Source organism: Crassostrea angulata, chromosome 9 (assembly GCF_025612915.1).
Source record: "Crassostrea angulata isolate pt1a10 chromosome 9, ASM2561291v2, whole genome shotgun sequence".
Lineage (NCBI taxonomy): Eukaryota > Metazoa > Mollusca > Bivalvia > Ostreida > Ostreidae > Magallana > Magallana angulata.
In genome coordinates, this window is record NC_069119.1 from 22,853,829 (window position 1) to 22,968,919 (window position 115,091).

Sequence of the window (115,091 nt, forward strand, 5' to 3'; positions counted from 1 at the left end):
AAAAACCTTTTTGATTTTAAGAACGACTTATCAAAAAAAAATCCGAATGTGTTTAAGTACGACTTAACAATTATTTTTGGTACGAGTTAACTTTACGATAAACATTATGCTATTTTTTAAACCAAGGACGCGGAATCAAAATTTCCGGAAAAATCAATTTTTAAACCCCGATATCTCTGTAATGCATCGTCCGATTTTAAAACGGCCTTCAGTGTTAGATTCAGCTTAATATGCTCTACAGCACACATATTCATTTTTGATTTGATCAGAAAATTCATTTTTTCGAAAAATTTGTTTCACTTCCGGTTTCAACCGGAAGTGACAGATTTTCATTTCGAGCCTTATTACAGAGGTAACTCGAATAAATCATAACCATTGAAAATTTCAAGCCTCTATCTTAAAGCGTATTTGAGAAAAGTCCGGGACAAAATGACTTTTTGAAATTTTTAAAAATGACGTCACGTCAAAACGGAGGTGACGTTCTCTTAAAAACTTTAACATTTTTGAGGGACGCCAACTTGCAAAAATCTCTGAAAATTTCATCAAAATCGGTTTAAAACCTTTTGAGTTATGAAGCAAAAAAGGAGTCAGAAGAAAAGAAAAAGAATAATAATAATAACTAGATTCGATCTCGTTGCGAGCAACGAGTGGGTCTTCCGTCCAATTTTTGAATAGATAAGATTAAACTTATAAATTTAAAGATAAAATCGTAGATCTAAGCGAAAAAAAGAGAAAAAAAATTTTGCGGCACTCGAGGCTTGAACCCGGGTCGGCTGGGCCATGTCCACGACTATAACGACTGAGCTACTCGGACTCTCGCTTCAGGACTTTGACGCTTTATTTCTCGAGAACGCCTTGATCGATTTTGAAACAAATTACATATTCTGAATCAGTCAAAGGGTCACTATCATCTAATTTGAAAAAATATATCAAAACAAAAAGTTGAAAATTTTCATTTTTTAAATCTGCTTCCGGTGACGACCGGAAGTGACGGCCAACATTCTCTTGACCGAGGTGCACGAGGATATTGCTAGATCTATCATCTCTGAAAATTTCAGTTCTGTATCTTTACTCGTTTTTGAGAAACATCGCCAACAAAATTGACTTTTAAAAATCGTAAAACGGCGATAACTTCCGACCGGAATTGATATTTTACAAATTGTTCCGGCGGTATAAAATTCGTTTGACTAGGCATCAGCCCTGAAAATTTGAAGGAAATCGAACGAGTCATCTCCGAGAAATCGCCTGCACAAAATTTGTAAGACAAAAAAAGAATAATAACTAGATTCGATCTCGTTGCGAGCAACGAGTTGGTCTTCCGTCCAATTTTTGAATAGATAAGATTAAACTTATCAATTCAAAGATAAAATCATAGATTTAAGCGAAAAAAAGAGAAAAAAATTTTGCGGCACTCGAGGCTTGAACCCGGGTCGCCTGGGCCATGTCCACGACCATAACGACTGAGCTACTCGGACTCCGCTTCAGAACTTTGACGCTTAATTTCTCGAGAATGTCTTGATCGATTTTAAAACTAATTACATATTCTTAATCAGTAAAAGGGTCACTATAAGGTGTTAAAATTTCAAAGAAAAATATTTAAAAATAAAAAAGTCGAAAAATTAAATTTTTCAAATTTCCTTCGGGTGACGACCGGAAGTGACGGCGGACCTTCTCTTGACCGAGGTACATTAGAAAAACGGTAGATCTATCATCTCTAAAAATTTCAGCTCTATATCTTTGCTCGTTTTTGAGAAACCCGACAGACAAAATTGACTTTTTAAAATCGTAAACGGACGATAACTTCTGACCGGAAGTGTTTTTTTAAAAAATAAAAATTATATATCAGGTTAAGATAAAAACACGTTTATATTGAAAATTTGAGCGAAATCGATCAAGACATCTCCGAGAAATCGTCTGCACAAAATCGGTAAGAAAAAAAAAGAATAATAATAATAATAATAATAATAACAATAAGAAAAGTGAAAAAGAAACAATAGAATAATAGAAGGGTCTTCCGCTGAAGACGGAAGACCCTAATAAAAAGAAACAATAGAATAACAAGAGGGTCTTCCGTTGGAAACGGAAGACCCTAATAATAATAATAATAGAAAGAAACAATAGAATAACAAGAGGGTCTTCCGTTGAAAACGGAAGACCCTAATAATAGAAAGAAACTAGAGCAAAGCTCGTTGCAAAGCAACGAGTGGGTCTTCCGTTAATGTCGGAAGTAAAGCTGGAAGTTCCTGTAAGAAGCAGAGCTCTTAAACCAATAACAAGAGTACCTTAAATAAAAAGATGAAAAAATCGAATTATTCCTGGTACGACTTAACAAAAACCGAATAATTTTACGTACGACTAAACAAAAACCTTTCCGACTTCAAGAACGACTTAACAAAAAAAATCCGAATGTGTTTAAGTACGACCTATTTTTTTTGGTACGAGTTAATTTTACTATTAACATTACGCTATTTTTTAAACCAAGGACGCGGAAACAAAATTTCCGGAAAAATCAATTTTTAAACCCCGATATCTCTGAAATGCATCATCTGATTTTAAAACGGTTTTCAGTGTTAGATTCAACTTGATTAGGTTTACAAAACACATATTCATTTTTGATTTGATCAGAAAATTCATTTTTTCGAAAAATTTGATTTACTTCCAATTTCGACCGGAAGTGACGGATTTTGATTTCCAGCCTTATTACAAAGGCAAAACGATCAATATGGAAGCACGAAAAATTTCAATTTTCTATCTTGAAGCATTTTTGAAAAAAGCCGCGGACAAAATGACTTTTTGAAAATTTTAAAAATGACGTAACGTAAAAACAGAAGTGACGTTACTATAGAAACTTTATCATCTTTGAGGCATTATAATTGCACATAATCTCTGAAAGTTTCATAAAAATCGGTTAAAAACTTTTTGAGTTATGAAGCCGAAAAGAAGTCAGAAAAAAAAAGAAAAAGTATAATAACTAGAGCAAAGCTCGTTGCAAAGCAACGAGTGGGTCTTCCGTTAATGTCGGAAGTAAAGCTGGAAGTTCCTGTAAGAAGCAGAGCTCTTAAACCAATAACAAGAGGACCTTAAATAAAAATATGAAAAAATCGAATTATTCCTGGTACGATTTAACAAAAACCGAATAATTTTACGTACGACTTTACAAAAACCTTTCCGATTTCAAGAACGACTTAACAAAAAAAATCCGAATGTGTTACAGTACGACTCAACAATTAATTTTTAGGTACAAGTTAATTTAACCAAGAACTTGATACTAATTTCTTAACCAAAAACGCGGAATCAAAATTTCCGGAAAAATCATTTTTTGAACTCGTATATCTCTGTAATGAATCGTCCGATTTTAAAACGGCTTTCAGTGTTAGATTCAGCTTAATAAGCTCTATAAAACACATATTCATTTTTGATTTGATCAGAAAATTTATTTTTTCGAAAAATTTGATTCCCTTCCGGTTTGGACCGGAAGTGACAGATTTTCATTTCCAGCCTTATTACAGAGGTAAATCGATTAAATCATAACCATTGAAAATTTCAAGCCTTTATCTTAAAGCGTTTTTGAGAAACACCGCGGACAAAATGACTTTTTGAAAATTTTAAAAATGACGTAACGTAAAAACGGAAGTGACGTTTTCAAAGAAACTTCACAAACTTACAGGAATTATAGTTGCACACAACCTCTGAAAATTTCATCAAAATCAGTTGTAAACTTTTTGAGTTATAAAGCCGAAAAGGAGTCAGAAAAAAAAATAAAAAGAATAATAATAACTAGAGCAAAGCTCGTTGCAAAGCAACGAGTGGGTCTTCCGTTAATGTCGAAAAAAAAGCTGGAAGTTCCTGTAAGAAGCAGAGCTCTTAAACCAATAACAAGAGTAACTAAAATAAAAAGATGAAAAAAATCGAATTATTCCTGGTACGACTTAACAAAATCCGAATGATTTTTAGTACGACTTAGCAAAAACATTTCTGATTTCAAGAACGACTTAACAAAAAAAAATCCGAATGTGTCCAAGTACGACTTAACATTATTTTTCGAACGAGTTAATATTACTTTGAACATTACGCTATTTTTTAAACCAAGGACGCGGAATCAAAATTTCCGGAAAAATCAATTTTTAAACACCGATATCTCTGTAATGCATCGTCCGATTTTAAAACGGCTTTCAGTGTTAGATTCAGCTTAATAAGCTCTACAAAACACATATACATTTTTGATTAAATCAGAAAATTCATTTTTTCAAAAAATTTGTTTTACTTCCGGTTTCGACCGGAAGTGACAGATTTTCATTTCCAGCCTTATTACAGAGGTAAATCGATCAAATCATAACCATTCAAAATTTCAAGCCTCTATCTTAAAGCGTTTTTGAGAAAAACCCGGGACAAAATGACTTTTTGAAATTTTTAAAAATGACGTCACGTCAAAACGGAGGTAACGTTCTTTTTAAAACTTTAACATCTTTGAGGGACGCCAACTTGCAAACATCTCTGAAAATTTCATCAAAATCGGTTAAAGACTTTTTGAGTTATGAAGCAAAAAAGGAGTCAGAAGAAAAGAAAAAGAATAATAATAATAACTAGAGCAAAGCTCGTTGCAAAGCAACGAGTGGGTCTTCCGTTAATGTCGGAAGTAAAGCTGGAAGTTCCTGTAAGAAGCAGAGCTCTTAAACCAATAACAAGAGTACCTTAAATAAAAACATGAAAAAATCGAATTATTCCTGGAACGACTTAACAAAACCCGAATAATTTTACGTTCGACTTAACAAAAACCTTTCCGATTTCAAGAACGACTAACAAAAAAAATCCGAATGTGTTACAGTACGACTTAACAATTAATTTTTAGGTACAAGTTAATTTAACCAAGAACTTGATACTAATTTCTTAACCAAAAACGCGGAATCAAAATTTCCGGAAAAATCATTTTTTGAACTCGTATATCTCTGTAATGCATCGTCCGATTTTAAAACGACTTTCAGTGTTAGATTCAGCTTAATAAGCTCTATAAAATACATATTCATTTTTGATTTGATCAGAAAATTCATTTTTTCGAAAAATTTGATTCCCTTCCGGTTTCGACCGGAAGTGACAGATTTTCATTTCCAGCCTTATTACAGAGGTAAATCGATTAAATCATAACCATTGAAAATTTCAAGCCTCCATCTTAAAGCGTTTTTGAGAAACGCCGCGGACAAAATGACTTTTTGAAAATTTTAAAAATGACGTAACGTAAAAACGGAAGTGACGTTTTCAAAGAAACTTCACAAACTTTGAGGTATTATAGTTGCACACAACCTCTGAAAATTCCATCAAAATCGGTTGTAAACTTTTTGAGTTATAAAGCCGAAAAGGAGTCAGAAAAAAAAATAAAAAGAATAATAATAATAATAGAAAGAAACAAAAGAATAACAAGAGGGTCTTCCGTTGAAAACGGAAGACCCTAATAATAGAAAGAAACAATAGAATAACAAGAGGGTCTTCCGTTGGAAACGGAAGACCCTAATAAAAAGAAACCGAAGAATAACAAGAGGGTCTTCCGTTGAAAACGGAAGACCCTAACAATAGAATAACAAGAGGGTCTTCCGTTGGAAAACGGAAGACCCTAATAAATCTTAATGATAAATAAAAATACCTACGATGAAATTGATATCTGTGTAGCAAAAATGACAAGGGTTTTTTCCAAAAAAGGAAATATGGGAAATTTAAGGAGTGAATATGTTTCAAAATAAATGTAAAATGTTTATCATTTCACATACAAAAAGATTAAATTAATGTTTAACATAATACATTTTTTAAAAAGAGAACAGTCTTTCTATTTCAGTATCCAAAAATTGATGAATGCACATATAATTTTTTGTTGAATGGAACATTAAATGCTTACAGAATGATGCAAAAATTTGTTGTTTCCGGGACAGTTTTTATTTTATACTTAATAAACAAATGTAAAATTTACTTAAGAGCTTTTTAAAGAACCAAATATGCATACTAGATCTATTTGAAATGTTATATATGTGTATCTAAAAATAGTCTGAAAACATTCTTAATCAATCATTCCAAAATGTATTAAGAATAAATTTGTATCAAAACCTATAAAGTTTACATCAGAGATATAAGTTGTAAGAGGAGTTCTTAGAACAATAAATTTTGTTTCTAAAAAAAGTCAGTTTTTCTTTGCCCACCGACCCCCGTGCTAAACAAAATTCTGAAACCTGATAACACATCAAAATGACACCCCAATCATATTCTAGATTATTTGGCTACTGCGAAAAATGCTGACGTCTTTGAAACCAGACTTTTTGTAAGAAATATAAAAGCCATTTTTCATCTCCTAAATGACTTCTAGGACAAAATTAAAATTTCCGAAAACTTTATTATGCATCAAAAATACAACCTACAACATATTCTAAGAGATGATTTATAAGACTGTTGAGAATGTAAGAGGAGTTCCAGGAACCAGTGATTTTGTGGGAAAAAACACGTCCTTTTTTCACAAATTATTTGACCCCCAGGACTGCCAGAGAATTTTTGAAACCCTTTTACAAAACAACATGACACCTCAAATCAAACTCCGAGAGTTCACTTTGCTGGTTTATAAGATGTAAGAGCAGTTTGAGAAAGTAAAACATGACAGACGGACAGAGGGACAGACGATTCGGGGTAACAACAATGTACCCGAACTTTCTATTGAAAGTATGGGTATGACAATTTGACTCATTAAAGTCAGAGCATATTTGTAGCTATGTCACAACTTACTTTAGCCTAACAAAAGATATTTTTTGTACGGATATTTTTCTTGTCAGGTGCCTGGTAGGGGAAATCATTCTTAAAATCATTCTTTCCCTAGATCAGATGAACTTCCCAATGATACACCAGTCGGAACATCTATGTTGAGAAGCTGAATCAAGTGATATTTTTCCATTAAACCCACCAGCCTGGAATGTAGACGGCCTTCAGATCAGTCCGGCACATAACCAGAAAAATAACAAGATTTGGTAAAGGTCGTACATAATTTTTTTTTTAGCAGAAATTGAAACAAGCTAAATTTGACCTGAAGCAAGCTATATTGTTGTATACGTTCCACTGACAGAAATATTTTCTGTACGGATATTTTACTTGTAAGGTGCCCGGGAGGCGTATCATCTTTGAACACCCCTAGATCAGATGAACCTCTCAATGAAACATCAGTCGGAACATCTATGTTAAGGAGCTGAATCAAGTGAGATGTTTGTTAAACCCACCAGCTTGGAATGCAGTCAGAGAATTTAATAAAGGTCGTACATACACACTTAATGCAGAACTTGAAACAAAGATTATTTAACTCGAAGCACAGCTATATTGTTATATACGTTCCCCTTACAACAAATAATTTCGTACAGATATTTTTGTCAGGTGCCGGGTGAGGGAAATCATCATCGAACGCACCTAGATCAAATGAACCTCCAATGAAACATCAGTCGGAAATCTATGTTAAGAAGCTGAATGAAGTTATTTGTTTCTGTTAAATCCACCAACTAAGAATGCAGTCCGTGGATTTTTTTTTATCAAATTTTATTGTCATTTTCAAAATTATTACAAGAAATGGAAGAAACAAAGTAAATTTCTATTGGCATTCACACACCCTTTCATACACTTGCACACATAACTATCAGAAACATTCTAATTATTTACAGGAAAATTACAGTTCAAAAATATTTTTCCAGTTTGACCATTGTTTCTCAAATTTTACAATTTCATATGAATTAATTGATATGTATTTTTCAACCTTATATTTGAAATAGATATGTTGTAGTAGTCCCTTTAAGTGAGGGATCTTTTTTGTTTTAAACAGTTAAAAATATACTGCTTGGTATACAAAATTATAAAGTTTACAACTTTGTTACCCTGATTTAGAGGTATTTCACCAACTATTACATAAGTAATATTAAATCCAATTCTATTTGTAGTTTAACAATAGATATGCATGCTGAGTTTATTCCATAAGGGCAGTATTATTTTTTTTTAAGTATTTCATTTGTTTTTTTAATTTTGTTTTTAACCTTTTTAACTGACGAAATATGTTTTAGTTATTTTTCTTTTTTCTTTTTGAATCTATTATTTTACGACGGATTGTTTTCATTTCAAAGCTATTCCTATTCTTTACAAGTTTTGTTAATTCTTCGTTAATAGATGGTAATTCTACATAATTTTCACTTTCTTTTATTGCGGAGCCCTCGTGTACAACTTGCCAATGCTTTTTCTTCCTTTTATTTTCCTTGTTCGTAAACAAAAGCCTTTCGCAAAAAATAGATAACGGATCAATATCTATCTCAATCACATGAGAAAATTGATTTTTTCCTTGTATCTTTACTTTCACAAATAAAGGATTTGATACACATTCTTTAACAATATCAGATTTATGCCTGGGATAACTTTTAGAAATTGCGTTTCTTAGTGCATCAGTGTATTTAAATCTGATATTTGAATTATTTTCGTCAATATTAACCCCAGCAATTTTAACAATCTTGTATTTAGTGTTTCGATTTTTAAAGGGAATTTCCTCTACACCAAAGTAAATGGTTCCAAATCTTCTACTATTTAGACAACTGTCGACAAATTCTAAAACATCTTTTACAAATATATCAAGGACATTTTTCTCCTGGTTTTCAAAACAATCGACAAAATTCTTAAACTCCATTAACCTGGTGGCAATTGTTTCATTAGTTTTTCGTTCAATAGGTATATATCCTTTACTATATTCTCTAGTATCAGGGTTTTCCTTAAAACTTCTTAGATTTTGATTATGTTCAATTGAACAAGGAATGTCTTGTGCAGATACAAGCGTAGCATTGCCATTGTGATCCTTCAGTGGCATAACAATATAATTTAATATATCTCTTATTATCTTGAATGCACAATTTTCAGAGTCAGTATGATAATATCTTTGAATTTTTTGTAGTGGATGATAAAATTTTTTCGAAGGGGTAAAGTTAGGTTCTCTTATTTCAAAGCAAATTCTGTTAACGACAAGATCTAATAATGTTTTTCTTATGAAATCTTGTTTGCTATTATTTTCAATGTGTTGTGTCGAGGAACCGTTACGCAAAAAAAGAAAATACTTATCTGTATTTAAGAATTTGTTTACAAGTTTCTCAAAATTGATGTTATCAATAAAATAAAATTTTAATTTATGCAGATTGACCGTAAAATAAAGATTTGTGCAGAACATAAATGAAGCTTCAACATCCACCTCCATCACATAACGACATTTATATCCCCCTACATTCACTTTAACAAATTTTGGATCCCTGATGCATTCTGCAGCAAAAGCAGCTGATTTATCGTCAAAACATAATAAAAATGCTTCTCTTAGTGCATCAGTATACATTTTTTTGCTATTTAAGCCATTATCATCTAATGGAAACCCAACAATTTCGCCATGCTTAATATCTTCACAGTCGCTTTTTTTGATAAGGTTGTCTCCTATACCAAAGTAAATGGTTCCATTTCTTCTCTTATTAAGACAACCACAGGAAAATTTTAAAACTTCTATCAGAAATTTAATTAGTACATTTTTAGTTGAATTCTTTACACATTCGGCAAAATATTTAAATTCAAAACACCTTGTAGCAAGTGTTCCGTCACTTTCTGGTTGAGAAAGAATATATCCCTCACAATACTCTTCACTAGGGTCTTCTTTAAAACCTCTTGGAATTTGGGTGTAAACTCTTTTGTCTTTTATCTCATTTTTGAAAATTTTTTGAAGGTCAGCTGGTTTTATGATTTCTTTGTGATTTGTGGGGAGGGAAGTTCCGGACCTCATTCTTTCTTTCAACAAACCATCAAGTGCTCGATTAGCCATTTTAAATGCTTTGTCCCTCACTATATCAATATTTCTATTGATATCTTGAAGATGGCGGTTTATAGCTCCTCTTATATTAATTAGAGAATTTTTATGATATACATCAGTGGAGGCATTTCCACCTGCTTTCTTTTGAGGTACCGCTTCACAATAAAATTTCATCAAGATTTCTCCAAGACTGACAGCTGACACTATATATGTGTCTAGATATTCCCCATATGTTTCCATGTTCCAATCTAACAAGTGAGAAAAAAACACCTTAGAATTTGTTAACCTAAATAATTCTTATCAGTTCTAATTTTTCAAAATAAGATTTGCATTTTTTTTATGGCGTCGAGCGAAGCTCGAAAGCCATCTAGGGATCTTACGTCCGGAAGTTTTTTTTTTTTTATAACTGTTTTTATTACCCCAGAACATGTAGAAGTATTCTTATAGCCGAGGTTGGGGAGCCTTGGAGTCTATAAGTTAACATTATATATACTGAAAAAAAATTTGAAACGGGGTGTTTTTACAAATAACATCATTCATACACCCACTCATTCAGTTGCATGTATATGCACATTACTCTACATAATCAAGTACAAAAAATCAGCATTTTACAGTAAACAAAAATAAATTACTTTGTAATATCTAAGATCATAGGGGCAAAAGGCTTAAAATCAACAATCATTATTAAAGTACAACCTCGCCCATCTTACATGAAATTTCTCTAATTCACAATTTTTCGTGTAAATAAATTTTTCACATTTGTAATAATAAAGTATTTCACGTTTGATTCCAGTAAAGGAGGGTAATTCTTTTCTACTCCTTTTTCTATATATATGTCTCTTTACAATACATATTATTATATTGAAAATGTTATAATATTTGTAGTATCTACCAAATATAACATCTATTTTGTTCAATGGTATATCTAATTCAAATTCGTCCTTCATCCAAACTAGTAAATTATCCCAGATTTCACTCACATATTCACATTCCCAAAAAAGATGACAAATAGTTTCTGCATTACATCTACAAAATGTACATAACTCTGATTCAACTATTCCTATCTTACATAAATAAGTATTAGTCGCAATAATTCGATGTACAATCCTGTATTGAAACCATCTTAATTGTACGTCGTTAGTTATTTTGAAAAATAATAAGTTTTGTCTTTTCCACCATATGTTATTTACATTCATGTCTAGTTCCTTTTCCCATTTCAATTCTGATTTTGGTTTATTCCATTTCTCATCAATAAAAATATCATAAAAGTCTCTTGAGCCTTGTTTATTTTTCCTAATTATCCGTAAAAATTCTGGATAATATGGAATATTTTGAAGAATAATTTCTGTATCATAGTTTAACCGTAACTTTTTAATACAATCTACAATTCCTAAAAAATGTGTAAACGGAGGTTTAATATCATATTGGTTACAGAATTGTTCGTATTTCATTATTGTACCATCATTGTTGAAAAAATGTAGTATTTGATGTACACCTTTTAAAAACCATTGCTTATAAAAGACATATTTGTTATTAATACATATAGACTCATTAAACCATATCGGGCTTAAAATAGATAATTCACTGTCAGTACATTTTCTAAGTTCAAAAAATGACAAAAAAACATCTTTCCAAAATAGATTTTTACAAGTTTTTGACAGTTGATATAGTATTTGTCTTCTAACAATTGTCATATTTAAAATATTTGGAAAAGTACTTATTATCAAGTCTTTCCAACTTGACTGACAAGCATCATTAAAAAATCTGCGTATCCAGGTGATTTTCAAGCTTTTGCAAAAAGAGTCAAGACATATCATTCTTAGCCCACCCTTTTCATAACTTTGAATAATGCTACTTTTGGCTACTCTTGATGTTTTTGAATTCCATATGTAATTATAAAAAATTGTTTCAATTTCCTTTATATGTTTTCTTGGAGGATTAGGAAGACTTATTAAGAGATGCGTAATTTTTGGAAGAATCAAATTTTTAATTACTGTGATACGTCCTGCTGTAGATAGCATTCTTCTAGACCATGCGCTTATTGATAATTTCATTTCATTGATTTTTGGTTTAAAGTTTAACTCGTACATATATGTATTATCTAGGTTTACACAATAAGTAATGCCTAAAACTGTAAATGGTTCCTGAGACCAGTTAACTTTTTCAAAATCCTTGAAATATTCATTTGATTTGTTTGATAAGGGTCCTATTTTTACACACTTAGTTTTATCATAATTAGGTTTTAGTCCTGAGTATTTTGCATATTCATTAACTAAAGAAAGTGCTGTCTTAATTGAATTTTTCGAACCTTTTAATAATAACACTGTGTCATCTGCGTATTGTAGTAATTTATATTCTTTGTTCATTACACTAATCCCTTCAATTAATATGTTGTTTCTTATCATAAGGCCCATTATTTCCGCACAAAGTATAAAAATATATGGTGATATTGGGTCCCCTTGTCTACATCCCCTGCCCATATTAAAAAATTCTGAAAATATACCATTTTGTATCACACAAAGTTTTGCATTATTAAATAAAGTTCTTATTGCATTTTGGAAATTCTCACCAAAATTAAAAAATGTTAAAACTTTAGAAATAAATTTCCAAGAGACTGAGTCAAATGCCTTTTCAAAATCAAGTATGAGAATTAGACCTGGGGTATTAGTTTCATTGCAGTAATGTATAATATCATAAAGTAGTCTGGAATTCTCCCCGATATATCTCCCTGCTAAAAAACCTTTTTGATTTTCGTGGATTATGTCAACAAGAATGGGCTTCATACGGCTAGCCAGGACACTTGATAATAACTTATAGGTTACATTAAGAAGTGAAATTGGCCTCCAATTTTTAAGATATTCTCTGGGTTTTTGTCCTTTTGGTAGGATTGAAATGATTCCTTGTGTTTGTGAGTGAGAAAGGATACCAGAATCAAGACTACATTTAAAGGAATTAAATATATAAGATCCTATATCAGACCAAAAAAATTTAAAAAATTCTGCTGTAAATCCATCTGTTCCTGGTGATTTATCATTTTTAAATAGTTTTAATGCCTCTAATATTTCCTTTTTAGTTATTTTTAATTCTAATTTATTTCTCATAGTTTCTGTAACTTTTTTTACATCCTTTTCCATAATTACTTCTTGAAGATTTACCTCCTCAAGTAAATGATCTTTATTCATATTATACGTCCGGAAGTTTGCAAATTTTTTAAGGAGCCAAACAACTGAAATGAGTGCAAAGTTTTCTTATGTGTTTGAAGAAAAATAGATGACATACTTCAACTTCGAGCAGAGCTATACGTCAACATAACGAGTTGGCAGATACGAAATGGTTGATGTCTTTGAAAATGTTCATATTTTATTGTAAACAATAACTCTGGGTTTCAGCGGACGAATACACTTGCACGGAGACACATGCGATAGTTGGCCTACATACTCAATTTGGTTATGAAATATACCAGCCTGCAAAACAGATTATTTTGTATCCATATCGAATATTGACAATGCACAAAAGTTTGATCTTTTAGAAACAAAACTTCCTACATTGAGCGATAAGTATATCTATAACCAAAAGTTATTTTTAACCAACTAGTGAAGTACTTTCACTTTGTAAACAACGTGAATGGGTGTCTTTCTTTTATCTACCCCTGATCTTTTCGGCCCGTGTCATTTGGACCCATGTGAATTTTAAATCAAATTGATAGTAAGAGAAAGTGTGTTTATCAGCAGTATACAAATTACAATATATAGAATGAAACACAATCATAATTTAAATAATTCATTTAATTCTATATGAATAAAGAGAAAAAAATCTATAAAAAAAAAATTTAACTCCTAAGATATTTCTAAACTTAGTTTTTTAATTAACATTCAATTTTTTTTAAGAATTAGGTGAGTCAATTTGTAATGAATTGTAATTTAATTAGTTATGTGATAAAAAACATAATTTTTTAAAATTATTTTTGAAAGTTGACTAATGTATTTGTCTTTATATTTGTTTTTAAAAAGTAAGTATAATTGATACCAATTTCTAAATGAATGGTCAATAACCAAATCAGAATGATTTTTGAAAATATTTAAAAAAAATCACACTTAATTTTAATATTTCTATTATTTTAGTTGACTGCGTAAAATCTATATTAAATTTCATTTTTGTTCAATTGACCGCCCAAATCTCCAGCAAACAACAAGAAAAGTTGGTCTCATTATAAGTACACACATTACTAAGAGTTACAAAATCATACTTTGTTTTCAGGATTTTTTAAAAATCTACAGTACCTAAGTGTACATTTGATCAATTAAGGAGAACCATAGATAACACAAATAAAAAATATATGCATTTTTGTTATAGTCGAGATTATTTTGACTTTTAAAAAAAATTATTTAGATTTTTATTCTTCAAATTAACTTTAACTCGACGCCATTGTGGCCCTTCAGGCCTTTGATTTTTATTTATTTCCATTCATTCACTCACTCATTATTTATTTATTTATCCAATTAGCTTTTCAAAAGATGTAAATTATTACCTTGAAAAATGTTCATCCCCCACACTGTGTTTTTCTTTGTTGAGGATGACTGATGAGAGTCGTGATAATTTTTTAGTTGCTCCTCTGTTACATTTTTGAATCTTTTGTTTTTTATGTCTTCCACAGGGGTTTCTGGTTGGGTTAATTCAGAATATGCAGGTTTTTTAACTTCTTTTTCCATTCTCTTCAAATCAGGAACGGTTGGGTCAAAGCTATTTAACAGTTCCTCATCACTGTTAGAAATTTCAGTTGGAACCTCGTCGTTATGATTCATTTGAAAGTTTCCAAATTCCCACTCAGCTCCTGTGTATTCCATAGCAGCACGATCAAAGCAGGCGATCTAGGAGTCAGAGACCCGGATATTGTACTATATTTACAGGACTATTTAATATTTAACAAAGATAATCATGAAATATTCTGTTTATTTATTTAACTAATTCAATAAAATAAACTGTCTACATGTTTTAAAAGTGTTTATTTCTTATGTGTATTGCCTACGATGGCAATAAAACAAAAATAGATTGCGGATTTCCCCTAAAAGTAGTGCAAGTTTGAAATATAACTACGCTTTCTGATTTAGGAAGAGTTATCTTTCCCTTTAGAAAGAGTTATCTTTCCTTGTACATTAAATTTTGTACAAATAAATATAAAAATCGAACACTTTTGTTTAGTATGGATATATTTTTATTATACAATAATAAAAAACATTCGTAATTAAAGCTATACACGCTATAGTTTGCGTCAATTTTGAATAAAGGGGAAAATGTTTGTGTTTGATTACGAATAAAAGTTACCTTTATGCTGTTAATTATAATGCTCAATTCGATCACGTAACAAATATATCAAATATTAAACAATAAAAAATATTTATTTTCCTGCCAGGAAAGTAATGCCTCCTCGTGAATATCAATCTATCACGTGATATCGACAGCTAAATTTAGTCTATCATACCACAACTGGTGAAGAGTCAACATCTTCATAATTGTGATAGTTTCACAAAGGAAAGGGTATTTTCAGTAAAGCATACATTTCTCCGATATACGAGTACAAAAAAAAAAAGAAAAAAATACAAGCCTGTGAGTAGATATGAATATTTCCTTTAAAAAAATGACGTACACCTGTGTTTTCCCCTATGTGCTATTTATAGATCCTATAAGTGTTAATGCAGAAGTAAGGGTATCGTGAATGACAAACGTATTTTACTCATTATACATGTATGTATTTCAAACTAACAACTGTTAAGCATATTAAAAATCAAGTTGGATATTTAATTAGGCAAAAAATAACGACCACCTAGTTCTCCGCGGACATGCGTAATTAGGTCGGTTTCGCTCTTCCTTCATCAATATTCATGAAAAGGTATATTTTCCTAGCAGAAAAATAAACAATTAAAAATCTATATCTTTGTAACGAGATGGAAATCACCATTGTAATTTACAGATTAAGGATAACTTTTATAACTAGACAAACACATGCGGTTTTTACTGTCATTCAAAATTGACGCAAATTATAGCGTGTATAGCTTTAAATAGAAATAAGTAAAAAAAAAAAAAATAGTAAAATTAATTGTATTGCATTTAATATTTTAGATGATTCATATGAACACTACAATATTTTGTTATTAAAAATATCCAATATATATACAAGTATCACAGTCTGGTAATTTGGGGGGCAGGGGGATGAGCATACAGAATGAGCAATTTCGTTGATTATTAATTAGCGAGACCCGACACTCTAGACCACATTATGAGTACACGTTATACACTGATATTGTTATTATGGATGCATAGAGTGTTTCGGCAGCTCTTGTAAGAGTTATGCATAGATGTTATGATTTCGCCGATATTCTTCCGATTTTTCGGTATTAAGGACCAAAATAAAAACTGAATGCGTGAATGTATTGCGCAAGGAATTTTCGTTGATTATTAATTAGCGAATCTTAACTGAGAAAAAATAAAAACAAATTGGTAATCTTCAAGTACCAATGATGTTTAAAATATATTAAACAAAAAACAGTATTCTTCCGATTTTTTGGTATTAAGGACCAAAATAAAAACTCATTCAGATAAAAACAAATTGGTAATCTTCAAGTACCAATGATGTTTAAAATATATTAAACAAAAAACAGTATTCTTCCGATTTTTCGGTATTAAGGACCAAAATAAAAACTCATTCAGTTTAAACGGCAAATTCATGCGATCACAAATAGTTGTTCCCGTCATTGTTTACATGTTAAAGGTGGTGTGATTTTTGTAAGACTCGTTTTGAGGTCACAAACATTTACGTGACGCTTTACCAGACTCTACTCATCGGAGATTTACGGAGTCAGCCGAGCGTCTGGTTAAACGAGACTATTAGTTTAAATTCCACGTGCTCATAACACAAGAAAAAATTGTTAATGATGGAAAGGAAGCACATATCGGAACATTTATTGACTTGTGTCACAGAAGATGGGTATTGTGGATACGTCAACTCCGTAGCGGAAACCTCTGCTAAAAAATTATGTATTGGAGAATCTATATTAACTCAACCGGAGAATAATGGGACATTTGCCACCGGGTCCATAGAGGATAAATACTTTCCTGGACTATTTAAAACACTGACAGAAGTATTAAGATTTACCGGTGATTATCTCAATGGAGGAAGAAATGAAATCATTTTCTTAGATAAAAAGAAGAAATCAATTATAAAACCTGACAGTGAATATCATATATCTAGTAACGTCTCTAGGTTTGGAATAAATAAAATTGATAAAATTAGAAGAAATCAAAATACTGATGCAATCAAAGATGGATTTTTAAATTGTTTTGACGGCAATGCAACAACTATTGCTGAAAAACACATTGCAAATTCAACATTTATTAAGGTGAAGATTACAGGAGGAAATAAATGTGACTATGTGATTGAGATGGATATTGAAACTTTATTCATATTTAGCAAAAATCTTAACAATTCTAAGGAAACCACAAACACATTTAAAAACAATTATAAGGATATGATTTATGTGCGCACTGGCCCTTTTACGATACTCATTGAAAATCAAAGCGATCAACGTTTTACCGTAAAAGAATTATCTGGTCTTGAGTTAAACCGAAATTGCTTTAAAACGAAAACATTAAACTTTTTACCTTCATGGCAATATTATTTAGCTCTAAAATATGTTGACCCAAATCATTATTCAACAACATTGACAAACAGGTTTTTAAATTATTATATTTGTAAGCTGTTAAGATATCTCAGTAATAGAAATAGTATGCAAAGTTTAAAATCTTACAAGGACTATATTTTTGGCGGAACACTGCCTGGCGAAGGAAAATGTCACTTGTTTTTTTAATTCAGATTAAAAGTAGATAAACGAACCTTATTAATATTTTCAAAACATTAACGCTGGATTTGTAGATTAATGTGAACTACTACAAAGAGAATTTTTATAATGTGTTTTTAAAAATTGACTTTCTAATTTAATTGCATTTTTATTAGCGCTTTAAAGTGTTCGTTGTTTAAATATATTTGTACAATAAAAATAACTAAAACCGGATTTCATCTCTTACTTAATGGTTAATACATGTACATTAGTTCTTCTGTCAATTTATATTTTTATATTAAAGTCTTCATAATATTAAAAAATCAGAAACATTTCAATATTGGAAGCATAAACAAATATTCAAAATATCTTCAAAATTTAAAAAAATTAGAGGAAATGCAAACTACATGTATATCAATTTTGGTTTAAACATGTACTTCAATTAAACAGTATAGATTGAAAGACATTATTATGATATTTTATCATTTCAGAAACTTAGAAACTTCATATCTTATATAGATGTCTAAATAACTAAAAATAACTACAATGTACATCTATTTTTAGCATCATTTAAGTTGAGAAAAAATATAGTGACCTTGACTTGACATTGGGGTGAAAACAAGATGGTCAAATTTAATTTTACTACTGTGATTCATTCACATAATTAAATTAATACGAAAGTTTGAAGAAGTACTATTATTTACATAAACATGTGACCTGCTGCAACAACCTTTACCTCCTCATGCATCAAAAACCCATGACTCAGATTCAGCATCGGAGCCTTTGGAGTATATAAGTATCACAAGATGCATCATCAATCCAAATTAAGATAGAAGCAATAATAACTTAGATTTGTCTATCAAAAGTCAACTGCTCCACAAATTTAAAACTCCTCCAGCATCCGAAAGCTAGCATCAAAGCCGGTGAAGTGCATCAATATTGCAAGATGCATCAACTATGCAAGTTTAGTGAAAAGAGGAACATAATAACGTTATCTTATATAATATATTATATAATATATATTATGTTCTTCACAAGGCACCTGCTCCAAAACTTCAACTTGCTCCAAGAACAACTTCTTCCAGCATATGAAACCTACTGTTCAGATTCAGGATGACAGTTGAATATGTATCAAAAGGTGCAGCAGCCATGAAAGTTCGAAGAAGTTAGCACAACTAGTAACTTACATGTAGATATGGTCATCAGAGAGCACCTGCTCCAAAAACCTTAACCTGCTCCAAAAACCTTATCCTCCTCCAGCATATGAAACCTATAGCTCAGATTCAGCGTTAAAGCCCGGCAAGTGCCCGAGTATCGTAAGACGCATCATCTATGCAAGTTTGATAATATATATATATATATATATATATATATATATATATATATATATATATATATATATATATATATATATATATATATATAAGGACCTGTGGTAACTTAGATATGTCCATCAAAGGGCACCTGCTCCAAGAACCTTCACCTCCTCCAGCATCTGAAATATATATATGGCTCAGATTCAGCATCCAAGCCTTTTGAGTCCATAAACAGGTCTAGGTGTCTAGATGCACCATCCATACAAGTGGTGGAGACAGGACAAATAAATACTTAGATACAGGACCTGCAACAAAAAGTTAAACCAGGTCCGGATGCCGGAGGTATAGCCTAAACTTCACCAGACTTTGCCTCGGTAAGCAAATGAAAGACTTGTGAAATACTCACTCGTATGCATCTAAATGCCGGGCCCCAATATACCTCGTATGAAATTGAAGTATGCCACTCTGTTTTAAATGTCACCATACAAAATTGTCTTCAATTTTAATTTTAATATAAATGAAAGGCCTTGAAGCCGAAGTCTTTAAAGACCTTCTCAAAAACCGTTTGGCCAGAACAGCTCAAAAATATCTCAAGATAAAAGCCTTAAATGTGCTTTGAAATGGTTAATGACGATCAAATCTAAGAAAAATGTAGAGAACTTAGGAAAGGAGCAGTTTGATTAAAATAGTTCTATTGTTCTATTTTCATTTCTTCGGTAGATTACCTCTGTAACATCAAGGAATACACATTTATTGCTATACATGTAAATGGAGTTAAGAAAGACAAATTATGGTTTCGTACTTTTTTATTTAATAGTTTTTAAGGCAACAATTTGATGACATATAAAACAGTGGATTTAATTGCCACTTATCTTTATATATACAAAGGTTTAACATTGACAAAATGATATTGTAAATTAGACATGGCCCCTCAATAATTGTAAAGAAAGATATACTATAGACAGAGAGTGTGTTTAGAACACTAAAACTCTCAAACGTTTTATTCATGGAAAGAAAACGTTGGCAAAGATAGTCCTTTATCTGTCTTGAAACATTACTCTATAAAACATAAGTATACAACAAAAATATAGTAACGAATAATCCATATTTCATGAAAATTTGAAAAAAAAGCTCTGATATATGTTCCAAACGTTTTTGGGCAGTAAATGAACATTAAAGTTAACTTTTCTTAATATCCCACCGTTTCAAAACAAGCCTGTTATGTATTGTAGAAGAACCAAAAAGAAGCAAGAAACCAGCATCATCAATCATATTGCCTAAGAAACAAGAAGTACATCCGATTTATAATGGAACAACCAACAAGAGTTTTTCCATGTAAAAATTTTTGTTAAAAAAAATTCTACTGAATTATCTGTAACCTTATGGATACTTTTGTTTCTTTCCTTTTAATTTATTCTACACAAGTAAATGATGCAATATCACCACTGCAACTATGTAGTACCTAGATTCTACTAGATTTCGAACAACTTAAATTTCAAAACAACTTGATTTCTCCTTTATTTAGACAAAGTCTTAAAATTAATCCTAGAGCACAATACCATATATTTAAAAAAAAAAATTAATACATTTTTGGATAAATTTTGTTTATCCTACTGAACTTCCCTAAATAAAATCTAAAACTGTTCCTAGTGTTTGAATGTTCTATAGACTTAGAAAAGTTATCCTCCTAGTAAAAAGATTGCATAATTAAAAATATAGATAAAATAATCATACCTACTTATAATAACATTTATAACTTGAATGTGGAATGTTTAATGTAAACAATATTATTTGCACACTCATGAATATTAATAAAAAGACACCAAGCTCTTGAAATTCATTTTCTGTCTAATAAGAGTATAGTTATAAAATAATTCATTTCTTTTATGATAAATTAAACAAATTTCTGAATATCTGGCAAATTATGTAATGATATTTGTACCCTCATATGCATTTGCTAAAAATAATTGGAAGTTATTTGCATATCTTGAATAAATTAGCATAATATCTGCATAAACATGAAGTGATTGTATGACATCTGCATAATAATCTGGCTCTTTGTTGTGGTCCAAATGTAAATGATAAATATGGTAATTATCACATACGGTGCTTGTAACTCTTTGTGGTATCCTTGTCTGAATAAGCAGGAATATGAATGAAATGAGGATGAAGCATGTTCAGTAAACATATCAAGTAGACACACAGTTGTATGAATCGTATGGCTGCTGTCGAATGTTCATATAATCCTTGACGCTAAGCTGCTTTTCTGTAGCAGCATAACCACCCCCTTGCCGTTCAGTCATCCATAACAAAGAAGATAATCTCATGGCTTTGATTTCATAATCTCCGCAGAAAAGAGAAAAGATTTGATGGATCTGGGCAGCTCCATGGATTTCTGGCAGTAGACAAATATATAATCTATCACAACACTGGAGGTTTTCTTTCACATCATCCGAAAACAGTTCTAGTATATCTCCAGAATACTTCACTTTTGTCTTCATCCATTCATCATATAAAACATACATTTTTTGTCATCAAACACTGTTGTCTTCATGACACAACCATGTTCTATATCAACACCAAGAACAAACAGCAAAACCACAGGGTCCAATGAGTTCATCAAAGTCCCGGTTATTTGGGGGGTGGGGTGTCAGACTTTGGCTGAACCAGGCTGTGAGGACAGAGACTGTACAGAACGTTTGCCTGCCATGGAGGGATGGATGGGATTTCATTTGATCATTAGAAATGCATTTCTTTAGCATTGTAAACAATATAAACAGAAAAATACAATTTGACCAAAATCGTGACCCCTTTAAGAGTACTGTTATTTTAGCCTCCTACTTTTCAGCGCAGAATAAACTTCCAGATATAGTTTGTGTATAATGATATATTCATCTAGTTCTGAAAAACATATATTAACAATATTTTGATATTCTATCGATATATTTTGCCATATGTAGCTTATATTCATAAAAGCCATGATAAAGTTAACTCCAATCTTTTCCTAAAACTAGCTTATTTCATTTCATTTCATATCTCAATGTTTTTTTTATGTGATCCCCTACTTTTTTTATATGAGACAAATAAATGTACTTCTGTTTGTATGCAAAGTTTTGGAAAGATGACATTACTATTATTTTTTTGTATGTTTTGCGTTATAGTTTGATTACTCCAAAATTTTGTAACAGTCTTTACATTTGCTGTTGTATTCATTTCGTACTGGTAGCTATCAGTAAAGCAAGTTGTTTTTTTTAACTTTGACTTAGATTTTACTTTTTATAGTCACTACATGTATCCAACTTCATACTACCGGTATATTGAAATCATAACTATATCATAGTTCAAACTATAAATATTCGTTTTATTTCTTCAAATAATCAATTTCCATGCCAAATTTAAGCATTAATTTCAGGATATATTTGTGGCATAGGTCACAAATAAAAAAAGATGAACATCTTAGCCCCCCCCCCCCCCCCCCCCCCCCGAATGTCCTATTTAAAATGTTTTTGGATGATTGACATTACAAGAAGTATTTAAGATGCCAACCTCCTTAGTTAGTTTCAATAAACTTATTGTTGTATTGTAGGTTTTTGTTTTTTTATATAAAAGCAGGATCAAATTGAAAAGTGAGATGTCCCTTTACTTCTTTTTTTGCGCATTCGCTCATTTAAAGCTGTTTTTGCATGTAAAATGCTGCACTGATAACACGCTAAAATTTTTGTCTCCCACACATTCAATTATTGTTGCGGAATTTTTTTTTTACAAATACCACAAGGAGCCTAAAAACAGAAAAAGAGAAATATATTTCCCAAATTCATTAATTCAGTTTTAAAAATTAAAGCACATGTAGCTGATATAAGATAAATAACAGTATACCATATAAACAAGATCACCTCAACGATCATCTACCTTAAATCGACAACAAGGACAACAACCAGCAATGTGCTCTGTTTAACAAAACATATTCCTTTACTATCACAGTTTTCATGCTCAATAAATACATACAATGTTAAGAGGTTAAACAATAAAATTAAGTGTAATTTTAAAAATGGTTTTTTCTCCCAAAAGTGTTACTAGTATGTAACAGCGTGGGGCAGTGGGTTAAAGGGATCACTACGAATCTGTAAGTAATGAGTTCGAATCCCGCTGGGGATTTTGAATGAATTTTGTATTTTTTCAAGAAGTTTTAAAACGCATTTCTTGGGTAAATATTGTAAAATTTAAAAATTCTAATCAGGTGAAAGTACTTTATTTATAAGGTACTTTTATTCATTTATTAGTTATATATCGATCGATGTCCAATAACAACTAAAATGTATTTTCCACATTAGTTAAAAACCCAGCTTTTTTGGCAACACTCTCAAATTTCACGAAAATAACTACTCATTTGCAAAAATTAAGCATAGAACATGAATTAGATTACTTGCTGTAAATCAAACAAAGAGTTTACAAAAATTTCCTGAAATTTCTTTGTTTCAATGTAATGCTTTGAGATCTTATTCTAATAAAGCAGTTTTAAAAATTGCTCTTATATAATACTCAATGAATTATTCCTTAATAAAAACATCATAATATATACACGTACCGTTCAAAATTATCAAAAACAACTTGATAAGGTTTAATGAATTATAAGTACTTTTTAATATTCTTCTTCTAAACACTGGTCTGTTATTCTTCGTTTTATTAACTAGTAAGAAGCGGTTTTGTTGAACTTCGTTTGTCAACGAGAAATGAAAATCCTGAATTGTTAATAATTTAAAACATGCAATATGTACATTTTGTCTATGTATTTGTGTGTTTTTCTCTGTTGCTTTTTATATGAAGGGTTTGAACACAAGTGTATTTTCAGAGTTGAAATGACTCCAAAACTTTAATATGCTTGAACAATGTACTCTTGTCCACAGAAGTAGTCTACCTAGATCTGCCCTACAAGGGGCGTTAATTTATATAGTTCTACTAAGCATATCTACATAACCCGCATGAATCGTCAAAGAAATATTATAATATATTATATCATTAATATTAACATCTTTTTATTAACAAATCACTGTAATGAGCTGATGGGAAAAAGTTAAAAAAAAAATTATTCATTGTTAATGTACATTAGTACAGATATAACAGACAAATCGTCTTCTATAGGATTTTGATTCTGACATCAGCATTGTTATTTCGTACAGACCGTGATTTTTCTTAGGTTGCTGAAGGTTTTGACAAACCATTAAACGGGGCGAGTAATTTTCAATCCTGTCAGTTTCTACGGAGCTATGAATCGTTATTTCCGTAAAAAATAGGGGGAATCTAAATTTGTGGATGTACATATTTTATACTTATAAATTAAATCATTTTGCTTTGCCAATAATCACTAAACGCCTGCTCTAGAGTAACTGCTTATACACATGTGAGATGATGTCCGCAAGCTATAATTGAATTTTACCTGATAAATAATCTTAATTGAAAAATAAACTAAACTCCTACTGTTATGTTTTAAAAAGCAGCCCAGAATAGCAAAAAATGATGGTAAGGTGTTGGACACGCTTTGGTGGATGCAAGTCAGTGGGAGTTTGCATCAAAATGAATCCTTGAACATCTTCGCTAGGCAAGTGTCCGATTCGTTTTTCTCAATGAATCGGACACTTGCCTAGCGAAAATGATGCTCGCAATGAAATAATTTTGAATAATTATTCAATATAAGGGTGAATATATTAACTGGGAACTTATTTAGGGTAAACATATATTTTGAGATTGGACAAATATTGAATAAATAAATGATTTAGTTCGTTTCTTGAATGCGCAATTTAAGTTTTGATGGATAGACGCTTGAAAAGCACGACCTCGTGAGAAATTCGGATAGAACTTTCCAGAACGGGTTTGACGCGGGTTGACAGAATGAGTTCGTCATGCATCGCAGGATGATACATTTGATCGGCAATCTATGGTTAATTGAAGAAAAAAACTTTATTTTAAAAAAAGGATTTATTTGACACGGTTTTAGTTTTGATGGAAAGAATTTTTCAGAGCGGGTGCCGAGAACACGTTTAGACTAATTAACGTCATAGCGGTATCATATGTGAAGGGTGAGTTAATCATTTGGCAGATACTTTATATCTGACCATTTTGGTTTAAAATATGCAAAAAATATGCATCCACTGGCCTTTTTTTTTTTTTAATTCAAATTCATTTCTTTTCTCCAAAACAGTCTTTCATCTGAAACAGTGACAAAAGTTATCGTGAAATTTGCCCTATAGAAAAAAATAGATATACGACGCACTAAATACCGACTCATTGGTAAAAATGAAAATTAATTTTCAAAAGTTTGCTATTTTTTTCCAGTGAGCTGCAACAAAAAGAATTTTAAGGCCACGGACATGTATATATCGTCCATTTCAGTTTATATTTTTCATCCCTGCCTTTTCCTTTTTTCTTGTACAGATCTTGTAATTCCATAAGAGATAATTAGCGTTACTTTTTAATCCTTGTTTTAAAGTTATATTTGTTTATGAATACGATATATTTGATCCACGTCGGTGGAACTTTTTACCCGAATGGACCCAAAATATGATTAAGAAATCGAAACCCTTTTTTAATAATCTTTAATGAAATTTTCGCAAAATTAGTGGTGTCGATAGGTGGCATGTATTACTTTTTTTTATACAGTGTTTATTTATGTACAACTACCTTAATTCCGGTTACTAAGCCATACATTCTATGTTACATGAAACCATGTGCATTACCGGGCTTACAGCTAGGTTTTCCCCATTTTTTGATTTGGTTTCGGTTTCATTTTTCATTTATTACATAGGCGTCGGCCGGGGGTGGGGGTGGGGGTGGTGGTGGTGGATAGGGGGCTTAGCTTCCCACTATTTTGCAAAGTTAAACATCACAATAATCTATTTTTGCTTGTCAAGATTTCTGATCACTATTTTAAGTCTGGTATGGTGGCATAGATCTGCCACCACTAGTCAGATAAATATATCGACTTGTCAGAAGATTATGTCGAATTGTGAAACTATTTGCCATTTACTTGTTATCATAATATCATTCAAGTCGACATACATGTAAAAATCTAACGAGCTAACATTATTATCTCAAAAGTTAACATAAAGATCTGACAAGTGAACATCTTTATCTGAAAAGTTAAGATAATTATCTGACAGAAAAAACAAAATGGCCACTAGTTTGAAGAAAAGTATCATTCATATTATAAGTTGACGTGTCAAATAATGATGTTGATTCTTAAGATGTAATTTCGTCTTGTCAAATAATTATGTCAACTTGTCAAATAATGAGGTCGACTTAAAAGATGATTATGTCGACTTGTCAGAAAATATTATGTCCACTGGATGGCCCAACCCGATTCGTGTTCAATTTTTAAACATATGAATACAGTCAACATAAAGATCTGACAGATCAGCGTAATTATCTGACAAGTTGACATCAAGATCTGACAAGTCTTCATAACTATCTGACAAGTGGTGACAGAACTATGCCACCGTGGTCTAACCCCCGGACTTTCAGTTTACACCACAAAATTTTAGTGATATACTGATATTCTACATTGAAAAGGAAAATTGACAAACTAAGAATAGTTTACATAGGATTCGTGTTCCGCAAAAACTTACAGTGGGGATGAATACAAAATTGTGTTCCGTAATATTTAGAATATTCTTAATATCCTCCATGATTTACTTTATTGTCTGTGCAGTAAGTATTAAATGTAATAAAATATATGTAACTTTACTAATAATATGCTGAGGGTATAAACTATTAAATTTTAATAATATTTGTTATATAAAAGCTGAAGTGTAACGTAATCATCTGACATGTCGACAAAGCGATCAAAGATGTTGATAATTACTTTTCATTTGTTTTTAAATTTCGGCCATTTTTTCTTTGTTTTTTTCTTTGCTGAAACGATCGAGTACTTATGTCAAGTGATCTATAGTCTAAACAGAGAATTTTATTGACTTGTCAGATACATGTATTTATGACGACTAACTAGAGAGTGATGTCAACTTTAAGATGATTACCACTATATGTTTACATGTCGATTTGCCACCACATATCAGATAATTATGTCGACTTGTCAGATATTTATGTCAGCTTGTCAGATCTTTATGATGACTTGTCAGAAAAATATCATATTTATGGTGGCATGGTACGGAAGCGTACATGTATATAAACTGTCCTTTTTATTGTGTGACCTCTTATTTATGCAAATGAATTGAATTGTATCGTGTGTTTTCTATATGATTCAAATCACCTTATTGAATTTTACCAGTTTTATTGCTATCTACGTTCTCGACTTTAAAAGATATGAAGATTGAAATGTTGATTCATGAATGTGAACTGATTATATCGAGATAAAAAATTAGACAAAGAACAATAAAATGAATGCTTTAATTTATAGCGATGTGGATATCAATATGCTTACATTTTTAATAGGGACCATATTGTGAGAATATTGTCGACTGAACTTCGCGGGCGCGGGAGTTCTGAAGGTGCATGTACGGAATTTTGACTCTATCTGTAGACGGCAAATGTAGACTGACAATGACAGTTTGATATAAATCAGAAAGAAAGAATAGTAATTACTTTATATTAATTTCAATTATCATATCATAATTTGGTATCGAGTTAGAGGACTGCTGCATTATCTATATTTAAGGAGTTAGTTACAGTATATATGATTTTCTATGCTTGGTTTACTCTCCAATAAACATGTGATATGAGGATTGAGACAGATGCATGCAATTGAACCTTTAAACTACCTGGACACCTTTACTTACACGTATTATATTACCCCCCCCCCCCCCCCCACACACACACACACAAATGTTTTATTTACCAAAGCGTCGATACAAAATATACCTTGACAATGTATTTAATTAATATATCTTGACAATGAGCACACGGTGGGTGCGACTGGTCGGCAGAAGATGGTTACTCCCCCTAGGCATCTGATCCCACCTCTATCTTTTTAGATGCCCGTGTTGCTTTGCTTTAAATTCGTACTTTGCTTTATGGTTTTTTGAGATGGTTGACAGTTTGTTATTGTCATTTTTCAAACAATAATTGTATTTGCTTATAAATGATATTACGCATGATCCAATAGCATGAGCGTTGCATTTTTTCATCATCATGATTTGATGCGAGTCTTTTTTTACCATGCATATAAAGAAAAACACTCACACCAAAATCAGTTAGTTCATGTATGATATTATTTGGTATCGTAGTTACATGTACATTACATTGTAGTTGAGAGGTTGGATGATCATCCAATAAAATTGCTTCGACATCGTGTAATATCAATTTGAGGACGAAGAGAGATGGGTGAAACATTTTTTAGCTTACCGATGGGAGACCGTTGTAACAAAGCGATTATTGAATCTTGATCACAATTTTGGGGTATGACTGCTCATGTCTACCACCCCTAATTACGATTACAAATGCAGATATCTGGATGTTTGACATAAAAAGAAACATCTGAATTTTAGAGTTTAAATTGAATTTCATGGAGCCAATATTCGTAGATTGCTATTTTGAAAAAGAATATGTTAATGGTAACATTTCATGCAATTACTCATAATTATTGTAATTATATATTTCATTATAAATATATTAAAACTATTACTAATAATTTGTTGTGGATTTAAAATTTGTTGAATACATTTCCGTAAGATACATCTTTTAATAAATTTAATTATCATTTAACATCTGTTACTTCCGACAACTGAGTAACCATCTCAACAGTATTATAAGTACTTGCTCTCAAATTATAATAGAATCTTCCACTTTCAACATAGTTTGCAACATACATAATATTCACTCTAACCAGTGGTGGTACATGTAGAACTATGCCACCATATTATGCACCTTGTAACCAATATATAATCATACAATTTTTGTTTATCAGCATGTGTATATGCAACATTTGACTATTCATTGGAAAAATCTAAAGTTTCTTTAAAAATATTTTGCGTAAATTTCAGAGAAAATTGGAAGGTTATAAGTTCCGAGTATATTCAACAGTAGTTTGTCCAAAAAATGAAGCTGAGTGGGAAAAGAGATCGTCTGCTCTTATGTGTTCTGAGGAAAATGCATACATGTGTTTACCAAACGAACATTTTACAGAGCTATTGGAGTTTTGTTATACAGAGAGTAGAATATTAATTGAAGAAGGTAAAATTTATAGAAAGTAGCTACTGTATTGTTTTGTTATTCATTTTTTTCCAATATAAATTCATTAAAAATCGGGTTTTTTTTTTTAAATATGCTAGTGATTATAACTTTGCGAGAATCAGGTAATACGTACATGTACTTAATAAGTTTTTTTGATTATATTGAATTCATAGCTTCCAAAAATTTATCCATATTAAGCAAATTAAAAGTCACAATTTTGGGCACACATTTTTCAAAAGTAATTATTTCCATTTACAATGTCTAGAATGGTCAATATGGATGTTTTTAATGTATTTTTTTTTTATCAAACTTTGAAAGTAAAATATAGATCGAGTTACAAACGTGTTACAGAGGTTTTAATACTTTGTTTTGTAAGCACTTTTGTTGTTGAAAAGAATCATTTATGAACACATAGAATAAGTAATTTATCAAAGAAATGGTCATTTATTTGTAACCAAATATAAGACTCGAGCTTTATCTAATTAAAAACTCCTCCGTATCTCGCTTGTAACTGGACTTCTAATATTCAAATTAGGTGAATCATAGTAAAAACACCAGTCAACCTTTATATATATATATATATATATATATATATATATATATATATATATATATATCGTGTCTAGGTCCCCTCAAACTATATAAACTATATTAAAAAAGGTTTAGATATATTTTCTGTGCAAATAGTGATGAGAAATGTATTTAATAGCTATAAAAACTTCGGAGAAATCTATGACAACCATTGAAATAATCGAATATTTTTATTTTGTTCAATGCAATTTTCACCGAATCTATTTTAATTTAGCAAGTCCTTTTTCAATTTAACATAATTTTAAACTTTACTGAATCGTCTGCAGTTAAACAATTAAGTCAAAAAATGTGTGTTTAAAGAAGTTCAATTTACAATGTTTACCATGTATCATCACATCTTTCGATATTTATTTCTACTATTAAATTCATAACGACGTTGGTCTCAACCACAAGATATACCTGAAAAAAAAATCCGACAATCTTTATAAAGTATCTAATAAATGAATAAAAACCAATTTGATCATATCTCATTTTGCGTAACTTATCATTTAGTTCAACATTGCGAAATCCATAGGTAAACATTTGAAACTTTGTTACTTTGATTTTCCATGTTGAAAATCTAAGTATTTTTTATTGCTTTTTTTTCAGGCCTTTGTCTTTATTTAATCAAAAGCAATTCATTAGTAAATGATTACAACTGCAACAATTTTCGATATGGATGCCCTACGTCTCCATATCTGAGCTCTAGAATATTTGATTGTAAGTATTGATGATTATAAATGCAAAATCTTTCAACAGCAAAAAATATTAAAATCAATTAAATTGTTGTAATAATCATTTTTTACTATAATTTTATCAATTAATAAATAACATGTATGAAACTTTACAATGCGTTCTTATAAGTTCAGTTTACGAAAACAATATCTTTTATTTGAATTAAAGTCCTATAAGCGATATCAACCAAAATGTAAATAAATCTCACTGAAAAAAAATTTCACAAAATCCAAGAACGATATTGATTTTACTGTATACTAGTATATCAAATTAACCCATTTTTTTCCTAACTAAATAAATTAATCACTATAATTCTTATTTTTTGTAAGACAATTTTATTCGGTAAGCAATTTCTTTTCTGATGCATTTAACTACATAATATTCGAATCCAAACTTGTGATTTAATATAGTTTTGCACTGAAATATGCATTTTACCCTCCTTAACGTTTCAATTACAATACAAAGAGAAAAAGGACGAAAAAAAAATTTCTGGAACATCAGAGCATGGTTTCAGCTTCGGCTAGCACATTATATGCGTGTCCGGTCATCTTAAGTATTTTCCAACTGTAACACCACGTTAATGGAAAAAAAATCAAATGTTAAAAAAAAAAAATTTAAAGATAAAATGATTAGGGATCTAGGGAAAGAAACAGTTACTGCAATGCATATTCTTGTTTTGTTATTTTAAAGATCCAAGTTGTGTACATATTGAAAATGGATGTTTCTTAACCGAACCAAATTGTAAAAGGTATGTATATTTTTGAATAAACTGATAGCTAATAGTACTGATAACTAATAGAACATAAAAAGAACTACAACTTTGGAAAAGTCAATTATGTTTCCTTACATGAACCTATAGAATACCAAAAACGTTCAATTCTGTATGAACTTTCTCATGACGTCATAATAATCATAGCAGGCGCTTATCGCTTGTCGCTTGGATTATTATAAACATAAAATATCGGTAATTTTAACAGTTCTGAACAATTTGACCTTTTCAAATGTAAATATTAGAAATAACTTGGTTGGCACGTAATCAAATTTTCTAAGAAGCCCATTTGGCTTCACAAGATTTGAACACGTGACCAACCAAGTTCATATCCTGGTAAACTTTCTAACTTTCTGTTTATTTCTTAAATGCATCTTCCATGATTTATGGTTGAATATAATTTTTCTCCATTTTGTTTTGAATCTCTACAATTTTGTCAAGGCTCGAAAAGAGAATAGTACACAAATTGTATTCAATTTCAAATTGCGCTGAACAAAAAATCGAATTTTGCTTAAAATTATGACAGTTCTTATATACGGAAGCGCTTGTTGTGTTATAACTTGTACATTGTCATGCTTTTTATCGTCTTGTCCACATATAAACTATTATATTAACATTCATTATATATTTCCCCTTATGTCTGCATTGGAAATTTGCGACGTTCAATTTTCTATGAATACAGTTTGCTTATTCATGCGCTGTGAGCACAAATATAAACGTATTCACGTATTTTGAATATATTTGTTTATTTTTGTAAAATTACATGAAACTTTCAATCTTACATAACCAATTTGATATCTACTTTTGAACAATTATCATTAGATTATATCTAATACTTATGAAAAAAGAGATTTTTTCTACAAAGTTTCTGGAAGCGAACTATATATAAATAACATATTATTATGGCTGTTCTATGTATGTTTCATATCCCTGACTGAGTGCGTATATATTAGCTTTACAGCGACAACACAAATATATTTTATACCAATAGAGAGAGAGAGAGAGAGAGGGAGAGAGAGAGAGAGAGAGATTTCGAAAATGTTGTTACTGAATGAATTTCGCGGGGCGGGAGTTTTAATGGCACATGGATGTCACCTCACTCTGATATCTAGGAAAATACATGTAGACTGACATTTTCAGATGCTGGAAAGTCATTGGAATTCGTGTATACTCAGTTTTCAGGGATTTTCTTAATCCTATCTCCCAATAATTTAAATCCACAACGAATTATAAGTAAGATCGACTATCAATATATTTTTCATTCAAGTTATTCCACAAAACATTGTACTCATTAACCTATTAAAGCTACGGAAAAAAATAAAAAGCTATATTAGCTCTACGAAATTCAATCCACAATAAAGGAATCTAAACTCTAAAAATCATAAAGAATTTTTTGTTATTATTACTTTTATTATTAAGCATCTAAATATCTGCATTTGTAATCGTAGTTAGAGACGGTAAACATGAACAGTCCTATCCCAAATTTATGATCATGATTCAGTAGTCCCTTTGTTATAAGTTTGTTTCACCCATATGTCTTCAAATACCAGTAGATATTACACGATCTTAGAGCAATTGTTTGGATAATAAAGCCACCCTCTTAACTAAAATATAATCAAACTACAATTGACATGCTATCATGCATGAAATAACTGCATGAGTGATGCATTTTCTCATTATCATGATTTAATGTTAGTCTTTTCTTTATTTGCGTGGTGGAAAGACTCGTATCAAATCATGGTAATGAGAAGATGCAACACGTGTGCGATTAGTTCATGTGTAATATTATTTAAAAGAAAACACAATCATTTCATTTTTTTTATGAATGTAAAATATATGTTTGGAGGGATAGGTCAAAGTCAAAGGAAAATTCTTTGATATGCTTTTCATCCATTTCCTATTATTTAGGCGGGGCCCTTGAAATTTCCATTATATAATCACCAAGTTGGGCTCAATATTTTGTTAAGTCTATAACGCAGATAGCAATTCAAAAATTAGTAAAATTCAATAAGTTTATTTAAATCATGTAGAAATCGCAAAATGCAATTCAATGAAAATAAAAGGTCACAATACTTTATATGTTGACAATACAATGAAAAAGAAGGACAGTTTATTAAGTGTTGGCTTCCGTGCCTATGTGGGTGATGAGAGAATCGTAATGCTGAGATTTAACTATCATCTCACTTTTGTCGATCATAAAAATAGTATAACAATCTAAATATCATTTCAGTTAATGATTCATTCGGAAAACGTGCTAACTAAAAGAATTAATGTAAATAAAAAGGGTTTTCCTTTAAAAAAAATGAAAAAGTAATTAGTTGTAGGAATTTTTTGTACAAAGAAATTAACATCTTGGTTAAATTAATAAAACAAGCTTTTAACTTACCAGTACAAAACCCACCTACACTCCAAAAACAACAACGCACATACAATTTGAGAATGGCTTGAATGATAGTATAACAACTATTTCTCAAGAAACTACAAAGAAAATACAGTTAGAGATGAATCCTATCAACGACAAAACAAATTGGAACCTGGTTGCAATAATTGTGTTATTAGGCACATTCGTCCCCATATGCCTGATATTCCTGACGTACATCTACTTTAAAAGTGAGTGTATGTTCGTTTTAATTCATCTTCTTACTTTTCTATTATTTACTTATTTTAAGAAAAGATTGCGTGTTCAAATTGACATAGATGGAATCTTACTACAGACCCTGAAACGTGCTACTACACCTCTAAAACGAACCGTACCGTTCCGTGCAAGAAACGAACCGTACCGTTCACAAAACGAAACGTACCGTTCACAAAGCGTACCGTACCGTTCACAAAACGAACCGTACCGTTCACAAAGCGAACCGTACCGTTCACAAAGCGAACCGTACCGTGCAAAAAGCGTGCAAGATAATTTATGCAAGACCCGCCTCCAGACGGACAAAAAAGCGTACCGTACCGTGCAATAAGCGTGCAACTTCCATATACGGCTTATTGACCTAATGTCTTTCGGTGAATACGGACGGAGATTATCGCTGACCAGATAAGTTCAATATTTTGCTACATTTTTAATACGGGATTAGATAACACATACTAAGATTTAAGACTGTTATTCTTATTAAAACAGTCACAAAAATATCCTTTCCTTTTCCTTTCCTTTCATAGACCGTAACCATTTCTTTGTTTTTCGACAAAACTTGCATCGCCGATTTCTTAAACATTGTAAACTATTAACGTTCACACAATCCGTGGTTATACTATTTTGATTATTTTTATGAAATGTTTGAAACATTGGGTACATACTGGACTTTACATAGCTTTAAGTGATTCTCGGGAGAGAGAGAGAGAGAGAGAGAGAGAGAGAGAGAGAGAGAGAGAGAGAGAGAGAGAGAGAGAGAGATCTCGTTACCCGAAACGTTAGAAAAGTAGCGTTTGTTTAGAAATATATATATACACTATGTCTAAACAAGGGTTGAAATATAACTATATATAATTTTATATCCTTTTTAAATTAAAAAAAAATGTCGACTTAAGTTACGCAGACCCAGAAAATGTAAATGACAACCACATATTACCGGTGACTCTAGTGATTTGTTCCTGAGCCATTTATGTACCAATAAATAAACAAAAAATCACTCATACATGTATGATGAATTGTAAATAAATACATGTACACAATCTTAATACATTAAATGCAAGCATTGAACGGGAAAAAAGTACACGCATTCCATAAAATAACTGTCAACTTTATTTCCCGCATAGCTGGTAATGGCGTCGTGATTTCACATGAACAAAAATCACTCGTGCAAAACACGTGTACAGAAGCTGATCTTTGGTTCTATACACAACAGGTGTTATTGTCTTTCTTTGGTTTTTAGCAGTTATTGTACTTTACAACTAACTCTGTATATTTGGACGCTTAAATAGGTGTACACGAGATGCCGGTATTCACACCTTTCCACGGGCACCTGTTAGGTTACTCATCACAATCTGTCGTGTGTATAGTCTGAATATATCTTACTTCTACTTTGTTAGTTTCATGGCTTTTCTTAATCTCTAAAAAACGAAAGAACCGTCTGTAGAAATGGACACAAACAACTACACGTAAGACTATCGGCGCGTGGATCCGTGGAACAATTCAGCGACTCTATACATGCGGGATTTTCACATATTGCGATAAAAATATCATTTACCGGGTATATTAATGTACCAAAAAAAAAAAAACAAATGATTAATTAAATCATAAATAGTTGAATGAGATAACAAGTACATGTAAGCACAAACACAGCTCTTTTAAAATTTATTTTCAATCTTATATGTGTGATGTGAAATAACGTCGAAATTTTAACCGTCGAGATCAATCTATATGTACATCGTCCGCTGTACAAACTTGTTGAAATTGTTGTGAAAACCATGAGTCTAAAATGAATTCACTTCATACAAATAAAAATCTAATAATTCCAAATGGTTTGCACACAATCACATACACCCTCAGAGAGAGAGAGAGAGAGAGAGAGAGAGAGAGAGAGAGAGAGAGAGAGAGAGAGAGAGAGAGAGAGAGAACTTGTGTGTTGATTATAATACTTAAATTAAAGTTTTATCACTGAACTTTATTATTTAAAATTTCGCTTTAGGTTTCTATAGTTGGTCATTTGAGCGGGATTTTATCTCAGGACTCCACGTGCTTCGCCTGTCAATCAGTCTAAGTATAACAGTACATATCACGCCATGCACCGCCTGCTACTTGGCTCCTCCTATGTGGCTAGAAGAAAATAATCGAATGAAACGTTTTTGTTTTATGTTTTCTTATATCCCTTTTGAAAAGAGTGTTCCTATTATAAATTATTCAACAATAATTTCTCTCCGATTTCATGATTATAATTCATGTACTGGCGATCGGAGTCGTTTTCCCTCGCTGTCGTATTATTTTTGTTACTAGATAAATTCTTATATATTTATCACTTTTAACATTCATTTGTTGATTACCGGGTATTTTTTCGTGTCCTGTTTACAACAAGTATGTGTGTAAAAAGGTAAATAAAATATAAACAGGTTAGTCAGCATTTGTAAAACGTCAGCTAAATCGCATGCATACAGTGAAGAGCGGACACTTGTTCAACAGAATGATAAATATCGCCATTATTTAAATAAAAGTTATTGTTGTGTATATCCAGTTGTGTACATATTGTATGAAATATGTTACATGAACATGTATAGTTTAACGGAAAAACAAAAACTAATAGTCATTTTTTGACTATTCACGCGATCTTAGTTCAGATAAGAGAGGCGATGACGGGTTAGATGTAGGTATGATCTATGTATACAAACAAGTGCAGAAAATCATAGAATCAATATTGAAATGAATAAAAATTCGTGTCAAAAAACTATATAACAGTTGATTTCAAGATTTCTTATCTATCCATTAATTTTACATCGTCTATTCACTAAGGCAATCGGCAATGATACTACAGTAGTACGCAATAAAGAATGATCATACGAATTATGAATAATAACAACTAGCCGAGAATCAAGACAACGATAAAGGAAACTAAACTAAAAAAAATATCGGAATAAAGTCGGGGCAATTTATTATAGCAATTTTTAATGGATTAGAAGTATCTAATGACTTCAACTCAAGTACATGTATAGAAATAAAATGATTTGTAAAATTATCGACAGCTCGCTGAATTAACAAAAGATATCGGATTTAAGTCAAACAGTTCTTTTAATCTATCTTAATGATAACATTAATCTAAATCAAATACTAATAATAACAGACTGATCAAAATTAAAATTACCCCCGCTTCCCAGTTGTCACTGAGTACACGGTTCACGCAACGTATCAAAAACGGGGGAACGGATGGACGTTCTGATTTTAAATAGATCGATTGAAATACTTTTGTAATATATCATATAAAAAAAGAAAAATTCTTGTCATAATTACCACCTTGCTGAAGTAGATCGGGCAAAAACTAAACAAAATTATATCGAGAAAAATCAAAGCGTTCAGGCCACGCCTACCTCATTAATAAAGCGCGCAAACCGTTCACAAAGCGTGCAGCTATTTTTAGCAAAGCGTACCGTGCAAGAAGCGAACCGTTCCGTTCACAAAGCGTACCGTACCGTTCACAAAGCGAACCGTACCGTTCACAAAACGAACCGTACCGTTCACAAAGCGAACTGTACCGTTCATAAAGCGTAACGAACCGAACCGTGCAACTGGTGTAGTAGCACGTTTCAGGGTCTGTAACAGCATGTTAAATAAATGTAGTAAAAATTGTATACAAATTATATATGATATTTACTTTAATACAAGTAATTTTATTGCATACCATAAAAATAAAGGTTTTAAATAATTACGCTTTCATACATCTTTTCAAGAAAATGTTTCACAAGGAAAAAATGATATGATTTTGTTCCAGAACGTGCATCCCATGAAAATTACACTGAAAATTTGGAATCACGCATAGAAAAAAACCTTGGAGAACAGGAATCGAGAAAAAGTATGAATACAATTAACATTCCCGACCAAAATATCCTGATTTTATATAAATTCATTCAGCAGTAAAATGTCTAATCAAAGTTAAAATGAAGGTGAAAATTGTAGATATTTTAACATTAATTTTAATATTCAAATGTGAGCAATGCGACAAACATATGTGAATGGTAAATGTAATTGGTATTTAAAAAAAAGAATATCGCCTACAATCAAATAAATTGAATGTATCGTACTAGGATTTTGCTCAATACGATATTTCAGTTAATTTGATCCTCGGGACCTTGTTCGTCCTTGACCAGACACCTGGCGTTGTTTGTGCCACGCTATATAACCCAGAATTCTCTCCTCCTCCTCCTCCTCAACCTGGGGAGTAGCCCTTTCCCTGTGCAAAAAGAGGAGGCAAAAGACAGCTTCCAGTTGACTACTTCTTTTATTCAAGTTTACTAATAAAACATTCCAATCAAATTCCACAATATAATATAATGTATAATTAATAACAATAAACATTGATTACAAAAACTCTGAAAATAAGATATTATATTTACTTGAACCTTCTGAATCATTTTTGTTAACTTTTATTAAAACCGCGCAAGTATCTTAATATGATCTTACCTGTACAAAAAGAGGAGGCAAAAGACAGCCTCCAGTTGACTACTGGAGAGCCGCTTTCCCCGCACCTCCTTTTTATACGCACGGACACTACCTCCGATCTCCGGACCTTATAAGTAAATGCGATTTAGTGCATACTAATGATCTGACGCACCGTGGTCAGTAGAAGCGTTTTATTTAGATTTCTGACCCGGCATCGACAGGCTCGTCACTGGACTTAATAACACATTTCTCCATGACCATAAATAAACATACGTTATCTATTTACCGCATGTCCTTTAACCAATTTCTGTATTATTTCCGTTATGATAAATGTAAAATAAACAAAAGTTCAGGCTATATTTAAACTAATATAATTTAATAATTTTAATACTGTTTAACTTGTTTATCACTAAAATGAAACAAATTTTTTATGCTTCATGTACATTTACGTGATAAATTTAGCGTAGTAAACACGGCAATTTTAACTTTGTAAGAAAATTAATTTTTTGCATAATAAAAATTAAAAAAATTAACTAGTACAAAAAAGTAACAGTTATAATGGCAATATTAGCATAGGAATGAAGAAAAATATTTGTCAGAAAAAACTATAACGAACCTTGAAATAATATGAAAAAAAATCCCAACTGGTTTTAAAAGTTCTAAATAAAAAAATACTTGTAGGATTACGATGTCATGTTGTGAACTTTGTATTTACTGCCCCTGGTTAATTCAAAGTTGCAACACGACAAAGGCTTAAATTTAAATTCTGTAAGTTTCATATTAGACATTTTTTTATTCTTTATTTTTTATTCTTTTTTTTAAAATCAGAGTTGCTTGATACAATGAAGCAGGACAACAACACTCTGGATTCAGGAAACAATTGCGTAGAAGAAAATGTCGATCAGATTGTGAGTTTCGGTTCAACCCCATCTATATGCCAACAAAACGAAGCTAATAGTCTATGGTTTGCTTGTCAACACGGAGTTACTAACACTGTTCAATATTTGATAAGTAAAGAAACAGACGTTAATCAATTAAATGACAAGGGAACAAGTCCACTCTGTTTAGCTTGTCAAAACGGACACGATAACACTGTACAACTTTTACTGAATAATGGAGCAGATGTAAATATGTGTGATGTTGAAGAAAACAGTCCTCTCCTTAAAGCTTCTCAATACGGACATCATTCAACCGTACAACTTTTATTGCAAAATGGAGGAAACGTCAACCTGTGCAACAAAAAAGGAATAAGTGCTCTCTATATGGCTTGTCAAAACGGTTATGATTGCATTGTAAGACTTTTACTGTGTAAAGGAGCAGATATTAATTTGTGCAGGGAAAACGGAGCAAGTCCTCTCTATATAGCCTGTCACAACGAACATTGTAACACCGTTTCGATTTTACTGGATAAGGAAGCAGATATTAATTTGTGCATGAAAAACGGAATTGGACCTCTTTATATAGCTTGTCAAAACGGATATAAAAGCACTGTGGAACACTTACTGAGTAAAAGTGCAAACATTAATGTTTGTACGGAAGAGGGATTTAGTCCACTTTTCATTGCTAGTCAAAGTCAACAAGAAAGCATTGTTGAACTTTTACTTAGTAAAGGAGCTGACATTAATTTGCGTAGCAAAGATGGAACCACTCCTCTTGATATAGCTAGTAAGCAGTGTCATAAAAATATTGTCAATCTTTTTACAAAATAATGGAGGAAAGCATGGTTACGTAAAAACGGCGTGATCATTTAACTTTGTCCGATTTTTATCTGCCGATAGTCCCAGTTTTCATGAATATCACTCACTTCTGCTCCAGATCACAGTAGATATTGAAGATAGCAGTTTTAAAAAATCATCTGTAATCCCCAAACCATCGAATACAAAGTTACCTTAATGATTTTCATTTAAGTAGTTATATACGCAAAAGCTCCATTCCTCTATAATGTGATCTGCATTTGGCTTAAAGGTGCTTGCTCTAGTTGTGGAGCGTTGAAATGTTGTGTAATCCCGAGGAAGAGAATCCGAAGAAAGCGTATTCTAGTCTAAATTAACAATTACTTGTAATAGATTATATTGTCAACAAAAATATATGACCTTTCGCGATATAATATATTTACGATATCAATATACATGTACAAATGCTTAACACGCTTTAAACTTCAATTAATTCAATAATATTAACTTAAACACGTGCCTATAGTTTGTAATAATGCAATGTCATGCACATCAAAGAGCCTGGATATCTGTACTTGAGTACTTTTATTCAAATATCTGGTCTGTTCAAAATGCTGTAAATGTAAAAGGAATTTCTGCAGTTATTAAAAAAAATTCGAAGACCAATTTGTTTAAAAATGGTTTAGTGATAAAAAAGGAATAAGGAATCATTCTTTGAGAATTATAAAGTCATCAAATCCAATAAAGCCTGAAGGACATACTATATGAAAATCATTATTTGTGCATATGTATGATATATATCATGATTTAAAGTAAATCCAGTGTTCTGTGATGTCACACTTTTTTGTAAAACTTTGAATTCTTTAAAAATTGTGCAAGATAATTTTATTTATTTTATGTGAATATAATCACATGGATGTAATTAGAACTATTGGTAGGTTCAAGATATTTTCGCACTTAATTTTATACTAAATTTCCAAATTTTTATATATTTTATCTATGCAAAGGGGAAATAACTCTTTTTCTGACTTTTCTCTCAGGTGTATGTCTAAATGCTCTAGTTTTTCTTATTCCAACGTACTGGTAAAATATTTTAAAATATTTTTGTAATTTTAGTTTTCTGATAAAGTTGTCATTAACATTAAACAAGAAAAACACATTTCTGCCTACAAGATTTTACTTTTTACAAAAAAAAAATACATTTTTCTAATGCTAAAATATGCTTAAGTTTATGTTTATCTGGCATCTCCAAAAGTGTGATGACATGTATATTTTTTCTAACAATTGATGACATTTAGGTCTATTAAGGTACTCGATGTATAACGACCACTTTTGGTACCTTATAAATGAATGGTCCAATATTCTTAATCATATCATTTTGAAGGTGTTATCAAATAAAAATACTCCACCAAAGGAATTTTCGAATTTTGATTATGGTCCAACTAATTACACCTTGAATTTTGCATTGAAGTCTATGGGCAATGTATGTTTTATTAAGATATTGAAAAAAAGTAACCTAAAATTCATAAAACTCTTTTGGTTAATACATGCATAAACTTTCTCTTTATTTAAATATGAAATAAAATGAATCATTTACCGCAGATATTTTGAAGACAATTAAAATTTGGGTTTTTTTCATCAAGGGGAGATAACTCTTTTTAAAAAATGACCAGCTCCTTATATGTTTTCTGTCATGGGAATTTGGTTTATTTCACTTTCATAGTTATCTAGCAATACATATTTAACTAGTTTAAAATGATTCAAAATTGTTCAATATCTCTTCATTATACATTGAATACCTTAAGTCGAAATCGGTTCGGTTTTTCAACTTTCCTCAGAGAATTTTACGAGTATGGAGCTACCTTAATACAAGAAAAATTAATGTCCTGTTATACGATATGAAATATTTAATATGACTATTTTCATTCAGATCATGTAAATATAATTATATCATATAATTAAAAGTTATTATTTAAATCAATGCCGTGTCTTATCTTAATTCAATAACAATCATATGATATAGTACAAATGGTACAATATTTATCATATGATATGCTTTGGTTTATATATACAGTATACATTTGTAGTACATTTACATTCAGTGTATATTTCCATTTATGTTTGCTTAAATGAATGAAGTGTAATGGTGAATGATTTATTGTTATATCTAATATGATGATTATGTCTTGTGTTGTTGTATCGTTGTAACTATATTCATTATTATATAGCATGTATATCTATATTATTACATGTTTTAAACTTCGGGTTCGTTGCTGACGTCGTGCGTGCGTCAGGTCGTTCTTAACAACGTCTGTTGACGGCCTGACCACCGTTACGTCTGCAACGACAGTACTGAACGGACAGTTGAAAAGCACGATTGCTTTTATTTTGACCTCTTCACGTAGGTATTTTTAAAATATCCACCAACTCCCTCTGTTTAATTTATATTATAACAAACAACTTATAAATCAACTTAATAAATCGTCTTTTAAAACTATACGAATGTATTTTCTCTCACTGTGATTTATAATGAATCCGAAGTGGAAACGTACAGGTTTCCCGTTACAGAAGCAATAAATTTTGTATCATGTGATCTGAGAGGATATTGTATCTACTGGTATACAATTTTATGTCATACGATACAATTTGTATCATTTGACATATTTGATCATACGATACAAAACAATATTGAATCATATGACACTATGATATGATATTATATTAAATGATAATGTTATCATATTAAGTTATTATACTATCAAATTATATTTTGTTTTATTGTTCACGGTTTGTTATTTTTTCATTGTATAAATATAATAAAAATAATATATGTCTCAATTTTGTTTTATATTATATATTTTACTATATGACACAGTATCATACAATAAAGTTTACATTAATCACACATCAATCTATAATCTTCGATGTCGTTATACATTATATGATACAGATATACCATAAGTCAGCACTCACATATCCATCAAGCAAGTTTGACCAGGTTTTCTTAGCATGCATCAAGATCAGGGCTCTCTATCTGAAGCTAGCCTTATGTTTCATATTAATAGTTTATTCGAACCATTAAAGTCATAGTTGACCAAGACAAGGAATGTTTAGCATTTAAATTAAATCTGCTTAAAAAAAATTGTCATCTGCCCTGGCATCCGGATAATTTAGATCAAGCCCTTTGTCTGAAGCTACCTAGATTTTACACATTAAAGTAAAGATACTTTGCACGTCTGAAAGTGGTATGTCCGGTATTACTTACATATGTAATAAAGTCCGAGACTAAGACACTTCATTTGAGTTGTTTTAAATTATCAAACCCGACTAAGCATCTGGATAATCTGAAGTTAGCTCTGTTCTTCATTTGCATAATTTAATCAACACAAGTTACAGAAATGTCTGGTCTTCTCCATTACCTTTAAACTATCACATCTCATGGGTAAATAATTTTATTTTCTAAAGTGGCTTGTTTTTACAATGTATCAATAGCATGATCATTGTACTATGTGTATATCTTCTGTTTATTACTTCAGTCTATAACACAAAGTAATTATACCAGAAATGTAAATAGTATTAAAGTAAGAAGTCAAATTATGGTTTCGTACTTTTTATTTAATAGTTTTAAGGCAACAATTTGATGACATATAAAACAGTGGATTTCATTGCCACTTATCTTTATATATATACAAAGGTTTAACATTGACAAAATGATACTGTAAATTAGACATGGCCCCTCAATAATTGATATAGATATAGAAAGATATAGACAAAGAGTGCGTTTAGAACACTAAAAATCTCAAACGTTTTTATTCATGGAAATAATGCATTGGCAAAGAGAGTCCTTTATCTGTCTTGAAACATTACCCTATAAAACATAATTATTAGTTAACTTTACTTGATATCACACCGTTTCAAAACAAGCCTGTTATGTATTGATAGAAGACCCAAAAAGGAAGCAAGAAACCAGCATCATCCATCATATTGCCTAAGAAACCAGACGTACATCCAGTTTATAATGGGTCACAACCAACAAGAGTGTTTCCATGTAAAAATTTTTGTTAAAAAAATTCTACTGAATTATACCTTATTGATACTTTTTAATTCTACACAAGTAAATGATGCAATATCACCACTGCAACTATGTAGTACCTAGATTCTCCTAGATTTCTAACAACTTAAATTTTAAAGCAACTTGATTTCCTTTATTGAGACAAAGTCTTAAAATTAATCCTAGAGTACAATACTAAATGTTGTTAAAAAATAAAATACAATTTTGGATAATTTTCTTTATCCTACTGAACTTCCCTAAATAAAATCTAAAACTTTTCCTAGTGTTTGAATGTTCTGTAGACTTAGAAAAGTTATCCTCGTAGTAAAAAGAATGCATATAAAAATATAGATAAAATAATCATACCTACTTATAATAACATATATAACTTGAATGCGGAATGTTTAATGTAAACAATATTATTTGCACACTCATGAATATTAATAAAAAGACACCAACATAAGCTCTTGAAATTCATTTTCTGTCTAATAAGAGTATAGTTATAAAATAATTCATTTCTTTTATGATAAATTAAACAAATTTCTGAATATCTGGCAAATTATGTAATGATATTTGTACCCTCATATGCATATGCTAAAAATAATTGGAAGTTATTTGCATATCTTGAATAAATTAGCATAAAATCTGCATAAACATGAAGTGATTGTATGACATCTGCATAATAATCTGGCTCTTTGTTGTGGTCCACATGTAAATGATAAATATGGTAATTATCACATACGGTGCTTGTAACTCTTTGTGGTATCCTTGTCTGAATAAGCAGGAATATGAATGAAATGAGGATGAAGCATGTTCATTAAACATATCAAGCAGACACACAGTTGTATGAATCGTATGGCTGCTGTCGAATATTCATATAATCCTTGAGGCTATGCTGCTTTTCTGTAGCAGCATAACCACCCCCTTGCCGTTCAGTCATCCATAACAAAGAAGAGAATCTCAATGCCTTGATTTCATAATCTCCGCAAAAAAGAGAAAAGATTTGATGGATCTGGGCAGCTCCATGGATTTCTGGCAGTAGACAAATATATAATTTATCACAACACTGGAGAGCTTCTTTCACATCATCCAAAAACAGTACTAGCATATCTCCCGAACACTTCACTGTTGTCTTCAGCCATTCCTCTTATAAAACATATATTTTTTGTCTTCAAACAGAACAAACACTGTTGTCTTCATGACACAACCATGTTCTGTATCAACACCAAGAACAAACCGCACAACCACAGGGTCCAATGAGTTAATCAAAGTCCCAGTTATTTGGGGGGTGGGGTGTCAGACTTTGGCTGAACCAGGCTGTGAGGACAGAGACTGTACAGAACGTTTACCCGCCATGGAAGGATAGATGGGGTCCCTGTAAGCAAAGATGGGGTCCCCATACTGGGGTCCCGGGCCAGGAGGAGCCTGGGGATGGGGGTAATGTTTCATCATTGCTGGGGCACTCTCTGTGTTCTGCCAGTGTTCCTTGGGGGTGTAGGGGCGGGGCTGTAGAGGGGGGCGTCGGGAGTAGAATTCCTGGGTGTGCTGCTCCGATAGATCACTGTTCTGTCTGTGGTGCTGGAAGTGTTCGATGGCCTGCTGGCGCGGAGGAATGTACTCATTACTACGCTGACGTTGATGAATGATGTTGTCATGGTAATGGTAGTTATGGTGATAGGATGATGGCTCCTGATAGGCTGGTCTGCTGTGTGGTCTAAAAAGCAAAGAAATCATTGAGGATGTTTGATGTATTTGATATAAATAAATGATCCCAAATGGTTTTTGATGGTCTTAAGTTTTTTAATTAAGGAGTTGTCTCTCCCTGAGCATTGGCAAAGTTTAGAAAACATACAACTTTTTGGATGAAAATCATTTAACAAATCACTGGGGATTCTGTTAATGAAATGTTTTAACTCTGACTTTATCTATTAATCCTTCATTTTTAAGCCCATATGAGATACAAAATATGCTATTTAATCCACTACATATAAATGGTTAAGCATGTATCAGTTGATAGCCATTTTGAACAACTTTATTATACAATGATTATGTACAATAATCGATTTTGAGCATTTCCAAGCATACGTATTCATCAACATACAGTTGTATATGCAGGCATTACCCATGTAAATTCATGATTATAATAATATTGTCGGAGGTGGTGGTTGGGTTGTGTTATAATTTGTTTACTTACCTCTCAGGATAGGAATGTCCCGTGCTTTGTGTCCTGTTTCCCTGGTATCCAAGGTAACTGTTGTCAGGGACAACAGAGCTGGGTGGATGATGTGGATACAGGATGTTTTCTGGTATTGCACTTTTCCCATACCGCTACAATGTTAAAACAATAAAATCTGTTACAACATGGAAATCTTACATACTAGTTTGAAAAATTTGATATTTAATTTTAAGAAAATTTTCTTTTATCTCATTTTTTAAACTGAAGACTCTTTACACAGATTAAGGATTTTTTTTTCTTTTCTTATAAATATAAATATTACAATTTATATATTAAATTTAAGTTTGCTAATATTTTTTGTATTATATTTACAAGAAATTAAATGCATTTAGAAATCAGGCTTCTAGCAGCAGGAGATGGAATATATTATCATATGAAAAGGATTTAAATTCATTAATTTGGATGAAGCATGATTTTTTGTGAACAGATGTGAAAAAATTTTGTCAAATTATAAATGTAAAATCATATTTCTTAAATCGTACAGAATGGTAAAAGTGAAAAAAAAAACCACCTGTCTCTATACATCATATTTTTAAAGATGCTTAATATACAATATACTGTTTGTGAGTACCGGTATTTCAAGTACATGATATATATACTATACATGTATCAGCTAGATAATATTTCAGTTAATCAATGTTTAATATATGTATAATTAGACATACATGTTGAGTTAGTACCAATACTATTAAATATAACATACTAATAAGGGTCCTAAGAGTGTGTATACTGGTTATTGATTATATGCATACCCTAAACATACTACTATTATATAATGCAATAAGTAATTATCATAATTTTAAATCACTTATTAAAGCTGTGCATTTAACTGTGTTTTTATGATATTTTGGTGAACTTTTTGGTAACCATCAGTTAACTATAATTTTGACAATACTTCAGTCCAATGTATGTTAATTTATTCATTCCACTGACAGGTGAAAAAATTCCTTAGCCTCATTTGTCAGATCTCTGTATGATTACTCAATATTGAATAAACACAATTCTAAGTCTTCAGAGGTAAAAGGGTTTAAATATATGTGTAGATATATATACAGACTATACATATTAAGGAATAGCTGAGACGTATTTGTGTATCAGGGAAAAAAATGAGGCATTGGAAATTATAGTGAGGTGAAAAGCAAGAAAAGTATATGCTTAACAATTTATGCTTAAAATTTGTTTTGTATATGTATAATTTAGCTGCAAGATTCGAGATGCATTCACTGTGTTTTACATATTTCAAAGATTACCTGTCAACCAGATTCTTGTTTGTATTAGAGCTTTTCCAAAAATGGAAACTGATCAGTTATTGTATTTTAGTTCAAATCTTATCCTCAAACAGAAAAAAATCAACTTTGCAATGTTTACAGGATGAGCAAAATTCATTTCGTCAAAAGGGAGTTATCTTTCTTATTAATGGGACAAATTACCCCAGTATATTTAATAATAGCTATTTTTTTCACAAGTTTTACTTTCCTAGGGTAAAAAATCCCAATAATCTATGATTATGCATGAATATAATTGCAGCTAAATAGAAAGAAAAAGGGCACTTCATTTAAAACCAAACATGTTTTTGAAACAGAAACGAAGCAAGCACTTAAAACACCAGAGTGTGAGCTAAACAGAATTGTTCATGGCATTTGGTTTGATGATTCAGCACTTTGATGTGTATGCAGTCTACAAAGAAAGCACTGAAAAAAGCAACTTCTTAATGGCAGGGTTGTCTCTAAGACCCGGGAGGCAGGGAATTCCCCTGCCTATAATGCCTTAATTACCCGGCTATTATTGCATTTCAAACACAATGTAGCTATAAGCAAGACCCCCAGACCCCCTGCTACTTTTTCCTTTCCTCCTTCTATTTCAATTTTTAGAAACAACCCTATAATGGAGTCCACAACATTCCTCTGCAAGATATTTCCTAATAAACATAATTTCTGTTGACAGTAAAAATGTCTTTACTAGTTAAATCAAGATCCCAATCCCCCCCCCCCCCCCCTCTAATTTTCAAAAGCTTGCAGATGTACCTGTATACAGTTTATAAACTTCTGTATTCCAAGTTTCACAGGGCTTTTAAAAACTTTGGCTCAATATTATAAAAAATTATGGATCAGGCATAGATGTTATATAAAACTGCTGTTTGCCCTGTTATCTTCTTATCTTACACTTCAGTGTGTAATTCAAGAGGTAAGAGTTTAGGGGTTTTAATAAGCCCTCCTCTTAAAACTCCAGATATCCAGAAAATTGGACATTTATTTCACAATCTATAGATCTCTTGCTTGGTGGCCTTAACACTATTGTAAGGATTTCTGATGTTGAGTATCCTTACAATATGTAAATGACAAATTAATAAGTAATTGCAGTGATAATGACAAAGACTGAACCACAATATATATATATTTTATAATTTTTTCTTATAGTTATTTAGAGAAAACACTAAATGATAAAAATATGATCAATTAATCAATCTTTTGGATAAAGTTAAAATTCAATGTGAGTTTAAAGATGTAGTTGGTTCCTGCACCTATCACTAACAACTCAAAAGATTCAGTAATGCTTCCTTCAAAACACTCCCAAAATGAGAAGAGCCCACAATCTAAGTGATTCTTAAAAAATCACTTTAACATTAATTTAATTTCTTCCCCATCCCACAATTCCCTTATCACAAATGAAGTGAACTTTTTGTGGAGGGTTATATATATAAAGCCATCTAACCTGGTTAGCGCTGTGCCTGGCATTCTGCCAAGCTAAGTCCCTGGCATCTTGCCAAGGAGTCCCTACCATGGTCTCTTCCGCCTGGATCTCCTTCTCGTATCTCTCCTCCCGGTCATCGAGGGGATAATGCCCCTCCCTCTCCTGATGCCGACGCTGGTGTTCACGCCTCAGATGCTGGATCCACTCTGCACGAGACATGGATTCTGGATCCACGATGGATCTAGACGGTTGGGGGTGGCCGGCAAACTGTGACTGGTAGTCGTTGTAAGACGAGGGATTTTTATCCGTCAACCTTGATGAGCTTTCTGTGTAGTGTGAGGAGTGATCAGTGAAGCGTGAGGATGAATTATTTGAGGTTTGGGAGTGATCCTCCGTGATTATGGAACTGCCCTGGATTTGAGGCGAGTGGAGAGAGAATTGAGGAGCACCATCAGAGTATTTCTGCTCAAGCTTCATGAACTCTGCATTGGATTTTTGATCCTGTAACTGTCGGACTTGCTCATGAATTCTGTGAATGAAAAAAAAATAGAACTCGGTTAGAATTGAATTATTATCCCATACGTCCAATTCCTAAATTATCTAAAACAGACTCTGATTTAAAAATTTTTTCTTTTATGTTCCTGGATATGGCAAGATTACCGAGAATGGCAAATTTAAAGTGTAAATAAAATATATAAATGCCTATTATAGAAATCATTCAAATCTTGAGCAATCAGTTTCAGATATTTACTATCAAATACAAACATTGTTTTTATTCAAACATTGTAATGAGAAATGTCAAGATCTCTGTATAATTTATCATGACTTTGGGTGTTGATTGTTAATTTAATTTCTGTGATGGGGATACAAAAGGAAAATGAAGGGATGTAATGGGATTTCAAGATTCAAATTATTGGATAAATAACTACAGTAAAACCTATTTACAACCAATTCCTATGGACCATTGGATTTACTTTGCTCTGTCGTTATGTCTGTATAACGAATTCGTAATAATAAGAATAGCATATTTGTTATATATAGATGTTCCCTTCCACATGGCTACCATTTGTGTTTACTGAGCATTTAATGAAAATATACCTTCTTTTATAAATACAAAAATCAAATTGTTTAATGTTTAATTGAAATATGTGTGGAAAAAACCCATTAAAACAATAGACAGTGTTATTTGATATTGCTTACATTGAACACTATAAGAGATTGTTGAAAACTATGTAAATTTCATTGTTTCCATTTTTTCTGGTTGCTGGCTACATCTTATATGAAAGTTCATTTTAATCGTAAACTTTCACTAGGATTTGTTAAAATTTTTGCTGGGGACTCCACAAAACTTCGCTATATCTGAGATTTTGCTATACCCAAGTTCCTTTCAAATGAGTTTTACTGTAGATGGTTGTCATGGATACACAATTTTAAAAAAAGATAACATTTGTACAACAAGTTAAATTCCATCACCTCATAGCAACAGAAATAATTAACTGGGGTAAAAATTGACATAATTCAATTCTCTGGCAATATCAGGATTAAAAAGGATGACCTTTACTTTCAGTTCACTCCTGTATTAGCATCAAATAAGTTCAAAACAAAACATCAGCCCTTAGATACTATTATCACAAAGTAAAAGAATTAGTTTTTAATCTTTAATGCAGTACCTGACCACAAAAGCAATGTTCTGGTAATTCCCCATGTCCAAAAAAAAAAAACACACACACACAGTGCTGCCTCCTAGTCTCTAACTATCTTTTTTTTTAAAAATCCAATACCAAATTAAACTCTTCATTTAAATTCATTACAAAAGACCATAAACAGCTTGATCCAAAAAAATTTGTGCAATGGGAGAGGTTCATGAATCTGTTGGGATTCTTAATAGGGTTCTTACTTGCAGCTTTTCTGACTATATGTGAATTATGGGGGAAAAGTTTGTGAACAATCAGTGAAAATGTTTACCTCTCAAACTCAGTTTCTTCAAATAAATTCTTAAAACTGCCAAGGCAATAAAGTGTACATGAATTTTTACAGTTTATAATACAAGATTTTACAAGTTTCCCACAGCAATCAAAAAATACATATTTTTGAATTGTTCACATTATAAAATCATGATTCTAGAATCTTTCATTCAAACCTTTTTTACATCCCCTTTAACCAAACCATTTTCCCCCTTAATACAATCATTCAACTAGCCCGTCCTTAACTCTCTATCCTCTTATGGTTACATGTCTCAGTTACAATTTCGGTTGCTTTTTTAGTTTTTCAATTTCGGTTGCTTTTTTAGTTTTCTTTTGTTGACAAATCTTTCTTCTTCTTTTATCTTGATCCTTCCCCTTCCTCTTAGACCACCTCTTTAGGCTACTTGTCCTGTCATCAGGCTGTCAAGCTGTCGCCCTCTTCTCCCCTGTAGGATCTCCCCTAACTGCACCAACACACCTAACCCGACCCCCCCCCTCCCCTTTTCTCTCTGTAAACTGGCTCTGAAGTTTGCTTCACCTATCTTAACCCCTCTAATGTCTAGCTTGACCCCCACCTCACCTGGTAGCTAGGCTCTCTATTTGCTATACTTGTCTTGACCAGTAATCTCCTTCCCCCATAGCCTGACCCCTGGGGTTTATTACCTGTCCTTCCAGAGGTCAGTCCCATTAGGTTGCTTTACCTGTCCTGATTTAAACTGCTCTGACCCCCCCCCCCCCCCTTGCCTTGCCCCCTTAGTTGTATTAAACCATCTCCCTTTTAAGAAGATGTCCCCTTAGATTGCTTTACCTGTCATGACCTTTCTCTACAGGCTCTGCCTGTCTGTCTGTCTCCTCAGCTTTAGTCTCGTCTCGTTTGTTCTTGTTGCTTCTCCTACAATATGGACCACAAATTTTTACTTTCACAATATTTATATAATAAACTCTAGAAACACTGTTGCAATGTCTTCTAAGTCTGATAATTAAGCCTTTTCATAAATGAAGTTGCTCTAACTGAGAGGAAGCTCGTTTAAGCAGTAAAGAACACCTAGTCTGCTGATACATTTATGAATGCAAAAGGTGTTCTTAAAATACACAGAGCCAGGGTGCAATAAGTACTGTACACATCATAGCAATACATTTGTCATTCCTAAAATTAGAAAGTATTTAGCCTATTCTGTACCTTATCCCTTCTCAGCTCCCCACCCCTTCCCCCCCCCCCCCCACTTTACAAAAACTTTTTGACATTCATACATTCCTAACATACAATAATCTTTGGTTCATTCTTTACCTGTCATTCCTCCCTCCTCTTACCTCAGCAAGCCTTTAAATATGCCGCCCGGCCCTTTTTTCTCCTTGGTCTGTTTCTTCTTGGATTTTTTGGCCTCCTCTGCCTCGCTGCTCATGGAGGAATGTCCGGAGTTATTGATGGCCGCCTGTGTTACGGACCCTCCCTCACTGCTCTCCTCCTCCACTGTAACCAGGGAAACAACAACCGTTACCATAGATACACTTACTGTTACCATAGGAACAATGTTGTCTTAGAAACAACTAAAGTAACCATTAATTCATTTACTGAACAACAGATGCCTAGAAATGTTAATTATCGCATTAATACGATAATAGCTATCATTAGAAGCATGTCTATCAAAGTACACATTTGTATCTTGAAAAATATCATTTTGTCAAGTTGTTGTTGATGAATAATGTTTAAAAGGCATGCAAATTACAAACACTACAGTAACTGGCTATATATCCTTTATGGAAAGTGTTAGGTTGAACATATACAACGATTATTCTAAAGTGAACACAGAGAAACATAACAGAAAATAATTTCTATTACAACATCCTGTGTGTGGGAACTCTAAGACAATAAGAGCTATCTATCAAAAAGGCCCTGCAACCTTCACCAACTTTCCGCTCAAGTCTAAAATCTGAGTATTGGACTTAAATTTAGATCCTTTTCTTTTAAGAATTTGAGCTGAAAATTGAGTTGAGTAATCTTTAAAATGTTGGTGACAGTTGGGTGAGTTGGACAAAAGAAGCTTTTCTGTATTCAATTTTCACCATATTTTAAACACTATTAAGATGTTTGATATGTCATGTTAAAATGATGTCCTTACACTATAGCAAGAAATCATCTGCTAAGGCTGCACATGAGAATATTTAACAATAAAGCAGTATCTTGAAAAATGAGGCTTTCTCAAGAGAATGGGTATATTTCAAGGTTTAAAGATGCTACATCTAAGTTATTTTATTAAACAAAAAGGTAAAAATGTTATTTTAAATTGTTATACTTTCATGTTAAATACTGAAATCTGATTGGTTAAGACGCAGTTAATAATATTTACTATTACCCTCAGCGTTAGCAACGCACTTGGCAACGGGTAACATTAAAAAATATTACATGCGCGAAAATTATGCGCGTACGGTTCGCTGTAGAATTCACGTTATTCCTATATAAAAGCAGTAAAATTTTCTTTAAAATTTTAAAAAAGACATTCAGTATAACAAAATAAATAGTGCCTGTTTGGGAGGATAACAGTTGAAATTGACACCCCTCGAAAACCATTGTCAACCTCCGCTTCGCGTCGGTTGACAATGGTTTTCTCGGGGTGTCAATTTCAACTGTTACCCTCCCAAACAGGCACTATTTATATAATATTCAAGTTCCTTTAAAGTCATAAATAAAGGAATTTTTGATAAAGTACATCAATATCAGTAATCCTGAGTATGCCACCTATGGGACAATTATTACTGAGTTAACCACTTGACCTGTCTCTGTAGAAAGCAATCATAGTATTTTTGCCAGGGATAGTTGAATCACTTGAATATCTTTAAACTGAATACTTCCTGCTACAAGAAAGCAAGTGGAACTCAAGAAAATGTGTAACATCACACAACAATTCTTATAAGACAATGCATGTTAGCCTTTAAACTTTGAGTCTTTTGGTAGGGAAATTATTTTTTTGTTTTAAAAATGCCTAAAAATTAAAATGAAAAAATTTGCAAACAACTGAATTTCAACCAAATAAAATCTTCTCTTAAAATCAGATTTTATTACATGTAATTAGAAACATCCTGAGTCTGGATATTTTTCCTCAATTGGTCTGGTGAGGGCAAACAAACAAACGATTTTTTAAAGTTGTTCTGTGCTGTATGTACTGTGTACATAAAACAGCTAGAATACCAGGCATCATGCAACATCACACATAACTCGCACAATACTGACGTGTGTACATTGTCACACAACACCTAGAATACCAGGCATCATGCAACAACATACAATTGCAACATATACATGAAGCAATACAACAAACATGGGACAACAACTGGAATACCAGACATCATGCAATAACATACAACATACACTTAAAGCAATACTGTACTACAAACAGAGGACAACTGGAATACCAAACATCATGACAACATACCATCATACCAGACAACATTCAATTGATACAATACAGCAAACATAGGACAACTTGAATACCAGACATCATGCAATGACAAACAACATACACTTAAAGCAATACTACGAACATAAGACAACAACTGCAATTCTAGAAAACAACATGAAACAATGCACAACATTTGTAAATCATTCATTATGTTAGCGAATAACACAAAACAAAAAGTAATTGAATGAAACAACAAAGCATTCAGAATATCAAGAGATGGTGGAGTCTGCAGTTGGTCAACAGAGTCTATAGTCAAAGAGAGAACGTACTGTAAAGGAATCTACTAGTATACAGATAGCAGGCCTGTTCCCCCTCTTTGAATTCACGTAGTATTTCAAATTTGATAAACCAGAAATTATATTTCAAATTATCAAAGTTACACTGAAAATGTTCTAGCAATCAATTTATTTTTACAGTGGCATAAAAAAATTATTCTGTGACACATAAGTTGTGTTTATGCCATAAACTTATGACTGTGGTGACATAAAGTTGTGTTTATGCAAAAAAGGTATGATCGGGTGACATACAAGAGAAATCATGCAAATTTCTAACTTTGATAGGTAATTTTACAAAAGTCATAAAGATACAACAAAACAATCATGCCCAAAAACTCATATCGTGCAACATCAATAAAACTAACCATGCTGTAAACTCAAAAGTGGAGTGAAATGATAATCATTCAAAACTCAGTGAAATGACACAATAGCATATAAATCATGCCATGGCACAAACAAGGTGGCACAACAATCTCAGTGAAGAAACAACTCATGCCAAAAAAATTAAAGGTCAAATGTTCCCAAAATGAAGTGGACAACACAGACAGCACATCATACAAATGACCTTGACCTCCAACCTTTGACCTCTACAACCAAGAATCTCTGCCTTCCAGCTCCTTTACAACCACCTATATGTAGTTCTCTCCCTTTATTCTCCATTAACTAATTATGTAACATTGCCCACTTGGATAAATAAAATTCTATTACATTTTCAAGTAATTAAAACCTAGCGAGTAAAAGTGAAATTTTCCTGTCATTATCAAAATTGCTAAGGTACTTCAATTTGCAGATAGATAAAACTTATGATTAAAAATACCATATATATATGAAGCTTTTCTTTTCACTGTATAAATATAGATGTGACTATGTTTTAGTAATGTTAGTTCAAAATCATACCACTCAGTAATATATCAAACTCTTCTGATAAAAAAAAATCTGTAGCTTTCTATTAATACTTGAAGCACAAAAATCTGCTTTTTTGAAACCTGCTCAATCTACAAAAGATTAATCTACAAATTAAAGTTTCTTTTCCTGTAATGATTTTCTGTTTGAAGCAATCAACATTATGCAGGCTAATAACATTAGGTGGAGCTAGGTTAGCTGGTTAAGAGAATCAGATTGGTCGAAGGTTTTTGGTTGTCACGGTAACCATTCAAAACTTGGATGTACCATGTTCTCCTACAGTGAAGCCACCACTGGATTCCAGAATTCCTTCCTGATTCTCATTTTGGACTTCTATATGACACAAAAAATGTTGTACATCAATTGATGAGAGGCTCTTATTAAATTACCCATCCCAAAACTAAATGAATGGGAGAAAGTCTGAATAAATGAGGGCAGTAAAAACACAATGAATATGAAAATATGTAAGTTGGAGTCCTGTAAAACTTCACAATGTGGTGATTATGAATAGATCCAAGTAAAGTTATATACTGTACTGCCATGTAAATCTAGGCTGGAAACATTGCACTTCACACAAATGACTTTAACTTTCGGATATTTTGGGGGGGAATGGGTTTGTTATTTATTTTTTAAGGGAAGATTTTAATATCTTAGGATTGAGCTTGAAATCTGATTCTTCTGGAGGGGGGTTTTGATACCTTTTTGATATTGAATATGATTTTGTTTTAGAGTTGGAGCTTTATGGGATTAGGGCAGGAGGATTTTGATGGATGTGTTATACACTTACGCGGATCCATGGTACTGAGTTCCTGAGGCACTGGGTCGTACGATCGGTCCACGGCGGCCCGGAAACTAAGATTACAGCCCCGCCCCCGGCCCAGCTTGACTCCGCCCCTCTGTGAGTCATCATGGCTCTCCTGAGATGCGTTCAAGCTTTCCCGACTCTCGTCTGTGTCCCCAGGGGTCATCTGGGCCAGATTCTCCAGGGAGCTGAATCGCTTGAGGTTGGACTGTGGAGGCTCTACTGCCCGCCGGTCAGCTGTGGGGGAGGAAAAATTGACAGGTTATGGACAGTTCATATACATGTACTAGTCAATGTAAACCACACTTCAGGCTTATTGATAAACTGTCAAAAACTGACAGGTTTATGGACAGTTGACAAAAAGAATTAGTCTTGGCAACACTTGGGTTTAATGTTATAGAGTAAAAAAACCTGACTGCTTAAGGGCAGGTTATATATAGAATATGAGTCTATATCTATAGGTAAACTTCAGGCTTACTGTTAAACAGTTTTTAAAGTCATTTGTAGTTGGAGCAAAACTGAGTAAAATTTGTTAGTATTGGCTATGTTAAAAGACTATGTATTAGTTTCTTAATTTCAACATGATCTTGTTAGCTAGCACATGTTTTATAAAATGATTAACTGATTATAAAACTGAAAAAGGTTGGTTATTATGAGTAATGTAATCTTGATAACAGTTGTAACTACATGTATATATAAAGTATATAAAATCAAATAGTATGTTGCACTTAGTCCACTATATTATTCAAGCCCTAAATAGTATTAACCTTGACCTTTATTTATTATACACATAACCTTGACCTTTGACATAGGACTGAACCTGGAGTTCTCAGTCTTCCTTAATGTTCTAATATTACATTTGATATTGGTTTCAGTCCTTGTCTCTGCTAGAATGATATAATGACAATTGACTTGACCTTGAATTCGGTAACAATGGCTCCGTTACCTTGAAATAATTGACCGTAACATTATCAGTATTGAAGGAGTATTTAGGGAAGAGAATTTCCTGTTGGGTTTTATTACTCTTCCACTTTATGAGAATTGTAAGAATTAAATTCAATAGAAATGATCTGGTAAGTACGGTCAATAATTTTGTTTAGTGTGACCTAGTTTTAATTTGTGGGTCACATGTACATATGCTAGAGTCAAACAACTACTGTATTAAACTGCACAAAAGTTACTGTAAGAAACAAAGGGAAGTCAGTCATCACCAAAAGAGCAGAGGGACATCAAAAAGATTTGTTAAAAATGTAGCAGGACAAATTTCCTCGCAAAACATATTTTCTGCATTGGTTAATTAAAACCGAAAATTTCCATCTGATATATTGTTTTTGAGGACAACACTAGCTTGATACATTGTACCATGCATCAACTAGCTTATCAACTAATAAACCATAAAATGATGAAAGATTCACATCAAAAAAGCTTGGAATTCAAATTCATAAAACAGTTGGTCTTTATTGGTCTTAAAACTTGCTCTTCATTTTTAAAATTAAAACATGAAATCCTTGCACCTAGCTTTTTTTTTAAATGACTACCATGAACAAACCAAAACGCAATCCTCCCCACCCGCCCCAAAATCCTTGTCTCTTGATGATGACTGACACACATAGGGATCTCGGACTGATACATACTAATGCGCTGGCCATGCACGGGTAAGGGGGGTAACCGAGACGCCCGGGGGCGATTCCTAGAGTTCCGACTCAGGAGAGATTCCGCTGATCCGACTCGCTTCAGACTTCCCATGGCGCCACCTAGTGTAAACATAGGGACTATAGAGGGCTCTACACAAACCACTTCCTGTGACCTTTGTCCTTCAAAGGATAATTGTCACATACAGACGTGACTTGGTCACCAATACTTCCCTTTTCTCATGCACACTTTGTATTAGTTTTTTGACTACTGGGTATTTCATTCAGTGAAAAATGTTTTTAGAAACTTAGAACCATTTTAAAAAGACCTTGGACTTTCAGTAGGACGTAGCTATCTAATTCTTGCGTCTAAGCAAGTTAAAAATGACGCGGTTTCAAGCAAAATATGCACCGATTGCGTAGTCATAGCTCAAAAGCCAGACAAATCTTGTTGATTTCAGAGAGCTGTGGCTGACTGGCCAACAAAGAAATAGACAGGCCTACGTCACAATCTGTTTGACACAACCACCCAAAGTCCAAGCTCTTGTTAAAATGTTTCTAATGTAAACCCTAACACTGAAATACCGAGTACTAACAAAAAGAATTTATTTTGACAAAATGGATGATGAAATTATAATTGATGGAGGGAGGGGAATGAAATGACAGAAGACAAAGCAATGTAGTAAATAATCATAAATTGTCTTCCTAACTAGCATTAATTATGCTGCATAGAGGTGGGAAAAATGAACTGAGATATACTCAATCATTACTCCTGCAGATTTTCAGAGCTATCTCAATACATTATACAAAATACTGAAGGTATATGCTTTCTGTCACTCATATGCGGTGGCTATATAGATAAATATTCAATATCTGTGACATTGATATATGTAATTCTACACTTAGCTTGTTAAGAGTTTTACACAGTGGACTATAACCTTTATGTCATTGACATTGTACAAAATAATAACATTTACACACATCCCGGTGCAGAGGAATACAAAAGCTAGCTACAACTGAGCAGGATATAGGTCACCCAGGTCACCTTGACCTTTGTTACATTTTTCAGGTCATTAAGCTCCCGTGTTCATAATTTTTTCCACCAAAATTAAATATTTCCAATTTAAAGCAATTTCACATTCAAGGTGCATGACATAATATTCTATTTCCAAAGACATCGGACAATTTGACATTTAAGCACATCATTATAATACGACAGCTTTCTTGCTCCAGATTACACAGAATTAGACAGGGCTATATATTTGTGCGTTCTGTGGCTGAATTGTTCACCCGTACTAAATATTTTCCCCATCCTGGTTATATAAAATGCTCCTAGTTATACAGTACACATAATATGTAAGGCAGTGCTGAGAATCTTGTTCCTATAACCAAGAAAAAAAAAAGAACACCCACCCTACTCCCCATAATAAAAACTTGATGAAATTAACTACAGGATTAACTCAAAATCTGATAACTTTCTTCATCTATATAACTTCAGATGTTTTAATTTCAAACTAATTAGCTTTTATTGCTCTCTTTTTCAATTTTCCCCCTTATCTGTCACAGCAAAATGATTTCAACGAAATCGTACCTACTTAAAAGCATTAATTAATATTAACTAGATTGAGTTAAAAGTTAGAACAAGTATGTAAAATGAATAATCTACATTTCTCTCAAATGAAAAGGAAAATAGAATGTGTTGAGGCCTTCAATTCGAATATTATTCTATCCAACATGTTACCAATGACATAATCTCTAACTATAGAGCCAAGTGGAGGCTTACTCTGCTCAATGTGGTTCATTGTTACTTGTTTAGAAATGAAAGTAAAATTGTTAGACGACGGATTCATGATCTAATCTGAAGTAGGAAAAAAGCCCCTGGTTATTTTTGAAACAAATAAAAATAAAATTATGCTCAAAGTTCCCACAAATGAAGAGATGCAACAAGATTCTGCAATTCTGTTCTAAGAGTGTTGTTATTTTTTTTTTTACCGGTGACATGAAAAGATGCCGCTCTTCGACCCTCTCCAAATCCTGAAAACCAATTGTCAATCAGTAACGTAATAAATAAACCAATCATCCATAAGTAGTGTAATAAATAAACCAATCAACCATCAGTAGTGTAATAAATAAACCAATCAACAATCAGTTACATATGAATTAACCAATCGTAATTCAGGAACATATGAATAAACCAATGGTCAATCGATAGCATTGTCACTCAAGCCAATATCATAATGATAATGTTTGGAGATATCAGTCAGTTTCTTGAGCATTGCACCATTAGGTCAAATGCTACTATTTAAAACTGATAATTTTATTGTCCTATTTGAAAATAAATACAACTCAGTTTAAAAAGTGAATTTATCCAAACATGAATATGTAAATGTTATTTTGCAGCCATAAAAATATTTGGATATTAAAAGGATAAGCATAGATTGCAGCAAAATAGAAAACATACCTCGTTGCCGACTTGATTTGACACGTTGATAAACCTCACTGCGACTTGGATCAATATGACCTTTTCGTTTTTCGGACATGCTCTGTCGACCAAAGCCTTCGCGCTTGAACTCTCCTAGAGGACTTGTTGGGGACCTGTTTATTGTACAATTCAACATCATGATAATTTCTCAAACCAAAGGCCTAATAACAACTCATTATGTATGTTTAAATTATTTAGGATTCAATGGTTCAACATCACGCCAGTTTCTAAAACTAAAACATAAATTATTTAATTCTTGTTTCCAACACAAAGATAAGCTAGATTTCTACATTGACTGCATAGTACAATTACATCAAAATTGACTGTCAGACTCAAGAGGCTAAGTTCAATTATTGCTTGCCACAAGAAATTTAAGCAAGGCAGTCAACTCTTATGACCATGTAATTGATGCGAGGCACTGTGACAGGAAATTCATGTTCTAATAAGCCCTTCAGTCTGTAAAATTCATGGGGGGGGGGGGGGGGGGGGGGCCTTATTGCTTGTCACATAACATTCCTGTGGAGCTTTACTGTGATACTTACAACGCCTCTCCCCCTGGACTCCCCGGGGGTCCCCAGTCTCCACCTTGGAGCCACACAGGCTGCTGGTTCAGGTCCTCGGAGCTTGAGCTGTTAGAGTGGTTGTGATGGAGAAAGCCGATGGTGGAGTGGGGCCGCATCCTCTGGCGGCTCTCCTGCAACATAGTAAGGATTAATACAGTTATCAACATAGTTAGGGTCAACATAGAAACTGTCAACACAGTATACATCAGGATAGTTCAACACAGATGGTGAAGTAGAGCCGCTTCCTTTGACGTCTCTCATGTAACATAGACAATGACAGTAAACATTGTTGGTGATATATGAGTTGACATAGAAACAATCAACAAAGTAGGTGACATATCGAAATCCATCAAAATAGTAACAGTCAATATAGTAAATAAAATATAAGTCAACGTAGTAGGTGTTAACTAGTAATGGTCAACATAGTTACATGCAATGTAGTTATGCTGAACATAGTACAGTACAGTCAAAACAGGTACCATAAAAGTCAGCATAGTAACAGCAGTCCATATATATTGTACATGTATTACAGTCAACATAAAATTTGTGCTTATCTATTTCAAGAAAACTTAAACTAATTTAATGTCTATTAGATGGAGACTTGCATATACATGTATTTTTTCCATACTTATGTATGAAACATAAAGTAAACAATGGAGATATGATTTAACCCTCACCATCTCCTCGTCATCATTCTCAATCATGACATTGGGGTCCACAAAGGGGGTACTTTTCTGCATGGGTTTAAATGGCGAAGTCCCCGGAGACAAGATATTGCCACTGCCCCGCAGGGCTAGATTGTAGGACTGATTACGGAATCCATCGTCCTGGTCATGTGACATAGCACTATCATCCAACTCGTCTCGAGTCGCCTTGGTGTAGGATTCGTTCCGTAGTCCCCCGTTAGTCAGGCGATCTATCAAGAAATTCCTCGCCTTCCCGGAACCCCCGTCCATGTAGTCCAGTCGGGGTGATTCAACCATATCAGCATCCTTCATAAGAGAATGTTTTGCATGGTCGGTCTCGCGAACCATTCTATTATTAGCACCAAACACAAAAGCATCAGGGGAGGCTTCCTGAGTGAAGGGGGAGGGGGAGGGTGCCCCAATTTTACGGGCGACCACCAGGTGGATGTGTCCTGGAATGGGACCGTCCAGCTGCATCGCGCGGCGTAACATCTCCATGGCGTCTGTGTTGGACAGCCCCATCAGCTTCTCACTGTTGACCTCAATCAGCTGGTCATTGACCGCCAGACGTCCGTCCTTCAATGTAAGTCATAATTCACTGATTTACAGGCAGATATCATACAACTTTATGGGTCACAGTGTATTTCTAACAGTATGTAATCAATTGTTAGTATCAATTTAATACAAAAGATATTAATCATACAACTTGCTAAGTCACAGTGTAAATGCATTCAATAATATAGAAATTGTTATGCCTTTCAAATTTAAATTGCCTTATTTTCAACACTTTCAATTCAAAGTTTGTGCCAGAACCTGTGGGCAGATTTAAAATATATATTTCACTATGTCACCCTAACAATAACACTAACATCAACTCTACAGAAACATCCCCTACCTTGCTTCTAAATGAAAACTTACAAAGAAATACAAATATACAGTATATATGAAAATAATCATGTACCCTACCTTGCTAGCTGCCCCTCCATGAATCACAGATTTGACAAAAATTCCCAGGTCCCGCGTGCCTCTGTCAGTTGTCATAGTTTTGCCCTTGACACTGACCCCCAGGCCAGCTGAGCCTGACTCAGACAGGGGAATGTCCAGGCGAAGGATCTCCTTGTTCCGATTGGCCGTCAGCAGTCCGTCGGTGTCCCCAGTTTTTTCTGGCGGCTGTAAGACAGGACGGGTTTCTGAGACGGAATTGTCTCGCTGAAATCGGGAGGGCCCAGTGAGTGCACAACATTAATACACACGCCAATCAAAACTCTAGAGGGGCTCCAAATGCCTTCAAGTTTTTCTTTTTAAGATCTCAAAACGTTTATTTTCAGCGAAATGCTTTATTAAAATTTAAAAGAAATTGATAATAAGGCATGTACATTTCAGCAAAATTGTTAGATCTTTACATAATTTTGTGAATATTCCACATTTGGAGCCATTTCTAACAATACACATGATTATACATTGTCAATACGGATGCAATCAGTGTGTGCTCTGGATTTTAGTCAATGCTTCAAATGAATCAAATAAAATCATTAAACTTGTTTTGCTGGACAAAAACAATTTAGTGAAAAAAAGACTAGAAAGAAAAAAAAATATTATTTAGATCTACACTTTTTAGATCTACAATTGACTTGTTACAAATATTTCACAAAAAAGGACAAAAGTTAATTGATATAAAAAATGAGGTTTAGTTTGACACACTGATTTTAGTGCAGTCAAGACCCATGTAAAAATTAATCCTAGACCTTTAGCATGGCATACTTGAAACCAATCATCAAATCATTCTATACCTCCAAATTCACGTACCCCCTCCCCTCATCCAAGCCTAAATACCTATCAATCTCCCTCCAAACCTTACTTACCTACCAACATACCCTAAAAGCCACCAATCAAAATTTTGCGATACTCTTTTTTAATTTTTTATAAATTGAAAAAAAAAAAAATAAACAGTAGATCAACAAAACTTCCTAATCCCCTTTCATTCCCCATGCTCCATAAAATTCATACAATGATGGGTCTTGACTTCTAGATCTTCTACATGTACTGTAATTCTCTACTTGTACAATTATCTAGCAAGACATCTATGTCATATAGAGACACTACATTAACTACAACATATAGTATCTATGAAACATAGGAAATAAGATATTCATTGATTATTAAATCGTAGTGAAAGAGAATATTAAGAGAGAGAGAGAGAGAGTGAGAGAGAGAGCAATAAAAAAACAGTTTGTTCATAGCATAATGTAATGTAGACAATTGAGATACAGATTAAGCCTATGAAACCCAGCCTTATTTTTGTCACAATAAAGAATGTATTAAATAAAATAATAAATAAATAAAATTTGAGAGGGGGGTTGAGAGAGAGAGAGAGAGAGAGAGCATAATTGACTGAATTTTACTATGTTATTAATAGACAGTTTTTGATATACAGATAGTAAGAAAAATAATCAAATCTAAAGCAAAATATTTGATGAAAAGATTATGTATCATAAATGATTAAAATAACAAAGCTCATTATGTTGTGAATATACATAAAGAACATACTATATCTTAATATTGAGACCAGAAAGGAAGAAAGGAAGAAACTTATACAATATTATCTCTGCAGACAGAATAGCAATTCAGATCACAGAAAAGCATTGCCTCACACCCATGGCAAGCCTCACAAATGCAAATATATAACAAAATAGGCCAATATATCATGCAATAAGTTAAAAATTAAATTGGTTGACTGTGTATGTTTTTCCTTGGTCTAAAATGACTTTATAACAATGGATAATAAACTTTTTGTCGTCTTAATATGTGTATAAAAAGCAGTACAAAAAGCCTCTCCTTTTATAAAATTCATTCAATTAAACATTGATTTCCATAGACAGTCATTAACAAACCAAAAATGTAATAGTGAGGGCATGGATTTCTGTGAGCTGCGATAATAGATGACAATTGAATAGATAAGATAATGGTAAATGTAAATTAGCCACTCAAAAGAAGACTATTAGAAGAATGTTAATTAGCCAATCAGACATTAAGATTCACACAGACAGAAACACACATCACTGGGTTCCCAGGCAAAGAGGACCAGTCTATAAAACATCTAGATCGACCAATCAGAAAAAAGAGCAATTACATGTGAAGATATAGAAGAGATCTCCACAACATTAATCATTCATTACAGGCTTAGAATAGGCAAGAAGTCAATTTAACATTCATTAAGTCTCTCTACTTTGATATCATATTTAAAAGAAAACTCTGATTTTGCTAAACATTACAAAGCTCTACATTAGAGAAAGTTATAACTTTGCTTATTGACACAGGTATTAAAACTTCTACTATCTTCTTTTGCTAATTAAGTTGACACATATCTAAGTTTTTAACAGTATGGTGTTAATTAAGTGGAAGGTATTTTTGATATTTCACAAAATACTGACCATGGTATCCCACAATTCCACCTGACCGTATGGTCACTATGACAACTATTGACCTACCAGCTCTCTTGGCACCTGGAACTTCTCATCAATCACTTCCTGCCTGGAGATGACCAATCGAACGGAGCTTCCCATGGGAGCGTTCCGGAGCAGGGATACCACGTCAGCCTGGGTCTTACCGGTCAGGTCCTCTCCGTTAACCTAAAATCACCACAGGCAGACATATTCCATTACAGTAAAAAATGGTTAAAAGTTAATTAATTAAATGTTGTTCAGTTGATTCAATAGAGATGCAATTGTTATTTTCACCAATGGAAATGGTATATGATAAATTCATAACAGTAACTTAATGCAAAAAGCCATATCACGTTTTGCTTCCAGTGGTGTATCATCATCAAACCTGAAGTTTCTCGTCTTGTTTGATCTGATAATCAGCACCTAGCTGCTCGACGCGATCCAACTATTCAAATCAAGTTACTGTTACAATGATACAAATAAATCAATGAGAGAATTAACAGAGAGTTTGACTACCACCCTGAGTTGTTGACAATCTGTCAGTCATCCTACCTCCAGCAGTCGGTCTCCCGCCTTCAACCTGCCGTCTGTGATGGCTGCACCTCTGGGCAAGATGTTCTTAATATAGATCGGGGAATCCCCTCCTGCCGGGTTATCCCTGGTGGTCACACTAAAACCGAGGCTAACTGGACCTACAACACATATTTATATAAATCATATATATTATTCTCCTTAATCACTTGACTTCTGCTATTTCAACCAAGTTAATCAGTGCATCCTCAATGGTTTCATACTATTACTTTTCTTAAATTATAACTTTTACTTTAATTTTTAGCCAAGAAGAATTTGACATGGGGTATAATCATTTTAAAATCAACTTAAATCAAAGAACTATATATGATAAGAGTTAAATTTGGCCCCCATAATTCGCCATTATTTAAGTGTTTCGGGTACAATAAAATGTTAACTAATGTTTTAGAGGAGTTGATATAAAATATATTTTTCAACTATTTATTTGATTTATTTGCACTCACTGGCAGTATATGACGTCAGAAGTGACGCCATTTCTATAATTCAATCAAAATCAGCCAAAAATTGACATTTTTCTTATCTATTTACGAATGGGAAATATAGAGCGCATGCTTGAACAAGGAAAATTTTTTTGTCACTTATTAGTCTTGGCTAGATACATCTCTGATTAAAATATTTTATTTGTTCAAGAATGCGCTCTATGTTTACGGAAGGAAAAACTGCTTGAAAACAAGCTGTTTTACGCTAAAAATGCAAAAATGGCGGGAAAAGGTTGACTTTACAATGTCATATTTCTAAATTGTGGGCACTTGAACCAAAATGAATATTATGTAAACACATCACATACATATCTGTAATAAGAAAACAAAGAATGATAGTAAAATGATGATGTTCATTTTAGGGGGCCATTTTAGGCCCTTATCATATATAGTCCTTTAAATAAAAATTTAGCAATTTTGTTTCATTGATATTGTGCCGAGGCAGATACAGCTGAGCACAGTTAAACTCAAACATAAAACAAATTTAGGCATACAGTCAAGTCAGTTTCATTCCATCAATCTTCAAATTATATAAGTTAAACATCATCAGATATGATGAACTTCATTTATATCTATAATCAAAATAGCTTGTCCCTGGGGCTATGCAATTACTGTATTATTAGATAATCACCTTTGACTAATGTGATCTCCATCTTCTTGCCAATTTTCTTGGTGTTGGTGGGGGCCACCAGTTTATTGCGTTCCTTGGTCGCATTGCCCGTTGATAGAGTCGTGTCTGGATTCCGGGTCGGGATGGCAGGGGGGACCTTCTTTGTGGGTGAGGTTGGTTTGGCAGGTATGACTGGCTTAATGGGGGACGGGATAATTCCTTCTATACTGCTACTGCTGCAGGAAAAAACACACAATCATTATTTTAATATATGAATGGCAAAAACAAATAGAAACCTGAACAAGGTTTTATAATATTACTTTTGTTAATTTATTTTATTCTTCAATAAATCGTCGACCCCTGGTGACTGACCACTCACCTACTGTTCTGTACAGACACTATGGGGGTACTGGTCTGTTCTGGACCGGTCGGACTGGACAGGTCTGATTCATTCAACCGTGGTGGGGGCAGGGTAAGGGGAGAGGGTTTAGCTGGGGTGTGGTTCTTGGGTTTTGGCATTATGGGGGGTGGGGGCTGTTTGGGAAGAGGGGGAGGGGCTTGTTTTTTGATGATTCTCAGTCTTATGTTGTTGTCTTTCATGGCTGAGCGGAAAATGTCTTGAGCTCTACAACGAACAGAGAAAAGCTACGTTCACACAAACAGAGACAGATAACATTAAAATCTCAATCATACAACAAACAGTAAAATTACAGCATCATGAAACAACACACAGAAAACACACAAACGTAATTAAACCACATTATCTCATTTCCATTTTTATTCCCCTTCTTTTCAAAGTTAGTCTCCTGAGCAACAAGTTAATCACTGAGATATCAGTCAATTAACTAACATTAATTACTAAAACAATTCTTAGACTAGAAAGCAAATTATCCAGTTTCAAGCAAGTAATTGTTTGGCTGCAGATCTGTAGTCTAACCTAAGGAAAATTAAGATGGCCACAGCTGTAGAGCTACAGTTCTTGACATTTGAAAACCATGCCAGAATGTTTGACTGATTAGCCTAATTCAATAATTAGGAAACTGGATTAATCAGTCCAAAACTTGCACAAGTTTTTTTCATATGAGAGAAGCTGTAACATTACGGCATGTGGGCCCAAAAATTCCCATAGAGTCACAAACTTGCAGCTAATAATTGTTCTGTTGTTTTAAAACTGTAGATTCCCTTGATCAAAAGAAGAAAAGCTCTATCTTACTTGGAGAATGTGACTCCCATGAGTGTCTGTCCGTTGATATCAATGATGCGGTCATTTTCTCGTAGTCTGCCATCTTTAAACACCCTCCCTCCTTCCTCTACACCTTGCACCAGAAGCCCGAGTTCTCTGTTAAATCAAAATCAAACATATCATTGAAGACTACTGACAAACTTCTAGTCAAAACAAGTACATTCAAACAAGAATCAAACAGCATTTCTATCAAATAATCACAACATGATTGTGGAGCCTTAAAGACCCCTTGATACACATAATGTGAAATCATTTTTATTCAATGGTCGTGGGTAGCCAAATTTGTCCTAGTTCTTGGGGATATAATTTCTTTGGTAGAAAGTTTGGGATAATTTTAATAAATATTAAACATATGCTTGCATATACATTTGTGGTGATGAAAAATCATGGGCGAGGGTTACCCACAAAAGCCACAAACATTGGTCCTCCATGAACAATGATGATTCCACAATTCATCAAATTCTTAAATAAGACAACCACAATATCATGTTAAGACCAGCAAAAAATTCAGAAAATTTCATGACATTCACAAGAAGTATGTCTTTGCAATTATTTCTCACCGGTCCTCCCAAATCTCTTATATTTATTTGAGATTATTTAATGCAGATTCAGTACAGCAAATAAGTGTTTAAAAACCCGTTTATCGCTGGTAAAAGGTGAAAAAAGTTGTAGCAAACAGCAAAATGAGACTGTATTCTTAAACAAATATTGGAGATTCAGTTGCAAAAAATAAGTCATCACGAGCTAGCTTATCACAAAAAAATACCATCACAACAGTGATAATTACTATAGTAATATATATAATTTACTATATTAATTTGATCACAGTAGTTAGAGCACGTTACAGTAGGTGGTACTCACTTTCCCGAGTCGTCGTAGTCTGGCACCACATGGATCCCAAGGGGACCACCGTCATTAGGCAGGTGGATCAAAATGCCACTGTGAAACAAAAATTAAAATGAATTCACGCTTAGGGTCAAAACAGTTTCATTAACCCCAAGTTTTAAAAGGTATTTATAGTTCTTTTTTTGTTTTTGTTTATCAAAATCGGTTGCCCTAGGACTTTGTTATATAACCAATATTTTTCTTGATGAAATTGTTTCTAAATGTTAAAAGTAACAAAGAAATGTATGGTACAGTCTCACTTACATTTAAACCTGACCATCTTATTTAGCCGTACTAAAAATAAGCCATACATCTTAGCAGAAAAGTCAGAAAATGAAATCACATTAATGTTTCCGCAGGACATAACTATGTACATATTCTGATATAAAATTGAATCAATTGTTTACCATTTTCCCTATAAATGCAACGAAAAAATATATGGTGCAGTATATGCAATACAAATTCCCCTCTATCCTAGTACATACCTGTGTGTGTGGTGGTCCACTCTTGAGTCGGTCCCTGGTTCTGTACTGACTCCACCCACTGGTTCACGTCTCTCCATCTGAAAACAACAAAGTCATTACAGTAAAGACAATTTATCCTTTACCTTTAAAAACCTTATTTAATACAATTTCTTTTGATCCACTAATTTTTAGATCCACTTCTCCTGTGACTTCAGCCAAATCTTTAGATCCTCTCCGATGACCATGCTTTAGAATCATTAATTTTCATGGGGGGCCAAAGTTTGTGGATGGTCAATATACCAATCCTCACTTCACATAAGTTATATCCCTTTGACACCATTTTTGCAGAAAAAAAACAAATTTCTCATGGTAACCTTTGAAGTTTTAGGTTTGAGACTTTGTCATTTGACATTAAAATCTGTTCCCACCTTGTATTTCAATTGCACCAGTATGGGGCTACCCACAGTTTAAATCCAGAGATGTTTCATCACAGGACGCCAAAATATTTGATTGCATTAAGAGGGGAAATTCTGTTTTTTTCCCTTTTGACCTTTGGTTGAAATCTCAATCCACTTTCTACAAAGTGTGGATTGATCTATTACAGGCTCTTAAGGATATTATTTTGTTGGTTAAATTGAGTGATGAATGAATTAATTAATACTGCGTTTACCTAATTCGTTGAGGAAATTTATAAATTTGAAGACAGGGAGACTGAACTAAAAATTCAACCACTACGAGTTCTAACAATCGTACTGTATTTACCGGATGTATGGGTCCTTCCATCCGCTCCTGCTGCCTCTCCTGAGCCTCCAGCCATTTATACATGTCAGGACGGTTGCCCAGGGACTGTCGCCATGTGTCCCGAGAAAATCGGCTGATCGGAGCCTTCCCCTTGTCACCAGATGGTGCCATTTCTTTCTCCACTTCCAAGTCCTCCGAATCTGATGGCTCTTCCACCTGCAAAATTGAAGTATAAACAAAGCATTACAACATTTTCCACACGTAAAGAATTACATTATAACTGGGTTTTTTTTCTGAGGAGCGCTATTTTTTGGTAAATATGAAAATGCAATAAGTTTGCACACAAAAAAAATAAAGTTAACAGTAAATGAATTTCTGAAGATGGTTTGGACATTGTGCAAAAAAGAGACATAAAAACTTTTTTATTTAGATTATTGTCTAGATTAATTCATAATTTTCCTAAATTCTGATATTTCATGCGATAAAAAAAATAACGATATTTGACATTAGTGAAATGATATGGGTTATTTTAAATGTTACAGCATATAAAAATTACCATTGTATTTAAAAATGATTAACTTTCGTATCTGATTATAATATTTACAAGCAATAAATATATCTGTAGTAAATACCATTCAACACAAATACCCCTGAAACCAAATATTGTAAAATCTCTGTTTAGCATTCATACAATAGTTGAACAAGTGTCTGATAGATTACTCCCACAAGGAAGGAGTAAAATATAAATCTATTACAGAAGCCCTATGGTCCAAACTGTCTATTGACATTAGAATTAATGTATCATTTTATAATACTAAGAATGGGATTATAACCCAATTTACCAAGACATTCCAAGATATTTCGGATACTTATAGAAAATATACCCTTTTCCACCCTGTGCGATATAAACAAATTTTGCCTACCCCTGTGATATAAACCCTAGGGGTGTGATATAAGATTTATATCACACTCCTCTCTGCCAATCTTTGGATGTTATATCACACCCCTTCCATTAATTATCGGCTATTATGACGTAGAGTTCGGTATGCGTCGTTCAACTCCGATCTCCGAGTATGACTTCAAATAGTTATACATTGACGTCAACTTGGTATACAAACAGCTGGTGCAAAAATTCCAGGGAAGTTTATCAGAGACGGAATATATAAACACGGAGCGATTTGTAAACAATAATTATTCATCACGTGATGTTATTTTTTGTTTCTTTGATATTTTCTATAAGTATATGATGTAAAAATCATAACATGGCAATTTTTATATCGCATCCTATAGTAGCCCGAGGTCGCTGTATATCAGCCCGAGAGCCGTCAGCCCTTCTCCCCATCCCCAATTCCTCTACCCCCCATCAGACATAAAATGTGTATAACAGTACCATACTAGTCGGGTAGTACCCACTGTCATCCAGTGGTACCCATGATAGTACATGGACTCCAGATCTAAGGTCATCCATTATTCCATCAATCTGTTTATCCTTACAATGACAGACAGACAGACAAAGTGCATGATGTCACTAAAGCACAGATTATCATGTTGTCAATGCAGTCGGTGTTGCCTCATTTGTAACTTTCTAAAGTATAGATTCCTGCATTACAGAGTTCTCCTACTGTTGGATAAAAACTGATCCTACTCCGTCTTGATTACAAAACGTGCAGAATCCATCCATATGATAGATCTGAGAGCCAATTTCTGTTTTCTTCCTTTAGATCTGATTTAAACCTCAAACATGTCAAATCAGGCCAAGTGATGAATTATATCCAACAATTGTTCTCATTCAGGTATTCCAAGTACTGGTAATTGAATTGCATAACATTTGCCTTGAACACATGCATTCAGTGCAATCAAATCTTTATTTAACAAGCCTCAAGATAACAATAATTTTTTTCCAAAAACCACAAATCCTGATAGAACGGCCTTTTAAATTCCACACATCACGATAAATAAAATGAATCTGAATGGTGCCCGCCTCCTGTGACTGTGGAATTGTTTGGGAGACCCTGATGTTGACGTAACAAGGGCATAGGGAGAACACAGACTGTGAAACCAGTGCAGTGTCTCACTGTCCTCCATTGTATTCCAAACAATTCAAATCCGGATTCACTGTGAACAGCTGAAGTGATCTTTGTTGCAATATTTTAAAATCCAAACAAAATTAACAACAGGTATGAGTACACTTTTGTTATATGCTTCCTGCTTGGAAACTTTCCAAGGCACTTAAACAATTTAAATTTTCTTCACTATTTTTACAAAGTTACTTCCCTTGTTATGTCATATATTCAAGTACATCAACAAAACAACATATAATATATACACTTCCAGCAGTGTGACTTTCCAAAGTATATTCCATTAGAATAAGAACTATAGGTTTTCTAGTCTGAATTCTTCAATATTTCTTCACTATTTTTGAATGCACATGTACATTGTGACTTCCTACATGTCATTTCATAACAAATCTTCTTGACACTACTTTACTCTTCCTTCAGTGAGACTTAGTTTTCAGTACTATAGGTACTACTCCCTTTAATACCACTGAATGGTTCCACTCCTGTTCCATCCACACAGAACTAGGGTAAATAAGAGCGAGAGCTGGCACAGATCCTACGCAGACTTGTGGCACTGTGAACAAAGTCCGTGCACCTCAGTGCCAAAAAAACAAAACGTCAGATATTTAAACCCGTGCACCGAGTGTTTTAATTCAATCAAGTTCTCTTTGCTTTTCCTTCTTAAGCCTTCTAACTAATGATCTTTAAGGCAGAATCTATTTACAACACAATCAACTAGGAGGAGGCTACACCTTTAATTAAAAGATGGATAAGTGAATTACTAGAAATCCGACCAATTGTATGTGAAATTGTCCCTTTTCTATGGCATGACTGTGCACATATATAGATCTCTAATATACAAACTTTCTACCAAAGCATATGCATCTTCCATCGAATAGAAGTATTTATAATTGATGCAAGCAATCCAACACCTCCTTCCATAGATCTTTTTAACATATGCTTGATGTTTTTACGTTATAACCCACATTTCATGTTGTGTCTCATAATATACACTCTTGCATATGGTTTTTATTTTTCTGAATTTCATCCAGATAATTTTTTTTCACATGCATTTTACATTATTAAAATCACAATGCACAGGCAAATAAGGTCAAGAAAGGACAAAGTTTGTGTCTGTGGATAAGAATTATGTCCAGACATAACAAATCAGGAGAGACTTTTTTCTCCACATTTGCTGAAACATCAGTTCACTGGAAAGTATAATCTTTGTGATAATTTTGATTCCACACTCTTCATACCTTGAATAGGTTATGGTAAGCCAATTAAGCTAAAATACAAAACCCATATGAAAATCAGATTCTCTAGCCACTCAGAGAAAATCTGATGAGTTCAACACAACATCTTCAAACATAGGTAATCACAGATTACAAAGCTCACCGAGACGAGACATCACCCTTATGAGACTTCACCTTTATGAGACCACCTTTATCATATTAAATGAAAATCATACTTTATGATCTTGGATATTCATGGATTCTGTTTTGACACAATATCGTATATCATCTGTTAAAAAATTGTATGATAATCATATGTTCATATGTTAAACAATACAATAATATAAAATTAAATATTGCATACTTTCATATTTACAACATATATCATATAATACAATAAAATATCATAATAAACAATGATGAGATATGATATTGTAACGTATGATATGACATTGTATTGTGTTAATATACGTTATTGTATTTGATCACATAATAAAATATCATAATATATAAAACAATATAGTATTATATTACAATATCATATTACATAATACATCATAACATTGAAACATATGATTTTATATTGTATAATATGGTATGATATTGTATGATACTGTATCATTTTTGAAACATTATATAATATTGTATCATATGATACAAAACTGTATCATATCAAATGATACAATATTATGTGATAAAGTAAAATATATAATACAACATTATATAATACATATTGTATCATATGATACAATAATATATTTTACAATATCATACAATACAATTTCATGTGATGTGATAATGGAGATCAGGCTCTGCATCTGAAGCAACCTCTGCGTTTTATTTATAATACAGTTAAATCAACTATGCAAGCTATCATCTATAAAACATGTGACCTGTTCCAAAAAAACTAAACCTCCTCCAGCATCTGAAACCTATGGCTCAGATTCAGCATTCAAGCCTGTCAGGTGCATCAGTATACATAAGACGCATCTCCATGCAAGTTTGGTGAAGTTCAGACCAGAAAAAACTAAGATATCATCATCAGAGGGCACTAGCAATTAAAACCTTAACCTGCTCCAGCATCCACAACCTATGGCTCAGATTCAACATCCATGCCTGTCATCTGTATCATAAGACACACCATCCATTCAAGTTTGGTGAAGTTAGGAATTGTAATAACTAAGATATATTTTATAACATCCTTGATAATGGAGATCAAGCTTTGCATCTGAAGCTTCCTCTGTGATTCATTCATATTACAGTTTAATCAACTATGCAAGTTTGAAATAATACTATAAAACATGTGACCTGTTCCAAAAAACTTAACCATATCCAGCATCTGAAACCTATGGCTCAGACTCAGCATTCAAGCCCGTCAGGTGCATCAGTATCATAAGACGCACCATCCATGGAAGTCTGGTGTAGTTAGGACAAGTAATAACTAAGATGTAATCATCAGAGGGCACCTGTTTCAAAAAATTTAACCAGCTCTAAAAACCTTAACCTCCTCCAGCATCCGAAACCTGTGGCTCAGATTCAGCATTCAACCCTGTCTGGTGCATCAGTATCATAAGACGCACCATCCATGGAAGTCTGGTGAAGTTAGGACAAGTAGTAACTAAGATATAATCATCAGAGGGCACCTGCAACAAAAACTTTAACCAGCTCTAAAAACCTTAACCTCCTTCAGCATCTGTAACCTATAGCTCAGATTCAGCATCCAAGCCTGCCTGGTGCATCAGTATCATAAGACACACCATCAATGCAAGTTTGGTGAAGTACGGACCAGCAGTAACTTAGATATTGCTATCAAAGGGCACCTGCAACAAAAACTTTAACCTGCTCCAAAAACCTTAACCTCCTCCAGCATCCGAAACCTATAGCTCAGATTCAGCACTCAAACCTGTCTGGTGCATCAGTATCATAAGACACACTTTAACCAGCTCTAAAAACCTTAACCTCCTTCAGCATCTGTAACCTATAGCTCAGATTCAGCATCCAAGCCTGCCTGGTGCATCAGTATCATAAGACACACCATCAATGCAAGTTTGGTGAAGTACGGACCAGCAGTAACTTAGATATTGCTATCAAAGGGCACCTGCAACAAAAACTTTAACCTGGTCCAACAACCTTAACCTCCTCCAGCATCTGAAATTTAGGACTCAGATTCAGCATCCAAGTCTTTCAAGTCCATAAGTAGGTCCAGATGCATCATCCATGCAAGTTTGGTGAAGATAGGACAAGTAATAGCTTAGATACAGGACCTGCAACAAAAACTTTAACCAGGTCTGGACGCCGACGCCGAGGGTATAGCATAAGCTCCCCCTGACTTCGTCTCGGTGAGCTATTTAGGAAAAAATCTGTGTAAAATTGCAATGCGTTTATATTCCAGCTCCTGGATATACAGGTAATTAAGTAAGATATACAAAGAAAGATGATTCTTTTTTCCAACCTCTAAAGAAATACCCATGATAAGAAATAACACCATTTTAATTAGTACATGTACAGGTTTTCCGCCTACAGTGTATATAATACAGTATAAAGGGTGTCGTATGAATATGTGTGGTTAATGATTCAGTAAGGGGAGTTATAGTTCTGATCAAGTTCTCTTTTACTTTACCACTGAAATCAAAGTGAGAGTGGACAGCTGCAAAAGTCATTTTAAATTTATCATAATTGTAATCATTACCAATGTAATATTTACTTTCACTTTCAGTATGCAGTCTCTTGAAAGGTTTTACATGTACATTGTGCATTACTTTCAACAATTAATGCTTTTAAAATTTCAATAGTTCAATACATTTTTACTTTTCAAGATCTTTAAATGATCATATTTGCTTAAACTGACCAATATTTCTGGATCGATTGGTATTTGCTGTTTGTTTTACTTTTTTTTTTTACTTTTATTTTACCTTACTTTTACTTTTCACTTTACATATCTTTACTTTACTTTCACTTTTCAAAGGAACTTACTGCTTTGATGTCTTTTTTATATGGTTTATCCCCATCCAGGATGTTGAGTGCTGGTTCACTTCCATGTCTGACTGTCAAAAGGGACCCTGCCAAAACACACAGGAATCATATCACCATGATCAACAAAAAAATATTATATAAAAAAATTTACTTTCCTTCCTCCCCCCCCCCCCCCCTCCCCACTCCTTTGATGATTTGATACCTGAAATTTTTTTTCCACAAACTCTTTCAGGAAAAAAGCCTTTTTTATTGACACTACTATGAATAGATTCTTCCAGAATTCCTATGCTGCGTCGAATTGTACATGTACATGCCTATTATTTCTTACATGCACTATAAGTATATCAATAATTTCCGCTTAAAAAATGTAGCTTTGTCAGGGTACTGACCATGTGTTTCGATGTCCTTAGAGGTGACCACCACGTCGTGTTCATTGCTGGGCTGGTACACAGAGATGGTTTTGGTGGACGGGAATGGACTGTTGCTCTCTCCGCTCCCCTGGAAGATGTCTGGACTGGCTGTTCCGGCAGAGCTCTGGCTCGCCCCATCACCATTGTGTGGCTGATACGTTTGACCCCCCTGTTCCTCGTAATCTGCTATCAGCTGTTAAAACAAAGGTTCGAACTTCATAAGAAAAATAAAATAGCATTAACAACATTTCATGATAATTGATGTATCAATAGATTTATTTTCTTCACTAGCTTTGACAAGAGACAGTCTTCGTCAGGTAAATTAAAAGCTGAAAAAGATTAAACTTGCTCAACCAATCATCAATTCTGTTACATTTTTTTTTTTTTTCAATCTGTAAGTTGTTCTTTCATATGTACACTTTATTTGTCTTTTCTGATTTTTAAACAAAGATTCATTATCTGAAAAAATTCAAACATTTAAAGTCCGGATCTGCATTACTGACAAAGGAACAAAATTTTTATGTATATATAAACAGGATGGTAATGCAGCAGACATGTAAATTGTTTGTCAAGACTCGGAGGATGTTTTCAAACAGATTACAAAGGTCCTAGGGGTGTACTTTAAGAGTTCATGAAATGTATTGTTTGTACATGTATATACATATAATATCTCAGATCCTGTTCACACATGCACATCTTTCATTTTCAGAATAAAAACAAACATTAATGGGTGTGAAATGTTAACCTGTTCTCGATCATCTACGACATCGTTGAGTTGATCGTCTGGGTCTAAGATTCCACCATCGTTGATGGTACGTAGATTGTGAACAGACACCCAGTGATCATTGGACTGAAATGAAAAAAAAAAAAAATTAGTTTTATATGAGAAAAATACCTGATTACATATGTATTTAACATTCATCTATACTTTTACAAAGTGTTTTTTATGTAAACTTTAGCCTCTAACATTGAAACAGGGAAATCTGAATGTTTTACTTATGTGTAATATGTTAATATCCCTGCGCAATATGTGCGCTGCCAATTAATGGCAGGTCTGAATTATCTTTTACTTAGTTCTCAAGGAGCGACTGGTATTTCATTCTTTAGATTACATTCACAACATTGAGACCCACAGCACTGCTCATAGTAGAAAGTTTGACATTCCTTTAAAATCATTCTCATTTCTTGATATCAAAATATTAAACGGCTGCCAGCACTAATTTGAACGGATTTTAATCTTGACTAACAACAAGCAGTTTACTTCGAGAGCCACTTAACTGTGTATTTGTACCTGTAACTTTTTTTCTCAGCTGCGATAAAATTACCTGGCCTGAACTGGGTCAGAGACTAACAAATTAACACAGGTGCTCCTGACTGAATCAGGTCAAAGGTAAATCTACCTGTATGTATATACAACAGCTGATATGCATAACAGACAATGTATACACTGAACATGTGTGCATACAGCCACATCATTCATCAAATCACTCACTTTTTTTTTTTTCAGTGTAATACAAGTAATACAAGCAGGCTGTGATCTAGGAAGTGTGTTACTTTGGTGTATAAATGTAATGGTTAAAGGCTGTGATCTAGGAAGCGCGTTACTTTGATATATATAAATATAATGGTTAAAGTCTAGCATGGTACATGTACATGTAATTATGCATTAGTTTTCTCATCATGACCAATTAGAACTTGGCTCCTTTTCCTTCCATCTATGAGACTGTATGTGAGACTCTCAAATTGTCTTTTTCCTTTCCTCACTTCTCTCTCTCTCTCTTTCTCTCTCTACTGTCTCTTTCTCTCTCTATCTCCCATTAACTGTCTTCCTCATCTTTCACTCATTGGTCTCCTCTCCACTAATCTCTGACTCTATCATATTTCTGTCTCTGTGCTTTTTTTTTATTTTCACAGAGAAACTAAAAGGGTCACCTGTAAACCAGTGAAGCTAATCTGACAACAACTGAACTTTTGGAGGTACACTGTGCGTAATTATAAAATGGTGAACATCTGTCCACTATAAAAGACATGAAGAAGTCACCCACCTTGGTTGCCATGACAATGAATACAGACATTCCCTCATTAGAAAAAACTTTTTTTAAATTCCGAATTTTGCGTCTCACATTTAACGTCCTTATGCCAGCAGGTAAACGCAGAGTAAATATCTTATATATAAAAAACTCCACCTCACCCACTATATACATGTAGGTTTTTCATATCTCGCCTAGGAAAAATGATAGCGACTTTAAATAATGCAGCGTGTTGAAATAGGAGAGAGCCGATTTCAGTGTAACATATATAAAGTGTCAAAGTTACAGAGGACAGAGATTGCATGGGCCAACAATTAACTGATAAATGGTTCGTTAGTCTCCGAGTCATATGAATTTGGTATTTTTTTTTTTGTTCGGACTATACTGATTTAATCATGTCCACCAACAGGAAGAAAAAATGTCAAAAAAGTAGCATGATTCATAAATCAATTGTTTATATACAGTGTGACAAATGATTACAATATCATAATCTATCAAATGCTTGTTTTAAGGGTTTTTTATTTTAAAGTGATAATTAAACTTCCTTTCTACATCAAATAGAGAGAAAATATAAACTTCATTTGAACATTTTGCTGCTGTGCTGATCAAGACTGGATTCGTTTCAACATAACAGAGAGGAGTCAGAATTCTTTTCTATTCGTGAAAAATTTGACTTTTAACAAACGGAACATACTTCTGCAATTTGCAAGATTATGATTGCATCAGCAGCATGCAATTAAGCAAACAATTTTATGATTTCAGCCATTTATACTGTACAGTTTGGGCTATCAGATGTGAAATTGGTGTTTAATGCAATTAACCACCCTCTTTAATCAAACAACTAACATGTTACTAAATTACTTGCCTATTTTAATAAAATTCATATATTTTTTTTAAAAATTGGCTTGTTAAAGTTTTCTAACTAAAGGTTAAATTTTGAAATAAGAAAGGGATGTTTAACTGTAAAAGAACTAAACTCGTACAGCCTAGCTAAAAGAACCATCTGTAATGTTGGCATCAACATCAACAATCTTATTCCTAGCTCTTAACTTTTTATCACAGCTGTCTTCTCAAAAAAGAAACAAAATCCCCCATGACTGTTACAAACTGAAGCAATTTTGCTTCTTTTTTTCCCATGCATGTTCACTCATCAACTCACTCAGTATAACTTAAATTCTCATTTCTGTACAAGAAAAGAAAATGCTTGAAATGTTTCAGCACTATTGAACATATTTCAATGGTCACCTCATTATATTCCTGTTGAAAATACCCTTATTGAAATGAGCTAGAATTACAATGTATAATTTCTGCAACAGGTACATGTATTTTAATGGTTACCTTATTGTATCCCTATAGAAAATGCCTGAAATGAATTGAGGTTATATTTATAAACATTACTGATATTTGAATGGTCACCTCAATGTATTCCTGTAGAAAATATCCCACTTAAAAAGCATTGCTGCTGAAGCAGATATTTTTATGGTCAATGTTATTTTTGAAAAAAATCTTAAAATTAAACTATTACCATGATTACAGTTACTGCATGTCCCTGTCAATTTTTTTCATGATCACTTCATTATATTCCTATGAAAATGCTTAAATTGAGGTAAGAAGTTTTATAACTGGTATTTTTGTGGTCATTCCCCTAATATATTGCTAAACAAAAGTGAGAATACAATGTAAATTCATAGCACAGTTATTTTAACAATCACATCATTTTCTCTGTTCCTATGTAGCAAGGGATGCTTATTCGCACTTTAGTCTTGTGTACATAAAGCTAAGTGGTCTCAACTTTATCACATTCTAAGCATTAAAACACACATCGTTTTGATGTATTTTTATTGTTGTTTACAGAGCTGTTGACACTCCTAAACAAACCAAGCAGGAAAGATTAGCTAAATCATAAACTTATTGCTCCAGCCATAAACTGAAATCAGATTAAAACAATCTATTAGGACCACATTTCTTGAAAGATGTTTCAATTAACACATCATTCCCTCTGTTACGCAAATAACTTCATCCAATAACAAGTCACCTTCTTAGTGCACTAATCCCTCAGTAATCCTATGGGATTATCCTTTCTTATCCCATTAGCCCAGTGATCTCCTACAGATCCATACACTAATCCTATTTAAGAATGTTACTAAAGGGGGAAATAACTTTACCTATTCCCATCCAAATATCTATAACTCATTGAAACCAAACTCATTAAACCAAGCTTTATTTTTTACCTATTCATATTTTAAATTTTAAAAGTTGACTGTAAAACTGAGGAAACTGAGGAACCATCAGAAGAACCAATTGTAAGGCTTGGCTGGGTGTTTTACAAATCCTTGAGATAACCAAAAAAGAACCACAACCTCTCATTTTTCCTTATAGCATGCTATATTGACATTTGGCATAATGATAGAAAAGATAATTTATTTGACATTTTACACCATTCACAACTTCCATAAGTTCCATTTTTACTTGAGAGTGCATGACCATAAAAAATAATACCAACAGGGGTCACACTGACCATATAACTATTACCCCCCCCCCCCTCCCCCAACAGGATACTCAGGTTTATAGTTTGACTTAATGAGCTGACCACCTTCACATTGTCAAATAAACATTAAACACTATTGACAATGTACTATAACATTATATATTAAGCTGGGGTCATTAAGGGTCAGCGTTAGTAGCTGATCGACACAACAGCTTTTATAATACTCCTACCTCCATCCATGCTGAAGGAAGGGTTCAAATCTTTTAATTAAAATAAATGTACTAATATGTATAGTACAATACAATAACACTGTAAAAGAGGTCAGAATGGGTCACCGTTTAGTGGCCAAGTACAATATACAAGTTTTACCCTAGCTTCATCCACAAAGAAGGATGGTTTAAAAATGAATAAATTAAATGGACTGACTCAGGCACGGTACAGTCCATTAGGCACACCTTTATGTGAGGGTCTCTCTTTGTGTATCAAACTGTCTTTGATTGGATGAGTTGGGCCATTACAATGGATTGACTCAGGCCACACTCCATTAGACACAGCCAACTCCTTTCGCAGTGAAACTCGCTCTCTTTACGTATTAATTTTAGTTCATTTCTTTGTTACGATTATTTCATTTATTCCCAGAACCAGAATAAAATGTAATTTGAAACCAGGCAATGTGTGTTAATTTGGTGGATACCCAACATTAAAACTGGTCTACATCAGTTGTACTATTTTATTTAAAAAATTCTTTTTGTAAAAAAATATCCTGTGATTTGAACCTGTCTGTGTGTAAATGTAAGCATGTGTGTATATTTACTGGCGGAACTAAAGGCCATAAAAGTACACAGTCTTTAAAACTGGACCATTCTGTACAGACCAGAAACTGATGAAGGGTCAATACTGGACCATTGTGTGGCCCAGCTGATGAACACAAAGTCAACAACACAATGGCACCAAGTCCGGGCCGGACCACTAGAGTCAACAGAGACTGCAGACTTCTGTGTGTACACATAAAACGCAAGACTCAGCTTTCATCACGTTCATTGCCACAGTCCGACATCGCATCCAGCAGGTTGAACAACTGTCACACAACAAGACACAAACTAGAGTCATCTTGCAGCCACCAAATACAGATCTATTTCACCGCATTCTAAACATCCATCATTTGATACCCAGAATTTACTCGACCAAACATTTTTAGTTTAAAACTCAGATCAGCCATGAATATAACATAATGTGTATGCTATAAGCTATGCATAAGATGAGAATTTTTTTCATTCATGACAAATGTTATGCATTGAAAAGCGAAAAGCAATCTCTCTCTCTCTCTCTCTCTCTCTCTCTCTCTTTCTCTCCCTTGTGAGTCATGTAATTCACTACACACTAGTATAGTATGCATGCTCACGGAATCCTGAATGCCCTCACACTGGCCCTGACAGATCAAAGTGACCCTGTCCCCCAGAGAATTCATTCATTTCATCTATCCTTAATCAATAATCAGCCAGCTTTTGGTGCTGCTCTTTCATCACCCATAATGAATACACATTCTAGGCAGGCAAAAGCCATGCATTCTGTCATACCATAATTTTTACTGACTCCATAACTTTAAAAGCTTCTAGATTCCTAATTCCTAAACTTTAGCTGCAGCTAAAGAATACAATCAAGACAAAGAAAATATTTTCTGCAAATATCGGTGAAACATTTATCCACAAGCATAATTGCATGATTACTCATTTGGATTTGTTTGCTTTTTTTCTTGATTTTTTTTTAGTTTGTTTTTTTTTTTTTTTTTTTGGGGGGGGGGGGGGGGGTTTTGGGGGGGGGGGAGGGAAGTTATGGGGAAGAGGGTTCATTCTGTCTCTTAAATATCAGTTCCAAAGGCTTTGATCTGTACCTGTAAATTGATATCTAATGTATTTCATCAAACAATAGTTGACGGTAAGTATATATGGTAAGAAACTAGCTTGTTCAGTGGAGGTTAACCTACTAAATTCAGAACTGCATTTTGCATCTTCACATTAGTTAAACATTCCTGCATTCTCTCTTGCTTTCTATCTCTTGAAAATTTTCAAAAGAACCTCAAAACATTGGCTAGGTACAAAATGTAATTAACGAAATGGGAACTTTTAATTAAGTTGCAGAGAAAAGGTTGTTGAATAATCTTCATGCCTGTTCTCTTCACAAAAGATCCCATGCACTTTGTGATAGATATAAACACATGGCCCCTAAACCTGGCAATAATTTCATGGTCTGAGGCAAAACTCCCAAACTTGAACATGTTTAATGCACCTGAAAATTCAAATCAGTTTAATTACACATTCTGAAAAGGGGCCCTGAATCAAGACTTGAGTTTCCAATGACAAAGACTGAAGCGATGGGATAGCCATCTAAAGAGGAGGGGGAAATGTCTCTATCTGTACACACCTGGATTAATCATCACTCGGACTTCTAAAGGTGTGGGACAAGCATAAGGGTGTAAATTTGTCCCAGAATTCAGTGGGGATGGGGTACAGAAATTAAACTTGGAAATGGTTTGGAAAAAAACAGGTTGTAGGTTGATAAAAAGAAATATACAAGTAAAAGGGGGTTGAGGAGGGTTACAACTGAAATAAGTGGGGACTAGCTAAAAAAGAGAGATAGCAATAGGAGTATACATGAGAGAGAGAGAGAGAGCGCACACACACTTATTTGAAACACATTGGGTAAGAATCATACCCAGACTCTTCAGAACTTTTGGAATGGTGTTGGTGTGTAATTTAATTACAATGAGGCAGACAAAACAAAGAAAAGGGGGAACAACAGATTGCAGAGCTTTTAAAGATAATATACTTTGCATCTCTGATTGCCTGATCTCCAATCAATGCATACAACTGGATAAATAATATGTATTCATTGTGAACAGCACTTGTTTAGTTTTGTCCATCGCAGACAGCTGTGTATCCTACAGAGGAGACAAGCTCTGGTATTGCACTGTAACAGTAGTGTCAACAAACTTCCACCGAAATCCTTGTTCAATATAAACAATTTAAAGTCTGCACATGCACTATGTACACAAATATGTAGATCACTGCTTATTCTATACAAATAAATAAGAAGCAACAAATTGAAAAAAAAAACATCAGATCTCAATACCCAGAGAAAGAATCTGCCCTAGATTTATATCAAAATATTTTTTTTTTGTTTAAAGCTAACTTTCCACACTAGTAACAAAAGGAACTTTTATATGCACATGTTCATCTGCAATCTACTTTTCTCATAACCTGATTGACAGTTAGATAAGGTGAATATTTCTTTACAGGTATACATTTAAGTAAATTTGAGTCTCTACAAGTTGATGAACTTGTGCCCTTAATCAGTGTTACAGAGTATGAATATGATAGGTGTGAAATGTCAGGTTAAACTCTCTTCTAAGTCCCACCTAAATCAAAATACTCATCCTAATCATATCTGAGCTGATAACAAATTTATAATGAATTATAAACAGATCAGGTTTAGTTGTTAAAAGTTTGAAGTTCTGATCCGAGTACACAAAATCTTTACATAACATCATCATCATGGTTTGATTTCCTAAACATGAACATGTACAGTCCCTGCCCTTATTATTAACAGGATTTTGATTTCTTGGTTATAAAGTACACACACACACACTTTCAACAAATAAGCAAAGCAAAATTGATCTTACGACTAGTCAGAATGTAAACCAAACCATTTCATTATTAGGATAAATACTTAAACATTCTGGTGTTAAATTAATGAGGAAATTAACATATATTCTGCATATTAAAGCAGTAGCGCACTCTGCACTATTGACTTAGAACTCTCAAGGAAGTTGTCAAAATTTTGCTAATTAAAATTTTATTTTGTGGTGGAATCAATTATTACGGTGCTCAAATTCTTTTATATACACCTTTTATAAATACATGTATTCTTTGACTTGGTTTATTTATATATAGACTACTGTCCTTACGCTGATGTGAGGTTCCTCATAGAGCAGTGTAATATGACAATATTGTTTAATTTTCATCAACTTCATTTTTCTTCTGCAAATCAATGTCACATATGGTGGAGGGTGGAGGTGTTAATTTTTATGTAGAGGGAGACTCGCGTGTCAAACAATACAATTACACTATTGAGTATGAGTGTAGTCCTGACCAAAGTTCAGGGGTAAATTCTAACTTCCCTGTTTTTCTGGTACTTGTAAACTATATTTTGAACAGAAATGTTTCTAAGGTCCAGCCAGGTTTATTACCTATATAAACAATGTTTAGTGTACACTATTTTTACTTCTGCAATATCTATACAGACCTAAATTTAAATCTTTTTAGTATTCAAGGTATGTCAGTCTAGTCATAAATTGTATGTTTCATACTTTCGGTATGGTTCATACAGGTGTATTAACATAATTTACCTTTCATAGTCAAGGTTACATGTTACGTACACTAGCTAATAGGAGGTATAAATTTGTATCCTCACCTTTCCTGTGGCTTTCTTGTATCGTAATATTGCTTTCTCTGTCAGTTCCTTCACTAGAAGATCACCGTCCCCACACGGTACTATCACACGAACTCGATCAAAACACACCGTCACTTTCATTGGCATGACTTTACATTGTCGGCCAGTTTCTGGTTCTTCATGGTCATCTACAATACAATAACTAAATGTCAGAAGAGTCACCGACTTTTATGAATGAGCTAGCCTTATCGAACAACATCATCAATTGTCAGTATTATAATGGGAGGGGAGAAATAACTGCAGACCAGACCGGGATTCGAACCAGGACTCCCTGAATCTCTAGTCAGGTGCTCTACCAATGCTACCTTAAAATTAAGGAGTTTCATTTTGATGGCAAGAACTGGTACTAGGCTAGAATATGTCCTAGGACAGTAGTATTGTTTGTAAACTTAGTTTGATTTTAGGCTTATTCTATATCAGAACGGGGACCCTAAAATTAATATCAATAAAAGTGAATCATATAGAAAGGTGTACTACAGAAAGCATTCAACTAATGTACATGTCTTCATAGTTACAACTTTGTAACCAATCAATGTATTTTTAAACGCTGTTTCAGCATCTTACAACTTTTAAAATCAGGAGACATGAAGTATAAAAAAAATTTCAGGCAAAATTAGCAGGTTCTTGCACCAACAGTCCAACACACACAAAATTTCCGTCCCTGTGTTAAAAAATAGAATTCCATAAATGTGATTGATGGTTTTTTTCTTACTTACATATAAGATAAATCATCTTATTATCAGGTGGTTCAACATTTAAAAATTTGTGCCCCCGGGTATACAGCGGTACATCAAAATTTCACATACGTATGCAAACAATATCTTTCTCTTGTTCACAATCCATTTCTTCGGGTTTCAGATTGAAGTATTTCAAAGTTTTCTGAGACACACGGAGGACTATGTTGAAGATGAAGCGATAACTTAAGACATCAAAGGTTTCACCTGTCCTGATATGTGAAAGGTGTTACAAAAATTTGGAAACTTTTTACTTACCGATGACAAACCATTTTGAGTTTCATTAACAATTTCAAGAACGTAAATAAATTATCCTCATATGAATTTAATCCTGTGAGGGGAATTCACCAAATCTTGATTCACACAAAAATTATATGAACTTCACAACACCGATAGTTCCCCATACCCATACAATCATATTTACAATATACACAGCCTCGTTTCGGATGACAACTTCCGCTGAAATATTGAGGCACCCGAGGGGGCGGAATTATTAGGTCGGTGACAAAATGACTCGTTCTGTCGTTCTGTGCGCTGACCAGTGTCTATATAACAAAAGATAAGATTAAATTGCATTTCATGTGCGAATAATGTGATAGATATTGGCACAACACGTTTTACACACTAACCCTGCGTATTAATAATTTTTCCATTGACTGGAATGCGACAAACTTCAATTTGACCCGGGGTTTATCTGCATGCTCCTCCCCCCTCCCCCACGGATTAGGATTTTTAGGATTTTGAAAAGTAATCTTTTATTTATTTGCTTGTGAAGATTTTTTGGATGAGTCTGGCCCTCCCCCCCCCCCTTAAAAAAAAATGATCCTACGTGCCTGATGTATACAAATATTCTGAATAAAACATTGTTTTAAATATAGATAAAACAGCATTATATGCTAAAAGTTTATTATGAATAAAATAGTTATTACATACGTACTGTTTTTAAAGAAATAATACGTAAATTTAAATAAATCATCATTTTTTGCCCCCCCCCCCCCCTTGAACCATATCTTAAGAATAAATGTGTAAAAACTGCATGATAATTTTTAATTAAATAGACTCAAAAAATTATTGTTTCTTTAATTTGAGCTTCTTTGCTGTAAAATTTTGAGCTGGTTTCATGATCAAAATTCCATGTTGTGGGTCAATTTACAACGGGTCTTTATTCAACACCTTTGGTCTGGTCTCAATATTCAACGTGGAAAAATGACCCCGGATCAGTTTTCAACCCGGGTCAAAATTCTTCGTTACACCGGCTTCACTCAGTAAAAACACCCACGGGGAGTACCAAATTAGTTATCATTTTATTTCATATCACTGGATATTTCATTGAAAACTTTTTTTCAACGTTAGACTTGTTAAAAGTATTCCCTTGACTGATTTTGGAAAAAAAAAAACCTGAATTGATAAATTAAGAATTTCTCTAGCTTTTTTGGCATCATCTTTGAATATTTCTCCAACCTTCTGTTCCATATTAAATTAATAATCCAAGTAAGACTTTTTGGTTCGCATATTACAAAAGATACACAGTCAAGCTCTTTAAAAATATCTTATTGTTGCATGTTCGAAGAACCAAATTTCCTAATTGAGTTGTCAAAAACTACTGATTTCAACTGATGTCAAATAGTGCAATATTGAATCAATTGTGATTAATATAAATTTCACCAAAACAACACCAAATTTGAATAAGCCTTGTTTTCTAATTCAATGAAATGAATCGGGGGGGGGGGGGGGGGGGGGGGCTACATTTGGCACGTGGGTGTAGCTTAATTACATTTCGCAATGAGTAAGTACTATAGCTACATATATAGTAACTGAAATCACGTACTGTATAGCTAGTTTTATAAAAAATTGTTTGCGTATGGATACCTGACCGACCCCCTCCCCCGGACGGTATCATAATACCAATGACTCCTTCGAATAGTTTAAATCATCCGTTTAATCAAGGTACATTTAACTTGATATAAAAAGTATAAATAGTCAGATATAACATATATTATATCTGACTATTACATGAAACAAACACTGACGACTTATGAAATGAAATTCAAAATTCATGTTTTGTTTCAGAAAGAGAGATATTTAGGCTTTGATACGTTTAAATCCGTCGATATTTCTTGTAGTACACCTCTACAGCGCTTCGTAGGACTAAATTATTTGTATTTGTTTCTGCTATGCAGGCACGTAGCATCAAAGGGGGGAGGGGGGCTGACCCCCCTTTTTCTCGCAGCAACTTATTTTCTTAAATTTACATGTAAAATTGTTTTTTTCATGGAGTTTGGATGTCAAATTTTCATTTTTACTTTATAGCACTTTAAAATCAAACTTTAATTCAGAAACTACGACAGATAGACAGTTAAAAAATAAATAAAAGAGAGAGAGAGAGAGAGAGAGAGAGAGAGAGAGAGAGAGAGAGAGAGTTTCCTGAAACAAAGCATGCATTTTTTAACGCCACTACACCAATACATTTTTTGTTACACTACGTCACAAGATGGCGATATATATATATATGTTTTGTTAAACTGTTTGTATTACTCAGATTGATTGTCTATCATCACAGCTCAGTGGTTAAAGTATCGGTCTTGTTAACGAATTTCATATTTTTTACCTATTTAATTTATTTGTATACTTCTTATTCATCATGCTATCTTTCATAATCAGGTAATTTTCTGCTGGTTTGAGAAACTTTTACCGTTGCAACGACTGCAGTCATAAGTAGGGTAAAACTAAAACTATAACTTGTCTCACGGCGGTCTAACCCACTCGGCAGTCAGTTGGAAAAAGCCACGTAGAGTTACCTCGCTTCCTGAGGTTTATTTATGACCGGTACGTGTATGCGGTGGACACTTGGTACATGTTCATATTAGAAGAGAGTTTGAAGTCTTACGTGTTGACAATATAAAAATATTAGATTCCTCAATCACAAGGAATAAACATTCTAGTGTGCTCTCCGTGTAAGTTCGACGGAATTGTGCTTGTAAATTACATGTATAACGCAACATAACATAGGTGCAATAGCCCCCCCTCCCCCCCCCCCCCCCTTCACCGGATTAGGAATTTCATGAGTTGGGAAAAAAATTCTGGTAGGTAAGAATTTTTTTGGAACTGTAGGTATACTCCCCCACCCCACCCCACCCCTCCCCCACGGATTAGGATTTTCATGATTTTGCAAATTAGATTGGGTTTTTTTTTTTTTTGCTTGTCAAGATTTCTAAGGATAAGTCTAGCCCTCGCCCCCCCCCCCCCCCACACACTTTCAATTTGCTTCCGATGCCACTGCATAATCATGTGTGTTGACTGAACATGACAAAATGTATTATCATTGTGAATATACTGAACATGACTATTACAAGTCTACAACATTGTATATTGACTGTACATATCTACAACATTGTTTATTGACTGTACATATATACAGCATTGTGTATCAACTGTATATATATCTACAACATTGTGTACTGACTGACTGTAAATATCTACAACATTGTGTATTGACTGTATAAATCTGCAACGGTGTGTATTGACTATACATGTCTACAGTAAATTGAGTATTGGCAGCATATGTCTACAACATTGTATTGACTGTGCATGTCTACAACTTTGTATTGACTGTATATGTCTACAACTTTGTATGTTAACTGTATATATATATATATATATATATATATATATATATATATATATATATATATATATATATATATATCATTGTTTATTAGCTGTTTATATCTACAATATTGGGTATTGACTGTATATATCCACAACATCGTGTATTGACTGTATATGTCTACAACATTGTGCATAATTGGCTGTATATGTATACAACATTGCGTATTGGCTGTATATGTCTACAACATTGTATTGACTATATATGTCTACATTATTGTATTGACTGTATATATCTACAACTTTGTGTATTGGCTGTATATGTCTACAACATTGTGCATTGGCTGTACATGTCTTCATTATTGTATTGACTGTATATATCTACAACGTTGTGCATTGACTGTATATATCTACAACGTTGTGCATTGACTGTATATATCTACAAAGTTGTGCATTGACTGTATATATCTACAACGTTGTGCATTGACTGTATATGTGTACAACATTGTGCATTGACTGTATATGTCTACAACATTGTGCATTGACTGTATATGTCTACAACATTGTGCATTGGCTGTATAGTGTACAACATTGTGCATTGGCTGCATAGTGTACAGCATTGTGCATCGGCTGTATATATCTACAACGTTGTGCATTGACTGTATATGTGTACAACATTGTGCATTGACTGTATATGTGTACAACATTGTGCATTGACTGTTTATGTCTACAACATTGTGCATTGACTGTATATGTCTACAACATTGTGCATTGACTGTATAGTGTACAACATTGTGCATTGACTGTATATGTCTACAACATTGTGCATTGACTGTATATGTCTACAACATTGTGCATTGACTGTATATGTCTACAACATGGTGTATTGACTGTATATGTCTACAACATTGAGTATTGACTGTATATGTTTACGACATCGTGCATTGCCTGTATATTTCTTCAACAATGTACCCAGTTTATTGACTGTACATGTCTACACATTGTAAATTGAACGTACGTGACTACAAAATTGTATAATGACTGTACATGTTTACAACACTGTACATTGTGTATTTTCTAGACTACGATTATTAGTATTGATGTATTTTTCTACAACTTTGGGAATTAAACGCCTTTTCGAATATTTTCTGTCAAAATTTTAAATTGACTTGTTTTATTTTCTTCATATAAGAATTGCTTCGGCACCATAATCCCCATCTTGCGTTTCTCATCAAAATGTTTGAGATTGTATTGATAATTTGTTCCAAAAATAACAAAACTAACAAAATATCTTTTTATTAGCAAAAGATGAACAATTTTCACATATTTCGGTTGACTTGTTTCTAGAAACAAAGCTCTGAACGTCTTTACGCGTTCTGCTTTATATCATGAATTAGAACAGAATGCATACAAAATATGCATACAAAACATTATAAATATCACAGATAAGAATCATTAGTGAAAAACAATAACAGAATATATAATTATCACAGATCAATGATTCAGTGTGCACAACACTGTCAACATCCTCTCTCATTGCACATGCGTCATTACGTACGTAATATTTATCCGCCCAATACAAAAAAAAAACCCACTCAAATTGATACCCTTGTAGCCTATAATTTTTATCCACTTCCTGAGGTAAATTTTTATTCACTTTCTGAAGTATCGTTACTGCGCATGCGTCAACTCCTACTGGAAGTGGCATGTTCGTAGTTGGGTGGCATTGAGAGCTGACTGCCACGTGACTGATTTGGTCTGGAATGCTGTGGTGTAGCGGGGTCCACTGAAAAAATTTGGGCCACCATTACTCAATTTGCATTATTAACATACTTGCGTGATTTGGGCCAAAGAAATGAATATATAATGTCTTTCCTGTTTCCCTATCAAAGTTGATTTATAGACAGGTGCTCCCCATCTAAATCAGTGCATTTATACTAGTGTACTAATGATCATGTCATGATCTCAAATTGCTGTTGAGAAATTATACACAATTTTTAAAATACAAAACACAAATAATTTACCATTTACAAGGTGGTGACCCCTGATCATGCCCGGTCGGCTCTCCATCACGTGATATCCGGGGATATTAATAGCCACGCTGTGTTTGAGTGAATCCTCGTAGCTGGGCGGAAGTTGGCTGGGGGCCTCGTAGGGAGGTGGATTCTGCGGTTGGACAACTGAAAGCAAACACCGAAGTAAAATTAAAAAACATGGCGAGGCAGTTAGCCAGTGGAATGTTTTTAAATTAATTTCTAAATGAAATCATAATAAGTTAGATTCTAATTGCAAAAAAGACGACTAAGGCTATTCACGCATGTAATGATATGTCAATTTCATTCCCCGTATCATTTAACTGATATATACAATATACGTATTGAAGCTTGAAGGGAACTGGAATCTTGCTGACTCCCTCAATGGTATACTTTAAATGTTGTATTATACCGACACAAACAAACAATCAGGAAAAGTTCAAATTCATATAATTCTTTGTTTATTCAAGTTATAACGTCAAAAAAAATACAATTAAATTGCGCGCCTCGGGGAATAGACTTGCTCTCGGGAATCTGGACTCATTCAATGGTATGCTTTAATTCTATATTAATTCATATTAATGGAAAAACACTTTTAAACGCTTATAACGAATTCTCTATAACAGAAGTGTCAATTTCATCATCTTGGTGACGTACTATTACGTATTGGATATAACAGAGTACAGTCTTGTTTGTCCTTAACACTTCACCATAAGTGCGTTTTACTATACACCGTATACTAGTGCTAGAATAATTGCAAAATAAGTTTGCTCTCTCATTTCCTAAGGACTGTAGGTCTGTTTACGCACAAATACTGGCTTATGTGAACATACGAATGGTCACTAAGTCAAATACATTACTTTTCCACACAAATAAAACCCCTTAAAGATATTCAATTAGAGAGTTTAGTCTATAATTTCAACCACATTTCCTTTCCCTAAAGGTGTTAAATCAGGATGTTGAAACGAATTCAAATGAAATTAAAACTCTTTTTTTAACTATGTAGAACATATCAATATCCAATGTACACAGCATTGAAGTCCCAGTATTAGCCTAAATATTAGATAAACACGGTAGTAAGTCAAACATCCTGGTACAGCCACATTGTCTACTTTGTAACAGGATGTTGATCATATCATTCAATTTGCTCAGTATGGATCTTTTTTTTTTGTTCCTGTATCTGAAGATAGTTTTCTCGCCTATGGCTAGCGTATATTAGTAATGATAAGAATTATCGCACTTTCATTTCTATTGATGATTAAATGATACTATTTTAGGCTAAATGATTATTAAGGGTATCAAAACGCTTTTATTTCTAAATCTACCTAAATGATAATCATCAATGCAATGTACGCAACGATTTGGTTACAGTGGTGTTTTTTTCTCCTGAAATTATCCGTTTGACACTTTATGTAATTTACTTATGATTTAACTACTTACTTTTTTCCTACCCAAATCACCACACAATGTATACCTCCTCTCATAACACCTTTCCAGACAATTTTCATTTTTTGCTATAATTATGAACTCAATTTTGATGCAATAATCCTGTGCTTTAACCAGGAATGATAATTACATATTTTCATTTATACAGAGCTATCAATGATGACGTCACTCGAGTAGAGACCAACCTTAAGCCACGATATTATCCCAAATATCTGATAAACACGATAGCCAGTAAATTTATATAGTGTTTCAGATGTAGGAGGAAGCTTGTTGTAGCATAATGTATTGTTTAGCTTGGATCAAAACTTGTTTCTGAAATTTTGAGGGTAGTTTTCTCAGTTGGTTAGTGCTTTAGTTCGCACTTTCATTTCTTTGAATTCGTAAACGATATATTCTACTCCAGTGTACTAAAAATTAAATTAAAATTAATCATATTTATTTATAGCACCTCTTCACACACACATACTGAATTTTATAATATAAGATGAAAATTAAAGATATTTCAATATGTCAAATGTCAACCATAAGAATAGAATACTTTCGGTGTTAATTCCAGAGTGATGACCTTTGCATAACATAGACACTATGAAATGAGACAAAAATCGCACACCTGTATTGAAGATAAGAACTTGCAGGTTATTACTTGTGTGTTTTTACTTTCTTCTTTTATGGAAAATAGAAAACGTTTTTCTTTAGAAAATAAACCAGAGGCTTAATTGATACATGTACAAGTTCTGTAATCTAAAGATAGCGAGTTCACATTCAAATGACTTCTAAACTGGTTGGCGTATACATATCGTTTAGAGCGAACGATTTTATAAAATCGTTTACTTAACGAATTTGCACATAATGAGATTTAGGTCACTAGTTTCCAGAGAGTGCGAGAGGTTAAACAATTTCACGCTCATTTCTACCTATCTCGGTAAACAAGCTGCAATCAATGTCACACAGACGCTTGATATTCCGGACGATAGGTCGATAAGGTGTATTTACCTACTGCCAGTATGACTTGGAATTATGCCAAATTAGGGATATAGTTTACCTTTAATACTAATTAATTCAAGTATCGGACAGCTTAATTTCTGGAGCATTGGTCAATACTTTTAAATTACCCTTAAAAGATTGTACTGTTATTAATTTCAATCAAACAATATACTTTTTATTCCTTCCGAAAAATCTTTAGACTCTGTTTTAAAGAACAAGACTATAATATAAAGCACATTCTAATCGAGGCAGTGTTACTTAAAGTCTACATAATAATCATATATGCTATACTGTGGAGAACATCTGAAAGATAGCTACTGTAAATACACCTTAATTTGTTTGGGATTCAAATTGCCTACTGCAATAAACATATTGATAGATAAGTCTATATTGGTTACCCCTGTTAAAAAGGGTTACTTTATAACTCTATACAAAAAAAGTCCAGCATTTTGACTGTTGGAATGGAACTGTAAAAACCTACTGTTAAAAGAGACCGTTGACCGGTGACGTCATATTCCGCAAAAACGAATCATTAAATTAGTAAGGGTATAACAAAACAATTGTTTACTGTGTCTCGGGCAACAGTTAATATGTCGGACCGGCTTCGGCCTTGAGCAACAGTTTGCGAGCCGAACCAACAGATCAACTGTTGCCCTCGATCCCACTCAACAACTGTATACTTTAAATTGCTATATAAGACAAAAGTCAAGTTAATTCTTGATTTCAAATTGTCCTCAAATAGAAAAAAATCTTTTCTAGCATTTCTGAATTCTTGTATTAAAGGGGTGATTTCTTCTTTGAAACATTAAAGCTGCTTGGTCCGATATTATATCAAATTTTATGCACGCTTTTAAACGATGGCTATGCTTAGTATATGTATAATAATAGACATTGCAGTAGTTTTACCCGTCAATTATGCCAAATTTCAATGAAGAAAAATACGTACAAAATTTGCTAACAAAACAAACGACATTAAAAGGTACCGCGTTATTTCGTCTCATGTTAAATTTCACCCCTGACGACGAGACGGGTATGGTTGTATTACGAATTTGACATCGCTTTAAATAAAGGTCGAAATGATCAGACAAATTACAAATAAACATGTGTACGTTTTGTTCGCTAATATTTCTGAAGTCTGCTTTCTTTACAATCGATGCATAGCATGCGGGTTGAATAACCCCAATCATTCGGGGGACGAAACCAAGCGGTTTCCTTTTCTAAACATTTTGGTTTGTTTTTTCGTTTGCCCAAAGAGAAATTATTTTTATTTACTTTGAATATTTCTAACTTTGAAAGGATACTGATTCTGCTGGTGTAAATAGGAGAAAGTCCATAACTTTCTAAGATAAATGATTTGTATGGAAAAAATTTTGATACTGTAAAAACAAAAAAATCGGACCAAGCAGCTTTAAACAAAGGTATATTTTCATCGATCACAAACATATGTCTCGAAATCTTCTAACTTATTGTTGACAGAAAAAAAGCTTCACTTCGTTTCCCATAGGAAACCCCAACAAATATAACAGTTCTTTTTTGACACGTGACTTACCTGCTATTCTGCGTACGCGCGTCCTCCGTTTTGACCATTTGTGTTTGTAGTAAACTATTACCATAGTAATTAAAACTGTAATGAATAAGCCCAGGGCCACCCTGCAAAAAAGAAAAATAAAGACATGGACGTTTGTGAAAATACTGGTAATCAAAACTGTTAATTCTAAATTATACAGAAATATCATGAAATATTCTCTCCTTTTTTTGTACTGTCCTTTCCGATTATATTTTATTTTTAACAAATAAAATATACCACATGACTACTAAATAAAATATACCACATGACTACTAAATAAAATATACCACATGACTACTAAATAAAATATACCACATGACTACTAAATAAAATATACCACATGACTACTAAATAAAATATATCGTAAAGGACAGTACTATACAAATCTTGGTGTGGTAAAAAAACAAACCTAAAACTATAACGCTAACACCAATGGTCACCAAAAAGTAGAGTTTTCCTCAGTTTCAAATACTGAATTTCCTCAATTTCAAACATTTAATTACGAGAAAAGGGCTACATAGAGTTCTATTTATCGCAGTATCAACTATTGGGATGACCATTAACGTTATAGCGTGCATAAATCTTCATTTGATTGTGGTTACAGTTAACAAAAATTTGCTCTTTTCGATCTTTATATGCAGTCTGATTAAGGAGGCTGGATGGTCAACAAATTACTCATCAGTTTTTGTTGTTAGCCATGAACTATATCACTGAGTCAAGAAAAAAACCCAAATATTTTTTTGTTTAAAATATATTTAAAATATATATATTCTTCATTCGGCAAACCTCGGCCGATTCCGTAACCTACATCAAATGATGAGATACGAATCGGCCGAGGTGTGCCGAGTGTATATTCTTATATCTTTATATAGAGCTCTTCATCTTAAGGAGATAACTATGGTCTAAAAATAGCCAAGCCCACCCAGCCGTCTTAGTCACATGAAGGACGATCAGTATAAAGAAGCTGGTTGTAGGTTTGATTTTGATTGACCGGTTTTTAACCTTATCCGATTCGATCTGAACAACTTCGTTTTGAAATTGTAAATATTGAGGACTAATTTATGGTTGCCACTAAATATATCTGATGACGTTTACAATTTTAGGGTACAGAATCATTTTGACAAAACACCGATACATGTAATTACTATTACCCTTAAAATTACACAACAAATGGCTGACAAGAAAAAGAATTTTGCATTTTGCAATGCATAAAGCAGATACTAGTAATTAAACTTCCAAAAAGGAACGGAAAATTGTTTGACTTCAAAAATAAGAAATTGGATACCTATCCTGAGCATTATTGGACTATTTCTCAAATAGTTTAAAGCATTATCTCTGTTATATTGTTACTATGTAAGGGGTTTAGTGCGACTTGAAAAGAAACCTTGATATATTGATATTAAATGCCTTTGATTCTAGTGATTGTATTACATGGACATTGAAATCTATCTGAAGAACAAATCAAACAGCCATTAGTCAAAGTCTACTCAGCAATCGGCGCTTCCCCGTTGTCTGTTTGAGTTTCATTCAGTCTGCAAGCATGTCCCATTCTACCGGGGTCTCATTTCTATGGCGGATGGATATCTAGTTACCTGCGGACTTTAATCATCCGCGTATAAATAGAAACTAAGCAAATATTTCTCCAACGTATAATGTGTTTTTGGCTGTGAATAGAACAAGCTAAGAGGTGTTTTATGTTATAGATTTTAGGACATGTTTGTAGAATAACATTTGGTATATACACCCATTCCACTGTCAGTAACTCGATAGTGGTTTTTGTGTTGAACCGAAAATTAAATATGTTTAACGGTTTTTAGTGTGTACTCGCACACCTTGGTATAGCTGTTCTGTCACCAAAACAACCTTTCTCTACGACTTCATACTGGTATTTTTGGTAGCAATGTATTATCTTTAGAACCAATTTAACAAATAAACATTGAGGTTGGCAGTCTTAGTTTCGAAGTGTTTGTAATATTATTCATTCAGGCAGATTGATTTTGTTTTATTCAGCTAAGTAAATTAGACTAAATTATGCAGTCCTGAATAGAATGGATGAATAAAAAACCTAAAATTCATTTACTTTTTGCACGAAAATAAGGTTTATGAATCTTACTATTGTCTAGCTTTAAATGTTTCATTATTAATCTCCTTTTTATGTTACAAATACTGAAAGCATTGATTAATTGCCAAAATCCTGTAAGTATTTTAAATCGTCTACTCTTCTTGAACCGTTTAATAAATCAATCATTTTCAAAAATCCTAAGAAATACAAAATCTATGTTCCTCTGCTTGATTGTACCGGGTATTTCATTGTAAAGGTATGTGAAAAAGTTAACGCTAGAAAAATACTATGGAACTCATGTTCTTCTGCATCTAGCACTCGTCGTTGCAATTCATTTGGTTATTCGTGTTAATTTGTTGTACTATATACATTTGTTTAAAACATGTTGTCTATGATTCTGAGATCACTGATAACGAAGACTCAATGAACTCTATTATCTATTCTTTCCATGTTTTTTTGGTCGCCTTCGGTCTTCTGAATTCTGATCACGTGATAAAAGCAAAGTTAAGCTTAACTATACGTCGTTTTAAGCAACCCTTTATTTCTCTCTATTTCAGCCTTTAACATTCTAGGAAATAATTTGCTGAAAAGCTAAATTTTTAGAACCGGAAATGAAAAAGTAAAACCGGAAGTTGACTTACCAGACATACCAGAAGGTATACCAACAAGAGTCATTGGTCCCGTCTTCATTGCACGCGTCTGCAGACTGAAAAGAGAATATTTTATTATGTTATTTTAATTTCTTTCTCTTTCTCCCCTCTCTCTCTCCGGATGAAAAGAAAAGACAATGTAGATGAAAAATTATACACAATGTAAAGTATGAAAATTCCGTCATCATTAAAAGGAATAAGCTTAAAAAAAAAAAAGAAGAAGAAGCAATACAGATACAACACTAGGACGATATGAATATATGTCTATTTATTTAATCAAATCTTATTAAAGAAAAGAAGATTAAAATAGAAGAGGCTACAGAAAAAAAAATCATTTTACCAAGCCAGATTCCCAACTCGAATTTTTCTAACATTGTTTTGATATTGATCTGCAACTGTTAAGAACGTCATCATGTATAGTCTTACAAACATAAAACAATGGAACATACACACACTTTGTATTGTGCTTTTTCAATAGACCTCCACCTTTGTATCAACAAGTGTGTCGTCAAGTTCACACCTTAAGATAATTTCTCTACATGTTGACTCCACGAACGACGGTCTTTTAGATGTTTTGAATTCATACTGTTACGACGTCATGGAGTTTATTTAGTTTTGGGTTGTATAGATTGTAAACTAACAAGAATAAGTGTTGAAATGTCGTGATACATGTATCCACGTTTATTATTTAGCAACGTGGACTTTCATAACGATACTATTGATTATCCGATATTAGCATTATGTTTTGTAACAGAAATTGATAAATTTTGTTTTATTAAGTTGGTATATATACGTATATAAATTAATTCATTTTGGTTCAATTGTAAATAGAAACTGTTAGTATACTGTTATGTGTAGTGGTAAAGAAGATTCGACCAAGGATATTGCCCTCTTGCCCTAAATTTAGAGGAAGAACCGTCAGTTTCGTTCACTGATTATATAATATAATTGATAAATGCAAATGCTCGAATCAATCTTTTATTTTTAAAAAGTAATTCAGGTATATTAAGTACAGGGCAATAGCTCTGTTTAATTACATACATAAAGTAATATTTGATAAAATGTGTATGGCTTATTTGTACTTTAGAAACGGGGATATAAAATCACGTGTTCTTGAACAATGGCTAAACTTATTGATATACACTTGTTTATGGAAATCGTTGGATGGATATATATCTTAATCCGTGCTAATCCCGGATTAGACAGAAATGAACAATAACAGGTAATGAAAGCCAGAGGGTGACAATAGAACACAATGATATAGGTCTGAGGAATAAAGATCTCTACAATCATTCGTCCAGCAGTCACCTCGCTGTGATGATAAACAACAATAAAAGATCTCCAAATACGTAACAACGACATCTGTCGGCAGCAACATGTATAATATATTCAGTGTCTCTTAAAACGTATTGAGAACTTTCAAGTTGATTAAATAATGAAGTACAAGCGGTGTTGACATTGAATGCAACAAATACACATATGTTTCTGTCTTAATTTCATCTATTTTGATTTTAGGTTATTCAATCATTTAAACTAATTATAAAATAAAGCATATTTTCAGCTCAGGTCCTACGTGGCTTTTATAGGTCTTGGATTTTATTTTTTACAAAATTTGAGGTATTTTTACAAAAATGTGAAATGTTGTATTTATTTTGCGAATGTAAGGGGGGGGGGGATTTTAAAGAAGTATAAGCATGCATGTCTTTACAAAAATTTTGAATATATTATTCATTATAAGCTAATTCATTATAAGCTAATTCAAACATTCCACTGGTTTATGGGGTTTTCATTATTATTGAGACTTTTCCATCTTCAAAATGACGTCAATTTTCCAATCGAAAATTATGAGAAGTAGAAAGAATTTGATTGATGCGGAACTCTGGATCAGCAAGCAAAAAGTGGGTCATGTTGGAAATAATTTAGATCACATTAGGTACTAGTAAATCGACTATAGGAAGGGGGTCCCTAGCTAATAGCTAAACGTATATATTTAATCGTTTTATGGACAATTTCCCTCAATCACGCCAAGTCTACTAGTAGGTTATTTACGTTTTCTATGCTTTTGATTTGATAAGCAACTTGGTTATAATACGCAATAATTACAACATGGAAAGATTTTTTTTCAGAACGTTATGATTTGACAAACGAGTATCATACTTATATTTTATATCAAATGAAATCTAAGTTTCTATAGTCTAGGACATTCAAATTAGACCTACTCTAACATGTCACACACAAACATGTGCTTGACCACTTTAAAAAAATGTTTGAATTTCTAATTAAAAAACCCTGGCAATTAAACAAGAAAACCCCACACCCTTATCCGCTCGCATGTGAATATGCGCACGTGAGAGGAGGGGGGTGTAGAGGGCGCATTTTGCTGATGGCTACGTACGCAAATTCAAGTCGCAGAATAGTTAACATTAAGTTTGGTCACAGTCTCCATTTAATATTCTGATATTTTGCTCTTTTTGATAAGAACTGAGCTCATCTAACATTCATAGCGCCCGAGTAATATAACAATCGAAGTTGACTCTCCCCTCCCCCCGCCCCAATACATGTCAGGTGTCGCGTCGTTTCATCATTGTATCCCGAATTACAGTCGATATATTTCCCGAAAGATAAATATTATGCCATAACGGGTCCATTTTCTGGCGTTTATGATGTTTTATTCATTCAATTACAGAATTATTATTGACCACACGGCAAGGCTCTGTGCGTTAACTCCTTCTACATCTATTGATCATTGGAAATATAACCCATCATTAATTAAGTGATAGAGAAAAATTATGGAAAAGACACTCTGACAGACTGTATAATGTATAACGTTTCAATGTTTTGAAATACCGTAACTACTTTAATTAAGTTGACATGGCCACTTCAACATTTATTTATGGATATCGTAATTTTTTTCCTTTTTTTATTGAACCCTGTTTCATTAAACCATTTTAATTAAACTAATTCTCGACCATGTCGAATTCATATAATATTTTGTTGAGGGTGTGGGTTGACTTATCGATCAATTTACACTTAGACAAAATTAATGAAAAATTTAATCTTTATGAATTTATTTTTCATATTTCAGTGAATTATCATAAAATACTTGCTATTTTATTGGTCTGTCAAGCACAAATATGCTCTCTCTCTCTCTCTCTCTCTCTCTCTCTCTCTCTCTCTCTCTCTCTCTCTCTCTCTCTCTCTCTCTCTCATCATAATACATGTATATGTCACAACGATTATAATTTTACAGCATTGTGTTTAATTTGCTGAATATTGAGAAAAAAGTATGAGTGAAAGAGAGAGAGAGAAAGAGAGAGAGAGGGGGAGGGGGGCATGGACACTTACCAAGAGTTGGGGGTGAGAGAGGATCGCCAGTAAGACATAAACGCACACATTTTCCATTCTATGAGGATGTCCTACTAGTTCGCTGTATTCTCGTAGGACGAACCATTTCCACGACAGTCACTCATTTCTTCAAAAACACACATTCACATTCGATGCACTGGTTCCGGTTAAGAAATGGAGAGAAAAAACACCACAACACCAGTACGCTCCAAGTTAAAAAAAAAAATTACTGAATATAAAAAAAAAATAATGATTTTAAAATTATAGAACTTGGTGTAAATCCCGCTGTCTCATTGATCACGAATAACGAACAAATGGATTTTTTGTAACGTCCTTGGAAGTAAGGATCCGATAAATAGCAAAATGGGGGGTTTGCAAAGATAGGTATGAGTGGACCGTCTTCTAGGGTCCCATTTTCGCGTCCATCTGTACAGGGGAGAGCTCGATCCAAAACCTAGTCACGTTAAACTACCCGGGGTGTCCTCTATGTACATAGCACTGTGCCGGAATAGGGCTTAATAAAATTCACTGCACGGAGAAATCAATAAAATTAAATGTACTTTCAATACCAACTATTTAAAAAATACCCGCGTGTCGGCGCATGTTTAAAATCTCAACGTTAAAGAGGCGAGCTGTGTGGTTTTCCTGTGTGAGGATTATATATATTTACAGACGCGATATTAAACTTTGTATAAGGGCCGGAATTGGAACATAGTCTTTCTTTCTTTCTTTTAAATGGCACGATTTTTGGATATAAATCTCTCCAAGCCACTAACGTTTCATTATTTCTTGAATTTGGCAATTGCTTATTTATTTTCTTTCAGTTAACACCACCATATCTTAAGGTAAGGGTATATATACTCGAAGATCGATATACAATAAAGAAGAAAAATATATCTGAGAATTAAATTAGGTGCACAAAAAATCGTATTACAAACATACTGGACAATCGATGCACTGTAGATCTCCTTCTTATGTGGGCTTGGTTGTCGTGGTAATTTTTAGATTTAATTAAATTTTATAACTCTCATTAAAAAGGAGAGTTTTCTAAAAAAAAATACCGTAAAGCTAAATTATTAAGATTTATTTCTTCAGTAAATAATGATTATTGCTAAGAAAACCCTTTCTTTTTTTAAATTTTAAGGCAATTAAATCTGATGGCTGATTTGTTGATAGCCTCCTTCAGTGATATATCTTTTATTTGTTCTTTGTAGAAGTGTATAATTAGTTTTCTATTTTAGAGATATACCGACATCTCTTTCAGTTAGATAAATTTCTTTAAAATTCGCATGACATCTCGTTTCGATGATTAAAAAGTTAAAGGGCTTGACGTTTATACCATGTAAGTTTTTATGCATACGTCATTCAATTAAAAGTGCACGTGGATCTAATAACAGCTGCACGTGTTTTGATTAAAGATAAACAACAGTGATTTAATTGTACATATTAGTATTTAAAAAATATGAAATAGAAGCCAAATCTATAGAACGGACGCTATATAGAGTTGTTTTGGTTTTGTTTAAGGTTGTTCTTGTTTTTCGTTTTTATTTTGTTTTTTTTAGTGTACTATATAGTATAGATGTGTATCAACCACAATTATGAAAAAATGCTATATATATTTTACGTCATTATAACTGCCCCCTCCCTGTCCCAATTTTTATTATTGCAGTTTCATGAACGCGATAGCGGATTATATATTTTTTTCTGCAATGATCGCAAGTACAAAGAAAATGATGATTAGAAAACAATATATGAATGTTCTTACTTGTTAAATAACATCATTAGTACACAGTAGAAAGTACATTAAGTTGTACTTAAATAAAGTTAACTACAAGTACAAGCATAGGTGCCTGAAACCGGCAATAAAAAAAAATGCGCCAAGAGCGATAACTGCTATCCTCAGTTTAATACGATCTAATACAAGAAAGGTGGGGCTGTCATACATTACGTGGTTCTTTGGTTTTCAAGGACCCCCCCCCCCCCCCCCCAGTTTCAGTTGTCCGGAATATTTATACTTTGGATTGGAGGGATGAGATTTCCCTTTCGTTTATCATGGAAAAATAGTTTTCTCTATACATCAAAAAGGATATTGTTCAGCCTCAAATTCATTCATTGAAATTTACCCAGCCGTTCGCAATTTTTTACCCCCTACCCCCAATATTTTAGTGGTGGGAGTTTCATAGGAGTATGCACGAGGTTGTACTGCGCTTTTACGGTATGATATGGATACATGGCGATGTTGTATATAGTTCGTATACACTGACTCTTGAGGGTTTTTTTTTAATTTCACGCCGGGTGAAGGAAATCCGTCGTGATGTATCGATCGACAGAACGGATAAGAAATGTACTTTGTTTCTTCAAACCAACCGGTCTTATTTATAATAGTAAAATTTGCAGAAAGTAAAACTTTGTTTTTATGTTTATTCTTGCATTTGCATCGATAAATTAGATCCGATGAAAAAAAAATCCAAGACATTCTTTCAAATTAAGGTAAATTCAAAACAATAAGAAATGTTATTTCTTATTGCTCTGAATTTAAGCCTATCTTACTTAGTGATGTCAAGATCATACGGAATGTCAAGTTAGGAAAACATGAAGCAGATTTATTTCTCTGAATGCAAAATACATCCACAAAAGAAACATCGACAAAGAAAATGAACGTAAACTGCAAATGTTTTGGAATTTTGTTTAAGTCCAAGGGACATAACTGTCTCGAAAATTGCACGATCGTACCGAAAATCGAACTTGACCTAGATATTATTAATGTTATCTGTATAACAAATTTCATTTCAGTATGTGCAACTTCTGCAAATAAAATGAACGGAAACTGCAAATAAATAGAATTTTTCTAAAGTTCAAGGGGCGTACAATGTAATTCTGTCTAAAACTGCTCGATCGTACCCAAAATCACACTTGACCTAGATATTATGATAAATCATTATACTAAATTTCATTTCAATACGTGCAACCTCTGCGAAGAAAATGAACGGAAACTGCAAATACTAGGAATTTTTATAAGTCAAAGGGGCATAATTCTGTCGAAAATTGCTCGATCGTACCCAAAATCGAACTTGACCTACATATTATGGAAAAAAGATCTAAGAAAATACCCAAATTTTAAAAGTAAGTTGACAACCTAGCCTCCTTAATACACGTACTGTCTTTGTCCCGTTCCATCCACATATCCGGTTTTCCTTTTTTGTCAACAAAGAAAGAAATAACAGAGTTATAGACGAACTGTTTTTATTTTATGTGCATTACCTGTCTATTCACAAATGATAAATATATATAAACATGGTACGTATTTAAGAAGAAAGCTCTCATCTCAGGACAATTTCATGTTAATATTATGACCATTAAATTTCATAATCTGGATTTACAAGACACAAAAGAAAACAGGTTTAAAATAGAAACCATGAGTTTAATCCACAGTGACATAGGTATGTGTGACATGCCGTCTTACGATATGACATATGAACACAGGACGATTAGAGATTTAGAAGCAGTGCTCAAATATAACCCCCATAAGTTGCTCTGTAACAACATTGTCTTTGCTTTGCCACCTATATCTCTTCTCTTACCACTTCCAACTGAAGGGACACAACTAAAAACTGGCGTCTAACAGCTATCCGAGTGAGAATTTGTTGGAATGTTTTATTATTTCCTTTCGATCAAAACTAAACAAGAGAGTCGAGAAGTAGTTCTGCTTTTTAAAGCTATATCGCATCAGAAGCACAAAGTATCAAAGACCTGCCCCAGATTTAGTCACCGTCATTTTGTAAAATGTCCAACATAGCACATTTTTCTACTTGCACTACATGGTACATTCTTTGGTGGCAGGTAAAAACATTCTTTAATGACAAACCTGGGACTAGAATCAATAATAACTAAAAAAAAAATGAACTTTTGATGAATGTGAATGAAATAAATCTCATATTGCCTAACATACAGGGCAAAAATACATTCGACATAATTGCCCTAAGATACACAGGGCAATAAGAAAAAGATAATCACATGGATGTTAATTCAAATATTAACATGTAGCACGGAGTTAAATCAATAGTAGCACAGTAGAAAAGAAAATATAACTTACAGACAGATTAAAAAAGATACCATATACTGATGCATTTACCTATTTCCTTGGTAAACAAAAGCCTTTATTAGACAAAAAAAAAAAAATTTGAAGAATAATTTTGTTAATATATTCATTTTTTCGAACACCCACACATGTAAAAAACAAGAGGCCCAGGGGCCACATCGCTCACCTGAGCAACAATTGCCTTAATTCTGATCAAATTAGCATTACAGTATCAAAATATCTTGACAACTGAGTACAGTAGATCTTGCTAAAAAAAAATTGAAAATCTGCCAATTTTTATCTACCTCTTATTTTTTGGTAAATACCAAGCCCCTTTTGTTGTTGTACCTCTAAAATTTTTCTCTATTCCTATATACCCCCCCCCCATTCCGTGGCCCCATTATTCTCTAGGGAATCATGGTTTCATTAAACTTAAATCTACCTTTAATCTCATAACCTGTGCTTTCACACTAAGTACTGAGTTTTGGACCAAAAACTTTTCCAGAATCTTTTTAAAGATTTTCTCTATATATTCCTATGTAAAATTTCAAACCGCCATCACGGTCCCACCCTACCACTAGTGATTTTGCAAACTTGAATTTACACTACCCGAGGATGCCTCTACACAAGTTTAAGCTTTTCTGGCCAAATAGTCTTTAAAAAGAAGATTTTGAAAGATTTTCTCTATATATTCCTAAGTAAAATTTCATCCCCATTGTGGCCTCATACTACCCCTGGACTAATATTTAAACAAACTGGAATCTATATGATCTGGGGATGCCTCCACTCAAATTTGGGCTTTCCTGGCCTAATACTTTTGAGAAGAAGACTTTTAAAGATTTTTTCTATATATAAATATGTATCCACCATTGTGGCCCCGCCCTACCCCCAGGGACCATGATTTGAACAAACTTGAATCTACATTATCTGAGGATGGTTACACACAAATTTGAGATTTCTTGGCCAAATAGTTATAAAAAAGGAATTTTTTAAAAGATTTTCTCTATATACTCTTATGTAAAAATTGATCCCCCAATTGTGGCCCCACCCTACCCCCGGGGACTATGATTTGAAGAAACGTGAATCTACACTACCTGAGGATGCTTCCATTTTAATTTGAGCTTATCTGGCTTAATAGATTTTGAGAATAAGATTTTTAAAGATTTTCTCTATATATATTCCTATGTAAAACCTGATCCCCCAATTGTGCCCCCACCCTACCCCTGGGGATCATGATTTGAACAGACTTAAATCTACACTACCTGAGGATGCTTCCATTTTAATTTGAGCTTTTCTGGCCAAATGGTTTTTGATAAGAGGATTTTTAAAGATTTTCTCTATATACTCCTATTTAAAACATGATCCCCCTATTGTGGCCCCACCCTACCCCCGGGGACCATGATTTAAACAAACTTGAATCTACACTACCTGCGAATGCTTCCACTCAAAGTTGAGCTTTCCTTGCCTAGTAGTTTTTGAGAAGAAGATTTTTAAAGATTTTCTCTTTATATTCCTATGTAAAACTTGATCCCCCAATTGTGGCCCCACCCTACCCCCGGGGACCATGATTTGAACAATTTTGAATCTACACTTCCTGAGGATGCTTCCATTTAAATTTGAGCTTTTCTGGCCTGATAGTTTTTGAGAAGAAGATTTTTAAAGATTTTCTCTATATATTCCTATGTAAAACTTGATCCCCCTCTTGTGGCCCCTCCCTACCCCCGGGGACCATGATTTGAACAAACGTGAATCTACACTCCCTGAGGATGCCTCCACACAAGTTTAAGCTTTTCCGGCTGAATAGTTTTTGAGAAGAAGATTTTTGAAAAATACCAACAAATTTTTAATAATTCTCAATTATCTCCCCTTTAAAAAGGGCGTGGCACTTCATTTGAACAAACTTGAATCCCCTTCACCTAGTGGTGCTTTGTGCCAAATTTGGTTGAAATCTGTCCAGTGGTTCTTGAGAAGAAGATGAAAATGTGAAAAGTTAACAACGACAACGACGACAACGACAACGACGACAACGACAGACAACGGACAAATTGTGATCAGAAAAGCTCACTTGAGCCTTTGGCTCAGGTGAGCTAAAAAAAAAAAATTCATACTAAACATCAAAAAAAAAAAGTCCATACTTTAATATATATATACCACATCGTACCAGGAAGATGTCAGTCCGCTTACTCTGTCCGTCGATAATGGAGAAATAAAACACGTAAACACAAGAGTCAGGCTCGGGCTGTCTGTACAATATTACACTAAAACAAGGCCAGAGAAGTCCTCGTTACAATAAATATCTTCTCCATTACCGTGGACGCATTACACACCCTCCACGTATACAGTTTGTTTTTGTTTGTTAATTATCTCCCCCTTCTGTGTGATCTAGTCGGCACTGTTATTACTGTTTGCTGTTCTTTAGCGTGTTGGAGAGCCAGTCGAGCCCCTCGTATAATCCGTCTCCGCTGGTGGCGCAGGTAGCCTGGATGTACCACGATCGGTTCCTCAGACTGTGAAGTCCGAGCTTGTCTGTTACTTCGGCAGCGTTCATAGCGTTTGGCAGATCCTGTTGAAGTGACCCAGAAACATTTCAGTGATAGTTCATTAGAATAGTAAAAATTCATCCACAAACAAGTCAGAAAAGATGGGGCTTTATAAATAAATTTGAACTGGAGAGGTATATTGCCTATTTGGCCAGGCTTTTTAAAATTATTTTTAAAGGTTAGGAAATTTAAATTGGCTCATTCTAATATTAGTATTTGAAGGTGATGAACTGCCCCCTGCATTCTCTTTTTGGAAGCCCCAGAAGATTCATTGAAACCCAAAGTTACTTATGAAAAAAAATTTTTCACTTGCATACACCTAATCACTTCTATAAATATCTAACCTAGATGAAAAAAATGACATACTAGTTTAATTAACACTGCATTAAGACAAAGAAACTATAACAAATGCAAATCAACTGGCCATTAAACGTGTTACAATCTTCAACAGGTCTTACCATCAGGACTGAGCAGGAAAATACTAACCTGTTTGTTACAGAAAACTAAAAGTGCAGCGTCTCTAAGTTCATCCTCATTAAGCATTCTGGTCAGTTCCTCCCGGGCCTCTGTGATACGCTCCCTGTCATTACTATCTACCACAAAGATTAACCCTGAAACACAGACAATCAAGTTAACATCTAACATCACACAGTAGAAAAGTTCATATCCACAACAAAAAATAAATCTTAAACTCAGAAGTTCTGGCTGCTTTCCTATCAGTTATTCAACATTCAGTGTTTCCCATTGGATATTTAAGAAATTCAATTAACATTCTAATACAAGATTTGGCTTAACTAGATAATTTTGACATTGAGACTCACCTCTCTATAATACCTCACTTCCCTCAAACCAATCAGCCCCCCTCCCCCAATTTATAACAAAGGCAGTGAGCCTGGCTTTGTATATCTTTTGAGTGCAATAATACTACTGTAACTTAGTGTGTGCATAATTTTACTCCTGCGTAGAGTGTGTAAATATAATACTATCATTGCTGAGTGCAGAGATAAAAATTTAATACTTTGATTAGGTGTGTGTATTATAGAACCATCACAGAGTTTACCTCAAGTTCTGAGTGTGTTATTGTGATTTTACCTCAACTGATCCGAGTGTGTGTATTATTAAACTATCTCAGAGTTCTACCCTTCGAGTGTTCTGAGTGTGTGTATTATACAATAATTACTGACTTTAACCTTGAGTATTCCAAGTAAATCACCATCACTGAGTTTAACATTTGATTGTGCTGAGTTTGGGTAATATACATTCATCACCTAGTTTTACCTTGAGTGCGCTGAGTGTGTGTATTATAACCATCACTGAGTTTTACCTCGAGTGTGCTGAGTGTGTGAATTACTCAACCATCACTGAGTGTTACCTTAAGTGGAACGAGTGTGTGTATTATACAACCATCACTGAGTTTTACCTTGAGTGTTTGAGTATGTGAATCATACAAGCATCAATTACCTTGAGTGTTCTGGAAGTAATGTCTCCACAGTGGTCGGATCTTGTCCTGACCACCCACATCCCACACAGTGAAACTAATGTTCTTATATTCTACAGTCTCAACATTAAAACCTGCAAAGAAACAAAAAGGGTCAACTAAGTGTTCATACAAGGAAAGATTATCTGGCCCCACTGTCCATATCTTTCATCTTGTTTACAGCCAAAAATCTGAGGTGTTAACTCATAGTCAGAAGTTTTCCTTTCTTTCCTGGATTTGAGTTGAGAATTAAGCTAATTAATCTAATTTTTTTTTGTGACAGTGGGGATGGATAGTCAATTGAAATGCTCAGCATCATGATTCTCTTCTACCAAATTAATTCAGAAACACAACAGAGTAAAGTTTTCATTTTTTATTTTTTCACAGTTCAATATGAAACCAAACACATCATATAATTGTGTCTGCTTCCTTTGTTCTAGTGACATAATCATTATTGCAGTAAGCCTATTCATGAATATTATTTTCATTCAATAAGACAATTTGTAGAGCTCGAGAGGATTATTGTCAGAATTTCTTTGCTGACTTGGCTACAGACGATAGAGGGTCCTTACCTATCGTGGGTATAGTTGTGACGATTTCTCCTAATTTGAGTTTGTACAGGATAGTAGTTTTACCGGCAGCATCCAACCCCACCATCAATATTCTCATCTCCTTCTTGCCGATTAAACTCTTAAACAGCTGGCTAAATATGTTCCCCATGGTGGGCTGTTGTCAGAAGCAAGTAATTTAAGAAAACAAATCCTGTAGAAAAAAACAAAGATAAAAGTTTTTAGGTTGACAGTAAACTGAAATTTCTCTTGATTTATTTAAATGTTGAAAATAAATATACGCAGAGGGAAGAAATATGCTGCTTAGCTTTATTGAATATATAGCTGTTATAAAGAAATGATGAAAAAAAATTTAGGTTTTATTTTAATCAAGACATGATCTGTCACGAAAATTTGTGCTATTCGCCCATGTAACTGAATTCACTGGTAACATTCGATTTTCCACCAAGCTTTATCTTTAAATAGGTTTACCCACATCCTAGCATTTAGAGGGCTTATTTACTAGACAACAACCTCGAATCATGAAAAGGTAGTCTGCTGTCATATGACAATGAAACACCTATTAAATTGACCATATCAACATGTAATAGAAAGTTTATTGGTCCCCCCAACAGCAACTTATCATTTCCCTACTATAGGTACAGCCACGATGCTATCCGAAGGGGCAATATTAAACATACAAAACTTGCTATTGTCCTCAGAACCAGTAATTAGGAGTATACCAAGTTTAAGGTATGAGTAATTCATAATCGTGAATAGGGGAAATTTCCCTGTGTTGGTTATATGTCACGATTTGACCACAAGTTTTTCATACTATCAGATATACATGTCCTTTGTAACATGGTGTGTGACATAGATCTGACAACCCTCATTATTCTACTGTAGAACAATGGTCTGCAGATTATAGATGAAATTCAGAAAATCAAATTTGTTTTAACTACACCACGTAAAAATCTTACATCTATGATAAATATATATAAAAACTTTGTTTTAAACGACATCCTCTTCTTTTACTTCCGAGAGATTGCGGAATTGTCTAATAAAAATTGTCGCAATCTTGCATCGCAAATCGTATTCCCATGTTCAGCATTGATTTTCAATAAAATTAACGTATTTTATCTATTAACAAAATGACAGAAGCTTTAAACGTATATTAACAGCGATGGAAGCTCCCAATTTCTTTAAATTAAGTCTGTAGACCAAGAAACTCACCAGTAGGTCACACCGTCTATTGTCAATACTTGTCGAGTCCTAACCGGAAGTATAACGTTTTTCATTTAATTACCCCATATAAAACCATTTTTTCCAAAGTTTTTCAGCATTTATAACCTTCTACTCACCTCCTTTTCGTTCTCGCTTCTCTGAAGCCTTATACAGCGAGCGTATGCTTTAAAAATTATGAAATACTCGCTTGCCTGTTTATCGGGACGAGTCAAAATGGCGGACGTGGAACAGTAATCGTTGCACATGCCACGTCAATGACCCGCAATTGGGATAGAACTATTGAGAAAATATCTTATCCCCGGGGAGACTTCATTATTTTAAACTGCTCTCATGAGTTTGGTGTGTGTAAGAAGAAAAATAGATTAATCATATTAAAGAAAGAAAATGTTTTTATTTAATTTCCCTTTTGGATACCAAAAAGTACACTAATTTTGTTGGATTGAGAAAATCGAGGGACGTGTTCATAATTCGATTGGCGCCAAATTTGAAAATTACATTTTATAATATTGCCAATACAGATTTATATATAGGCTTTTTCTTTATGCCGAGTTTATCACATGTTACAGTTTCAATTTCTTTATGACATAGAAAATACACAAAACCTGTGAAATAAATGCAAATCAAAATCATTTAAAGGGGAATCTAAGATCTCTTTATTGACGGTCCTAATATGTTAATTATATCCGGAGGAATTGGTAACATGGAGAGGAGACTGACATATTGCGCTTTGTTTTTATTTGTTTGTTCCTGTTCCTGTTCTTTTTTTGTTTTTAATAACCCCACCAATTTTCACAATTTAATTAATACATCTATAGGTATTTTTCTAGCATTCTCATACACTTCTAATAACACCCTTTCACATTACATTTTTTTCAAGGCAAGAAAAAAACAAAACAAAACAAAACACAAAAAAAAAGAAGAAAAAATTAATAAATCAGTTGTTTACAATGTTTAAAATTATATCTGAATTACCTTTTTTTTCAATTTTCCCAGAGTTTGTTAAATTTCATCATCTTGCATGTCGATTTGATTGCTACTGTGTATATCTTTTAAGGCTTTTATTTGAGTAAAAGATGTTACAACAACCCAGCATTAAATGTCAGGTTTTTTGTCTTCTTTTGAAAAACTAAGAATGTACGTATATTGCTTGGAGTACATAACTATAAATTAACAAATTTGTTACAACCACTTAATGGCATTTCACCAAACAATATATAATTGACATTAAAGCCTCCTGTATTTGGAGGGTTTTTTTCCTGTAAATATGCATACTAAGATTATTCCATATATAGAGGTAGTATTTCTGAGTATATCATAAATACATGCCGAATTGTTTCCACATTTTCTTTACAAAAAACAAAACACACACATCATATGAAATAACACTAATTTTCTCTAAGTAATAATTTGTAGGAAGAATTTTATAAAGAGTTCATAGTGTAGCCATTGCATTGAAGTATCAGTAGTTGTCTTAAAACAAACTTTGAAATTTTTTCTGACAGAATTATTTATATCCAAGTGAAGTGATAGTTCAGTTTTCCATTGTTGAATTGCCTTGGGAGCAATATCTTTACTATCAATGAGTTCATACAAAACTTTGGAAATTTTTTCATTCAACAATTTAAATTTAAAGTAAAAATAAAATGAATGGTGAATAGTCTTTTCTCAAATCTATCAACTGACATGATTTTGAAAAACTTACATATAATTCTTCTTTCTTGCATTGTACAATCATCTGTCAAGCTTTATACATGTATTTTTTTCTTCAAAATCATCATCTTCGCTAGCCAAGGGTTTTCGGTCCACTTTGCTCCCCATAACAGGGTTTATGGGGAGCAAAGTGGACCGAAAACCCTTGGCTAGCGAAGATGCAAAATCATATGCATGTGATAAAAACGTTACCATCTTTATTCAAAAAGTCTCTTATTATTTTTGGACCATGTTCATACCATATTTTGACATATTTTGGTTTATTACCAACTTATATATTTATATTGTACAAAACTGGCATAAAAAGAACTTTTGCTTAGATAATATGTAATCCAAAGCTTGAAACATTCGTAATTGTAATTGAAATACATCTTTTCAGAAACCATTAAGTACTATGTTTTATAATACTATTCATATATTTGTCACCAAAATCAAGTTATCATAACCTCATTGCCAGGATTGCCAAAAAAAAAAAATAAAAACCAATGACACTGTCTAAGGGGTGGGGGGTTAGAGGCATATTTTCGGTAATTTAATTACGTGCATTTAAAATAGAATTTTCTAAAAGGTTGGGGTTGGGGTCCGAATTTTAACTCCCTTTCAGACCCTCTCTAGATCCGCACATGCTAAATTCATATACTAAATGTATATGTATTATAGTCCACTGTCTACCATTCTGAATATAATGTAATTAAATAAATCATTGGTAAGACATTCATGTAATTTTTTTTTCAGACTTGAATTTGTCAAATTTGTTATTCTGTTGATAAAAGTCACATCATAAGCTGTATTCCCTTTATTATTAATAGCTAATTTTTATTTGCACAGGATGCCATTCAGGGGCGTAGGTAAGGTTTGTTTAATGTGGAAGCAAGTTAAAGCAGGGGGTTTGGCGAGTTTTCAGCATTTCAGACACTTAATTTTGAGTATCCAAAAAAGGAGTGTCCTGCTTACTTCATCATCATCATCATAAAATTAACGATAAAGAAGAAAAAGTAGTGCCTGATTTATGATGCGTTTAATTTAATTTTTATCAAATAAGTCTTGTGCTTTCTCTCATACTGGTCTATAACATTCTTGTCTACAAAAATACTCGTATAATACAAAAAATAATCGTATATTTAAACTTTTAGATTTCGTTAATTCTCGATATTTATTCATAATCATTGTCAACCTGTT

At 33.2% G+C, this 115,091-nt stretch overlaps 4 protein-coding genes and 1 long non-coding RNA gene across 16 annotated transcripts; 1 reads left to right on the top strand and 4 right to left on the bottom strand.

Moving 5' to 3' along the window:
* Positions 1-8,047: 8,047 nt before the first annotated feature.
* On the bottom strand, positions 8,048-10,182 carry LOC128162663 (uncharacterized). The gene has a single exon (XM_052825917.1). The coding sequence runs from the start codon at positions 10,067-10,069 to the stop codon at positions 8,063-8,065; it is 2,007 nt and encodes a 668-aa protein (XP_052681877.1). The 5' UTR covers positions 10,070-10,182; the 3' UTR covers positions 8,048-8,062.
* An 18,790-nt stretch (positions 10,183-28,972) lies between these two features.
* LOC128162399 (uncharacterized) lies at positions 28,973-33,834 on the top strand. The gene is made up of 4 exons (XR_008240648.1): positions 28,973-29,156; positions 30,336-30,446; positions 31,152-31,209; positions 33,620-33,834. It is a non-coding gene; the product is annotated as an uncharacterized LOC128162399 (long non-coding RNA).
* Positions 33,835-43,581: 9,747 nt separating this feature from the next.
* On the bottom strand, positions 43,582-87,075 carry LOC128164168 (partitioning defective 3 homolog). Of its 12 annotated transcripts, XM_052827913.1 has the most exons (27): positions 86,880-87,075; positions 85,849-86,015; positions 77,606-77,710; positions 76,840-77,053; positions 76,451-76,536; positions 76,098-76,124; positions 70,207-70,401; positions 69,466-69,542; positions 68,957-69,034; positions 68,066-68,191; positions 67,232-67,477; positions 66,874-67,088; positions 65,725-65,864; positions 65,218-65,358; positions 62,696-62,938; positions 61,721-62,305; positions 61,023-61,174; positions 60,460-60,593; positions 59,991-60,032; positions 58,002-58,121; positions 56,353-56,604; positions 55,833-55,898; positions 52,241-52,400; positions 51,738-51,821; positions 48,987-49,494; positions 46,233-46,366; positions 43,582-45,752 (listed from the first exon to the last, which is right to left on the bottom strand). In XM_052827913.1, exons 2-27 carry the CDS (start codon positions 85,972-85,974, stop codon positions 45,335-45,337), a joined length of 4,674 nt encoding a protein of 1,557 aa, XP_052683873.1. In that variant the 5' UTR covers positions 85,975-86,015; positions 86,880-87,075; the 3' UTR covers positions 43,582-45,334. The 12 variants fall into 12 exon arrangements, with proteins under 12 accessions (XP_052683873.1, XP_052683877.1, XP_052683871.1 ...); XM_052827917.1 differs by lacking the exons at positions 85,849-86,015; positions 86,880-87,075 and adding an exon at positions 78,906-79,352 and having other exon boundaries at positions 49,053-49,494; XM_052827911.1 differs by lacking the exons at positions 85,849-86,015; positions 86,880-87,075 and adding an exon at positions 78,906-79,351 and having other exon boundaries at positions 66,874-67,085.
* A 4,432-nt stretch (positions 87,076-91,507) lies between these two features.
* LOC128164169 (uncharacterized) lies at positions 91,508-102,832 on the bottom strand. Its single transcript, XM_052827923.1, has 5 exons — positions 102,315-102,832; positions 98,961-99,025; positions 96,240-96,340; positions 92,252-92,407; positions 91,508-92,013 (listed from the first exon to the last, which is right to left on the bottom strand). Exons 1-5 carry the CDS (start codon positions 102,369-102,371, stop codon positions 91,913-91,915), a joined length of 480 nt encoding a protein of 159 aa, XP_052683883.1. The 5' UTR covers positions 102,372-102,832; the 3' UTR covers positions 91,508-91,912.
* A 5,345-nt stretch (positions 102,833-108,177) lies between these two features.
* LOC128163132 (ADP-ribosylation factor 2) lies at positions 108,178-112,459 on the bottom strand. The gene is made up of 5 exons (XM_052826642.1): positions 112,319-112,459; positions 110,982-111,171; positions 110,394-110,504; positions 109,419-109,543; positions 108,178-108,955 (listed from the first exon to the last, which is right to left on the bottom strand). The coding sequence occupies exons 2-5, from the start codon at positions 111,127-111,129 to the stop codon at positions 108,791-108,793; spliced, it is 549 nt and encodes a 182-aa protein (XP_052682602.1). The 5' UTR covers positions 111,130-111,171; positions 112,319-112,459; the 3' UTR covers positions 108,178-108,790.
* Between the last annotated feature and the right edge of the window lie 2,632 nt (positions 112,460-115,091).

Coding starts and splice junctions, on each gene's coding strand:
- LOC128163132 (XM_052826642.1), bottom strand. CDS start 111,129: ATGGGGAACATATTTAGCCAGCTGTTTAAGAGTTTAATCGGCAAGAAG. Junction 109,544..110,393: donor TTACTTCCAGAACACTCAAG/GTAATTGATGCT, acceptor TCTGTGTTTCAG/GGTTAATCTTTGTGGTAGAT. Junction 108,956..109,418: donor TAGTTTTCTGTAACAAACAG/GTTAGTATTTTC, acceptor TCACTTCAACAG/GATCTGCCAAACGCTATGAA.
- LOC128162663 (XM_052825917.1), bottom strand. CDS start 10,069: ATGGAAACATATGGGGAATATCTAGACACATATATAGTGTCAGCTGTC.
- LOC128164169 (XM_052827923.1), bottom strand. CDS start 102,371: ATGGAAAATGTGTGCGTTTATGTCTTACTGGCGATCCTCTCTCACCCC. Junction 99,026..102,314: donor TCTCTCACCCCCAACTCTTG/GTAAGTGTCCAT, acceptor TTCTCTTTTCAG/TCTGCAGACGCGTGCAATGA. Junction 92,014..92,251: donor GGGTCACCACCTTGTAAATG/GTAAATTATTTG, acceptor AAATTTTTTCAG/TGGACCCCGCTACACCACAG.
- LOC128164168 (XM_052827910.1), bottom strand. CDS start 79,064: ATGTATATAGTGGGTGAGGTGGAGTTTTTTATATATAAGATATTTACT. Junction 77,711..78,905: donor TCATTGTCATGGCAACCAAG/GTGGGTGACTTC, acceptor TTTTCATTTCAG/TCCAATGATCACTGGGTGTC. Junction 60,594..61,022: donor AGTCCAGGGGGAGAGGCGTT/GTAAGTATCACA, acceptor TACAATAAACAG/GTCCCCAACAAGTCCTCTAG.